At 40.5% G+C, this 144,179-nt stretch overlaps 2 protein-coding genes and 2 long non-coding RNA genes across 5 annotated transcripts in view; 2 read left to right on the top strand and 2 right to left on the bottom strand.

Annotated features, from left to right (window-relative positions):
- Nucleotides 1-818, top strand: part of LOC139990906 (uncharacterized) — a 1,530-nt gene extending 712 nt beyond the window's left edge. Inside the window, exon 3 of the long non-coding RNA XR_011800690.1 lies at nucleotides 175-818. This is a non-coding gene — a long non-coding RNA (uncharacterized lncRNA). The remainder of the gene's footprint in view (nucleotides 1-174) is intronic.
- A 45,839-nt stretch (nucleotides 819-46,657) lies between these two features.
- Nucleotides 46,658-48,946, bottom strand: LOC139991086 (uncharacterized). The gene is made up of 3 exons (XM_072010901.1): nucleotides 48,063-48,946; nucleotides 46,995-47,945; nucleotides 46,658-46,793 (listed from the first exon to the last, which is right to left on the bottom strand). The coding sequence occupies exons 1-3, from the start codon at nucleotides 48,944-48,946 to the stop codon at nucleotides 46,658-46,660; spliced, it is 1,971 nt and encodes a 656-aa protein (XP_071867002.1).
- Nucleotides 48,947-69,160: 20,214 nt separating this feature from the next.
- Nucleotides 69,161-69,996, top strand: LOC139990741 (cGMP-dependent 3',5'-cyclic phosphodiesterase-like). The gene is made up of 3 exons (XM_074111906.1): nucleotides 69,161-69,296; nucleotides 69,382-69,520; nucleotides 69,803-69,996. Exons 1-2 carry the CDS (start codon nucleotides 69,174-69,176, stop codon nucleotides 69,439-69,441), a joined length of 183 nt encoding a protein of 60 aa, XP_073968007.1. The 5' UTR covers nucleotides 69,161-69,173; the 3' UTR covers nucleotides 69,442-69,520; nucleotides 69,803-69,996.
- A 7,166-nt stretch (nucleotides 69,997-77,162) lies between these two features.
- On the bottom strand, nucleotides 77,163-124,294 carry LOC139990905 (uncharacterized). 2 transcript variants are annotated; one of them, XR_011800689.1, is made up of 4 exons: nucleotides 124,147-124,294; nucleotides 113,970-114,012; nucleotides 113,452-113,537; nucleotides 77,163-78,412 (listed from the first exon to the last, which is right to left on the bottom strand). It is a non-coding gene; the product is annotated as an uncharacterized lncRNA (long non-coding RNA). The 2 variants fall into 2 exon arrangements; XR_011800688.1 differs by lacking the exon at nucleotides 124,147-124,294 and adding an exon at nucleotides 114,183-114,340.
- Between the last annotated feature and the right edge of the window lie 19,885 nt (nucleotides 124,295-144,179).

Here is a 144,179-nt window from a genome sequence, read left to right as displayed (position 1 = left end):
ATGAAGTCGGTCATCGACAATGGTTACTAATAACAGAACTTAACGTATAATTATTTGTATAATTGAATATTACGTTCTTATAAAATAATTATGTTTTTGTTAATATTAATTATTCTTCGAATCTCGTATTGTATTTATCTAATAGTTAGTAATTTTTTACAAAATTTGTTTAAGAATCCTTCCTTGATGCACCTCGTGATACACAAAGAAGCTTATTCCAGCAACACAATTCTTCATAAATTCATTTCCATGCTGTTATGGTAAGTCTTTTCCCTACTTCTTCTTGATTATCTACTATTACTGTATTATTTGCTATAATGTCTGCATTTTAATCGCAAAATGCATTGTTTCATTTAAGAAACGTGATACAGTATATTCACTCGTTACCTTTCCTATTTATTAACCAAAAATTATGAATGAAAAAAAAAGAACAAATCTCAGTTCTCAGATTCTGTTGCAAGTCATTACAATTAGATATGGACATGATTTAAATAATATACCGAGTCTGATATCTACAAAATCGTCTAAAACTTTCAATTTTTCTTTGTATTTTATATGCAGATATCTTATTACACACAGAAGTTTATTATACATAGAAACCTAACCTCAATATTTAACCAATGGCGAAACAATAAGCGGTAGAATATCTCACGTGATATTGATGTTATCAGAAAAAGTTTTAACATAAATTGCTTAGTTCGAAGGAAGACATCACATATGGTGCAAATTACTTTTTTGTAGATCCAGTAGTAGGGTCCCATTTCAATTTCATTTTTGCAAGTAGAACCATATATTTTTTAATACATTCATCGATCTATCTTCGTTAGTGTTCTATCTTTGTTAGTTTGTTAGTTTGGCGAATGATGAGAGGATCGGTATTACGAAATAACGAGAGAGATCTCTGCTGCAACCGTCAAGTATATTCAGAATAAATATAAGTGTATAAATACCGTCGATAGCCGTTTGTACAACGTATTTGCAAAGATAGAGTAGGAATGCTCGCGGATAATTCGATAACTCGTATACTCTGTTAATCGCAGATAATAGCGCGGATAAGTAGCTCGTGTAATAATTCGTTTAATTCGGATAATAATTCCGCTCGCAATCCTGTCCGTTTATTTATACTGGTCGGGGGGAGTCGGAAGATTCAAATTTGTCTTAGAACGACGGTTGCCCTTGTCGCGTCGATTCGAGATTATTTCACGTTCCGTACGTTAGGTGAGAGATTCGTACTCCAATTATGATAGTTATTACAAAATTTATTATAAACTGACGGAGTATCGATACAGAATGTTATAACAGAACAGAATAGTTATAACAGAATAATTTCGTGTGTCGAGGCGGTGTCCGTGTTTCGAGGCGCAACAACAACATGAGTCGCTCTCGCTTCACCTCGTCCTATGACTCATGTGTCGCTACATTAGGAAATAACGTAGTATACTACTAGCAAAAAAATAAAATGCTACAGTAAGCTCTCCAAACAAATTTCTTTGTGTTTGCTATTACTTTCCTAGCGATATATGTATTTCAAATTCCGTTTGTCGCTCATAGGTTGGAGCACTTAATAACAGGAGTACAATCCCCCTTGGTACCATTCAACTTCTATATGAAACATTTTTCCCTATTTTTTATACGTATAGAAATAATAGCGCGTATACGCTTAAAATGGACATACTATATACGTTATGACGTATGTGGCGGCACTCGACAACAAATACCGCCACCAGACATTATCTAGCACCGGACGACGATAGCGCAGTGGTTAGCGCCTTTGGTACGAACGTTCGGGTCCCAGGTTCGAATCCCCGGTGCCCGTAGTCCGATATTTTTCTTCCACCATACAATAATTAGGAAGTAAATACCATAGACCCCCAGCAGCGACATCTACAGCCAACTACACAACTATCACGGGCCTAGTCCGCCACACGTATCACTTATGACTGTTTAGTGTAATAATAACTGCATTTACGTGTAGACTTTATCTCAGAAAACATGACATTTCAAAAAGGATATTAAATTGTAGTTAAGTTTCGATTGTGACGAACCCAAGAATCTAATCCGCCTGTCAAAATGTAATGTGAAATAATGTTTAATAGCAATTTGATGTACCGCATAACACTAAAGTCGGTGATGCATGTGATTGCAGATATTTCTCGTAGCGAATCTGTTGACCAATTGAACCCGTCTGCACACCTCAGAAGTTGGAGAAATATTAACATTGGTAAATAGGTGGAAATCGTGGTGTTCACGACACTTTCGTTTAAAGGATTTCTGCTTCGCGTTGGTCCTAAATTTTCCATAGTCTAATGAATGAAAATATGTTGCGCGAACATAACACCTCCTCTTTTAGATGGGATATCGTTTGTTGGTATGCTTTCACACTCGTAGATCGAACACGTGGCAAGAAAATATTGAAGTGAACTGTATGCAGTATGAACGTAGTATGCGCGTTTCTATGTGTATATGTAGGACTTATCGTTTACGCGCTTCATTCGATTCCCTGATTCTCTTGAGTGTGACATTTGGCATCAGTCACTGATGTTTTCATCGATTGAAGGGGCGAACAGCAGGCTATTCTTCCATTTGCACGATGGTTTCCTCTTGATTGAATTGACTTTTGTGTTCTCGATCTTGAACTAAGATTCAACACCTGTTGTCCTTAGAGCGTTTGTTTGGCTGCCCCTTTTGGTTGTTTATGTCTGAGTCACGTACGAATTTTCACGTTGACCGTTTTACCAGTTCGACTCGGCACTCGGTCACCTGTATCTCATACATATTACCTTTCTTTATCGCGAGGAAGGGAAAATGCTATTACGCATATCCAGTGATCTGTATCACAGGGTTGTGGAAGATGATTGGTGGTGTGTTTTAAATGACGAGATATCTTGATATTGAAAACCGTCAAATATATTTTAAAATAATAGATACAGAGAGTGTTCGTCAATACGCTCCGTACTAACTGATTCGCTAAGACTATGTATTAATCGCTATTAAAATTGCTCGAGACTGAGACTGAAAAACTGGTCACGTTACGATTGCGTTCGTCTATACAGGAAAATTTAAATTCGTCTTTGTTTGGCACTTGCCCGTAGCGGCAACATTGTTTTTGCATAGGTTTACACAGTTTTCTGTTGTTATTTCTGTATTCAGAGGTAGGATCGCAATAACGGTTTGTTACGACCGTTTGCGGAGAGACGCGGTCGCGAAGAAAACGCTTCAGCGAGAGGCGTAAATTCTCACTACGATTCGTATAATCGACGCCGCGAAGTAGTCGTTCCTCTTGTTTCAATTAAGATAACAGGGGTGGTTAAATGAATTTAACACTGCGTTAACAGGTTAATATAGCATGTATTTTTAACAAAAAAATTAAATTATAATAGAAGCGTCACAAATTGTTTCGTGATAGGTACAGTTAATGTTTTACAGAGATTTGACTCGATTTTTTATGTATACGGTGTGAATTCTATAATGAGACTGTTCAAATACGACTGTGTGGTTACAGTTGTCGAATGAGACTCATCGGTTACAGATTTCGAATGCGACTGATCGGTTAGAGTGTTCGATTGAGACTGACTTCCTTCGACCGATTCTTTGTCTTTCGGGGAGGCGACCCCCCATATGCTCGGATCACGCCACTGCTCGCGCCGATGATCACGCAGGCCGAATTCTTTGTTGGAAATGACGGTGCGAAATCGACGGTTCCAGAACTTGCTGCCTGGTGACAAGTATGCGCTCGTCGATACAACGTATATTTTTCGTCGGGCAGATAAGAGGAAATGTCTGCGACGCTGTAGGTCCGCGAGCGACGGTTAGAAATACGATCTCTACTGAGCCTCGTGGCGTAACACTGTTATTGTATTCTCTGGATAAATCTGACAACCGTCCTGAGTCGAAAAACCTTTATTGCACTTTTTTACATGGACCAGGCAGAGAAACAAAAGAAGATCTTAAACATGTCGATTAAATCTATCGATTATATCTAGAATAGAATTATATCTAGAACTATCTTCTAGTTACTACTTATTGTAATTAGCGCATCCGCATATGGATGGCGAGCACAAACTCACATTGTCATTTTCAACATTTTCTTTTTCCGTCGTTATTTTTAAAAATTACGTGGGTACTTCCCGTGTCCGCCAATTTTTAACGCTTAACCGAAACCTGCTTGAAACGAATCAGGAAATCTGACTCTTCTGCCCGAACGCCTGACATATTTATTTGTCGTATCTCTATTATTTTCGCTTTTTTGACTTTCACTTTGTTCGGTTTGAACACCAAGCGGTATTATTACGTCACGATTTTCGATGCTATGGTGCTCAATGCTGTCGTCTAGTAAAACCACGGATTTCATGTAGTAGTATCATCTATTGATACTACTACATTTTTATTGGCGATGAGTTGCGAACGTGAGAGATTGTCTGATTCACGGCGATCGGTAACGTTGAATCAGATTGTTCAGGTAGAGACGTTGCTACCGTAATTGTCGTCCGGTCGCGTATTGACGATGAGCGGCGGACGTTAGAAGTTGTCTGATTTAGTCATTGTCTCCCTTGTCGTTGAGGATTCGGCGTTAAATTTGATTCGGTTTCCCTTGTTCGTATCGAGCGGGACTCGCGTTTGGGAGAAGTTCTGGGAGATGATCGGCGAAATATTGGAGGAGACGCTCGGCGTGACGACGAAGGAGATGATTCGGAGCGTCTCTAATGACGCGACGAACGCGGCGTCGGAGAACTAGGTGGTGATCGTCTGCCTGATGATCGGTCGCTCGACGAATGACTGCTCGATGATCGGCTGCTAGATGATCGTGATTTCTCAGAACTCTGATCTCGATGAGGATAAGTGTGATGTATGCAGATGTCTGCATATGCGACATGAACCGGCAGAACATTGAGCCACGGAATGACCTTTACTCAAGCAATTGGTACAGAGCGATGCTCTTTTGGCGGTTTCAATGCGATTTTTGATTGGTTTTGCCTTGAAGACATTGCAATTCCAAATTTTGTGGGGTTCTTGACAAGTTGGACACACCAACGTTCTCTGTGTAGTGGTAAATGTGTGAGTTCGCGGCGCGGTTTGTCGTTGCCGATTATGTGAATCGGATGCCCTCTTTTTTACGATTTTGGTATAGCTTATTCTATCCCCGTTTGTTCGTGTTTTCAGAAATTCTAGTAAGTGTGTGTATGACGGCATCCTTTTGTCAGGCAGAGTGCGTTGCCATTTATGAATGATGGCTGATGGTAGTTTCCAGGTGAATAATCTGAGCAGAATTACGTTTGAGGTAATTGGTTCACCTAGTCTTTCTAAGGCTTGAAGATTAATCTTAACTGTTTCGATAAAGTCATCTATTGCTTCGGGTGTCTCTACGGTTATTTCCGGATAATCAAGTATCAGATCCCAATGGCGCATGCAAACCTGACGGTGGCAGTCAAATTTGTTTTAGTATCATCTATGGATACTACTACATTTTTATTACTTATTTTAATAGTATAGGTCTTTTCTCCTCGCTGTATTACCTTGCACGGCCCGTCGTAGGGTGGTTGTAAAGGGCCTCCGATCGCATCATGGCATAAAAATACGTATGACAATGTTTCAAGATCGGGGGAAACGAAGGTTTTGTTCGCGCCGTGTCGCGTAATCAGGTAAGGCCTGATTTTTCCTATGCGCACTTTCAACCGGTTCGCGTATTCCAAGTTGACCTGTTGATTCGCTGGTAAGAAGAATTCTGCCGGCGATCGTATACCGGTGCCATAAACTATTTCGGCAGCCGTTGCGTTCAAGTCCAAGTTTATAAAGGTTAGTATGCCTAATAAAACGATCGGCAAAATTTCGACCCAATTGCTGGTGTCGTGACATTTAATCGCCGCTTTCAGTAGTCGATGTAGGCGCTCTACCATCCCATTGGACGCGGGATGATAGGCCGTTGTACGGAAATGTCTGACGCCGAGCAACTGGCATAATTCTTGAAATAGTTACGAATTGAATTGGCGTCCTTGATCAATTGTTATTTTCAAGGGTACGCCAAAACGAGATATCCATTTCGAAAGGAGGGTCGAGGCAATGGTTGACGCTTCAATGCCGGCGGTGGGAATGGCTTCGGACCAACGCGGAAAACGGTCGATACACGTCAAACAATATCGATAACCTTGCGAGTATTGCATTACGATAATAGCTACGTGTATATGCTCGAAACGACCTGCTAGCACTCCGAACGCTTCGACGGGTGTTGATACGTTCTTGGTAACTTTGCATCGCTGACACGGGATACATTGTCGTGTCTATTTCCGACAATACTTGTTTATCGACGGTCATACGAACCGTGTCGTCACCAGGTTTTGCGTGGCGCGTATTCCCGGATGGGGAAGTCCATGTAGCGACTGAAATATATGAGCGGTTGAAATATCGCAATATATACCGATTTCTTGATCGGGAAATCGTACTTTTTTTAGCTGTAGCGTGCTAGAGTCAGAGTTGATGATTTCACGTAGCTCGCTATTGGACAAAGTGCCGGTTACGTTATTCTCTATCCCCTTAATATATCGGATATTGGTTGCAAATTGTTCAACGTAGTCGAGAGGGGTTCAAACGCATAGATGAGGGGTTTATAATCCTTGTGGATCGCAAAATCTCTCCCTTCAATGGCGTGTCTAAAACGTTTAATCGCGGTGTACATTGCAAGTCATTCCCGATCGTACACGCTGTACTTTGGCTGCGCGGGGGACAATGATTTCGCCATGAAGCCTAACGATTGCCAGGTATCGTTAACGCGCTGTTCTAATACCACACCTATCGCGTTCGTTTATTTATACTGATCGGGGCAGTACCGAAAATTTTAATTTGTCTTTGACGGTTGCACGTAGCGGCGACATTGTTTTTCTCGGTGTTTATTTATTATTACATTATGTATGTCCTAACCATGTTGGTACTATGAGACAAAACAACACGATTTAAATTATCCTCTAGCTCATGTGCCGCCACATATTTAACTAAAGTTCTATCAATTAAGATATCATTTTTAGTGAATTATTCCGAATACTCTTAAATAGATGTAAGAATTCGAAAAGAAAATGAACTTCCCGGCCATTGGTCGTAAAAGAAGTTTTCTAACGCATAGAATACCGTCTGGTGTCATCTAAATATCGAACCTGCTTCCGTTAAATACCGTATATAGATACCGTAGTATTGGTTGTGTGGATCGCCCATCATGGAGAATTTCGAATCTCCTGTGATGGATTTCTTTTTCTGATAGCTGCGTGAGTTCTATTTTGAGTGGAACCTTTGACTGAAATTATTCAAACTAAGGGCCTTTGGTCGGTGGTGGAGATCAAGCTTTTTAGAGATAAAGTTGATAATAGCGGAACATATACCGCGGATATTCTTGCTCAGTTCCTGAATAGTTGCGTCATCTCTATAGAGCTTGTTAAAACGTTCATAACAATCGTGTTCATTTCACTTATCGTGACGCCAAGTTCCCTTAAAATTTCAATGGTTTTCGGCGTTATAGTCCCTCTACTGCCCAAGACCACGGGTAAAATCTCTCCATCGTCCACACTGTATTTTGCCATTAGGTGGTTCGGGCATGGAAAGTATTCGTCGACCTTCTTCTTCTCCGCTTTAAGGTAGTAATCTCCACGAGAATCTGTTCCTCGTTTTTCACTACGGGATCCGGTTTATACCGATTATATCTCCAACCTTTACTGTGCACTCGACAAATACATCGTACTGTTCTCTTAATTTATTGGCGAGGAGGGCTTTTACTTCATCGTCTCTTCCGGAGGCCCTTCGTAAATTGACATAACCCTAGAACATGTCCTAGGCTTTCCGGTTGGACATGACACCTTCTGCACGTTACATCTATGTTTTTATTTATACGTGCTAATGTAGTTCTGGTGCCAAAGGTGTTCGTTCTGATTCGTAAGGCATCAATGAAGCGGGATGGTTTTAAAAGGTAGTTGGCCCTGACTTCGTAATTCGGCCCATTGTTTCATTTGCTCTCTTTTTAATCTTTAACTGGCCTTCTCGATGTCCTCCGAAGTGGCCGGCCAATTGATCCTCAGGGAGTTTGCGATCTTTTTAAGCTTTTTATCAATGTCGATCAACTGCGATCACCGCTGGGTCTGTAGATCTTTTTACTTTTAATGCGCTTCACAGGGTACCGAGCTTCACTATATGTTCAAATTTTGGTAGCCCTAATCCTCCGTAATTTTTCGGAGTGTAGAATAACCCGGTGGCTGTAGATGGTACCAAGTGTAGAATTGCTTTAAGTTCCTGCCGGACCTCGCTATCCGTAAGCTTTAAGACACCGTCGCTTGGTGGATTGATCAATAAATTGTATATGAATCGAGGGAAGATATACTTTGTCAATAATTCGATCTTCTGGCATAGTAACAAGAAGAGCTTCCTTACTCTGCTTACCATGCTCAGAATCTCGGGCACTATTATGCCACAATGGACGCTTTTCCGAGGCTCAATTTTAGCGCCCAAATACCTGAAGGCTTCATCCGGGTCTATTCCCGGTATTCTTACGTTTCTAATCTTTATTTCCGGGTTTTTAATGAACCAGGTGTCTTTCTTTGCTATGACCTGGAACGCTTGACTTTCTTAACAGATATGTTCATGCCCAGGGTCTCCAGGTATTTGTGAAGCTCGTCCATCTGGCTTTGTACCTCCCTCTCGTCTTTACCAAGCAAGACGATATGATCCGCGAAGGCCAGCACAGGAATCTTGTTTCCTCCGTTAACATTAATGCCACTGGGATTCTTTCCCCATTTCTTCTAGCAGCGGCTCCAGACATAAATTGAACAGCAGCGGTGACAAAGGATCACCCTGCTTAACTCCCCTGAGGATTTCAATCTCGACTCCTATATTGTCTTTTGTCTTTTTGATGGTTCCATTGCATCCATTGTAGATCCACAATTGTGAACACTCTCTCCCGATTTCTCTTACTGTAATTCAAGGTGGCACTCGATATTTTAATATTAACATTACATCCGCTTTCGGATGTGAATCCCTTTTGTCTAATGTTTTGAACGATATCCCCTCTTAATCGTCCAGCGAGGATAGATGAGAACATTCGGCCAAGAATTGGGCCAATTGTGATTGACCGCCAATCCTCAACTCTACTTCCATCCTTATTGGCTTTGGGTATTAACGTAGTCCTATTTTCCTTCCATGCGGTCGAAAAATAGGAGCTATACCATAATATGTTAAACACCTTCGCTATTTATAATTATAATGGGCTGGCCAGGAATTTGAAGATTTTCCTTTAAAAGCCCATCTGGACCTGCCGCTGTTTTGTTTCTTATTCTTTGTCCCCCCCCCCCCTCCCCATCAATTTCCTCGACAGTAATCGGCATAAAATAGTCGCATAATGGCAACTCTAAGGCTCTGCTTCCTGGAATTATAGGATTTGTGGGTCCAGTTCTGCCACACAGAACTTTGTAAAGTACTCTTCACTTCCTTCGCCTCTGGCGGTTGCCTGGCTGGTTATAAGTAGGCCATATCGTTATGTACTATTACGTCGGTCAACTTCTTTCGGCGTTCCTTAAATATCTCTTGACAACGTGCGCAGGCGTACCTTTTCCCCCTATATCTACTTGCTCTTTTCTTTCCCCCGTCCCTTTTACTGTTCTTTGCTGATTTATGATTATATTGGGGCTTAACTTTTGTATTACTTTTATTCTTTTTATTCCTACTTCCAAGCTCCTTCAAGAGGGTAACCTCTTCAGCTATACAAACTCTGCCACTTGAGAGGAGGGTCCGTTCTCCTTCTTTTTATATTTCTAACGGCAAGGTGCGCGTGTCGTTCGTGGGTCAATAGACCTCTTTGGGATGCGAAACTCCTGGGTCAAGCATCGCACTTAAACTGACCCTTGCTGCATTGCGTGGGGTCGCTACATTTTGGAATATGGCACTTTGCCCCATGGAGCTTTGAGAAACTTTTCCCGCGTTTAAAACATCCCCATTGAATGGAAGTTTCTATATGATGTTCGTTAAGGTGCCTGTCCAGGTCCTGCAACGTCATGAAAGGTAGATGAATTTCCCTCTTTTCGTAGACCGGACAAGCAATCTAACCCCCCCACTAGGGGCACCATAATCTTAAAATTCAAGTCCAGGGACATAGCCGTCCCTGTCGTCGGGTCGTCAACTGTAGTCCGGGTGTTAGAATTGAATCTTAAAGTTAAGATAAATAATCTGTGGAAGACACAATGTTTATGTTAAAATAATATTAGGTGATATTTATTAAACAGAACTACAGAACCAAATACATTTAAAATATAAGTGAATGATATTCCTTTTATTTCCTCCTTTTATTCACGGTATAAAAACCATTAATTCAGCAAGGCGATTCATTATTTATATGCAGTCTTCTGCTCCTTCGTCGTCGCGCTTTGTTTAGTCATGGACGCCGTGTCCGGGGGACTATTCCCCACGCCGACGCGTCACATCGTACATGCCGGATAGATCCGGCTTTAGGAGCAAAAGGGTTAATGTAACCTATTAGCAAAGCTGACCCAAAGTTTCGTTTGTACATTTTTTGCACATAATTTGTAAACTAACGATCGCTAGTTATATGTATAGGAAAAAATTGTCCACAACGTTGAGCCTTGCAATATATTTCAATATCATCCAAATCATAGAGAAATTAGCTTTCAGACAAGTCACAAATTGTGATTATTCTTAAAATTTCCAGCAGTTCCCGTATTAAACCACTAGTGTCGTTACACTTCTGTATTAATACAAATAACAAATAACTGACAAATGCAGTCGTAAATTATTTATCGTGGTTTATACATGTTCGCGGTTTTATTGAAATATTAATTCTGAAGAGGAAAATAGATGGTGCATACTCTACTTTGAATTCATTTTAAAAAATGATACAAGTAATGATTTGGATCAGATAAATCTCCATCGAAGTTGATCGACGATTAGACGTACTTTGGCTCTATGATTCTTCGTTAATTCTAATATAAACAGGTCAACTGAGCCCATGGCACTCTCACCGTGTCCTACAGGCACAAAGAATTTAAAAGCTATATGCAATTTGTCTATAGTATATAAAATTATGTAAAATATTTGTATTGGTATGTAAAATAGCTCGAGCGATACAGCCTCATGCAATGCATCGGGCATTTCTATTTGAAACGCCTGAGCTGGTCCATCTGGCTCGTTGTGACATTGAACCAAATCGGACAGGCATAAGTCAGGATAGGATTATTATCAGCAATTTGTACAACAAAAGACTACACTTCGCGAGGAGATGCTTTGAGAAGAACGAAGCATTATTTGCTATAAAAGTCTTTTGTAATTTATTTTGCATTTGCGTTTTAATATGCTGTGTCATCTGTAATTTGCAATACAAATATATACCAAGATATTTGACCATTTTCTTATGCGGAACGGATACGGACTATTGCCGGTGATAAGAAATCAGCGAGAATGTCGAGTCACATCACGGTTGAAGTTGAAGTTAAAATGTCACAGCACGAAAGGGATAGACTCGCACTTTCTAGTATTTATACGGAACTTTCAGTTACCACAGTAAACCATAATTCGATCTACAACTATCTCTGGCTTGGAATTAATTTTTGACGTATACATTGCCGCCGCGTAAATCAGGAGGTCATTAACAAATACCAACGCGCATACGTTAAGGTTGCTATTGAGATGGAAGAGACTCAAAGCATGACGAAAATACTAATTAAATTGGCTGGAGCTGTTGAACGTTCCCAATTGCAGCCCGTCATCCACCCCGAAGACGACGTTACAATTTGCGCCATCCCATGAGACACCTTCCGGAGATTATGGACCAAATCACCTGAACTAAATGTTTAAGGAAACCTTATCGTATCAGCTTTTACACCAAACCGCTCGATCGAAACATGTCAAAAGCCTTTTCTAGGTCTATGAGGAGAGTTTTCCTACCATCAGACGTCTGACACGAATTTTATTGTTGCGTGAACCTTACTGTATTTGTACCGGAAGCCAAATTGCTGATCGGGAGGGATGGAAGCCTCTTTACAATGAAACAGTATGAGTCTCTGTATTACCCTCTCAAAGACCTTACTAATGGATACTCTGCAAACAGCAAACTTATTGATCTGTACCTGGCTAGATTTGGTTTGTTCTTATCCTTTCCTAGCAAGGGAACCACTTTCCCCATTTTCCATATCTTAGGAAAATACGCAGGTTCAAGAGATCATTGAAGATCAAGGTGAAGAGGAATGTGTATCTTTGCGGAAGCTATATTGGTACTGCGTTGAAGATATCGAAGCCAGATAACCTTTTCCCATTCAGAAACTTATATTGAAACGTTAATGAATCTACCGATGTGAAATAATTCTCGGGGACGTCGGAACCGGAGTGGTTACTAACTCTGTTTCCTCGGGTGAAGGTACAGACCTTGTTCCAACAGACCCGACTCAACGAACATCTGAATTTTCAAGGTTATGAAATTTTGGAATCCGAGAAGATCATCACACACATTTCGGCGCACACTCTTAAATTTTGTCGCCTGTAGTTTTGTGGGATTCACGAAGCTTACCGCGCGGTATAAAGGAGACCGAACAAAGAATGCTTCGCTACATACAAATAACAAGTACTTTTGTAACGAGTGATAAAAGTTTAACAAGTTTATAGTGATGATTTATGGTCTGATGATATGGTGATGAGTACGATCTCTACTTCGTGACTGTTGTCTCAATGTTCTTACCCTCGCGGACAAAGATATCAAATTCTGATAGCTCGGTGCTGAAAAATATCCAGCTTTTCCGCGAGTACGAAATCCAAGAACGACTGCGCCTTGACAAATCAAATGCCATCAAAATCATTGTCAATGAACTGGAGGACCAGATCCACCTGTCACTCGTTAAATCTGTGTCACAGGTTCTCGTCTCTGTTATTATTTAACGTGCTGCTCCAGAGAACGTGTCTCGCGTTATGATCACCACCGAGGATCAAAAATTTGTAATACGCGCAGATAGAGTTTTTTGAAAAGCGCGTTTCATTCCTCGGCAAAGACGTTGTGACAAGACACAAGCTTAAGAGTCTGCAACGAAAATAGAATATATGAAAAGCAGGGTTTTGTTTGTTAGGTTTATCGTGACAACTGAAAGCTCCATTTTCCCCTTGTCTGTACGGCCAGTGATCATCGCTTCAAAGTTAGACGATATACTCATCAGAATGAATTAAATGATAAAGCCGTTCCGCCTTCGACCTTCGAATTCAGATGATCACATTCTTTCGAAACGAAGACCCTTGTACTGCACTTTGTGCCTCTCCGTGAGCTTTGTCCTTGCCAGCAGGTCTGCTTCAAACGAGTGAGATTGCAGGGACTGCAGCAGTAATAACTTACGATCAGACAGATTATTAGAAACAAGCGGATTGGTATTGAATTTCGCAATTGCAAAGTTTGCTAGACGTCTAAAGTCACTTGTGGTAAATCTGTCAGAGTTTATCCATCTTACCGACAATGCGTTCATCTCCGTCAAATGAACGTGGAACAATTCCTTGAAGGTCTTTGTCTGTGCTCTCCATCAGGTTCACCATATTGTCCATACTCATCGTGTGCTCTACCGAGACAAGGGATTACTTTAATCAAGAGGATTGTTCGTAAAGGAATGAAAACGTGCGAAGCTCTTTGGCGAGCTTACGAAGTTGTTGAAGGATTTTATTTTACTCTTCTTCCGCTTCTCTGTCATTTCAGCACGCTTCATGATTTCTAAACGAATCGAGTATCTTCTGTATAGGGCCTGACTTCCTGTTCTTCGTTTGCTGGCTCACAACTGTATATCTGTTTATCGGGCATGAGTTCGGAGCGTGATCGCCCAACACACTTTACACACCGTATTCTGCTCTCTTACTGTTGCAGTTCACTGCAACGTAATCGATTCTTCGAGTTCTTGCATTGTAGTCAGTAGGATTTCCTGTATATATCTCGTGTCACTATCTTGCCGAACATATAGTGCCTCTGGAACAGACTCATTGTCACGCTTCCAAATGATAATTTCATGATGAACGTGTCGTGTTTTGTTACTGTGTTGTTGAAGATGCTTAGTTTCGAATCTGTCTACTTTAACAACTTTGACCTGAATGATGTTAAAACTAGTTCTTCGAAGACATTTTGCGGAAAGTGGTCCTCACATATACTTTTTACAATCCCATTTACATGGTGCTCCTGTGGTACGAATGTAAAGAACTGCACTTTTTCAGTTTTCAACGTATTGTACATGCTTTTGAATTAATTGATGGGCCTGCGCTGCCATTATTCCTCTTGTTCGTCGGTATAGCAACGGTGGAATCTGCAATTTTATCTTTCCTGTTTGGTGTATGGAGAACTTAAATGTATTATCTTTTCCCGTACCCGAAATCTGTTTGATAATTCAAGCTCTTGAGAGACTGATATATGGGGCAGAATTGAGCAATAAAAATAAATTTGAAATAAACTTATTATCAGAAGTTGAGAAACATTGTGATCGCTTAGAGATTGTTGTGTATTTTCTATTTTCTGAGATACATTGGTCGAAATTTAAAATAGCGCAAGAAGATAACAGTGTATACATATGGAATCACAATCATATATGTTTTTGTTCGATTAGACTCCTGTAAGATTAATACTGAATCAGAAAATTTTGCAACAAAAGTTAAGGAACATATATTGCTCGCATTATATAATTACTTGTATCGAAAATTTTCAACAAAAAAATAATCTAATAAGATTTTGGATAACTCTTGTATCATTTGGATTTGAAGACTGCATGTCATCTGCAAGACACTGATTCACACCACACTTTTGTAATTTTTTGTGTTAAGATTGGATTCCCTATTGACATTTAACGTTATCGTATTTAACGTTAACGTATCATAGAAGTGTTAGATTGAGTTCAATTACTTATAGATCACTTAATGAATACTTAGAGTAATTACAGTATTAAATTTTCCCGTGAAATAGATAGGTTTAGATCTTAATACCTTCGTATTTCAAATTTTACTGAAATTATGCTGAATATCGTGTGGCAAAACAACTACGTGAGGCACCATGGAATCGAAACGTCCTATGACGCATGTGCCGCTACATCACTCTCTATCAGTAATTCACGCGCGCCTTATTCGCATTTCGCGGGATTGATTACGACACCATAGTCGTTTAGGCGATTAAACAACGTTCGCCAGTGTTCGCGATGTTGCTTCTCGTACTTCCAAGCAATTAGAAAGTCGTCGATGTATGTGTCACGACCGGCACATTTGAAAACCGATGGACTGATGACGGAGATAAAGATGTGGCGGCACTCGTTAATAATGTATATGACCGAAGCGAAATGCTTAAGGAGCCATAGATATTCCAACGATCCTTCCGCCGAATGTTCGAAAAGAAGGTGTGCGTGGCAACGGTCGCGGACGCCTAACAAACGCGTGAATAGATGGAATATTGGGGGGCGACAAAGGGAAAAGAATCGAATCCAATAGAAAGTCGAGTTGTCAGAGCTTCTGTTTTGGAAAGTCACGGCTGGAGCTAAACTATCATTGTTGTAATCAATAAATTCTCTTTTTTAATTTTCATCTTCGATTTTTTTATTGTGACATATGCGTAGACGAACTCGAGCTCTCTCATGATTTCGTCTACGAATCGCTCACATGTTCTGGATCCAAACGTCATATTAACTGCCTCGAATAGCCAAAACGCGGTCGCCATCGCAGTTTTTTTAACGTCCTCGGGTGCGATCGGTATTTGATGGTAAATACGGACGAGGTTGTTCTTAGAAGAGATGCGCCTACCACACAGCTGTTACGCGAAGTCTTCAATATGCGGCGGTGAGTATCTATCGGGTACGGAGCGGGCGGTCAATGCACAGTAATGGCCGCAAGGTCATAGGCCATAGGCCTCCGTCCTTCTTTGATACGACGTGCAGAAGGGATGCCCATGGGCTTTTCGATGGCCGCAGCACTTTTTGCTCGATCATCATTTCAAACTCCGTCTTAACCTGTTTGAGTCGATCAGGTGCGGGGCGGGGCAGGGTTTACTGTGGACGAGTGGATCTGGTGCGGTTTCGATGTGATACAGAAATAATTGCGTGTATACTTTTAAAACGAATATATCGTATATACTTTTACGACGAACAATAATTCGCGCAGGTAACTTGGACAACAATTCGACGAGAACTAATGCAGCTGGAATATAGGGAATAAACAATTAATGACAACAAACATAACCACGTTTCGACAATAATTCTACCAATCGCAAATGGCACAATTGTTAGGCATTTTTCCTTTATCAGCAATTTCTTGTGTTTCAAGCCGACATGTATTCATTGATCAGCCTGCCGCGAGGAAGAAGCTGTTCATAAAACTGTACAAAAAGCTGTTTTTTACATTTTTGACACCGGTGACTATTTCCTGGTACATCTTCAAATTAAGTGCCTTTTGTGATGGCAATTTCTTGCTGTTTTCCTTTCTTTTTTCATCGGAAAGTTGCAAACCCGTGGCGATTGAAGAGTAGTATCATTTCTTCCTGATACTTTACGGAGTATCTACTTTTCGGAAGAAGATTGTAATTTCAGTATAGAACAACGTATAGTATCTCCACTATCTTTTATTTCAAATGTTAAACGTCGGGGCTCTTACTTTGACATATTTCAGCTTCTACGATATTATATACAAGAATGTATACACAACAAACAATATATGCTAGATTAATAAAAATATACTCATGCTACATACTATATATATACTGAATCTTGAACGCTTCGCGAAGCGTTTTAGTCGTTTGTTTATAGGACAGTATGTTGCTCACTGCCAATCATATCGCTCGTACTCATTCTCGCCGCTGTCAACGGACAACGGAACCACACCGAGTAGAAGCTCCGCGGGGCGGTTCGTGCCACGCCGACTCTCACCTTGTCTGTGCGGCAACCGCCCGTCTCGGCGACAGCAGCCACCACCTCTTCGAGGTATGTTTGGTCGATGCTTAACAGGCATCCTCGCCATTTTAGCAGACTTAGCTGGGTCACACAGTGTCTTAATGCTTGCTCCGATTGGTCGCGCATGCTTGGCATGCGCATCTTTCTGGCCCATGGTGGTAACTTCGCAAACTTGCGTAACACTAACCGAATTGAACCGAAGGCTGTGTGTGTTTCTATCCCCAGTCGATTAAAAAGACGGTGTAAACCGTCACGGTAGCTTCTAGAACAATAGCTCTCTCCCCGAAACTAGCTGTTTCAAAATAACCTAACGCGGCAACGAGCATACTCGATGTCAAATATTTGACCTTCTGCTAGGACTCTGTGCGCTGCACGAGAATCCCCCGGTTGAGTGTTTGGTTATCCTTAATTCCGCCATTCCGGTGACCCTGACGTTATCCTGAGGACACCCGCCATACGCTCGGCCAGAAGCGAGGCCCTCTCTCGGCCTCTCTCTGGACTGGCGATCTCCAAGATCACGGCCCCCATGACCACCTTCCTCGGTCTAACCTCCACGATGTCAAAGTCGGAAAGCTTGATCTCTCTCTTGACCACCAATATTGCCTTCCTGTACATAAAACTCGAGCCGTCTTTCACGGTGAGCGATACCGCGGCATGTCCATGACTCGGTTCGTCGCCCTTTTCTGTCACTTCTCTTTTTTCAGATTCCCCCCCCAATGTCGAACTCTTACCGACTAAAACCCCACGGTGGTCATCCCGACGTTCAGAGGTGCACCCGGGGTCTCTTGCGAATCACTACCGAGTGCAACTTCGTCGTCTATCTCCCTGCCGTTATTGTTGTCTAGGGAGGCGTCCCGGCTTGAGTTGGAAAGCTAAGGGGAACCACTCCCCCTAGCGCCACGTTCCCTAGACTGACGCACCCGGGGCAGCGACGGTGGCGCCGCGCTCCTGCGTCGTACGGAGCCTCTGCGGTGTTGATGCGACGATCTACTGGGATCGGCTCTTCTCTCCCGGTCCCTTACTGCCCGCTCCTTTCTCTGCATAACCTCCTCGCAGTAGGTGCGGACAGCGTTAAACTCCTGGGGCCCTCGGAGAATGGCCTCAACGACCTCTTCCGGAGCCAACCTCTCGCCGATGTCGAGCTGCAGGACGCGCCGCGGTTCCGTCCACGCTGGACAAAATTCCAGCATGTGCTGCGCCGTGTCCTCCTCTTCCCCGCAGTGGTGACAGATGGACGTCACCTCCCGCCCGATCTTCAGCAGGTACTCACCGAAGACCCCGTGTCCGGTGAGCATCTGTGTCGTCCTGAAGGTGAGCGGAACCCCGCCTTGATCTCTCCAAGCCTCCCAATTGGGAAGTACGGTGCGGACGGCTCGGTGTGGCCGCCAGGCGTCCTCCTCCGTCAACTGGGAGCGCCACCGCTCCCAGATCTCCAGCTTTGCCTCTTCCCGGACGTTCGAGGTCGAGAGGCCGTCTGGCGGCAGCGTCGTCGTCGAAGGCGGTGCCCTCAGGTGTTCATACACCCGACAGAGGTCGAGGGCCCGCAGCTCAAACGGGGGCGACGCCGCCAGCACTGTCGCTGACTCGTAGGATATTATCCGATATCCTCTGGCTATTTGGATAGCGATCGTCCTCTGCAGTCTCCTCACCAGGGTACGACTGCGACGGTTGGCCATCAGGTCTTGGGCCGACACCGGTGCCCCATAGAGGACCCGGGACCGGATCATTCCCTCGTAGAGTCGGCGGACTCCCGACCCTGCTCCGCCTATATTCGGAAGAAGGCCGCACAAGGCGTTGGCTGCGGCCGTCACCCTCGGGACCAGGAGCTCGAAATGTGGTCCAAACGTCCACCGACTGTCGATGGTGAGGCCCAGGTACCTCATACGACACTTCACCGGCACCGCTTCGCCATTTATGGCCACGGACAAACCATCGGTAGGGGATCCCCTGCGGCGGTGGTCGAAGAACCACAGGGCCTCCGACTTGGCCGGCGACACGCTCAATCCCAGTCTCTGAATAGCGTGCACCGCGCACGCTACAGCGTCTTCCGTGAGAATCACGGTATTATATATATTATATATATTATATTGGCTAACACCAAGGTATTGTCGGCGTAGCAAACCAAGCCCGTGCCCGGGGGCATCGGGCAACGAAGGACGGAGTCGTAGGCCGTGATCCACAAGATCGGTCCTAGCACCGAACCCTGCGGGACGCCGCGCTCCACACGTCTTCTCTCGTCCCTGTTCCTCCCAGTGAAAGTGATCCATCTATCGTTCAGGTAGGCTCCGATGACGTCAACCAGGTACGCCGGCACCTCGAAGTGTCGCAGAGCTTCCATTATCCTCGCCCAGGGGATAGAGTTGAAGGCGTTGTTGACGTCCAGGGAGACCGCTACCGCCATCCCGTAGCGGGAAACCATGTCCTCCTCCATGCTCCTCACCCGCTTCACAGCGTCTACCGTGGAGCGACCCCGGCGAAAGCCGTACTGACTGTCGTGCCATCCGGGCACCCGCCCCGAGATATGGGCCTCCAGACGGGCGGCGATCACCCTCTCGAAAAGCTTCCCGACCTCGTCCAGCAGGCATATCGGCCTGTACGCCGACGGCGAGTCCGGCGGACGACCCTCCTTTCGCAGCAGGACCAATCTCGCCGTCCGCAACATCCGCGGGTAAGGTGCCCTCCCTCAGGCATCGGGTGAACAGATGCCGCACGCGAGGGGCCACCACCTCCATCGTCTCTGCCCAGACTCGGCCCGGAACTCCGTCCGGACCCGGTGCCACGTCACGGGACGCCATCTTCTTAGTCGCCGCGAGAAGCTCCTCCTAAGTGACCCGCAGCTCCTCGCTCCGCTCCGTCGACGTCGTCGCCGCCGTTGCCGTTGACGACGTCTCGCCTCCGCCGGAGGAGAGTGACGATTTCGACCGCCCCGCGTCGCTGTCCTGACGCGGGAACAGCGTCCCGATGACCTTGGCCAGCAGCACCGGATCCATGTTGGCGGTCAGCGGGGGGGCCGCAGGTCGCAACTTCCTCGTTACTACCTTGTACGGACGCCCCCACGGGTCTGACTCAATCGCCTCGATCAGCTCCTTCCAAGACCGAGCCTTCGCGATCTTGATCTCCCGCTGCAGAGTCCGTCTCGCCTCTCTGTAGACCTCGTAGCAGCGGGAGATCTCTTCCTCGTCGCGCATCCTTCTACGGCGACGGGCCCTCAGAAATTTTCTGCGTGCCCGCACGCAGCTCGCCCGCAACTCCGCGATCTCCGGCGTCCACCAGTAAACCGCCCGGGAGAGTGAGTACGGCCTGAGACTCGTTTCGTGTTGGCGACTATTATGAATGATTTTGACTCGATTGACTGTTTGTTGACTCTGTCGATTGACTGTCTTCGACTTGGTGACTCTGATGAGTTGACTTCTTACTCCTTCTGTTGCTCGAACTGTTTTTTAACTATTCATGTCGTTACGGAGGAAAGCTTGGTGTGGGTGTGTTTTAGATACGAAGAAAGCGGATTCGTCGACACTTTTCGTTAGGAAGATGAGGGTAACGATCCGCGATGTCCCTTGGTTAGGACCCACGTTAATGAATGAAAGCAGGAGGATGAAGCCTCCTACCAACGCGGCTCGTGGGTGACATTGTTCATGGGAAAAGCTAGCTTTTCCCGTTAGATAACTACCCTCTTTCTCTGTGATTTTTAAGAGCGAATAATAAACCTAAGGACTGTTCTAAGGACCAACCATAAACCGAAAATAGGGATGCAAGGAATGGTGAACTTTCGAACGTTCGAAGAGAGACGCTATCTCGAAGAAGCGCGCCAACGCGAGTCGTAAATTCCCGTTACGATTTCACTGATCGACGTCTTATCGACGACGAATCGATCGATCCCCTATTTCTTTTGGGATAATAAGTGTGGTTGAGTGAATATAACTCTGATATTAACAGGTTATATAATATATATTTTAAAGGTCCAACAACTTCAATGTGATACAATGTTACGTATATGGAGTGTGAAACTACGAATGAGTATGACCTCAGACTCCTTTCGTGTTGGTGACTGTGATGAAGTATCTTCTGTCGATGAACTGTCTTCGACTTGGTGAATATGATGACTTGACTTCTGCTGTTCCTCGTACTGTGTTTTAACTCGCACCGGTGTTAATATAAAACTATTCGCTCTTATGTTGCTACGGAGGAAAGCTCAGAATGGTGTGTCCTTTGAACGAAGGACTCGGATTCGTTGTTCACACTTATCATTAGAGAAGTGAAGGTAATGATCCGCGATGTCCATTGGTTATAATCCACGTTAACTTGGTTGACTGAATATAGGAGGAGGAAGCCTCCTACCAACGTGACTTGTGGATGACCTTGTTCATGGGAAAAACCAGCTTTTCCGTTAGTTCTACCCACTTTCTCCGTGATTTTTAAGAGCGACTAATAAATCCAAGGACTGCTTTAAGTACCAACCATGAACAGAAAATACTTACAGGATTGAAGATTCCGTTAAAAAGATTCTGTTTATGCTAGTTCCTGAAGTTTATCGAGGGTCTGAATTACGATGCGTGGGCCTTTGATCATCAGACCATGAAGGACGGCGCACGAACAGTCCCACGCGACGTAACAGATGGGAAGAAGGAGAAGTCTAAGGTTATCTCAGACATTAGATGGTAGATGATGCTTGCCTTAGCAGAAATATTTGTTCTATCGTGTATTGTAGTTAGATTTTCTCTTAGACCTTTAGTTTTTTCAACAAACTGACAAATGTAAGAAGAAATGTTGCGTATGAGATGCCTTTTCGCTCTAATCATTATTTAGACATGTTTAAATGTTGATAATGCAATAACAATACATATCATTTTATTCGGGAGAGTCGACAGAATTTTTTCGTCTCAACCGCAATGCAATAGCTGCTACTATAAGAACATAAAATATTTCCAAAGTTGAAAATTTGCAATTCTCTTCAAAATTAATTTTTTCTAAAATTGTGAGTTATAGGAAACAACGATTTGCAAATTCGAGTGTAGCTCGCAAAAATCTACAAGAATCGCCTATTGAAGGTTGTAAAATTAGATACGTGTCGAGAACAGTCAGTGAACAGATTTTATTCCACATTTTTCTCTTATTTTTCCATGTAGAATAACTTCCGTCTGTTTAGTCGGTAACTAACCAAATTTACATGTTTCATTTACATTTACAGTTTGTAATTTAATTTAAGTAAACCGTTCAAAAGCGGTACTTTTATACGATATTGTCTTTTTTCTTTTTCCGTCCTGAAAACTTGGTCACAAAGCAGGACAGATTCGGTGGCCTACGTTTAGTACCTGTGGGACTGAGTGAACGAAATGATTTTTACCCAGTGATCGCGTACAAGTACCGCATATAGGCTCAAAGCGTAGTCAATCACCGAGCAATACTAATCCGTCGTCGTCACTATATAAGTGGTCGCCGTAAAGTTCGATAACGTTCACCGTCATTCGTATTCGGGACGCAGTAGAGTACGCGTTTTAATTTACTGAAAGTTTTAATTTTTCTATCTAGGAAATTAACTTGTTAAGTTTCTATAAAAAGATATTGACTTAACGTGGATAGATATTTTATATATAAAGGTTTATAAAATGAGAAATATTCGTAGGTGTATTAGTTTTGTGTAAATAATTGTAACATAAAAATTTATTTAATAATAGATAGGGTAATACAGTAACAGGAAATTATTCTACATATAAAGGTAAACCATGAACACAAATATATTTAATTTTAAGTCGCTTTTTATTTTTATTACATTTCTGCTTTCTACATACATAACATGTAGAAAACCTGCAGAAATCTTGTCGTATTGGACTACGTAACTTTTGTATTTTCTCCGGTAACATTTTCGAACTAATTTCCATAACTATATTCCGAGCTATGGAAAATAAGCGGTCGCTAGTTCTTTGTGCTAGTCGTTCGATTTTTGTCAAGTCAACTCGAAGTTAGACTGTTCGCTCATGCTAATACAGTGCCGAACAGAAGTATTGGCACAGCCCAGATCTTCGTACAAAATTTTTTCTAAATCTATAAAGGAAGTAATTCTCTATTTAATCCTTTTGTAAAATATAGCTTTCAGCTCTAAAGTTTAAGTATACCACGAATCATGAAGTTTAAAAATGATTATAATAAAGAAAAAACGTAAAATACATGCTGCTGTACAATGAGTTTTAAAAAACATTGATCGATGAACCGTTGATCTCATAAAGTGGAAAATCATTCAGCAGAGTTTTCCTCTAACAATCTTTCTTTTATTAATTTTCGTTTCGTTCACCATTATCACAATCAGATAAATTTTGCTCAGTAGATAAATATTCGAATTCACTGACAGAAAAATTTCCTGAAAATACACGTATTTTCATCTTTTTTGCTTAATGTTTCAGTTAAGATGCGTACAATTATTTTTTACATAACAAACGATAAAGATTAGACTTGTCACGACCTCCAAATGATTCTCATTGTTTGTGCTTTTGCTCGGAATAATTGTGCTTAGTAATTTCTTGGTCAATATCGTAATCTATTATATACGCATAAAACTAGCAACTAAATTGATTTATTAATTGAAATTTTTAACAATGAATTATTTTTGGAGCTACTAACTCCTTTCCAGAGAAAGTATGATTTACATTAATTGGCTTCTGAATCGTCCATAGATATATATCATAGAAATAAATAAAATTTATTACTAAATAAATAATATACAATTTTCGGGCGATATCTTCTTCTCGCGCTTGTAATTATATTTTCAATTATTTTGATTTTTTTAATTGCGCTTTTACGCATTCTTATACGTGCAATCCTTCCCTTATTCCCATTTCTGTTAATGTTAGTTATTTCTCGAAGCTTTAATTTCATTCTTTTTATCAGGTATCATTTTATACTTAATTCAAGAATTTTCTTTGCCAGAAATTTAAGGTAAATGCATTTTATGATATTCATGGAAACTTATTCTTGGATAAGACAAAATTTGGTAAATTCTTTACTATAGTGCTATTGTAAGTCGGTTATATTATTATCATTATTATTATTAACAGATTCCATTTATTCGTCATCGTTTCTAATCGTTATTTACTGTTACTATCCGGTCTTGATCTTCGGTATTTGCAACCGTTACTCGATTTCGGGTCTCTGCTTCCTCAAATTGACGCTTGAATCAAAACGGTAGTGGCTGCCACCAGAAAATCGTTAAACTATTTCAATTAGTTGGACTCTCGTTCGTTATTTTCGAAACAAGGCGAACGACTGAATGGAATAGATTCAAAACTTGTCGCAGCTTTCTAAAGCGCAACACTATTTTGAATTTTCAAACTGTCATATTCTTGATATTCTAATTCGTTGATACGACCGCAGGAGTAGCGTTAACTAGCGTATTAACGCGACTGCTAAATAAACTCCGCGTTTCACCTTAGCTGCTATGGGCAGGAGTACTACCGCGGAGAGCATTAAAGTTTTCTTGAAATTAATCTCAACTATCTATGTAGTTTATAAAACGAGGATAATTATCGTTATCGTAAACTATTGGAGATGCAGCCTTATATCGCGTTCGGGTATAGGTGAGTTTGATGGAGAAAACTAATTTCTGTTTTATTCTATGGTTATTCCTAATTCTTTCCCAATTTTTTCTTCTTCTCTTCTAATTTCGGCAAACGTTTAAACGTTCTGCACGTTTCCTGTTCTGCTGTTATGGTATAAACTGTGGCGGATGATGTATGGATCGGTATTACGAAACGACGAGAATGATTGCTGCTGCAACCGTCAAATATATTTAGAATAAATAATTCAAGTAAGATCGATACCGTCGATAGACGTTCGTACAAAGTGTTTAACAAATAGAATAGACCGCTCGCGAATAACTTGATAATAACTTGCTAATAACTCGCTAATAATGATAATTCGTAAATACTCGGTATATACTCGATAATCGCTCAACAATTGATTATTGATAATTGATTGTCGGGCGGAGTCGAAAGATTCAAATTCGACTTGGAACGACAGTTGCCCTCAACGGCGACATTGTTTTTGCCTGGAGATAATCTCGCGCTAATTTCACGTGTCGAGGCGGTATCCGTGATCCGAGGCACAACAACAACTCGTCCTATAACTCATGTGTCGCCATAAAACTCTACCTCCACGATTCTTTCTTGCTTTTGGCATTTCCTTTATATGTATTGTCGATCGCACTTGGGAAATATTGTACTATGTGATGTACTGATTAAACTGTCCAAATATAACTACTTGATGGTGAATAACTCTTGTTCATTAATAAGACTTCGATCGCTCGTTAAATATTGCCTGTGGAATTAATCATATAACTTGATGCCTGACAATTAATAACTGTTCAGTTTTAGTTCTGGATGTTAAGCCCCTCCGCTCTAAGTAACTACGCTTATTTGTGCTAAAACTACGATGTGGTAATTGCCACACGGTGACTTATTGCCCGAGAGTACGAACTTTCGGCGCGTATCTATTTTTTCGGACGTAGTCTTTGTTTCTGCCGATGTCCTTCCAAAAGTATTAGGGCTTCTGCTCTCTGCTGATGTGCTTTTCGTGGAAATGTTGTTGAAGTTATTTCAGGAAGTCCTTGCTGCAGCATTCCTCTTGCAGTTTTAATTTCTGCTGATGAAAATCGTACTCGCGTAACATTTGTTCGTGTGTCGTACCTTTACTTGTGAAAGTATTGACTTGTGTTTGTAACGTAATGAAGTTGGCTTTGTATTGGTTAAAGTTGCGAGTCACCTTTCGAGCCGTTTCTAATATTTTCTCTCGTGTTGGAATGTCTATTTCTTCGAAACTGTATGAACTGTTCTTAATTTTGATTTCGTAAGAAATATTTTTCTGTGATCCTCCTATTTTTATAATATTACGGTCATATGTGATTATGCATCCACTTTCGCTGGTAATTAAATTTGGTTATCTGATTTCTAGGACTTTATGTATTTTACATAATACGATTTCTCCAGAGATTAAGCAACTATTCTTTATCCTTGTCCATATTTTGTACCACCATGAGTGGGGAGGTGGGGTTGTAGCTGCTCGGTGGTGTTTATCTCTACGTCGTGTGTATCTTTCTGCATCCTATTTTTCAAGTGTGTACATGGCGTTGCTAGAAAGAAGACTGCCGTAAGCAATGCAAACTTGATTGGCTTGATATAAACTCACAAAGATAATCACGCGTATTTGCCGAGAATGACAGATGTCCGAATAATTTAGCAATTTTTTAGCTTTTATTCTCGTAGTAATGAAGACTACACTACTACAGTGTTGCCAAAATAACACGATATATTTATAATTTGAAAACCGTGGTCTAGTACGTTTGAAAATCGGACAAATCCCCATGTAACACGTTATTCGCATAACATCCTTTCGCTCCATCGAGAATGGTTTTCGATAATTGGAGAAATTGAACAAGAAAAGAAGGAAACGCAAACCACCTTTAAATTATGAAACAGGAGTCATTGCAATTTGTCCTTTCAGACATGTGTACGGCATCGTATCTGACTGAGATTATTCAAACTATGGATCGGTACTCGGTAATGAGTGTAAATTTTCTAACACATAATGTTGGGAATAGCCGAGTATATACCGCAGATATTCGTGTTCGGTTCCTGAATAGTTACGGTCTGGTTTAAACTACGAGTAGTAAATTCAATTGATACCTCATGGTCGATTTCATCGTCGCTCAATTTGCAGCCCTATTGTATAATCCGTAGCATCGGTAGTGATACCGAATGGAGTGATATTGAAATGAGATCAAGATACCGTAGTATTGGTTGTGTGGAGAGTCCATCACGGATTTTCAAATTCTCTGTTGTTCGTCAGTATTTGAAGTGGATTTCTTTTTCTGATAGCCAAATGAGGATTTTGAGTTTTCGAATCTTAACTCTGAAAGTTATTGGATGTTAACCTATGACTTCGAAGTAGGAACATTGTTTATTGCTTGATGTTTCCTTGAATCCGATTTAATGCCGACACAACGGCAGAAATAATGTGTCTTAACCCCTTAACGTACAACTACGGGTATAGTCTGTAGTACGATGATCGGGCTAAACGTAAATATTACGGGCATAACCCGTAGTACGATGATCGGGCCAAATATAAATATTAGCAGCGGCGCTCTTCTAAAGTTATAAATATTTGTGGAATATTTGATAACTAATTACCTTACTTTACATTACATTAATTGTGGTAGATGCAAGTACTACAAAAAGTTTATTTATACAAAAATCAATAATACAAAATTAATAATCCGCAATGGTGTGATAGAATTGAAAACATTCTGGTAGATGTAAAGGAACTTTGCACTCCTTACACTCCCACGTTGTTTCTCTACGTTTTTTATTTTTTTGGCAAAGTCTGCAAGGTTTTGACGGTCTTAATTTTGATGCTGTTGGGTCAATGTGTTTTGGAAAATGAGCCCAATGCTTCGCGTGCAGTCTCTCTGGCATATCTCCGGAAGATAATTGTCCTCGTTCTTTATAATTCGGTTTTCGCATATTCTCCAATAGTGATTCGGCCATGTTGATCCTATAGTCAACGTAACATTGTTTCTTCCCGTTATTTATTTTGTTGTACAAAATGTATGAATTAAAAAGACCAATATCGAACAGATAGAAAAAATTTTTTTATACCTTTCATGTATTTCCTCATTACTGGAAAGCATGCTAATATTTGGTCTTGGAGATCAATTCCATTCATTCCCTTGTTGTACTGTGTAATACGATTTGGTGTTGGAGTACGATTGGATCCTTGTGTAGTCATTTCGACTGTTTCATGTTTTGTCGTCATAATATAAACATCTCGCTTGTCTTTCCATTTTATAGCGAGTATTCGGTTGCAGCTTCTTATTGCGTATTCTCCCCTTTTTAATTTTTCATTACACAAATCTGTTGGCATACGCTTCCTATTTCCACGTACTGTGCAATTACATTCGTTTTATAATTAAACGATAATGTGGTAAACAATTTTGGGGAAGAATACCAGTTATCTATGTATAAAGTGTGACCCCTGTGCAACACCGACTCAGAAAGCTCTTTCGCAACACTTTCCGAAGCGCTATCATCACGGTTTATTTTATCGTGTCCTATATATATTTTAAATTCATAGCAATAGCCTGAATCGGAGTAACGCAATTCATAAAATTTAACGCCAATCCTTGCCCTTTTTGATGGGTTAAATTGCCTATAAGATAGGCGCCCCTTGAATTTCATGACCGACTCATCAATAGCAATGTCTTCTTTCATTATATATACTTTTTTAAATTTTTGGTTCAAAAGATTGATCACAGATTTAATTTTGCTGAATTTATCTGTATTGGTAACCAGATTATTGTTTGTGAAATGCAAATACCTTGTAATTTGCAGATATCTTTTCAAAGGCATTGATTTTCGAAATATCGGCGTTTCGATAACAGCCCTTTTCGACCAATTCATTTGTATTCCTGTTTTTTTTTTATCTGTGGCGTTATTATGGACAATGCGAAATATCTTTTAATTTCGTTAGAATCTACAGGAAACCAAGTGTCGTCGATTTCTCGTGTTCTACGCGGATTCGCTCGTATTTGACTGCATACCGGTTAGTTTCGGTTACAATATTTTCTCAAAATATGTCATCAAACATTAGATTAAATATATCTAATTCTCTTCTACTTCCTCCTAATTGGCGTAAGGCTGCCTCTCTTATACCAAGGGTCATCGTATAGTCCCAGATTTTTCGACTATTTCTTATTTCTTTTCAAAGTCAGGGCTCTATTAGTTGATCGTCGTCAGAAGTATCATCAATAACTAATCGCATGCATTTTTTTAGAACAGAACGTATAATATCACTACTGTCACTTTCGGTAGAGGAATTTTTAGCATAATTCTTACTGCTCTCATCACGAAATCTTTTTCTTGAAAACATCTTCTGGGGTTAGGTTTCCTTAAAATTTATGAAAATAAATTTCCATGTGCGAATGTGACCAAGAATAACTTGAAACTGATCACAATACGAACAGATAATAAGAATATATCACGAGCTTTGTCTCTGCTGTTTGTGGTGGGGCAAATTACAAACCGCGACCGTCGTACCACGAGCGATGCCCGTAATATTTACGATTGGCTCGATCATCGTACTACATGTGGCGGATACGTATGGAGATCGGGTATTTTGATTACAGAAATAATCAGGATACTTGCTGTTGCAACCGTCCAATGTATTTCAAATCAATTTCTTAAAATAACTGATAACGTCGATAGACGTCCTTACAGGAGATTTTATTCCGCTGAAGTAAATCGCTTGTAGATACTCGGCGGAGACTCGTAAATGCTTTCGTGTTGTGATAATCACCTACCAAATGATTCCTCGTATTATTCGTAATAATATCGAATCATTCGAAATGATGACTTGTATTATTCGTAACTCACTGACTAGTTAGTTAACTAACGCTCGCGCTCGTGTTCGCTTATTTATAGCGGTCGGGGGAGAATCAGAAAATTCGAAATCATGTTTCATCGACGGTTACACGTAGATCGACATTGTTAATGCCCGGAGTTTGTTTATTCTTGCGTTTTATACGTCAAGGTGGTGTCCATGTCCCGAGGCAAAACAACGCATGAGTCGCTCTCGCTTCGCTTCGTCCTATGACTCAAGTGTCACCACATACGCAAGTCGTGCGAATGGCTCGAAGGCTGCGCGAGCTTGTTTACGTTTTCGGCCCAAAATTCTCCAACGTAAATCGTAGGTTAAGGGGTTAAGTTTTTAGTTTATGTGTGTAGAAATTCGCATGTATTGGTTAGGGAGCTTGGAAAGCTTTTCGTTTTCTTTTATAATTTTTTGGTTGTGAATTTTGATTTAGTTTTTGTTGAATTTATATGAATTTGAGCCGTATTTTATGAAAAAAAAGTATAGTTCTTGTCTAAATCTTTTTCTTACAAAGTGTGAAAGCGTAAGTGTTCGAGTTTTACTTTGAACTCTTGTAGATACTATAGTAATATAATTTCATTTTAACTTAAAGTTTCTACAACTTGTAGTAACGAGACGTTGCTCGAATTAATAATTAACCGAATGCCAAAATGACTCTGTTGTCTAAAATTTCCGCGTGAAAACGAGACCTGATGATTACGACAACTATAACACCATATCTCTATTTCACTCGTAGCTTATGTTCCATAAATCGCGATATACACCGAGAGTAGGTGGTTACAACTAGATAGTTAATTCGTAACCTTCGTAATCACGGATTGAACGCTCTCTTTCACGCGGACCACACTCTCTCGACAACGTTAGTGTCACACGCTGAAGAAGGCCACCCGCTGAGAAACAGTAGCAGGATATACTAGACATCCTGCATACCACAGGCATCGAAACAATTGTGGCGGCACTCGACAGCAAATATTACCGGAGGACGGTAGCACAGTGGTTAGCGCCTTTGGTTACGAACGTTCGGGACCCGGGTACGAATCCCGGCACCCGTAATCCGGACGCAGGAGTGCTCCGGCAGTAATTCGAAATGGGTCTCCGGTCATCGCAGCTGAGCGTCGGACGGTTCACCGTGGGGTTTTAGTCGGTGTATTCCGATATTACCCCGCCGCTTCCAAGCGGGGGGAGGGAGAATGTCCATGAGGATTTCCCTACGTATAAAGAAAAAAAGATCACTGGGGACCTATCAATTTCGTGATTTCTTGTGTCTCCTACGTGACACTAGTAACACACTACCTCCCTGACTTTTCGATTCTGACACGATTCGATCCACCGACACTGACTGTTAATTCCTCTTTCTCTCTTAACATCCCCTTGTCCTTTTTCTTAGCCGCAACCGCTAACCGCTCGTGGCCAGGGTCACGTAGGCCTTTTCCACGAAACTATTCGATCGAAGGACCAACGAAACATTGATGGGCCTGTCGACACTTCAGCTTTCTCGTGACATTGTTTATAGTTCGGTAAATTTTTCTAACTTTATTGCTAATTAACATGGCCAATGTAGTACTAAAGCTCTGTATTTAAGTTTCTAAGTTCTTATTTTGCCGTTTACTTTTATTTACAATATTTTATGAGTAAACAATGAGAAATATTTCTTGCATCACACAGGATGATTTTAAGTGCAATTCTCTGTATAAATCATTCTGTATGATTATGTAATTATTTCATTTAATGGGTTGTAATTAATTGCAAATGATTCTCATATGGAAAAGCATGACCACCGAAACAGCAGAGTACATATAGGGTTTGTGTTGTTTTTACAAGAGATATCCTACCTTTTTCCATTGTTCGTTTGCATTTCCCATTCTTTTTTCTTTTCTTTTTTTCTTTCTTTTCTTTTTTTTTGACACACTTTTATTGGTTATGTTATAAACTGACACTACATTTGATACAGAATTCAAGGAGAAATGAGAACATACTTAATATTTATATGTGTTACAAGTTTATATTTTCTAAATTTCATATTCTATCAGTTATGCATGTCACGGAAAGCATACGGAGAATCGCTGTAATAAATTATGAAAGTTATAGAAGAAATCTTATTACATCTTTTAATAATTACTTTTGAGGTATTTTGAAAACAAACTAATAGAGTACAAGTCTACCGAAAATTTCATTCTTTTATTTCTTACTAAATTTTGGAAGTAAATAAATCTCCCTTCAAGGAAAAATTTTAAATAATAATGAAATTGACTGGATTCTGCTATTACAGTAAACAATTAATTACACCGTCATAGAAGTTAGAAAATATGTTAGTAGAAATGGAAAGATAGCAACATAATTGCTTAGAAGTGCTGCAAAGTATAAAACAAAAAAGAGCAGAGAGTAATCGCATTGGCGAAAATGGATTTGCTAAAATAGTAGGTTTTGCGATAAACCGTACAATGTATTTTGCAGCGATATTAGCATTTGTATCGTGCAACACTGCAACGTTAGATATCTTTCACATCTCAGTGTAAAGAAAAACGTATAGAATTCATAAAGATACGTGTACAGTAAAGAATGTAGAAAACATTAAAGAAAAGTTGTATTTGGCGATGAAAAAGAATCTTACTCCAATGCAATCCGTCTAGTTGAACGGAATTGTAGAATATCCAGGAAATTCCTAGCCAACAATGTATTATCTACTATATTGTAATTTGTCGTATAACAACATATGTCAGAGATATCTATAATAAGTCTAAAGATATAGTTATTGGTCATCATATCATCGAAAACTATATGCAGATTGGACAATGACACAGAAACGTTTTGAACTTGCGATATCTATTTATGTGAAGGGGAATTTCAATAATTTGGCAGATTCGTAAATAATTATTAGCAAAAAATGAAAGAACAAAATTTGCGTTTTGAAGTTTGACGCAGTAACGGGAAGAAGATGAAGAATGTGATTCGTTTAAAATGTACAAATTTATATACAGATACATATATAAAAAGAAGAAAACTATAACGATTCCAATCTTTCGTTTGTGCACTTAAATAACATGATAGCGTGAATAGTACGCAGTTTTGTAACAACGTTACTCAAGGAAATGAACCCAATTATTTTTGTCAGATATGCAATGCAGCTCGTCAATTTTCTAATCGTGAAGACGAGATTTTCATTATTTCACAAACGAATACATTTGTATACTTGGAATGTAGAATCATGCTTTATCTGTAAGGAAACTATATCCAAAAGTTTAAAATGTTTCTCTTAATACAGAGATTGTGCAATGAAATATAGCAACAACAATATAAAATAATATCAAGTTTCAATTTGGATAAACGAACAAATGAAACGTTTGCTTATGTAATACTTACAAACAAAACTGTATGCAGTGAGATCGCAATCGGTGGAAAAGGTTGTAAGATGCAATAGCTTCTTGGAGAAAATTAACCAGCACCTAAAAAGTATTTGAAAATCGAAAATCTTAGGAACAACCTACTTTTCGATAAATATGCGGCATTTACTTGCACAGAAAAGTGCAATTCGTGTAATTTGACCTCTAGTTGCTAAACAGGAGCACAAAGTTTCACTGCTTTGGCTGCAGGCAACGCACTCCGTAATTTCTTCTTTTATGTCGTTGCAGTCATCCTTGTACGAGTTAAAATACTCTTCGTATCATTGAAAACTGACTATAGTCACGGTGTAGGTGACAATACAATCAATACAATGTATCAGTGTAGTAGTACATTCCAACCGAACAGACGTATTGTCAACAATTACGTTTCTCATCAAAGCACAGGTGTCGAGCCCACCCAAAATTTTCAAACCAACGTTACTGCACTCAAGACTACCGATAATATGCAAAGGAAAACCTGAAGACACCTGAAGTTAAAAAGGTTTCAAACGAAAACATATTTAGTGCTTGCACATGAGACTAAAATCCATCATCGCTGTATGAAAATTGCAACTGCTAATTTTCGACTTGAATTTGAAAATCCTGTAAGATGTTCTTGCTGGCATTTGAGTCTATTGGGACAACCGTCTCGTATGGTCTGCCCTAAAATGTATGGAGTTCATTGTTCTGGATAACCTATTCCTGAAATGGGACTCCTGCCAAATTTTTAACTCAGGTCATTTTGTGAAATCACTTAATCATATGTCGCACTGCACCACGGCAGTAAATTTGGATATCAAAAATTTGATCTATATGAACGTCTGCTGAACTCGATGTATGTTTTTATTACCATCATATGATATTACTCCATATCATGAAATATATACATGCTGTAATAGGAATACTATCGAGATGATGACGTTTAAAGGAAAATAAATCAGAATCGTTGCCTCCCGAATCTCTTCAAACGAGCGAGTGGCAAACGACGATGCGTGTTGGCAAGGTTGCTCGATGAAGATCAATTACATACTGCGTCCGCGGATTCAAAGAAACGAGCCCCTAAGTAGGTGGAAAAAGAAGACGAAACAGATAGAACACAAAGAGCTGATTAATGTAAGGGGGGCGGAAGCTAAAAATCCAAATAAGGAACAAAAAGGAACAAGCTGCTTATGACGCTATCGTTCCTGGTCTTCTGTGTTCGGTCACAATTTCCTATATATCGCTCTTGCAGTATATTGTAACAGGTTGTAGTATATTTGAACATATTGTATTATCTTAAGACAGAAGAATAGAATGCTGATCGAAGATGCTTATAGTAATCCCAACTTTTGAAAGGAGACATTTCTTTTGACGTGTATTCGAAACGGGAACATGTATCAACCTGGATGATGACCTTCGTTGTTAGATTGAAATTTAGATTTAAAAATTTGTATTTCAAAATGTGGTAAGAAGAGGATAAAACAAAGTGCAATTTTCGGAAGAACGTGTTAATTTTATCAGCGAATAGAATTGTTAGTAATGCTGAAAATTACTTTTATTTTTACTGAAATTACTGAAATTTATACTAAGATCAGTGAAATTATTACTTTTCTAAAAATATTCAAGCCTTGAACTTTTTCTTTCGTGGGGAAATGCTCATGGACAGTGTCGGGTTAATGTCGGACTTATCGACTAAAACCTCAGGATGGCTTACTTGACGCCTAACAGTAGTGCACAGAACATCTTTCGAAATTCAAGCCTTGAACTGCTCCGCATATTCATCGAATCGGAGTGTTGGATGCAGAAAATATTCGGGTAAATTTAGTCAAAAATGTTTCCGCAGAAGAAAGTCAATTTCAAACAGTGAGTTAATTTCAGAGAATTAAATTATAATGTTTTGCGAGAATAACATAATTTTGCATAAACATAATACAAAAATGAGTACGTCGAAACATTCGTTTAATCGTTTTACATCAATTTGTTACCTCAAATTTGTCTTTTATTTAAATTTTCTTACATAATTTTCATAATATATTCATGAAGTGATGTTGAATATATAGTAAAATGCTATACAGTATATGCATATACTGCGAGAAACACATCTTAAAGACAGCAACACTAGTAGAGAAGAAATGTTCAAGTTTAGATCCAAATATGATACAGAGCTGAAAAACTAAAATTAATATATCATAACAAGTAAAATGTATCTTCATAATCTATGTTCTACTAGCGATTTCCCACATGTTCAACGAGATATGCAGTACAGAGGACATATAAATTTGTGTTTTTTATTTATGTTGAGTCACAAATTAGAATATTGAGTATGTTATTTTCCCGCGGATTGTAAAATTATCAATTGTAAAAGTGTCACGGCTCATTTTATTATCGTAACATCTGTTCAAAATTTGTCAAAGGATATTGCGACCTGAGGATTACGGTAGTGAATATGCAACAATGGAATGCCCCCGCGAGAAGGGCCCGGACATTATATTTATTTTTATCGTGGATTCGATAATAAAATATCCTTCTTGCTTTCGGCATTTCATCTACATTATAATAACAGTTTTGACAAATGATACGGTCATTGGTGTTTCGATAAGCGGATTGAAGTAATTGGACGTAACAGTAAATGAAAGTTCTCCATACACCTCCGGATGATAGACATGAAGTTCTCCATCCCAAGGACCATAGAATTTCTCTCCTTATTCTTGTTCATAAAAAGCGACGCCCATTCTGTATATAATAAGAAAAATTTTCATTATTAACGTGTTCTATTAACGTACGACTGCGCGTTAATTTTAATTTATTAATATGCACTGATCGTGGCATTCCCTTCACTTCGATTTTAACTTTATGGTACTTGAAAATATTGGGAACTTTATGAGGTCCTGTATACTCGTTTGAGATTTCCCTCTACTGAATTCTTTCATTAAATGTAACAAATCTATCATTTTAAAATTTTCTTTATTGAGCCGTCTGTCGTAATATTCCTTAGATTTTATTTTCGATTTTATCAGTCAGGTGGTAAGACTTAAGTGGTAAGGGTGCGAAAGAAATATTCCGCGGATTGATTTAATAATGAGGTTTATTAATTATACGAGGAAGATCTGACAGTTTTACTAGCGCGCGTTACCTAGGTTGTACTCGTATTATTCTTCGCGTGCTCACTGTCGACTCCACTTCACTGCAACTGTGTGTTGAACTTTTCCTCCTTTCCCTTTATATAGGGTTCCGAGGTACACGAAAGAGAAAGCTTTCTTCTGGGATAGGGAAACGGTTTTCTTTGTCGAAGGCCAGAGTTCATTCTTTTACGACTTCCTGGCCAGGGTTTTCGTTTCGCAGGCCATGTGACTGTATATAATTTGACGTATCCGACTAGTACGTGGTGCGATCTCTCAATCGATCCAATGTTCTGAAGGTGGTATGCTATTGTAGTTTACTATTTTATTCGAAATCTCTTGCCACCTTCTTTGTTAACGACGTTGTTAAATTCGTTCCTTGATTTGTTAAAATCGCTCTCGAGGAGCCGAAACAACAAATAAATCGTTTTTAGAACTTGTCTGCCACTTTGGCTGCAGAGATTCCTTCTTTAGCGAGGTGGTAGGATGTATTCGGTGTATGGTGCCAAAGAAATACTCCGTGGATTGATTTAACAATGAGTTTATTAATTATACGGGGGAGATCGACAGTTTTACTAGCGTGCGTTACCTGGGCCGTACTCGTTTTGAACTCTAATATACAGCCGCTTGCGTGAGTCCACGGGGTTTGGTAAACCCACGTTCCCGAAGCCAGGGGGACCGTCGGGGTGAGTTCCGGAATCGGACAATCGGCGTTGACCGATGCCCGTTGCCTTGGGCCTTCGGTCGCGTGAGTACCATCTGAAAGTGTCGAGTTCGGCAAGCGGGATCTCCGACCGACAGTGACGTGGTCATCCGTCCATACCGATAGTCCTACCAATGACTAAGGTTGGAACCACAGGGGTCCCGAAAGGGAGGAAATGTAGCCCGAAGTGAGTTACGATCCCTTCGCTCGGCCAATTTATGTTGGACTCATGGGGGCAGTAGTTGAAGGCCAAATGCTGACCAGACGACCGATAAGGGGTACTTGGCTCCTCCGATGGCCGTCGGCGGATGAGCAACGTCCCAACTGTTCTGGAACCGTCCTGAAGAGACGATAAGGTTAGGAAAGAATTCCCGTTCGACCTGAGACGAGTGAAAGCTCCTGCACGCCTAACTGATACAGGTAGCAAATCCCAAACCCCATGACCCTAGGGGTACACGAGTCCGGTGTGGTCACGATACTATAACATCGACCACTTCAGAGACCAGGCCGCACGCCGAGGGCAAGATGACAACCAGATGTCTGCACATCCTTGCCGCGTACCCTCAATATTCTTAAGGACCCACCATAAATCTTGGCATTTTCACAGTTAAGGTCCTTCAGACCAAAAACAAGCATCTTTTATGTCAAGCGTTCTTTATATTTTTGCCTACTACGGAAAGATACGGGAAAGTTAGTTTTCTCACGTTCGGTATCTTCCGTTAGTAACCTTCCTCATCCGTCAACCTCGAAAATCAGTCAATTGACAGCAAAGTCTATTTCCTTCGCTCTCCTAATGAAAAATTGTCCTTAACAAACCAGTTCTTTTCGTGTACTTAGACCCACCCATCACTAGCTTTCCTCCGCCACAGTATCGTCATAAAACTTTACTGATTTTCCAACTTTCGAACAGTCAGTATCTTTTATCGGGTTTCTACCCTCATATTAAGGTAAGCACATATATAATTGTTTGTGTAAAAAATTGAAAATACGCTATTGTTGTCTTACGACTTTTTATGGAAAGGATTCTTGTTTCGCGTTAATTTTGAATTTTCCAGATTCTAAGCCAAGTGCACAATCTCCAACTAAGAAAATTGTGCGATGTCAACGTAATGTAACGTAACGTAATGTGCAGGAACAGCAGGGACAGTGCTGTCGCGAGTCAACAGAAATCGTCATAACTAGCGAATAGCGCGAGCCATGACTCTAGGCGAATGAAACTAAAAGCAGAAAACTTAAAGAAAAGGAACATCGGAAAAATCCGCAATGGGATACGTTTGTCGAAATACGTTCACTATCGCACTTTGTGTTGGTCGAGTACCTCGCAAATTATATACAGAGAATGCAAGGAATTGGGAAGAGTGGTTCGAGTCAGCCATGTTTTCCTGCAACATTTCTGTACATGGAGGAACCAAGTTCCCTGCTCGTGAGTTGTTTTGCAGATATCTGACCAGATAACCGTCCGCTAAAATAGTAATGGAAGAAAATATGGAACCGAGCTACGTAGATTATTTAAGAGATTTGTTTGACAAGATCAATACGATACAACTCGCAACAATGGAAAATCTAATGTAATCAACATTAAGATTTCGAGAATATTACGACAGACGAATCAATCGGCAAGATTTCAGAGCGGGAAATTTAAGATATTTATCGAGAGAACTGAAAAAAGGGAAATTCTGAAACCAGTATACAGTTCACCTCACAAAGTACTCGATATTCTCAACAAATATGCTAATCATGCTCAGAGGGCGTCAGGAATACACCGCTGTCCGCACCTTCTGCGAGCAAGTGATGCTCGTGAAGGAGCGGGCGGAGAGAGATAGGGAAAGATCACGCGACCCAACAAGAGCGACGCGACAAAGAAGCTCCGTGCGCAGACGGGGGGCGGCACAGCCGCCGCCCTAGAATCACGATCAAGGATCTCGGCGCCTAGGGGGTGTGGTCACCCCTAACGGCTCAACACAAACAAGGGCGTCTCCCTCAATCAAGAACAGCAGGGAGAACACGACGAGGGGTGCCCCCTGGTAGTAGTTCGCAAGAGAGCCCGGGGCACCTCTACCAAACGTGAGGATGGCCACCGTGGAGTTTTAGTTGGTAAGAGTCCGACACTACCCGGCTGTTGCGAAAGCAACACCGAGTGTCCATAAGGATTTCTCCACGAAAAAAAAAGCCTATCGCCTGTTGCGTCCAGTTAGTTCAGCCCGCTCATCGAAATATCAACGACCGTATCATTTATCGAAACAGTTATGACAATCTAGATGAAGGTCGCTAAAACCTACATGAAAATTCGACACGTCGCTACATTTGAGCACACTTAACTTACGCATTCGTAGCATATTGCAAGCTCTGCGACACACGAATAGTATTAATATCTGCCGCAGAAACTTGTTCCGATTCCGTTGAAGAATAATTTAAACATTCTGGAATTAATAAAAATGTGTTAATATTAGGAAAATTAATACACATTATTACACGTTTGCGGAATTGATTAGCAGAAATATCGCAAGAAAAATAAATGTGTGAAATATATGAATGTAACAAAATTTCTGATTAATTATTGACACGAAGAATAACGAACTACTTAATCATCGCGCTTACCCTCATCGTAACCGTACGAGCTCTAATAGAATATGACTACTGGAGTTTTGTCCGACGTGGGAGGCTCCCGTCGTATTCTGCGGCTAGCGATTGGCGAAGGTTTGGACTCTTTATCAGTTTTGCCAGCGATGCTGAGGGGGCAACAGGAGTTCCTCGCAGTCCGCTCCTATTTTGAAGAAGTAATGCTCGCAAAGGAGCGGGCAGAGCGGGAGAGGGTGAGGACTTCTCACTCGTGTAGAGTTTCTCGCCGAAGCTAAACAGATGTCGGAAACTGTGCTTCCGAAACTGTGACAAGCAGCGAATTTTGGTGAACGGAAAGACAACAAACATTGCCAGATGGTAATGCTCCGAAATGTAACAGCAAATACCACCAATCAAAATAACAAATAAAGGTAAAATATATTATACAAATAAAGCTACAAATACGTTAAGTAGGAAACAACCAATAAGCAAAGAACAGGAAAACTCATCTACAAAAGAAATGCAAACAATGCAAAACCAAGAAGAAAACAGCTACGATGAAGAACTATCATATCTAGATGAACACTGGAAGATAGCAACAGCGCACAAAAAGCGTAAAATAATACCAGGTACAAGCTTCATGAAAATTTCAGATACAGGAAAGCTACAATGGCTGCAAGACATCCCACTCCGAAATTTGATCGGTTCGCTAATAAAAGAAATACGCATGGCCGCTTGTCCGAGGCCCCATTTCGCCTTGGCCACTTTTTCGAGGCTACTGAGTAGATTCCTTGCTTTATTAGTGGTTTCCTCTACGTGCTTGGTTATCCTGAAGCCACTCTCGAAGTGGACTCCAAGGTATGTTATGGCTTGCGTCCTACGAATACTTTTCCCATTGAGCTTAATAATTGGGGGCCTTTCAGCGTCTAATTTCCCCTTCAGCAGGAACATTTCTGTCTTGCTTGCTGATAGTGCCAGTTTTTTCCTGGAGCACCAGTTGGAGACACGTGTGACTGCTTCCTGTCCTTTCTTCTGTAGTTCTGTTCTGGCGTTACCTGCAACGAGTATTACTATGTCGTCCGCGCATGCAATCGGCTCGCATTCCGGTGTATGTCTTTTTAGTTCATCCAGCAGGTCGTCGAATATCAGGTTCCAAAAGCTTGGACCCAATACCGAACCCTGCGGGCATCCTTTGGTGACGGGCTTGGTGACTACCTCGTTTTTCCCAGCGATCTGCACGGTTCTGTCTGAGAAGTAGCTCCGTAGCCTGAATAGGTGATCGGGGCATCCTCTTCTTTTCAGCTCGTGCAGAACGTTTGGCCACCAAACGTCGTCAAAGGCTCCTGATATGTCGAGCGCGATTGCGAGGACATATTTTTGGTTGTTGAGTTGTGCAGTTTTCTCCCTTAGCTGCAGTATTGCGTCCGTTGTCGATCTTCCGGGGCGAAAGCGGTGTTGCCTGTCTGAGGCCAGCTCGTGTTGGTGGAAGAGGGTTGACATCCTGGTAGCCATCAGTTTCTCCAGCAATTTGCCCACAAATGGAGAGCAGGCAGATTGGTCTGTAGGACTTCGGGCTACTTCTGTCCCTTTCCAGTCCTTTAGGGATGGTAATCAGGTTTCCCACTTTCCATATCCTTGGGAAGGTCCCCCAAGCGAGGCATCCGTTCATTGTCTTTAGTATTTCCTGGTGGAGCACTCCCCAGGCGTGCTGAATAACTTCCACTTCGATCATGTCCGGTCCAGGGCATTTCCCTCTCCTCAGTCTTTTGACTGCTTCGCAGAGCTCTTCCATGCGAAACTCTGCAGTGTCCTCGACGTTCGGGAGGGTCTCCGTGTTCCGCCTGATCGTGGCTTGTTCCGGCGTGTCCGTGGATTCTTGGTCGTCGGGTAGGAGAGCTGCCAGCATCGCCTCCGCGGTTGATCGCCAGTTGGAGGTCTCTCCTTGTGGCGTTTGCAGCGTGGATGTCGTTTCTTCTCTCCTAATTTTCCCTGCGACCGTTTTGTAAACGATTCCCCAGGGCTCTTTGTTGCCTTCTTTGGTGACAAATTTTTGCCAGCTTTGGGTTTTCGCTTTCGTCACGGCCTTCTTGTACCTGAGCATGAGCTCTCGATACCGGAGTTTTTCCTGTTCCCTCGTTGTAGGGTCCTTGGTTGCCTGGTATCTCCTTCTTGCCCGGTAGGTGCGCCGTTTTTCCCTGGTAAGTTCAGGCGTCCACCATGGCACCGATCTGTTGTGCCATTTCTTCCTAGGGATGGCCGCGTTGCAGGCTCTGATCAGGGTTGCCTGTAATTGCTCTGCCATCCGTTCGACATCGTCTGCTCGCTCGAGGGTTGTTTCTCGGAGTTCCTTTTTCTCCTGCAAGAGAACTCTCTCGAACTCTTCCCAGTTTGCGGCTCTCATATTATACCTCCTTTCCTGCTGGTGAAGCGGGGTATTTTGTTTTCCGAGATCTACGCGCGTCTCCAGGATTCTATGATCGCTGGAGGTTCCGTCCTCGTGTACTCTCCATTCCTTCACGAGCGGTATTAGTTCCGGGCTCGCCAGGGTTATGTCGATATTCAATCGTGCGCGTGTCACGTAATTTTTAAAGTGAAAGCACAAGATTCAGTATGAAATCAAGTTTATTTTTCACAGTTAGGTTTTTTTGCTACAAAAAGATCGGAAGAAGAACTGTTCGGACCTGACTCGTACCATCAAGGAAGAGAGCTCGGTGTGGGTGTGCCCTTTTGAACTCAGAACGCGGATTCGTCGTCCGCACTTTTCAGTAGAAAAGTGAGGGTAATGATCCGCGATGCCCATTGGCTAATGAATGAAGTTATTACGACAAAGAAAACCAGATATGGGCATCCTTATTCATGGGAAAAGTCTGTTATCTCGCCAGACACCCGCTTTCTCCGTAATAGTTAAGAGCGTGCAACAAACATGAGGACCATCTGTAAACCGAAAATGTTTATGTGAAGGGAAATGAAACTGAACAGATTCGGTTTACGGTGTCTCCTTAGGCCTGTTGCGGGTTAGCGTTAACAATGGATAGCCCTTAACGCCCAGACTATGAGGAATCTCGCAAGGACCATCGCATCTGGCGTAGCATGTGCTAAACAGAAATTTGATCCGTGACACGCACGTGGTTTCGAAGGTGTGCGCTTGCCCTGGTTTGTTCACGATGTGGAGGCCGTATTGTGCGATGACGGCCTCCAGGGCTTCTGTCGTCGGTGCTTCCGCTGTTCCACAGTGGGGATTTTGCGTTAGCATCAACTCCGATTATGGCTTTTCTGCCTTTTAGATGTCTCAGTACGTCCTCTAGTTGTCTTATGCCGATCTCGATATTCTCGGTCGGCGGGAAGTACTGGCTGACGATATATATTTCCGTCGCTCCGTCGCTTATCTGGACACACACACAGTGTGTTGTGCACAGACCAGCGATCTCGAGCGCCGTCATGTGTCTACATCTTATTCCCACTGCAGCCATTGGTGGTTCCTGTTTCGAACCCCGGCAGGCGATCGCTATTTCTGTGCCGAGCCTGGGCACTTTGTCTTCTATGCTGTATGGTTCTTGCATCAGGAGGATTGCATTGCCATCAGCATTCATCTGCGCCCTGATTTCGTGGGGAACGATTCTCGATCTCTGCATATTGTGCTGCAGGATCCTTATTCCCCGTTGACTCCCGAGTCCGCTTTCTGTTGCCGTGTGCATCCTACTCATAGGATGTTCTAGTCACTCTTATCTCCAGAGCCTTCTTGTAGATCGGGCATTCCGCGTTGGAGGCCGCATGATCGCCCTTCTTTCCTGCTTTCTTGCAATTGACGCAGCTGGGGCGTTTGTCCTTGTTTGGGCACGCTTTGGTGCTGTGTCCGCTTTCCGCGCAGTGGGCGCAAATATCATAGCTTACGCGACAATACTTGGCCACGTGTCCGTACCCTTGGCATTTGTAGTACCTGCTAATCGCTATGTAGTCCCTGACTTTGCACGCGTTCCAGGATATGAAAACTTTGCTCCTGAGCAGCGTTTCTCTTACCTGGGGTGGTGCTTCTATTACCCAGTTCGTCTCTTTTTGGTCTTTGCGACCTGTCCTAACTTCTGCTGTCCTGCTTCTTCATACAGCTCTGTATCTCCTTCTCGGAGATATCCCTCGGGACGTCATACATGATCATCCTCGGGTTCTTCCTCTGCGGAGTGCTAGCCTTCAGACCGGCTTCTTTTAGCTTCTCATTATCCGTGAAGGCCTTGAGGCCCTCTGGGTTCGTCGTTTCTACGACTAGCCCATTTCCGCTTATCTGTCGAACTGCGGTTACTTGTATCCTCTTTTTGCGGGGGTTGACGAGAGTGAACACTGCTTCTCGTGCATCTTCGCTGGACTTGATTTCGCTGTCCTCTTTGTCTGGGCGGATTATTACCACGTTCCGTGGTTGTTTGACCGCATTGGTGCAACCTGTTGTCATTTTGACCTTCTCTGCATAGGAGGGTTGTCGTTGCTCGTCCGCTCTTCTTGCGACGGCTACTTCGAGCCGTTTGCTGACTTGAAGTGACCGGTTTACGGCGTTCAGTATTGCCGTACCGTTGCTTCTGTCCTCGTCGGAGCTTTACTCCAGCCTGCCGGTTAGGTAACTATTGTGGAGCAGTAGTTCCTTCACTATGCTCCTCATGTCCCTGAAATACCGCATGATTGTTGCTGTCTGGTCTTACGGCATCTTGGGTTTATTTTTAAGTCCCTCGACGTATCGTTTAGCTCGCTCTGAGTCAAAGTCTGGCGGCGTATTGTTTTCGCCTTCCAGATTTTATTTGTGTGTTTTTGGCCTACCAAAACCTAAGTCTGGCGGCGTATTGTTATTTCCTGCCGGACTTTAACTGCGCTTTGCTTTAGGGCGAACGCGGCTGAGTCCAGCGGCGTATTGCTTTTTAATACGCGCTGAATTAAAAAAAATAGGCGTAATGGCGGCTTAATTAGCCGTTTTCACGCACCTCTACTTTCCTTTATTAAATTTGCCGCGCTGTGGCGCCTGTTGCCGAATGGCGGCGTCCGCAAGGTTTCCTAGGTTGCCAGTGCGGTGGCGCCTCACTCGTGCCGTCGGTGCGTTAGCGTGTGTGCAGCTGCAGTCGATAAGTGCTGTAGCGGTCGGTATTGGTGAGTGCGGCTGGTGTCGGTAAGTGGATGCCTGCTTGTTCCAGTGCGGCCCGTGTGATGGCGTTACTGGCTCCGTCCAAAGATGGCGGGTTAGGCACTGCTTCGCGGGTAGGCCTTGAGGCGACGCTGCAGTCGCCCGTCCCAATATGGCGTCCCCACGCACTTAACCTACAATTTGCAACATGCTCACTTTTTATTCACCGTACAATATTGTTTCAGCTCCAATTTTTGGAGTTACACCTTTCACTCCACAGCTTATTTTTTTTTTGTAGCACTTTGAAAGCACTACCGCTTCACTAGTGACTGTTTTAAGTCCCGCAGACTCACTTTTTGTGGACTCGCCACGTGCATAACCTCGAACCTCGGTTCGAGATTTTTCTTTTACACTTTGTGGACTTTCCACAACTAGCTCCGCAGAAATTCTTTTCCACAGCCCATGGGAAGCACAAATACTTTTCTTATTCACACTTTTATCGTCCCTCTACTCACTTTTTCCATCAAATAACAGCTAATATGCACGGTGCGATCTGTATGCGTCCTCTCTGCATGCCGCCATCTTGTGGACAGTAGGTGCGGACAGCGTTAAAATCCTGGGGCCCTCAGAGCATGGCCTCAACGACCGTTTCCGGAGCTAACCTCTCGCCGATGTCGAGCTGCAGGACGCGCCGCGGTTCCGCCCACGCTGGACAAAACTGCAGCGTGTGCTGGCGCCGTGTCCTCCTCTTCACCGCAGTGGTGACAGATGGACGTCACCTCCCGCCCGATCTTCAGCAGGTACTCACCGAAGACCCCGTGTCCGGTGAGCATCTGTGTCGTCCTGAAGGTGAGCGGAACCCCGCCTTCATCTCTCCAAGCCACCCAATTGGGAAGCACGGCGCGGACGGCTCGGTGTGGCCGCCTGGCGTCCTCCTCCATCAGCTGGGAGCGCCACCACTCCCAGATCTCCAGCTTCGCCTCTTCCCGGACGTTCGATGCCGAGAGGCCGTCTGGTGGCAGCGTCGTCGTCGAAGGCGGTGCCCTCAGGTGTTCGTACACCCGACAGAGCTCGAGGGCCTGCAGCTTAAACGGGGACGACGCCGCCAGCACTGTCGCCGACTCGTAGGATATTGTCCGATATCCTCTGGCTATTCAGATAGCGGTCGTCCTCTGCAGTCTCCTCACCAGGGTACGACTGCGACAGTTGGCCATCAGGTCTTGGGCCCACACCGGTGCCCCATAGAGGACTCGGGACCGGATCATTCCCCCGTAGAGTCGGCGGACTCCCGACCCTGCTCCGCCTATATTCGGAAGAAGGCCGCACAAGGCGTTGGCTGCGGCCGTCACCCTCAGGACCAGGAGCTCGAAATGTGGTCCGAACGTCCACCGACTGTCGATGGTGAGGCCCAGGTACCTCATACGACACTTCACCGGCACCGCTTCGCCATTTATGGCCACGGACAAACCATCGGTAGGGGATCCCCTGCGGCGGTGGTCGAAGAACCACAGGGCCTCCGACTTGGCCGGCGACACGCTCAATCCCAGTCTCTGAATAGCGTGCACCGCGCACGCTACAGCGTCTTCCGTGAGAATCACGGTCTCGCTCCACCACCGTCCGCCGGCTAACACCAAGGTATTGTCGGCGTAGCAAACCAAGCCCGTGCCCGGGGGCATCGGGCAACGAAGGACGGAGTCGTAGGCCGTGATCCACAAGATCGGTCCTAGCACCGAACCCTGCGGGACGCCGCGCTCCACACGTCTTCTCTCGTCCCTGTTCCTCCCAGTGAAGGTGATCCATCTATCGTTCAGGTAGGCTCCGATGACCTCAACCAGGTACGCCGGCACCTCGAAGTGCCACAGAGCCTCCATTATCCTCGCCCAGGGGATAGAGTTGAAGGCGTTGCTGACGTCCAGGGAGACCGCTATCGCCACCCCGTAGCGGGAAACCATGTCCTACGCCATGCTCCTCACCCGCTTCACAGCGTCCACCGTGAAGCGTCCCCGGCGAAAGCCGTACTGACTGTCGTGTCATCCGGGCACCCGCCCCGAGATATGGGCCTCCAGACGGGCGGCGATCACCCTCTCGAAAAGCTTCCCGATCTCGTCCAGCTTTGCTCTAGCCTGGCGGTTAGGTAACTGTTGTGGAGCAGTACTTCTTCTACTAAGCCCCTCGTGTCCCTAAAATACCGCATGATTGTTGCGGTCTGGTCCTTATTTACCTTCTTGGTTGGATCTAGGCAGAATGCCAGCATCTTCCTTTCTATTTCGCTGGCCTGTACCTTTAGTTCAGGTACTGGCCGCGTTTCTGTTTCCTTTTGCTTTGCTCCTTCTGTGCTTTCCTTCTCCGGTGTTTGCGGAGGACGGGCTTCTGAACTTCTGTTCAGCTTGGGGGGTTTTAAGGGTTGCAGGACAACCCTTGCCTTTGCGGTCGGTGGTGTTAGCCCCTGCGACGGCATCTTGGGTTTATTTCGAAGTCCGTCGACGTACCGTTTAGCTCGCTCTGAGTCCAAGTCCAGCGACGTATTGCTTTTTAATAGTGCTCACTTTTAATTCACTGCACAATGTTGATACTGCCCAATTCTTTGGAGTTTCACTTTTCACTCCACAGCTTATTTTTTTCTTAACACTGAGGAAGCACTTTCACTTCACTGCAGGCTGTTTTAAGACCCACAGATTCGCTTTTTGTGGACTCGCCACGTGCATAACCTCGAACCTCGGTTCGAGATTTTTCTTTTACACTTTGCGTACTTCCCACAACTAGCTCCACAGAAATTCTTTTTCACAGTCCATGAGAAGCACAAATACTTTTCTTTTACACACTATTTACGTCCCTTCACTCGCTTGTTCCACCAAATAACGGTTAAAATGCATGGAGCGATCTGTACGCGTCCTCTCTGCATGCCGCCATCTTGTGGACCCAGCCGAACGTGGTAGTCGGGAACCTCGAAGCGCTTCCAGCGCCGCCACTATCTTGTCCCACGGTATGAAGTTGAAAGCGTTGACGATGTCCAGAGACACCGCCAACGCCACGCCGTCTCGGGAAAACATGTCTTCCGTGAGCGCCCGTACGCGCCTGACCGCGTCGATCGTCGAGCGTCCCTTCCGGAAGCCGTACTGGCTTTCGTGCCAGCCCCGTACCCGCTCCGACATGTGTCGCTCCAGGCGGGAGGCGACCACTCTTTCCAGAAGCTTGCCGATCTTGCCCAGCAGGCATATCGACCGGTAAGCCGACGGCGAGGTCGCCGGTCGTCCCTCTTTGAGGAGTAGGATCAGCCTCGCCGTTCGCCACGCACGGGGATAGGCATCCTCCCTGAGGCATCTGGTGTAGAGGCGTCGAAGCCTGGGAGCCACCACCTCCATTGCTTTCCCCCAGATCCAACCCGGGATCCCGTCGGGTCCAGGCGCCACGTCGCGGGAGGCCATTCTTCTAGTCGCCTCCCACAGTTCTTCCTCGCTGACTTCCCAATCGACGTTCCAATCGGTCGTCCGTGTGGTTTTCGGAGGTCGCTCCACCACGGTGTCCTCTCGCTGGGGGAAAAGCGTCTCGGCGACCTTCGCGAGCAGCGTCGGCTCCATCTCCCTCGTAGCCGGCGGGCCCCTGGCGCGAAGTTTACGCGTCACGACCTTGTACGGCCTACCCCATGGGTCGGACTCGACCGCTTCGACCAGGTCCGACCAGGCACGGCCCTTCGCCACTTTGATTTTTCTCTGCAGCGAGCGCCTTAGTTCGCGATACGCTCCGTAACGCAGGGCGAGTTCCTCCTCGTCCCGTCGCCGCCTGCGGCGAAACCTTTGATACCGCCGTCGGACCTGGACGCATCTCGCCCTCAGCTCCGCGATGTCGGAATTCCACCAATAAACGGCTCTGCTTCGCGCGGTGCCCTGTGTGGCTCACAGCATGGACGCGTCGCAGATTGCTGTCATGGCTCGGCGGAGGTTCTCGGCCTCCTCTTCCACGTCTTCTTCAGTCGTCGTCGTCGTCATCGTCGTGGCCTCCCAGCTCCAGGCTGTCGCCGTCACGGCCGCCCGAAGTAGATCTTCGTTTCTCTCCTTCACCTTCCACCTTGGCGGTTGACGAGTACCCCCGGCTCTCGGAGGGCCGCGAACAGCTCGCGCGGACGCGGTTCCAGCTCTAGGTCTTTCCTTCACCTCCATTAGTATGTAGAGGTGGTCCGAGAGCGTTTCGACTCCCTCGGCCACTCTCCAGCCTGAAATCCGCCTGAACGCGTCGGAGGTGGCCCATGTGATGTTCACGATGGAGCACCCCCTCCACGCCACGCAAGTGCTGGCCGAGCCCCTGTTTACCAGCAAGAGCCCGAGACCCGTGGCCCAGTCCAAGAGCGCGCGACCGCGCGCATTGGTCCTGGGGTTTGCCCATTCCGTCGAGTGAGCGTTAAAGTCGCCCAAGACGAGCACTTGCCGGGGAAGGTGTCGCCTGACGCAGCCGCCAAGCCCGTCCAGGAACTCCTCGAACGCTGTCCTTCTGCAGTTGGGCGACACGTACACACCCACCACCACCATACCTGCCCACTCGACCGCGATATATCCGTTGCCGCGCTCCAGCGGGACCCCGTAGGCGGGTGCCCCTGGCGCCGACGTCCAGGCGACGGCGACCATTTCGTCCGTGTCTCCTGTCCAGTTCGGAGCATCCAACACTCTATACGGTTCGGCCACCACCGCCAGGGCGACAGCGTTCTCCCGGATAGTTTGGAAGAGCAGGTCTTGCGCCCTTCTCGACCGTCCCAGGTTGGTTTGGAGGATACGAATTTTCTTAGCCATCTAAGCACATCGCTTCCATGGCGTCCTCCGCGCCAGCCTCCTTGATCATACCAACCTAATATTTCGTCGACAGTGAATTGTCAAAAATTGGCCATTTTGTAATATCATACGCCTTATGACGTGTTATAATTAAGTCGGCTCTAGCAAAATATATTATTAAACCAATTTATTCAATAATATCTATGATTTATTTATTCTTCGTATAGTAAGTACTTCAATTTTAGTTTCCACTTCATATTGGCTATTCATAGTGTGTTAGCTAATGCTATTAACTTGACATATGAAAACTAACCCCTAGGTTAATTTTTTCGCTTAACATATTAAATGTTTTTCTTTCGAATTATTAAATAATACGACTAAGTTAGTTATTACCTGGTATTTTTATTATTCTTACTCAATTTACTATCTTTTATGTGCGCTCTCTATTCATTATATAGTATTTGTTTCATTTGTTTGTTGGAGTTTAGCTTCAATTCAGCTCTGCTTATTATACTCCATCCAGTATCTTGGCACCACCTGTTTATTTATTCTTCCAAATTCCTTCAAGACAATTTATAAAATCTACTATATTGAACGTTAAATACTTATATAATTATTAATCAATATAATTTCATTATTCAACAGGTCAATATATATTTTTTAAACCAATTGGAAGATTATCGCAATAAGTTAGCAGCTAACCATCCACTACGCCTTTTCTGATTATTCCGTAAGTTATGTTTTGTGCACATATCACTATGCTGAACTATTTAATCACTCGAATGAATTCATATTCAATTGACCGCAGCCATATCCATATCACTGTTATTACAATGATTCGATTAAAACAAGTTACGTTTGGTTTTTAATCTCGAATAGTTCATTTAGTTACATTTAGTCATATATCATATACTAGTTTTCTATTGTTCAAATACAATGTCTATTGAACATTATGCTTATTGGACTTATAATCGATATACAGTGTCACCTTCATAACGCATACCATTATTACTTGTTATTCTTATAATCGATGCCCATTATTTTATCCATATTCTACTTATCGCTATTTTTATTAATATTTCCTACTAATATACCTTTAGTAGCTACATATTTATTCTTATTTATCATATGTTAATAAAACGGTCTAACCTTTGGTGTTCTATTAAAGTGTTTGCTGGTGTGTATACTACAACATTTTGTACCTTCCTCTTACTGACACTGTATTACATTATATGTTTATATACGGAATAGTTGGTTGCAGTTATTGCCTTTAATTTATGTTTAACATGACTCCAAGCTTTAATCATCATTAATCAAGTTTTTATCATTTTGTCTATCAAAGAATCGTCACTTTGTCAATCGAAGAATCATCATTTTGTCAACGGAAAATTTTTATATCCGTCAGTTTGTCAGTCAATTGGCAATATGGAAACTGAGTAAGATTTCAATAAACCATTTTATATTGATAATCTATTTTCGAACAACTGTAATCCTCTCCCGTGCCAGTATTCCCGCACATAGCAGGTTAGCCGAAAGTGCAGCTTATTGCCAGTTGCATTAAACGTCAGTTGACGCTACCTTCTCGTCGGCGAGTAAATAGAACGTAACAATATATATAGATATAATTTTTGGTGGCAGCGGTGGGATACGCTCCACGGAGGATTAAAGTTCTTACGAGTATTGAAAAAATATAAACGGAAAACATGTCGATCACACGAGACTCAATGAATGAGGACACGCTCTTGACGTTGTTAGAAAAAGTGAAAGCGTGGGATGAAAATTTTCACCTATTAACCGACATGAGCATAAGAATTGCCAAATTAGAGGAAGACGCGCGTATAAGTAGGGTAACAAACGAAACTGAAACGCCTACATCATCGCCGATAACACCACGAGAAACCAGAGCGATCGATGGTAACTCCCAACCGATTAAATTAAAAGACGCGATCGAATCGGTACCAGTGTTCGACGGCCACCAACCGTCTGTATTTCAGTTTTTAAGGGCGTGTGAGCACGCGCGAAATATGGCATCCAGGGCATCAAGATCCTCGAGTGCCGAAATTATTAATGAATAAGCTTCTCATACACGCATTTCTCGTCGTAGAAGACTGTCGGATAACAAATTTAAATGATTTTGGGAACAAGTTGAAAGATATGTTCGGCCCAGAAAAAACCGTTAGCGAATATAGGAGAGAATTAGGAACAGTATTTCAACGACCAGGAGAGGAGATACTAGATTACACAGACCGCGTCAGAAATCTTAGGCTGGCAATAATGGTTGGGGAAAAATGCGAGTATGGCAAGATGTCCGAGATACGATAGATTGGGACACAAGGGAGGCTTTCGTTAAGGGACTCCCAAACGAGGTATACTTGCGAGTAAAGGTAGCAGGATACCAATCCTTGGACGACGCATACCGCCAAACCGTGAAAGCAACACGGGAATTAAAGCGGGCAAGCAACAGAACACGACACCAGCGTCCGACATCTCCGAACGATTACGACCGAAACAACGCTCGTCCCCTGAACAACAACCGCCAAAATCGGAGATTTGTACCGCCGTCGCGAAATCGTCCAAACGACCCAAGACAAAATCCTATAATCTGTAATTATTGTAAAAAAAAACCTGGGCACTTGGTACGAGACTGTTACCGATTTAAAGTCAGAGTAGACGCTGGGATAATAGTACCATACGCGTCAGGGCAGTTGGGAAACCAGCCAACTCTTTCGAGAACAAGGGGCGAACCTCGAAGGAGCGACGCTATGAATCGCCCAAGAGTACAAGCGGCAACGAGAAGACCTACAAACCTTTAAACCTTCCAAGACAAACCAAGACAACCTTCAAGCATTACAATAAAACCATCGTGCAGTCGTGCACTGAAACGAATGGAATATCTGGAGAATCGACAATTAAAAAGGAAGTCCACGGAAAAACAACCAAGAATGCGCAAGAATCGGATTCAGATTCGGAAGGAGATCTCTCCGAATTTTTCCAATAAAGATAAATGAAACCCCGAACACTCCAACCGCAAGAATAGTCTTCCCAGACTTGAAAACTAAAACGAATTTGCTGTTAGTCTCCGGATCAGAAATAAATATCATAGAAAACCTGCCTTACCTGATTTAGCGATTATCGACGAGCAAGAATTAATCAAAGTTCGAGGAATTACGGCAACGAGCCTGGTCAGCCTAGGGCAGACAGTAATACAAGTTGCGGGCCATCCAGTTATTTTTCATGTAGTTGATGTCTCATTGCTGATCAATCAAGATGGAATCGTAGGATTCGAATTTTTCGCAGGATCTAAAGCTCGTCTGGATAAAAGCACATTAAGTGGGGAAACATTTATATTCCCTTCGATACAAGAGAAAAGATAATCGTGCCGAAACGAAGTTCGGTAACATGTATATTCAACGTTGCAAATCCGGAGACAAACAAGGGAATCGTCCCCAAAATCGAACCAATTAAGGGAGTCTATTTCGGAAACGCGGTTGTGAAAAACCATAAGGGACGGGGTCATCTAAGGATAATTAATACCTCATTAAGAGACTACAAATTCACCACACCTACAATGGTAATTAAAGAATTTGAAAACCTCGCCTCGCTCCCTAGCATGACGTGCAATGCAATTTCGAAATCTAAAGAAACTAGATTCGATACAATCATTGAATTATTAGGACTGGAACATTTGAACGAAGAAGAGAGGAGGAACATTGAGGCACTTATACAAAAACATCGAGACAGATTTCATTTTCCAGGCGAGACTCTAGAAGGGACAAATATCCTTATCAGGACTGCAGGGAATAGAGCTGTTTGTCTATCTGGACGATACAGTGATTTATTGCAGATCCCTCTGCGAACATGAGATTAAATTTAATCAGCTCATGAACAGATTAAGGAAAGCCAAATTGCGATTGCAACCTGACAAATGTGAATTCCTACGACATGAAGTGAATTATTTGGATCAGTGAAAATGGGGTTAAACCAGATTCAAAGAAAATCGAGGCGGTATCAAACTTTCCACGACCAAAGAAAGCAAAGAATATCAAGCAATTTCTGGGACTAGCAGGATACTACAGAAGATTTACACCAAATTTCTCCAATATCGCAAAACCGTTGACGCAATTATTAAAAAAGGACGTTGCTTTCAAGTGGCTAGCGAATCAAGAGAACGAATCCATCCTACAATATCCAGAATTTTGTCAAGCATTCAACCTTACGACGGATGCATCCAGATACGCCATGGGCGGTGTACCTAGTCAAGGACCAATCGGAAAAGATCTACCGATTGCGTACGCCTCGACATTACTAAATCTCGCCGAACACAATTACTCCACCATAGAAAAAAGAGTGTCTGATAATCATTTATAGCGCAATGCATTTTCGGTCGTATCTATACGGAAAAAAATTTACCATCGTTATCGATCATAAACCTTTGGTGTGGATGAACTCTATCAATGATCCTACTTGAAGAATCTGGAAATAGAGACTTAAGTTGTCGGTTTTCGAATTCGATATTCGATACAAAGAAGGCAGAGCGAACGCAAATGCGGACGCATTGTCTAGAAACCTTCCGGGGGTGTGCCTGTCGATCAGGAAGCGAGAAGAAGATTCGCCGATTCGTTATCCTCTCCGAAAATGATTCCAACTAGACAAATCAACCAAGGACCCTCCCATATTCAAAGCTAAACCACGTGGCTTGCCTCAGTTCCATGATCCAGGAAAAGAAGAAGAAAGGGCCAAACCTACAATACTTGCGGAATTGAAAATCTCAGAAACAAGAGATTCAACAGTAAAAATAAATGATCGCAAGGTAATTTTTGTCTATACAAAGGGAAATCCTGTGGAAAGGTGAGCTACCGCATTACGAAGACCTGATGTTGGAAAGAGTAAGATTGCAACGGGATTCGGGAAAACACATAATATCTATACCGGTGAAAGAAAATCGAAACTTCCCAATAACATATGTTATTGTATTGTATATGTAATGTTTTGTGCTAGGGTTCCTCTGGGTCATGTACTCGTACTGCGACTCGCCGGCGAGTCCGCAGCCCCTGAGGGATTGGAAGTTGAGCGGCAAGGGAGAGGAGAAATGGAAGAAAGAAGGGACAGGCGTGACCTCCGGGCTTCTTGGTAAGATACCCCCTCCCGGTCTCGCGGCCGGGACCGAATCATGTCTGTTCCCGAGCCAGAACCTTAACGCAGATATGGCGGGCTGTTAGCCCCCGACGACCCCTGTTGGATTTTTTGGTCGTGTAAGGATTTTTACACCATGTTGACTCCCTGTTGTCTTTCTCGGGAAGGGTGGGTTTCTAGCCCACGCCGCTATCCTTGTACAGTCGGCATCTTTCTCCGGAACCACTGGTCGCTGCTCGAGGAAAGGGATTATGATAAGGGAACGGGACAGGGGAAGGGTGTTTGAGATAGCCATTGGCTCCGTTAGTCACTGACAAGCCAGTATTTACCAGACCCCACCGACTTGGAGGAGGAGTTGTCGCTTGGCATTGGTGGGCGTGAAGAGTGCTATGCCACACCAGCAGCTTCTTTTTACCTATCGAGCTGCTATCAAGCCTTCTTCTCGAAGGGATCGAGATCTCTTTCAATCTCGTCTCAGTGTCACTCTCATCCATTATGTAGCCCTCTGTCGAGTTTAACGAACAAGAAGCGGCCCTGGGACCGACCGACCTCTCCTCGCTCCTCGCCTAGTCGTGTGACGACCGTTCGGGTGAAGCCTGGGGAGGCACCACACGCCAAGCCGACGGGGTCTGGGGGCTCCGAAACCCCCTGAGTCGTAACTTTATTTTTCCTATTCGTTCTATCGATATAGTTTATAAAGTTTAAATAATCTGGGGGCATAGCCGATTTCGTCATAAAGTCGTTCTTCCTTTCTCATATCCATTTTCGTTCCCAAGATCGTCATCATATAGTTGTTTCATCATCTGCCCTTGTTGTAAGTTGCATTCTAAAGGCGACATTTTACTATAAAGGGTTAGGCCACCTAACTCGCCATGTAACCATTCCACCAGATGACCCACATAGCCAGTATGACCATATACCATCTCGTGTCAATAATACTTCACTAATTACATGCATATGGCACTACTCGTTCATATATCGGCACTCAGGCTGATATTAGCTAATATTCATATGCCTTATATGTAGTAGGAGCCCCCATACCAATATGGCGACCGTTGGTACAACACGTGCGCGTCTCATCACATCGCTCAAACACTTGCTAACTTCGCTGATATCAGCCTTTGCATTTGTCATTCCAATATCACATCAACCCACCGTTTACTCTCGTGATACGTAATTCCACTGTGCCCAATGAGTGCTACCACCTACATGCAATACTTTCGATTCATCGGTCTACCGATACTCGTGTGCCAAACGCTAGTGTTAGTGTACCATCGTGAACCATCGTGTGCAACTGCATTTTCTATCTTACATTATGATACACGCCCATCAAATCAGTTATATTAAATATTATTGTGTTGTCAAACAATATCAAACCATTATCGTTATTCGGTTAAAGGCAAAATAAACAACGACTAAAGTGAAAATAAAAAATAATAAAAATTAATAAAAGAAAGAAATAATAGCGACTAACATAAAAACAAAACACGATAAACAGTCTTGGCAGGATTGACTATCTGCATTCTGTCCCCTGTAACCTAGCTTAAGAAAACAAAATTTAAACTTTAATTTAAATTTAAACTGTGTGAATCCTTGCCCAAACTTTTAATTTATTAATTTTACTTAGATGCTTCTTCAATAGGTATGAGAATTTCATATTAGCTATTTTATTCATATATTAAATTTTCCTATTAACTTATTACTTTTGGCTTTATCTAATGTATACTACTAACAATAATGTATGCTACTAATTTCTTTTCCCGTTTTATGTTTGAAGACCACCAGCATATGCTAATACTCACATATTATATTACTCTTCCTCTTACTTATTCACCGCTTTAATAATCATAAACACAATTACTAATGAGTCGTTATTGTTTCAAACACTTTTACCCTAAACTGCTGTACTTAAGTTAATTTAACAGTTATTCACCTACGACTCTTCATGCCACTATTGACCGCCACACTTCATGTTTATCTCACTTTAATTGCACTCAAACGATCATAATCCTCGTCGTCTCCATATACATATAACTGAATATCAACTCAATACTATTCCACCCACACTCCCTTGTAATTCACCGTACCCCATAGCAAGTTTGCTTGCATTCTCACACGCATACATCATCGTACATTGTCAAACACCTGGCTAGTAGGAGCGACCCGCCAACACGTCCGTTCTCCATCGCGTGCCGAACCAGTCTTCAAGAGTTGAATACACCTGTGAAGGAAAATGAAGAAGACACCAACAAAACTGAATTGGACGAAAATGGAAAGAATAGAAAAAGAGCGATTGAGTGAAACTCACCAAGAAAAATATATTGAAAATATGGAAATTGAAGCACAAAAAGAAGAAAACAGAAATGTCGACATTGAAGATCCTAGCACGTGGCCAATTGACAGAACACAACATAGTAAATTTAAGTAAATTTAATAGTTGAGCATGGTCCTGTACAAGTTACTCAATTTAACTTCCCTAAAGACGAAAATAACAGGAGCTTTTCTGCAACATATTTTACAAGAATACTGACGAATGGACAAAGGACAACACGAAGATGGCTAATATATTCTGAATCTAAAAACAAGGTTTACTGTTTCGCTTGTAAATTATTTTCCACTACTGATATTTCATTGGGGGCAGACGGATTTTGCGATTGGTTTCATTCGGCACGGCAAATTAAAATGTACGAACGATCTGCGGTACGTTTACGAGCTATAAACAAGTGGCTTCAAACTGAACAAAATTTTCGCACTGGCAAGATCTACTTGATAAAGAGTGCGAGAAATTTTTAAGACTTGAAGCGGCACGATACGAACAAGTTTTCCAAAGAATAACTGCTGTTATTTTATATTTGACGCAACATAATTTAGCTTTCCGAGGAAGTTCCGATACTTTGTACACACCGCGCAATGGTAATTTTTTGGATTTAATACAATTAATTGCAAAATTTGATTCTGTTCTAATTGATCGTTTAAACAAAACAGCCATAAAAGGGCATTATTACTTATCGCGTTCAATTCGAAACGAATTAATAAGGCAACGGCAAATAAAGTACAAAAAGTAATTATCGATGCAATCAGGAGAGTAAAATATTATTCCATTTGATTGGATTGTACGCCAGATGTGAGCCATCAAGAGCAATTATCGGTTGTTCTTCGGTATGTCGACATAACGGACGAGGAGGTTGAAATCGAGGAACATTTTATCAAATTTAAAATAGTTCACGATACAACAGGAAAAGGACTATCTGAAACTACGCTCATTCTGGATCAGTTGGGAATAAAAATATCCGACTGTTGCGGACAAGGATATGAAACGGTGTCAATACGAGGGGAATACATCAATTTAATATTTAAAAAATATTACGTGTAAATCCTAAAGCGTTTTACATACCATGCGGTAGTCACAAATTGAATTTGTTATTGGCAGATATAGCAAAATATTTGCAGCATCGACATCGCGTTGATTTGTTCTAAAAAAAAAAAAAAAAACACGTTGAAAAAATTACACCTAAACCATTGTCAGAAACTAGATGGGAATGCCGTTTTGATGGTGTAAAGGTTTTTCGATTTCATGTTCGCCAATTTCGAAACGCCTTGATCGAAATTGGCAACAACGCATCCGACGATAAATTGAAAATTGAGATTTTGTCTATAGTGCGCAAGATAAATGAATTTGAATTTATTGCCAGTCTTATCATTTGGTACGAAATATTATCAAAAATTAACATCGTCAGCAAAGTATTGCAAAATTAAAAGATGTAAATCGATTTGGCTACGAAGCATCTGAAAGATCTTAACGATTTTTTGCGGAAAACAGAAACGAAGGATTTAGCAAAGCTATGATCGCAACTGATAAAGTTGCAAAGGAAATGGACATAACATCGGGTTTCAAATCATCATACAGGGGTAAAAAACGGAAATTATTTGATTATGAAGGACAGGATGAATCATCGACGATCAACGACAAAGAATACTTCCGTGTACATTACTGTTACGTCTGGTGACTCTCTACTTACACCAGGCCACACAACGCGGGCAAGATGACAGCCAGATGTCTACACATCCTTACCGCGTACCCTCAATAGTCTTGAAGGCCCACCATAAATCTCAGAAATTTTCTACTTAAGGTCCTTCAGATCGAACAAATATCTTTTTACTGAATTGTTTTGTAAAAGTTATGTCGACTACGAGAAGACACGGGAAAGTTGGTTTTTCTTACGTATGATGCTTCCCACTAGCAAGCTTCCACTAGGTAAACAAAACAAAGTAATACACCTGCCAGATTGAAAACTCGTTCGTTAGTTATTTAATTATTAAATTCAAATTATCAACTGAATTTCAGCCACCGTCTAATAAATACTGCTCGCTAACGAGCTATCATTTCTTAAATCAAATATAAGAATTATTTTATCAATTATGTTGTGTGTCTAAACACAGCGCACTCGAACGTTGTATCGACCGCGTCACATTGATTGTCAACAAGTCCTATAAACTAACATCTTTCAAATTTCTTTTGCTTTTGATAGACACAACCACCCGCTAGCCGGTGAGTCATTCTACTATATTTGGCTTGTCCTTTGTTATTATACAATTACTGTCATTTCTCACGACTGATCTCTTTGCTCGTAGTGACTTGACACTATGCTATATTTAATCAAAACTCATGATTCTAGCGTTAAAATATTTCCTATTAGTACGATAAATAATCTAAAATACTGTAATACGACTGGCCTGTATACATATTAAATAATTTATAATAAATAACTTGTTAATTGTAAATAAATACACCTTGTCATATTTACCCACACTATCCTTTGTCTTACGACCTACACATCATCGTTATTCCTTTATTTGTTCATAAACCGTTATAGCGCAATATTTTCAAATCCTATTATGTTTAATTCTGAAATATTATAGTGGAACTTTCGGGTAGCCGACTATATCAGGCCAACTGTCTCCGAGTTCAAAGTAATTTCCCGTGCTCCCAGATTTTTACCTGTAACGCGACTTGACAAGTAGATAACTGCCACTGTACGACACTATATAAAATAAATTAGAACCGCAAGAAAATTTCGGAAATCACCCGAAAACATCTCCAAAGTAACAGCTGAACAGTGGTGGAACTTAGAGCAAACTCTAGTGGTCCGTAATGTGGCGACCTCTTCTCGAGGTTGCGAACGGACCTCGAGCACCGCGCCTGGAGACATGTCGACCCGTACAACAACATGGCGTATCGAGAACAATACTTTGTAAACCGCCATTTTGGTGGGAACTTTCGCTTAGTAAATTCCTCCCAATCCGACTTATTCCATGCTATTAACCCTTATAATTGGAAAGGACTCACTCTCCCCGTCTTAAACTAAAAGGGCGTTAGGCAAAAGCGAAGAGAATAAGTACTCTTAACACTGCAGCTTATCAGATGGCTCTCGCTACACCGTAGTACGCGCCCAGCTCCATACGTGTCACTCGGTGGAAAGATACACGTTAAAAACTTACATGTCCCTGGGAGCTCGATTAAAGAGTCTGATACAGGGTGAGCGACCGTCAACCCCGTCGACACCCAACGGCAGCGATTTGCCCGCACCGAAAATTCGCTTACTAGAAATGCGGCTGTCCACATTCGACGGGAAATTAAAACAATGGAGCCCATTCTACGACGCTTTTACATCAACGATAGACAACACTACTACTTCGCACCCATACAAAAGTTCCACTATCTGCAGGCCGCCTTAACGGGAGAAGCAGCGGCCTGCGTGAATTCAATAAGCTTCAACAATAAAAATTACCTCGAGGCTATGGCCCTCCTCAAGAAGAGGTTCGAATGTCCACGACGCATCGTGTCATGTCACGGCCTTGCAATCATCAATTATCCGAAATTAACTAGATATTCTCCAACGGCTTTGAGGGACTTAACAAACACGGTAAGACAATATCTCGGCGCGTTAAATAATTTAGGAGAACCAATCAATGCAAACTCCCTCAATCTCGACCTCATTAATTCTAAATTACCTTCGAATATCAGACAGCATTGGGAACTCACGTTAACTAGTAAGGAAGTCCCTCGGTAGACACTCAGTTACTGGACTACCTCGAGAACTTGTCACACACTTGCATATGGTCCTCTGATGTCTCGCTGAAAAGCAGATCGCAAGAACAACCCAAGCAGGTCCGTCAGTACGCGTCACGAGAATGCGCATTTACCACATCACGGGTTCCGTCACCGTATCATATCTGCCAAGGACCACACACCATCTGGAAATGTGACACCTTCAAAGCTAAATCCCTGTGGCGGCACTCAACAGCAAAATATCACCACTCGACACCAACTAGCGTCGGATGACGGCAGAGTAGTGGTTAGCACCTTATGTTACGAACGTTCGGGACTAGATTTTTCTTCCACGTATCTAAATTAGTAGAGAAGCAACAGTACTACTAGGCAGGGGAGCATGAGGCGGGCATGGGTTCCCGGGTCGTAGGACCACGTCCCGGGAAACCCCGATGGATCTGATGCTCTATTACAGTCGGGTGGCGGCTGGTCGGTGCCTCTGGCGCCCGTCAGTTCGCCGATCCGATGCGAAGAGCTTCGGAAAAGTTGCTGGGCCCATGCCTGTCAAGACCACTCACCTCATCTTCTCGTGGGGCTCCCCGTCACCCTGCACCGGCCTTGACCGAAAAAGTGAGTGGCACCAGGACGGAGACTTCGTTGACGACCATGGTGACAACAAGTGCATAAATTATGGATAGAAACCAAAAAAGAAAACGGTTTACGGTGCAGGGGAAGGATACCCCAGTACCAGCACAGTGGTGGGTGGTCAAGTGGGCCCACCTGCGTCGTCATCTCACGACCGCGGCCGTTCGGGGGTGGACCGCCAGGCCCCCGGATGTGTTTTCACGTCTGGCGAGGCGGGATGCAGCAGTAGGGAGATTCGCGAGGAACCTCCGAGAAGAGTGACAAGAGGATCGCGGAGAACCGCGGGCGGAGCGGACGGCGTCTTCCTCGCACCGGCCGCGGTAACGGACCTCACGCCGGTAAGGGCGCTGCGAACGCGGGCGAGGTCCGACGACGAGGATTCGGTCGCCTCGTTCGCGTCGCGATCATCTCTGGGATCGACTGTCTCCGGGGGGAAGAGAAGGCGCATTATGTCGTTGACCCCGGAGATCTCCGTGGAATTGGCACTGGAGATACGGATGAGCTCGGCGGCCGACGTGAGCGCCGAGTTCACCAGGCAGGTGTCTAAGATCTTGCAGGTGGCGGCGATATCGTCGAACCTCAAGGGAGCGAGCATCAAGGACCTAAAAAACGCGGCGACCTACGTCGCCGCCGCATGGAGGGAGCTTAACCTGCAGAGGGCTGAGGTGGTCCACAGCGGTAGCTCCACGGCCGCCAGGCTCGCGGAAGCGAGGCTGACCGCGTTGGAGGAGGAAAACGCGGCCTTGCGCAAAGAAATAACGAGGCTGGCAGCTCGCATCCACGAGTGCCCGCGGTGCAACGGTCGGGCTATCGAGTTCGGCCACCCTCCGCGGGAGGGGAATCAAGAGGGCGCGTGTCTGGACGCCCTAGAAAAGAAGATGGGCGAACTTGGTCCCTCCATCATGAGGGCCATCGAGGAACGGTTCGGGGGCCAAAGACCGCGCAGTCCCGAACCCCGGCGCAAGGCGGACCAACCCGCCGCCCCACGCGCCACCCAAGCCACAACGCTCCTGAGGGAGCAGGAGGGCGGCGAATGGAGGGTGGTGGAAAGGCGGCCGCGGAGGAAGAGGACTGCAAGGAAGGAGAAGCTCCTCCGGCAAGACCGACGGGCGCGCGGAAGACGGGCGCCGCACCAGCGACCAGGGAAGGAACAGCGCAGGCGACGATAGCGGCCGGGCTCCCCCGCGCACCGCGTACGTCCGCGGAGACGCTGACCATGAACAAGGGGGTCAAGACATCGTACGCCGATGTGCTCGCGACGGCGCGACAGAAGGTCCCGCTCGCGGAGATCGGCGTCGAGTCCCTCGGAATGAGAAAATCGATGACCGGGGGGATAATTATCCGGCTCCCCGGCGACGAAGACAGAGGGAAGCGGCATGCGCTCCGCCGAGAGCCAAGAGGAAGCCACCGATCCGCGAACCGATCGCGGAGGTAACGCAAGAGGGGAGCACCGTCGAACAACCAGCGGTGGATGGTCGGGAGGAGGCCATGGAGGTGATCGAGTGAATTCAACCGTCTCCTCCAATGCAATCTGGGCAGATCGAGAAGGGCGCAAGACCTGCTCTTCCAGACTATCCGAGAGAGCGAGGTCGCCCTCGCGGCAGTGGCCGAGTCGTATCGCGTTCCCGACGCTCCCAACTGGATCGCGGATCTGGACGTATCGACGGCCGTGACCTGGACGCCGACCCTGGGTGCCTCTGGCGCCTTGCTTGACCGCGGCAGCGGCTACATCGCGATCGAATGGGCAGGAATAGCGGTGGTGGCGGTCTACGTCTCCCCCAACAGCGGCCTGGCCGCGTTCGGGAACTTTCTGGACGAGGTCGGCGAATGCGTCAAAAGGTGCTTTCCCCGCCAGGTGCTGGTCCTCGTGGACTTCAACGCCCACTCGACGCAGTGGGGGGAACTCCGCGACGAACACCAAAGGAAGATGGCTGACCGACTGGGCCGTGGGACTCGGACTCCTGCTGGCGAACAAGGGTACGGCGAGCACCTGCGTGGCGTGGAGGGGGTCCTCCGTGGTCGACGTCACGTGGGCCACCTCGGAGCTGTACCCGAGGATCCGCGACTGGAGAGTGGCCGACTCTCCACAATGAACACTTACGCATCCATGCGCTTGCAAACCTTCCCTTATTCCTGTTTCTTTTAATATTAGTTCTCTTTAAACTTTTACTTCAACGATTACTAATTTCGTTTTTCTAATTGGCTATAATGTTTTAGGAAATTATTTGAAGAGCCTACATTGCCAGAAATATATGGTAAACGCATTTTGCGATATGCAAGGAAGCTAATTTCTGAGCAAATCAAGACTTTATAAATTCTTTGCTATGCTGTTACGGTAAGTCCGTTTCTTTTATCCGTTTCTTAATTGTAGGATGCGCTGTTCCATTTAAAAAATGTGATGAATTTCATTTATTCATTCCATTCCATTATCTTTCCTAATCATTATTTACAAATTACGATTGGAAAAGATGTTTCATTTTCGTTTAGTTTTATATATGTCGGAGATGAAAGGACAACGGGGCCACCCGTTGGAATTGCTTGGAAAAGCCTCAATAGCGTTCACGAAATAACCCAGACACAGTCATTCGAAACTTGAGACAATGAGCTTGGGATCGAGGCGACGTCCGGTCGCCGAGTGTAGCTACGGTCACGGGATGAACGTTACACCTAACAGAGATACGAAGTTACATAGCTTTCCTTTAAAGAATTGGCCGTAACGGCACTTGACAATGAGACATTCCAGCAGCCACGCACAGACCCCATTCTTTGGGTGAGATGGTCGCCAGATGCCGACGCATAACTAAAGTCCTTTAGATTGGCAAACAGTCTTTGTTATATCAGCCCATGTGTCTGTCGCCTGTTGCGGCAGGATACGTGAGGTCTGCTTTCCTTAAGTACGACGTTTCCCGCTAGGAACTCTCTCTCGAGAGCGGCTAGCATCCTTTTCTAATCGCCAACATGGAGATTAACCAATTAACAGCAACGTCTATTTCCCTCACCCTCCGGGCGGAGGTTTTCTTTGACGAATCCTATGACCTCGTGCCCTTAGGCACATCCCACCATAGTTTTCCTCTGCGGCGTCGTCGCGACGGAGAGGCATTCTTTTTCTTACAGTTGCACTGGTTAGATACCTATTGTGTTTGTACGATCAGTGAATACTCTACGTCTTAGTAAAGAGTTGATCAAGCGATCCTTGCATCACAAGGAATAAGTCGAGTTCGACTTAGAAGTAAAGTAGATCAGATATCCCGTGGGCCGTGGATTCGCTATATCGAATCTAAGGTCATTGTCATCAGCGTCTAGTTACCATTGTTATTGTTCAGACTTATTCCTTCTGTATTTGTGTTAATAAACGTTATCTTGATTGTGAAACTACAATGAACAATCCAGGCGAAGATTCTTTACACGCCCATAATCAAAACTCAAACAATTCTACTCCGACATATATATATGTCGGAGATGAAAGGACACCGAGCCCCTCTTTGGAATTCTTTGTAAAATTCCCAATACTTTACAAATTAACCCAAACATAATTGTTCGAGACTTGAGATAATGAGCTTAGTCTCGAGGCGACAACTAGTCGCCGAACGTAGCCACGGTCGCGAGATGAACGTTTTACCTAACAGAGGTATAGAATTGCATAGCTCTCCCTAAAAAGAAATAGTTGTACCGACACCTAACAATAAACATTCCAACGGTCTCTGTACCGTGGCTCGCCACAGTATATGTTCAGCTAGCCTGAGGACCCGCTATAAATCTTAGGAGTTAGTTAACTGAGGTCCTTCAAATTGACAAACAGTCTTTGTTCTAACAGTTCGTAAATCTGTCACCTACTACGGGATGATACGGGAGATCTGCTTTCCTCACGTACGACGCTTCCCGCTATCAACTTTCTCTCAAGCGCGGCTAGCATCCTTTTCTAACCACCAATACAAAATTAACCAATTAACAGCAGCGTACATTTCGCTCACTTTCCGAACGAAGGCTTTCCTCTACGAATCCGATGATTTCGTATCCTTAGACATATCCCGTCATAGTTTTCCTCTGCAGCATCATCGTGACGGAAAGTCAGTCGTCAGACGCCTGTCCGGGTCGATAGTTCGTAGTTAGTAGTAATAATTGATCCGATTTTCTCGACATCTTAAGCAATTAACATACGCACTTGTATCGTACATCGTAGTGCATCGACCAGAAGTCGAATTTGTAATCGCGAGCCGCGAACCGCTAATAGTAATCGCGAGTCCTACGCATGGTGCACACATAGAGTATATTTTAATAAATATATATTGTTAAATATATTCAGATGTTTCTTCAGCATCTGTCACGACTTATCCACTTCACATTTATTAATACAGAGAAAAAGCAGCAATAATAAAGTCATCTGCTAGGGTCCAAAAAGAGAGTCACATTGTGTGCTTACATTTCTCACTTAATCCAACTTCGAAGGAACATATTATATCTAAGATGTTTTCAGCAGCAGAAATCGATACACTAATCTCGTGTGAATTATTTTTCCGATTTGATGGTTACTAACAAAATGCGGCTAAACTGTAGAAACGTTAACCACCCCCTGAATTCCATGGTCTTTTTGGATATGTTGATGGAAATTGATATTTTGAATTATTGGTTAAGGGCAATAAATATGAAGAGGAGCAGTACAAGATGTGACTTAATATTTAAAGTAGCAACTTTAATTTAATACTACTATGATAATTAAAATGTACTCAATATTGTACAGATAAAATTATATTAAATTAAAAATTATATTAAAAAATTGTCTAAACAGCAACTGTAGCCGTTGCTGCACTAAATGGCTGTGTCCTGTTACTCTGGGAATTCTGGTATTCTGGTAATTGTAGTAATTCTGGTAATTCTGGTAATTCTGGTAATTCTGGTAATTCTGGTAATTCTGGTAATTCTGGTTATTCTAGTTATTCTGGTTATTCTGGTTATTCTGAATGTCGTTTTTCACCCGCTAAAAATGTTTAAGAACATTGTTTGTGAACTATTCCTAAGCAATAGTAAGCATTGTTCTTGACCAATTAAGCAGACTTTTATGACGCCCACGCCTAATAGTAACTAAGGGTTTCAATTTAGATAATGTTTTAAATGAAAATTTATTCAATACTGGCCAATATTACTCGCAACAGAACAAATCCCTTTCGTAATATTTTCGGAATAACAAACAATTCGGAAAGATAAATTTTGTTAATAACATAAATAAATTTTATTAATGAAATGAAAATTAGATAAAATTTAATTCCTATCATTGTCAGCACTTTTCACGACCAACGACGATGTATCGTTTTTAGACGCTATGTTTTCCCTTATATTTTTATTCGCAATATTTTAGAGATAAAAATTAAAAATATTTTTCGTACTGCACTGTCCGATTTTAAATGAAACTCGCTATATAAATTATTCTGGACAATAGTTATGTAATTATGTCATCCTAATCGTCTGTAATTAATTTTAAATGATTCTGACATGTAAAATCGTGGCAACTGAAACAAGAGATTACGTATAAAGCTTGTGTTGTCTTTACAATAGATATTCCACTTTTTTCCATTATTTAGTTGCATTTCCACTTTTCTTACATATTTTTATTGGTTATAGTATAAGTTGACACTACATTTGATGCAAAGTTCAAGAAGAAATGAGAATACACTCAATATTTATATAAATTTTACGATTTTGTATTTTCTAAATTTTACATTTTGTAAATGTTAAGGTTATTTGATGTATGTGGAATCAAAGAAACGCGTGGGTAAATTGTAAGGTATTGTAAGTATATATATATATTGTGAATATTAAAGTACAAAGTGTGGAATACAATGTAAGCTGGTCCAGATCCGCACGCTAGCAATGTTACCCTGAGACTAAAAGAACCCCGAAGCCAACGCCTCACATGTATTATTACCGCTTATGGTCTGTCAACGACGCATTCTTTTGTCTATGCGCTATCGATGGCCTCAGCGCTTGAAAAAACCGAAGACCAGATGTAGAGTTTTCTTAGAAGTGGCGATCACTTCAACAGTAAATTTTATATCTTCTATCATGCGTAAACATACGGAATATCGTCGTCATAAGTTGTGAAAAAGCTAGAAAAATTTACCGAATGTCCAGTTGGACAAATTGTAAAGTACAAAGTAAATAAAAAAAAAAAAAAAAACAAGAATAAGTTGTGAAAGTTATAGAAGGAAATCTAGGTAAAATCTTGCTATATTTCTTACTAATTAGTATCAATATGTTTTGAAAGCAGAGTAACAGAGTACAGGTCTACTCAATTTTATCTTTCACTAAATTTTGGAAGTCAAAAAAGTGTTAAATAGTAATGAAAATAATAATAAGTAAAAATCGAAAGATAGTAATATAATCTTGAGAGGGTTTTGCAAAATATAACACAAGGACGAATAGGAAGCGATCGCCGGTATTAACAATGCAGTATTTGCTAAAATAGTAGGTCTTGTAATAAAACGTTTCACGTTTCTTACTACATGATGTAAACATTTAAGACATCCAATACTGAAACATTGTATATTATTCACGTCTTATCGCAGAGAAAAATATAGACAATTCGTGAAGATACGCGTAATGTGTACAATGTAGAAGCATCGAGAAAAAGTTGTATATAGTGATGAAAAAAAAATTCGATTCCAATGCGTTAGTTGTGTTGAGGAAAATATTAAGTTGGTATGATCACTAGTTCCTACATGCTAAGTTGGCACGACTTCTATCGACGCTATTTTGTCTTAGGCGTCGGCCACGTGTTAATTATCTAATTGTATCCAGTTAATATGGCTTTACATGGTGGTGAAATACAGAACGTAAAAACTGAATCTGTGTGAATCAAGAAATATCAACCTCCAAAACCTATTTAATAACTTATTTTTCTAAAAATATTCATGTTGAGGTAAATGTTAGGTTGGTATGATGACTAGTTCTTACATGCAGAGTTGGTACGTCTACTACGTCTCTCTTTTGCTTTTCCCGTCCGCCACGTGTTAATTATCTAAGAGTATCCGGTGTGTTGTAATGTCTGTACATGATGGTGAAATACAGAATATATAAAACCAATCTGTGTGAATCAATTAAATATCAAACCTTAAAATCTATTTAATAACAATTTAAGCTTTGAATTAATATTTATATAAATTATAAAATATTTAGTAAATTATATAATAAATATGTAAAAATATATAATAAGGTATAAATTACGAAAATTAAATTATAAATTTAATCAAAAGAGTTTCGCAGGAGGCAGTCAATTTCAAACAGTAAAGGAATCAAATTATAAAGTTATGACAAAATAACACAATTTAGTATAAAACTATTAAAGAATTGAGTACATCGAGACATAATAGATATTTTACAAGGGAAATAAGATATGAAATATTATAAATAATGAATCATTTATTCGCTGCACGACATATTTTGTATGATATTGTCTTTTATTTATATTTTCTTACATAAGTTTCATAGCATATTCATGAATTAAAATGTGTTTTCATAACCTATGTTCTGCTAACGATTTTCCGTATGTTCAATATATATTTCTTATTTATCTCCAGCCATAAATCAGAATATTGAGTTTACTATTACTTTCCTGCGGATTGTAAAATGATAAAATATTAATTCATACAAATGTTACAGATTTATATTATATGTAAAGAAGGGATACAGAGATGCACCGTATCATGACTGGATACATGCATTTTCTGTGGTACATTTTGGATACTTATTAATGCAAAATTTAAATTTTATTAATGAGAATTATATGGCACATTTGGAAGCTTTAGTTTTTCTAGTGTCATGTTTATATCATGATATAGATCATAGAGGAACAAATAATGCATTTCAAACTAAACGCTCTACGGTTCTAACTAGTCTTTATAGTTCTGAAGGTTTTGTAATGGAGGTAAATTATCTTTAAGAACAAAGCTGTTGTAACACAAATGTTGAAAATGACAACGTGAGTTTACGCTCGCCATCCATATGCAGATACGCTAGTTACAATAAATAGTAACTAGAAGATAGTTCTAGATATAATCGATAGGTTTAAGATGTTCTTTTGTTTTTATCCCCAGTTCATGTAAGAAAGTGCAATAAAGGTTTTTCGGTTCAGGAAGGTGTGATAGATTTATCCAAAGAATAAAATAATAGCTATTGTGATCCTACCTCTGAATACAGAAATAACAACAAAAAATTAAACATAAATCTGATATCAATATAACTTATCATTCTCTCATTCAACAGAGACATCATTTTGCATAGACCATGTGCATTTTAAATAAAGAAGGGTGCAATATATTTGAAAACGTTAATAATAAAGAGTATAGCGAACCACTAGATCTACTGAAAAATAATATACTTGCAACTGACTTAGCATGCCACTTTCGAACGGTGGAAAAACAGTAAGAGATGGTTAGAAGTAAATCTGACCAAAATGACTCTAAACGAAAGAGATTATTTCTTACTATGCTTATGACATGTTGTGATCTTAGTGATCAGACTAAGCAGTGGAAAGTTTCTAAAAAAACTGCAGTAAGTAGAAGTTTAAGTTTGGAGGAATTTCGAACACAATAATATATTTAAGAGCTTATGTGTTTCTTTTCTTTGACTGTGTTAGGAACAAATTTATGATGAATTTTTTTCACATGGAGATTTAGAAAAAATAGTTCCTCCATAGAAATGATGGATAGAGAACGAGCATCTATACCAGACCTACAAGTTCAATTCATTACAAATATAGTTCTTCCACTCTTTATGTAAGTATATTTTAAAAGAAACTGTCTTTGTACAATATATGTATATATTTTTATTTTTAATACACATTCAAAGTCAAAAAATCGGATTTAAGATCTATTTTTCATAAGGAGTATAATTAAAAGGAAGAATAGTATTTTTGTAACAGATAAGATTTTCTTAATTGAAAAGGACAGTGATGCTTTGTGAAGACAGTAGAATATAAATTATAGATTATAAACCTTTCTCTTTATTTCGTTAATTTTAGTCTTCCATATGATTTATTTCATTATTTTGTCTCTTAGTAATCTTTCTACATTATTTCCAATGGTACGACCAGTTGTTGACCTGCTGAAAGAAAATCGAGCTTTATAAGAAGTGTATAAAAAGCATATTCCAAAAATATGTGAAATCAGGAACAAAAGGTATTGCTATCCTATTGGATCCTACTTTTGAGGAAGAAGTATTACAACTTTATGCTTAGAGTAATACTTACGTGGCGTTGGCTGTGTCGCTAGACGTGGTCAACGCCTTCAACAGCATCCCCTGGGACAGGATAGGCCGGGCCCTCGAGTTCCATCGGGTACCCGCTTACCTGCGAGGTGTGGTCCGGGCCTTCCTTCGGGACCGTAGTATCGTCTACACCGGGCGGGGCGGAAGGACGATGAGGAGAGCGGTGTGCCGTGGTGTCCCGCAAGGTTCGGTACTAGGCCTGTTGCTGAGGGACATCGCTAAGGGTCCTCGGGGCCGTCCTCCCAAACTGGGACGTTTGGTTGGATGGAGGCGCACCTTCCCTGACCTACAGGATGACACAGGTGCTCACGGGACACGGGTGCTTCGGGGAATATCTGCCCCGAATCGGGAAAGAGGCGACCGCGCGTTGCCACCACTGCGACGCAAGTGTGGACTCGGCGCAGCACACGCTGGAACACTCTCTCACCGGGGAAATAGGATGCGACCTCTCGCCGCCGGCGATTTCTGAAGCGTTGTTGTCGAGCGAGAGGGACAGGAAGACCGTTGCCTCCTTCTGCGAGCTAGTCATGCTGCGGAAGGAGACAGCGTAGCGGCAGAGGGAGCGGGTTTCCCATTCCGAGGGGATCGACCGACGAGGGCGCAGCGGTGCTCGTGGACGCGCCTACACGAGGTGCGCGAGGGCCACCGCGGCCTCCGAAGGGGATTGAAATTAGGTGCTGGACTCTCCGGGACCCGGGAGTCACCAAGCAGTCCGGTTGGAGATCCGGACGGCCCCTGGGAGAGGACGCGACGTGACATGGCAGCACGCCGCGCCATTTGCGGACAGAATGTTGTGCGCGGGTGGGCCTGGTGTGTCGCCTCAGCGGTTCCCGGGCACCCCTCAATCGCAAGAGAGATGGTCATCGTGGAGGTTTTAGTCGGTTGGAGTCCGACACTACCACACCGCTCTTCCTCCTAAAAGCGGCGGGTGTCCGTGCGGATTTCCTCCACGAAAAGGAAGAAAGAAAAAAAAAAGGCACGTATCCTCGCACGTGGAAACGTTCAAAACGCTCGCAGGCCGGTTCGAACACAAACGCCTAGACATTATCGTTATGCAATATTCTCAGGGTTATCGATATTGTCTAACGTGTATCAATCGTTTTTCGCGTTGGACCGTAGCCATTCGCATCGTCACATGGAAGCGCCAACTGTTGCTTCGACCCTCCTTTCAACTTGTATAGCTAGTTTCGGCGTACCTCTAAAAATCACGACCGTCCAAGGACGCCAATTCGAATCGTGACTGTTCGAAGAGTTATGCTGGCTGCTCGGCGTCAAGCACTTACGTACGACGGCCTACCATCCCGCGTCTAATGGAATCGTACAGCGTTTTCATAGACAACTAAAAGCGGCGATTAAGTGCCATGACACGAGCAAGTGGGTCGAAATTCTGCCGATCGTTCCACTATTAGAACCGCGATAAAGGAGGACATTAATGCAACGGCGGCTGAAATGGTTTACGGCACCGGTATACGATTGCCGGCAGAATTCTTCTTGGCAACAAAGCAGCGGTCCAATTTGGAATACGCGAACCGGCTAAAAGAACGAATGGAGAAAGTCAGGCTACACGCAGTTACGCGTCACGGCGATAAGAAAATCTTCATTTTTAGAGAACTAAAATCTTCGCCCTATGTTTTCTTGCGCCATGACGCGGTAGGAGGCCCTTTACAGCCGCAGTACGACGAACCGTTTAGAGTAATAAAAAGAAACTGTAAAGATATAGGAGGGATTCGGAAATACAAATAATTCATTTATTGAGCACACAACAGTTATACATATATTTTATTCACTGAAGACCTCGCAAAGCCACTCGCACGCACGCTTGTTCTCAACCGACTCTTCCAGATACTTCTAGACGACTGTCAATCGTCTTTTGTCCCAACTAAGGCCTAGACGCCCTCTGACGCTTACACACACATTCACATGTACAGCGTAAATGTATCATCTTCGTAACACGCCTCCTTACATTTACACTGTACGCTTTATCGTATTTACATACTTTGTCGAATTACTTAACAGAAACTTTAACACTTATTGCTTTATTTTCATTCCTCTTAGTTTACATTCATCCATGATCTAAACCTTTCGAATTTCTCTCTACACAATGCCTTCGTAAAAATATCTGCAGTATTTTCGTCTGTACTTACTTTAATTATATTTATCTTGTTTTCCTCTAAGCACTCGTGAACGTAGTGGTAATGAACTTCAATGTGTTTAGAATTTTTTGTAAAATTTCCGTACTTTGCTATACTTATCGCTCCAGAGTTATCCTCATAAATTTTTACAGGGTTATTGTTTAGATTTACATTGAAGATTTTCATAATTTCTCTAATATACATTAATTCACTCACTGCTTCCTATAGAGCTACATACTCTGCATACGTCGAAGCTTTTGTCACACACCTTTGTTTCTTAGACTTCCATCCAATTACATTTCCATACAATCTAATTACATATCCAGAAGTCGATTTCCTATCTAAATGATCTCCTGCTCAATCAGCGTCTACATAACAATCTATCGTTTCACAATTTTCATTCCTTTTATAATCTAGCCTTAAATCTCTAGTCCGGTACAAGTATTTCAATATTCGCAAAGCATATTTAAAATGTGTCTCGCTACAACAATCTTGAAATCTACTCAGATAATTCACACTATAACTTATATCGGGTCTGGTATTCATACTAATATACAACAATGCGCCAATTAAATTCTTGTATCCAATGTCCTCTCTATTTATCTCGGCCTTTTCAATTTTTAAGTTGGTCTCCATAGGTGTACTGTACAATTTGCTGTTTTGTAATTTATATTTGTTTGCTAACGATTCAATGTATTTCTTTTGGCTTAATCTCATTTCATTTTTGAAATAATCATACTCTATATTTATTCCAAGATATTCTTTTACTTCACCTAAATCTCTCATTTCAAATTTGTCAGTTAATAACCTTTTTACACTTTATATCTTCCTTTTGTTTTTACTACAAATTAACACATCGTCGACATATATTAACAAATAAACGACATTTTCTCCCTCTCCGTGAGTATATAAGCACAACTCTATGTTATTCTTCTTAAAACCTAATCTCGTCACATACCTATCGAAACACTCATACCAGTCCCTCGGACTTTCTTTTAACCCATAAAGCGCTTTCGATAATTTACAAACTCTATTCGTTCCGTCTGCATATCCCTTTGGTTGATTTACATATACCTCCGAGGTTACTTCACCATTTAAAAAGGCAGTTTCCACATCCATTTGCTCAATGATTAATCCATTTTGACAACAATATGATAGCAATATCTTAAAGGTCTGATTACTCGCTACTGGGGAATATATGTCATCGGCTACGTTTCTTTGTTGGAATCCTCTTACCACTAACCTAGCCTTATACCTGTCATCTGATTTTCTCGTGTAAACACATTTTACATCTAATACTTCTTTGCCTTTTACCCTTTCTTTCAATTTCCAAGTTTTATTCTTATAGAGACATTCTATTTCCTTATCCATAGTGTTACGACCGTTCGCGGAGAGACGCGGTCGCGAGGAAAACGCGTCAGCGAGAGGCGTAAATTCTCGCTACGATTCGTATAATCGACGCCGCGAAGTAATCGTTCCCCGTGTTTCGATTAGGATAACAGGGGTGGTTAATTGAAATTAACACTGTGTTAACAGGTTAATATGATAGATATATTCAACAATGGATTATACAATATTATGAGCGTCACAAGTATTTGACGATGAGTACAGCTTATGCGTTACAGAAAATGTGACCCGATTTGACGATATCTCTCGATGAGATAGTTGGATTTTGCAAACGAATTGATTTGAAGGTAGAAACGTGGTAGACTTATTGACTGTTCGGACGACGAAAATAGACTACCCTGAGAGTGACGATGCTGTGTCAGAGGAGAGTTAGGAAAGGGTGTGTCTAACGCACGGGATCATCGGATTCGTAGATGACAGTTTTTTGGCCAGGAAAGTGAGGGTAATAGACATTGTTTCTATTGGCCATTACGATTGTTGGTGGACTAGGAGGGGTCTTAGCCGCCCTCGATAGAAGGTTTGTGGTGGGAAGCATCGCACGTGTGAAAATAACTAATTTTAAGTGTTTTCCGGACACAAACCAGAGATCTTAGAAAATACTTTCGTAGAAAAGATCCTTGTTCGACCTGAGAGTCTTTAGCTGAAATTTTCTAAGATTTATGGTCGGTCCTTGAGGTTCTTTAGAGTACGCAATAAGGATGTGCAGACATATGGTTGCCATCCCGCTCGCGATGCGACGCCTGGTCCAGGTAGAGAGTCGGTCGACGTAACACATAGCCTGTTTCCAATCTTCACTATTTTCGCAACAAATCGCCTCCTCAAATGTACGAGGGATATCTACTCTACAATAATTTGCATGAATCTCACTAATATTTTCCTTTTCTGGGTACCTTACTGGAACTCTCTTATTACGCGTAGATCTCCTAGGGATGTTTAAGCTTTCAAAACTGTTATCATTTTCATTTTCCCTACTTTCTAACTCTTCCTTATTCATGCCGTCCAATAAATAGTTATCTTTGCTATCATCGCTATCTGTATCTAATGAATTCTCCTCAAAACCGATATATTTAGTGTCTGTCTCTATGACCTCTACATGTCTGGCTATTGTTATTTTCCCACCTAATAACACTCTGTACCCTACTTCACTATATTCTGACAGAATTCCCATATCTGCCTTCTTGTCCCATTTGGAAACTCTTTTTTGTTCTGGCCTTCTTACAAAAACTTTACTTCCATATAGACGTATATTTTCAACACTTGTTTTTTTTTTTTTTTGGAAGAATATTTCAAAAGGTGTCTTTCTCTCTATAGTATTTGCTAGTATTCGATTTTTTAAGTATGCCGCTGTACATACTATTTCCGGCCAGTACCTTTTATGTACTTTCGCTTCCGCTAACAAGCAACGCGCCATGTCCATTACCGTTCTATTATTCCTTTCCGCTGTCCCGTTTAATTCATGTACGTATGTTGGGCAATTATTTATTCTGATACCTTTATCCCTATAAATTCGATTATTTAAATATTCTTTACCATTATCGCATCTTAGTATTTTTAACCTCTTGCCCGTTAAATTCTCGGCTTCATTTACAAACTGTACGAAAGAATCAAAGACCTCATCTTTTGATTTTATACAATAAATTTTAGCTACTTTACTATAATCATCGATAAATGAAATAAAATATTTTTCTCCATTGAATCCGGTAGTCTTAAAGGGACCACACACGTCCGTATGAATAATTTCCATTATTTCCCTGGCCTTAGTTCGATTATTTTTGAAAGATAAATTATGCATTTTGCTTTCTATACGCACCCTACATTTCAAAAATTCCTTTTCAAATTCATTCGGTATCCCAGTCACTAGCTGCTCTTTACCCAAAATATCTAAGTATTTGAAATTTACGTGTCCTAGCATCCTATGCCATCTTTCCTTATTACTCATACCACTACGTTCAGCACTGTTTACTAAGTGCTCCTTCCCTTTCAATATACTTTTCATTCTATATGTCCCATTCTCTTTGAACGCTACAGCTGTAAGTTTATTGTTCTTATCTATTACTTTTGCAATATTTCCTTGCGAAATAACCTTATTCTTATTATCTGTTAATTTACCTAAACTAATCAAATTTGCGGACATTTCTTTCGCGTAAAATACTTTACTCATATTTATTTTATTTTGTTTTCCAAATACTTCAAAGTAGCTTATAACGTTTCCAATTTTTGTTGCTTTTACCGGTCTATTATCGCCTAAATATATATTTACTGGTGCCTTAAGGTCACTACATTTCTCAAAGTAACTTACATTATTAATTATATGATCGGTACAACCGCTATCTAATAGCCATACTATTTTGTTCTCACTTATCTCATTCGTCTCGTTGTTGTGTGCTGCATGCGCTGTTGCTATCCATGTGCCTGCTCCTGAGTTGCCATGCTCGCTCGTGCCGGCTGTTGATTGACGATGGAAATTTCCACGTCCCCTGCTCGTATTTCTTTTGTTTCCTTTTCCTCTGCTGCGACCACGTGTTGACCCACGCCAATAGCTGTTACTGCTTCCCGCTTGGACGCCATTTTGACACTCTCTCGCAAAGTGTCCTTCTCTTCCACATCTGAAGCATCCTTCCTTTTTCGCAGAAAAGGCGTTGGTTTGCATTTCTCTTCGATTGGATTTATTTTTCTTCTCTGCTATTTCAATTTTACTTTTCACATATGCTACCGTTTGATCTTCTTCTCTTAATGCGTCTATTATGTCCGCTATGTAGCTGTATTCTTCGGGTAACATATTCAACATGTAATTCAGCTTTTCCCTCTCACTTACTTGTGCACCTGCACCTTTTAATTCATTTATTAATTTTTCGAAGTTGCTAAAGAACGATGCTGAATCACTGTAGTTCTCAAGTCTTATTTTTTCCAATCTCCTTCTGCATATGATCTGTAGTGCTGTCGACTCTTTCAAGTACATTTCATCGAACCTTTTCACTATTCCATATGCCGTATTTTCTTCCCTAACATATTCCAATTGTCTATTTGAGATGGCACTGTAAATTATATTTATTGCCTTCAAATCCTTTTTGTCCGAATCTTCATTGTCTGTTTCGGTCTTCACTCTAGTTGTAACAATCTCGCACTCTTTATACCTGAGAAACATCTTGATTCTTTGCTTCCACATACCATAATCCTCACCATCGAATATAGGTATCGTGATTTCCGATCTCTCCATTTTAATTGATTCCTTATCTCTTACTCAAGCGTTCCTACGTGCTCGAAGTATATATTTCTTTTTTTTTCTTTTATCCTTTGAACGTTTCTTTCCTTACTGAAACTTACTCGAACTAACTCGTAAGATTGAAGAACCACGCTTTGCTACCATGTAAAGATATAGGAGGGATTCGGAAATACAAATAATTCATTTATTGAGCACACAACAGTTATACATATATTTTATTCACTGAAGACCTCGCAAAGCCACTCGCTCGCACGCTTGTTCTCAACCGACTCTTCCAGATACTTCTAGACGACTGTCAATCGTCTTTTGTCCCAACTAAGGCCTGGACGCTCTCTGACGCTTACACACACATTCACATGTACAGCGTAAATGTATCATCTTCCTAACAGAAACGAAAAAAATTATACTATTAAAGTAAATAATTGTGACGTTACGGTTTCCGTAGACCGTTTTAAACCTGCGTTTATTGTACCGGACGACTTAGAGGAAAAAACAGCTGAAACTCGTAACGTACTGATTCCGGTAGGACGAACGAACGCCTGCGACGAAAGTACTACAAACATCAACAATCACCGCACAGAAGAAAACGCCAGGGATAGGTACGTTATGCGGTTTGAACAAAGAGTCCGTTTTTCCGATTGGTATCAGACATGTTTCGGTTGTCACACACGCAAGAAAACCATCCGCCTAGTAAATAAATAGACCGAACACCCTGAATGCCACATCTGTTGAAACAATAGACTAACGAGACCCCCTCCAAAGGGACTAGATCCTCGGTAGAGGGACCTTCCCAAACCAGCGTAAATACAGTCTGTCGTAGCATTTCGAAGCTATCTGTTGTAACCGTCACTCTGTTGGATTTCTGCAATAAATCTAATCTTTGCGTATCAAGTTCTATTTCCTTCACCCTATTCGTGAAAGAATCATTTCGTTCGTGCCGCGGCGCAAGGACACCACCGGCGATCTGTTAATTTCGCGATCTTTTGTGTCTCCGACGTGACACGGTTAAGAGTCGTAAATTGTCAGACACAGGACGTATCGGGAAAATTTTAAAATAGCGACGACAAAAACAGAAACAGTGTACATAATTTTATGAACACGACTTAATTATAAGGTAATCACTGGTAGGGGGGTGATGTGGCGACACATGATTCATAGGACGAAGCGAAGCGCGAGCGTCTTATGTTGTTGTTGTGCCTCGGAACATGGACACCGCCTCGACACACGAAATTAGCGTTAGATTATCTCTAAGCAAAAACAATGTCGCCGTTGAGGACAACCGTCGTTCTAAGACAAATTGGAATCTTTCAACTCTGCCTCCCTCGCCTCTACCAGTATAAATAAACGGACACGATCGCGAGCGAGGATTATTATCGAGCTATTATCGAGCTATTATCCGAGTTATCGAGTTATCCGCGCGCGGTCTACTCTACCTGCGTGAATACGTTGTGCGAACGTCTATCGACGGTATCTATTATATTCGTAATTTAAATTATTTATTCAAAATATATTGACAGTTGCAGCAGCAATCCTTCTTGTATCCGTGATACCGATCCACTCCTCATCCGCCACAAATTTATGAAGAATTGTATTACTGGAATAAACTTCTTTGGTATCACGAGGTGCATCAAGGAAGGATTCTTAAACAAATTTCGTAAAAAATTATTAACTATTAGATAAATACAATACGAGATTCGAAGAATAATTAATATTAACAAAAACATAATTATTTTATAAGAACGTAATATTCAATTATAGAAATAATTATACGTTAAGTTCTGTTATTAGTAACCATTATCGATGACCGACTTTATTTTTGGTTCTGAATAAGCATTATCTTTGATGAAAACATTTTCTTAAAAAATTATTTTATTATTATTATTATTATTAAAAAACAAGACATAATCTAAGATCAGAAGGAAAACATCTTTTTTTGTATTTTCAATACTTTTTTTGTTCGGAAAATCGGAAATTTTTTTCAAAAATATTAAAGGACGTCAACGTTTATTCGTCCTGCAGAATTTTGGTGAACACATCACAAAAACGGTTTATGATTTCTTTGGTTACGTTGGAAGGAACCATATATTGAAGAAAATCAAACCCTTTTACTATTTCAAAAATATGGACCGAATAGTCGACAAATTTTGCAAATAATGCGAAATTTGCATCAGGAATAAAAGCAGAACGAGAAGGCCGATCGGATTTATGTCGAAACTAGGACCAGCTAAGAAACCTTTTGATATAATGTCATTCGATACTGTCGGAGGTTTTTCTAATAACAACTCACCAAAGAAATATTTGCAAATTCTTATTTACCATTTTTCAAGGGCTGTTTTTATGTCCACGTCAAAAACACAACGCTCAGACGATATCATAAAACTTATAGACTCGATGGGAGAAACCGATTCCATAAAAATTATCCTTGCAGATCGATATCCAGTAATGGCATCCAAAGAAGTCCAAGAATACGCAAAAGAAAAGAACATTAAATTAATTTTTACCTCGACAGACTGTCCATCCTCGAACGGATTAAACGAAAGGGTAAATCAAACATTAGTAAACAGGATCCGATGTAAAATAAATTCAAACAAAAAAAAAAAAAAAAAAAAAGAAAAAAAGAGTGAGAGAGAAACTGGGCAAAAATTGCAGAACAAAGTGTGGAAGAGTACAATAACACAGGGTCACGGGATTTGCTCCGAATCATTTACTGTATGGAAAAATAATTGAAATCGTCCCTAAAGGAATAATTGAGAATAAGATAAACTTAGAAAAAGACAGAGAAGAAGCATTCAAAAACTCAACAAGAAACTTCGAAACTAACAAACAGAAATATGGTCTTCACTCACAATGGAAACAAATTAAACAGAAACAAGTTGGAGGAAATTCGGAAAGGACCTTTCAAAATTTTGGGAAAAATTTCAAATTCCATATACGAAGTGGATAACGGTAATCGTAGATCTGGTGGGAATTTCTTCCACTCGCGTAAACTGGTTTCTTGTAGGGAAGACAATTAACGATGCAATTGTCAACACGAGGAGGGGAGGTGTAAACTCCCTAGAGTTCAAGCGTGATAGGGACTCTCTCTGTTTACGGCTAGCACGACTTTCTTTGTTTCATGGACAGAGCAACTTTCTTTGTCTTACGGACAACCATTTTGAGAAACACTCATTTCCCAAACGGACGGACAGAGAGCAACATCAGAGATAGACAAGATCACAGAAATACGAATAATTATTCAAAACACTGAAGATTGACGGAGAAAGATCGGTAGCCGAGGACGTTGAAAATCGATTCTCGATTTTCAGGTAGACATTGCACAGAACTTATTATTATTTATTGTGTACTATTATAGATTGGTATTAATTGTTGTTTACTCCTGTGTTTCATTTAAGTATTTTGACAATAAACTCAATTTCTTCTTCTTCAGAATCGATCACCTGAATTACCCCGAAATTTACGACATTACATATATATGCAACGAACGTAAACATCTTGTCTACAATTGTTGTTGGAACAAAGAGTACATTATAACCTGTTACCTCAGCGTTATAATCCATTGAACTACCTCTATTATCTTAAACGAAATAGGGGATCGATCAATTTCGTGGCGTTGATTATATTATCGTAACGGGAATTTACGACTCTCGTTGACGCGCTTCCTTCAGATCGCGTTTCTCCGCGAATGGTCGACAAAACAGTAACATTTAAATGTTTCAGTCATGAATAATATTTTGGACATGATATTATTTACATATATTATAGATATGTATTAATAGTCGCACAATTTTTTAATTTATTAAGAAAAGAAGACTGAACTTATGACTTATGAACTGAAGTATCAACCACAATGCAACGATAGACATTATAAGTAAGTCAATGATTGTTATAATCAGGATACCTGTAGACCGCATATCTTAAAAATCGAAAAGACAGCTAAAATATTCTTATCTAATTTTTTCTATTCAAAAACCTTCTTTTATAACGAATGGCCAGAAAATGTATTTTTTGCTCAATTTTTTGACATCTATTCAAGAGTATTCGGAATAATTTATTTAAAAATGATTTCTCAACTAATGGATCCTTAGTTTCTTGGTCCGATATAGTCTGACTGCAGAATTTAGAAAAAAATAAATGTACGCCAGAAATTTATAAATTACCAGAAAAACACATACGGTCAGATTGTTTCGATAAAATGAAATGTAAACTTGCTCTCGATGTCTTTAGTAAGGCACGGTCAGCTGCCGCCAGACGGCCTCTCGGCCTCGAACGTCCGGGAAGAGGCAAAGCTGGAGATCTGGGAGCGGTGGCGCTCCCAGTTGACGGAGGAGGACGCCAGGCGGCCACACCGAGCCGTCCGCACCGTACTTCCCAATTGGGAGGCTTGGAGAGATCAAGGCGGGGTTCCGCTCACCTTCAGGACGACACAGATGCTCACCGGACACGGGGTCTTCGGTGAGTACCTGCTGAAGATCGGGCGGGAGGTGACGTCCATCTGTCACCGCTGCGGGGAAGAGGAGGACACGGCGCAGCACACGCTGGAGTTTTGTCCAGCGTGGGCGGAACCGCGGCGTGTCCTGCAGCTCGACATCGGCGAGAGGTTGGCTCCGGAAGAGGTCGTTGAGGCCATGCTCCGAGGGCCCCAGGAGTTTAACGCTGTCCGCACCTACTGCGAGGAGGTTATGCAGAGAAAGGAGCGGGCTTAAAGGGACCGGGAGAGAAGAGCCGATCCCAGTAGATCGTCGCATCAACACCGCAGAGGCTCCGTACGACGCAGGGGCGCGGCGCCACCGTCGCTGCCCCAGGTGCGTCAGTCTAGGGAACGTGGCGTTAGGGGGAGTGGTTCCCCTTAGCTTTCCAACTCAAGCCGGGACGCCTCCCTAGACAACAATAACGGCAGGGAGATAGACGACGAAGTTGCACTCGGTAGTGATTCGCAAGAGACCCCGGGTGCACCTCTGAACGTCGGGATGACCACCGTGGGGTTTTAGTCGGTAAGAGTTCGACATTGGGGGGGGGGGGGGGGAATCTGAAAAAAGAGAAGTGACAGAAAAGGGCGACGAACCGAGTCATGGACATGAACACGCTACGGAGGAGGTTGCGCTTTCTGGAAAGTAAGGTCAATCGTTTCCAGGAAACGGTGGAACGGCTGACCAAGGAATGTACCAAGAGGGCAGGAACAAACGGAAGTAACGACGGTGAAGGGCAAGCAGTGGGGATTACCACTACGAGGGGGACGAAAGGAAATGCTCCCGGGTATCCAAAGTAAGTGATTATGTCGCGCCGTCTCCGCTGTTCCGATGGGACGGGGAGTAACAAAGCAAAATCGGGAAAGAAGTGAGGAGATTCGGCAGTCCTCGAGATCCGCTCGAGGATAGCAAGACTCTGTTCCTTCGTAAGTTGGAGAAGTGGTGGCGAGATATAATGCCTAGGGGCGCGACCCCCCCCCCCCCCCCCGGCCATGGACGCTGCCACCGTTGCAAACACCGTGCAATCACGGTTGCTATTGGCGAGAAACACCTTGCGTCCGACCGTGAAGTCGTCGATCGATAAGGCAGAATGATTCACCACCGTCGTAGGAGGAGGAAGAGGGAGAATCAGGCTAAAGAACAGAAGGCCAGCGGCGCAGCCTCTTCCAACGGTCCATGCGTCGATTGAGAACGCGAGAGCCGAGGGACGGATGTCGTCGTTGCCGTCGTCGTCGTTGCGAACGGGGGTTTTGGCAACCGGGGCGGCGGCCGGCAACAACAACAAGAGATGAAGGGCAAGGACTTTTACCGAGCTGGCAGCCCGGTTTCCGGCGCCCCTCCGCACAGGGAAAGAATCTGCGGGGGGAGCGGGTAGTGGCGGCGGAGCTGGAGCTAAGAACGGTGATAGAAGGAAAGGGCGAAACGCTAGTGGACGGGACGCGCGTAGAAAAAATGTGCCTGGCCTTCCCCGGCCCCCACTTGTGCCGCGGTATCGCTCACCGTGAAAGACGGCTCGAGTTTTATGTACAGGAAGGCAATATTGGTGGTCAAGAGAGAGATCAAGCTTTCCGACTTTGACATCGTGGAGGTTAGACCGAGGAAGGTGGTCATGGGGGCCGTGATCTTGGAGATCGCCAGTCCAGAGAGAGGCCGAGAGAGGGCCTCGCTTCTGGCCGAGCGTATGGCGGGTGTCCTCAGGATAACGTCAGGGTCACCGGAATGGCGGAATTAAGGATAACCAAACACTCAACCGGGGGATTCTCGTGCAGCGCACAGAGTCCTAGCAGAAGGTCAAATATTTGACATCGAGTATGCTCGTTGCCGCGTTAGGTTATTTTGAAACAGCTAGTTTCGGGGAGAGAGCTATTGTTCTAGAAGCTACCGTGACGGTTTACACCGTCTTTTTAATCGACTGGGGATAGAAACACACACAGCCTTCGGTTCAATTCGGTTATTGTTACGCAAGTTTGCGAAGTTACCACCATGGGCCAGAAAGATGCGCATGCCAAGCATGCGCGACCAATCGGAGCAAGCATTAAGACACTGTGTGACCCAGCTAAGTCTGCTAAAATGGCGAGGATGCCTGTTAAGCATCGACCAAACATACCTCGAAGAGGTGGTGGCTGCTGTCGCCGAGACGGGCGGTTGCCGCACAGACAAGATGAGAGTCGGCGTGGCACGAACCGCCCCGCGGAGCTTCTACTCGGTGTGGTTCCGTTGTCCGTTGACAGCGGCGAGAATGAGTACGAGCGATATGATTGGCAGTGAGCAACATACTGTCCTATAAACAAACGACTAAAACGCTTCGCGAAGCGTTCAAGATTCAGTATATATATAGTATGTAGCATGAGTATATTTTTATTAATCTAGCATATATTGTTTGTTGTGTATACATTCTTGTATATAATATCGTAGAAGCTGAAATATGTCAAAGTAAGAGCCCCGACGTTTAACATTTGAAATAAAAGATAGTGGAGATACTATACGTTGTTCTATACTGAAATTACAATCTTCTTCCGAAAAGTAGATACTCCGTAAAGTATCAGGAAGAAATGATACTACTCTTCAATCGCCACGGGTTTGCAACTTTCCGATGAAAAAAGAAAGGAAAACAGCAAAAGGCACTTAATTTGAAGATATACCAGGAAATAGTCACCGGTGTCAAAAATGTAAAAAACAGCTTTTTGTACAGTTTTATGAACAGCTTCTTCCTCGCGGCAGGCTGATCAATGAATGGGGAGCATGAGGCGGGCATGGGTTTTCGGGCCGTGGGACCACGTCCCGGGAAACCCCGATAGATCTGATGCTCTCTTACAGTCGGGTGGCAGCTGGTCGGTGCCTCTGGCGCCCGTCAATTGTGCCGATCCGATGCGGAGAGTTTCGGAGAAGTTGGTGGGCCCATGCCTGTCAAGACCACTCACCTCACCTTCTTGTGGGGCCCCCCGACACCCTGCACCGGCTTTGACCGGGGCAGGGTGCGAAAGAGTGAGTGGCACCAGGACGGACTTTGTTGATGACCGCGGCGACAAAATTATAAACACCATGGATTGCGACCAAAAAACGAAAATGGTTTACGGTGCCGGGGAGGGATACCCCAGTACCGGCGCAGCGGTGGGTAGTCAAGTGGGCTCACCTGCGTCGTCATCTCACGACCACGGCTGTTCGGGGGTGGACCGCCAGGCCCCCGGATGTGTTTTCACGTCTGGTGAGGCGGGAGGCAATAGTACGGAGATTCACAAGGAACCTCCGAGAAGAATAACAAAAGCATCGCGGAGAACCACGGGCGGGGCGGACGGCGTCTTCCTCGCACCGGCCGCGGTAACGGGCCTCGCGCCGGTAAGGGAGCTAAGAGCGCGGACGAGGTCCGATGACGGGGATTCGGTCGCCTCTTCCGCGTCTCGGTCATCCCTGGGATCGATCGTCTCCGGGGGGAAGAGAAGGCGCATGATGACGCTGACCCCGGAGATTTCTGTGGATTTGGCGCTGGACATACGGATGAGCTCGGCGGCCGACGTGAGCGCCGAGTTCACCAGGCAGGTGTCTAAGATCTTGCGGGTGGCGACGACAGCGCCGAACCTGAAGGGAGCAAGTGTCAAGGACCTAAAAAACGCGGCGACCTACGTCGCCGCCGCATGGAGGGAGCTTAACCTGCAGAGGGCTGAGGTGGTCCACAGCGGTAGCTCCACGGCCGCCAGGCTCGCGGAAGCAAGGCTGACCGCGTTGGAGGAGGAAAACGCGGCCTTGCGTAAAGAGATAACGAGGCTGGCCGCTCGCACCCACGAGTGCCCGCGGTGCAACGGTCGGGCTATTGAGCCCGGCCACCCTCCGCGGGAGGGGAAACAAGAAGGCGCGCGTCTGGACGCCCTAGAGAAAAAGATGGGCGAACTCGGTCCCTCCATCATGAGGGCCATCGAGGAACGGTTCGGGGGCCGAAGACCGCGCAGCCCCGAACCTCGGCGCAAGGCGGGCCAACCCGCTGTCCCACGCGTCACCCAAGCCACAATGCTCCCGAGGGAGCAGGAGGGTGGCGAATGGAGGGTGGTGGAAAGACGGCAGCGGAAGAAAAGGGCCGCAAGGAAGGAGGAGAAAAAAGAGAGAATGCCCGCTGCTCCTTCGTCGCGAGTAACGGGCGTACGGAAGACGGGCGTCGCACTGGTGGCTAAAAAAGGAACGGCGCAGGCGACAAAAACGGCCGGGCTCCCCCGCGCACCGCGTACGTCCGCGGTGACGTTGACTATCAACGAGGGGGTTAAGACTTCATACGCCGATGTTCTCGCGACGGCGCGACAGAAGGTCCCGCTTGCGGAGATCGGCGTCGAATCCCTCGGAATGAGGAAGTCGATGACCGGGGGTATAATTATCCGGCTCCCCGGCGACAGAGACAGAGGAAAGGCGTCGCGATTGGCGACGCGTCTGGCCGAGGTGCTGGATCCGGCCGCGGTGAGAGTAGCGGCCCCGAACAGGACGGCGGAGTTGAGGGTGGCCGGGATAGACATCTCGATCGCTGAGGAGGAGCTGCGGCAGGCGCTGGCCTCAGCGGCGGGATGCGGCAGTGCGGAAGTGCGGGTCGGAGAGATCCGCACCACCAGATACGGCCTTGGGACTGCATGGGTAAGGTGCCCAGTGGCTGGAGCCCGGAAATTAGCCCGGGACGGGAAAGTAGCTCTGGGCTGGTCCACGGCGAAGGTCACGGCTATCCCGAAGAGACCCTTGCAGTGCTTTAAATGCCTGGAGCTGGGGCACATGCGGGCAACCTGCACGTCCAACGTGGATCGCGGGCATCTGTGCTACAGGTGTGGCGGCAGCGGGCATCGTGCCAGGGGGTGTCCCGCCTCCGCGCCCAAGTGCCCGTTATGCGAGTCGCTGGGGGCGCCAGCCAACCACAGGATGTGCGGGGCGGCATGTGCTCCGCCGAGAACTAAGAGGAAGCCACCGATCCGTGAATCGACCGCGGAGGTAACGCAAGAGGGGAGCACCGTCGAACATTCAGCGGCAGATGGCCGGGAGGAGGCCATGGAGGTGATTGAGTGATTTTAACCGTCTCCTCCAATGCAACTTGGGCAGATCGAGAAGGGCGCATGACCTGCTCCTCCAGACTATCCGGGAGGGAGAGGTCGCCCTCGCGACAGTGGCCGAGCCGTATCGCGTCCCTGACGCTCCCAACTGGATCGGGGATTTGGACGGACTGACGGCCATAACTTGGACGCCGACCCTGGGCGCCTTTGGCGCCCTGCTCGACCGTGGCAGCGGCTACGTCGCGGTCGAATGGGCAGGAATAGCGGTGGTGGCGGTCTACGTCTCCCCCAACAGCGGCCTGGCCGCGTTCGGGGACTTTCTGGACGATGTCGGGGAATGCGTCAAAAGGTGCTTTCCCCGTCAGGTGCTGGTCCTCGGGGACTTGAACGCTCACTCGACGCAGTGGGGGAACTCCGCGACGAACGCCAGAGGAAGATGGCTGACAGACTGGGCTGCGGGACTCGGACTCCTGCTGGTAAACAAGGGTACGGCGAGCACCTGCGTGGCGTGGAGGGGGTCCTCCGTGGTCGACATCACGTGGGCCACCTCGAAGCTGTACCCGAGGATCCGTGACTGGAGAGTGGCCGAGGGAGTCGAGACCTTGTCCGATCACCTCTACATACTTATGGAGGTGGTCTCGGAGGACGTGGACGAAAATAACAACCAAGTCGCCCGAGGTGGTGCGAGCCGCTCCGGCCCGCAACCACCCAGATGGCGCCTGAAGGAGCGGGACAGGGAGATGTTGCGGGCGGCAGCCATCGTCTCGGCGTGGAGCTGGGACGCCCAAGGGACGACCAGTCTGGGAAGCGTCGACGAAGAGGCGGAGATCCTCCAAGAATACATGAGCGCGGCGTGCGACGCCTCGATGCCGCGCTCCGTCCCGGGCGGTGGACGCAACCGCAGCGTTCACTGGTGGACGCCGGAGATAGCGGAATTGCGGGCGAGCTGCGTACGGGCACGCAGAAGATTCCTGAGGGCCCGTCGCCGTAGAAGGACGCGCGACGAGGAGGAGATCTCCCGCTGCTACGGGGTCTACAGAGAGGCGAGACGAACTCTGCAGCGGGAGATCATGATCGCGAAGGCTCGGTCTTGGAAGGAGCTGATCGAGGCGGTTGAGTCAGACCCGTGGGGGCGGCCGTACAAGGTGGTAACGAAGAAGTTGCGACCCGCGGCCCCCTCGCTGACCGCCAACATGGATCCGGTACTGCTGGCCAGGGTCATCGGGACGCTGTTTCCGCGGCAGGACAGCGACGCGGGGCGGTCGGGATCGTCCCTCTCCTCCGGCGGGGGCGAGACGTCGTCAACAGCAGCGGTGGCGACGACGTCGACGGAGCGGAGCGAGGAGCTGCAGGTCACTCAGGAGGAGCTTCTCGCGGCAACTAAGAAGATGGCGTCCCGGGACGTGGCACCGGGTCCGGACGGAGTTCCGGGCCGAGTCTGGGCGGAGACGATGGAGGTGGTGGCCCCTCGCGTGCGGCATCTGTTTACCCGATGCCTGAGGGAGGGCATCTACCCGCGGATATGGCGGATGGCGAGATTGGTCCTGCTGCGAAAGGAGGGTCGTCCGCCGGAATCGCCGTCAGCGTACAGGCCGATATGCCTGCTGGACGAGATCGGGAAGCTCCTCGAGAGGGTGATCGCCGCCCGTCTGGAGGCCCATATCTCGGGGCGGGTTCCCGGATGGCACGACAGTCAGTACGGCTTTCGCCGGGGTCGCTCCACGGTGGATGCTGTGAAGCGGGTGAGGAGCATGGCGGAGGACATGGTTTCCCGCTACGGAACGGCGGTAGCGGTCTCCCTGGACGTCAGCAATGCCTTCAACTCTATCCCCTGGGCGAGGATAATGGAGGCTCTGCGACATTTCGAGGTGCCGGCGTACCTGGTTGTGGTCATCGGAGCCTACCTAAACGATAGGTGGATCACCTTCACTGGGAAGAACGGGGAAGAGAGAAGGCGCGTGGAGCGCGGCGTCCCGCAGGGTTCGGTGTTGGGACCAATCTTGTGGATCACGGCCTACGACTCCGTCCTTCGATACCCGATGCCCCCGGGCACGGGCTTGGTCTGTTACGCCGACGATACCTTGGTGCTAGCCGGGGGACGGTGGTGGAGCGAGACCGTGATTCTCGCGGAAGACGCTGTGGCATGCGCGGTGCACGCTATTCAGCGACTGGGATTGAACGTGTCGCCGGCCAAGTCGGAGGCCCTATGGTTCTTCGACCGCCGCCGCAGGGGATCCCCTCCCGATGGTTTGTCCGTGGCCATAAATGGCGAAGCGGTGCCGGTGAAGTGTCGTATGAGGTACCTGGGCCTCACCATCGACAGTCGGTGGACGTTCGGACCACATTTCGAGCTCCTGGTCCCGAGGGTGACGGCTGCAGCCAACGCCTTGTGCGGCCTTCTTCCGAATATAGGCGGAGCAGGGTCGGGAGTCCGCCGACTCTACGAGGGAGTGATCCGGTCCCGGGTCCTCTATGGGGCACCGGTGTGGGCCCAAGACCTGATGGCCAACCGTCGCAGTCGTACCCTGGTGAGGAGACTGCAAAGGACGATCGCTATCCGAATAGCCAGAGGATATCGAACAATATCCTACGAGTCGGCGACAGTGCTGGCGGCGTCCCCCCCGTTCGAGCTGCGGGCCCTCGAGCTCTGTCGGGTGCATGAACACCTGAGGGCACCGCCTTCGACGGTGGCGCTGTCGCTGGGCGGCCTCTCGGCCTCGAACGTCCGGGAAGAGGCAAAGCTGGAGATCTGGGAGCGGTGGCGCTCCCAGCTGATGGAGGAGGACGCCAGGCGGCCACACCGAGCCGTCCGCGCCGTGCTTCCCAATTGGGAGGCTTGGAGAGATCAAGGCGGGGTTCCGCTCACCTTCAGGACGACACAGGTGCTCGCCGGACACGGGGTCTTCGGTGAGTACCTGCTGAAGATCGGGCGGGAGGTGACGTCCACCTGTCACCACTGCGGGGAAGAGGAGGACACGGCACAGCACACGCTGGAGTTCTGTCCAGCGTGGGCGGAACCGCGACGCGTCCTGCAGCTCGACATCGGCGAGAGGTTGGCTCCGGAAGCGGTCGTTGAGGCCATGCTCCGAGGGCCCCGGGAGTTTAACGCTGTCCGCGCCTACTGCGAGGAGGTTATGCAGAGAAAGGAGCGGGCAGAGAGGGACCGGAAGAGAAGAGCCGATCCCAGTAGATCATCGCATCAACGTCGCAGGGGCTCCGTACGACGCAGGGGCGCGGCGCCGCCGTCGCTGCCCTGGGTGCGCCAGATTAGGGGATGTGGCGCTAGGAGGAGTGGTTCCCCCTAGCTTCCCAACTGAAGCCGGGATGCCTCCCTAGACAACTACAACGGCAGGGAGATAGACGACGAGGCTGCACTCGGTAGTGATTCGCAAGAGACCCCGGGTGCACCTCCGAACGTCGGGATGACCACCGTGGGGTTTTAGTCGGTAGGAGTCCGACACTACACGGTCGTTGCTACGCAGCGCCGAGTGTCCATGAGGATTTCCCCACGATAAAAAAAAAAAAAAAAAAAAAAAAAAAAAAAAAAAAAGGCTGATCAATGAATACATGTCGGCTTGAAACACAAGAAATTGCTGATAAAGGAAAAATGCCTAACAATTGTGCCATTTGCGATTGGTAGAATTATTGTCGAAACGTGGTTATGTTTGTTGTCATTAATTGTTTATTCCCTATATTCCAGCTGCATTAGTTCTCGTCGAATTGTTGTCCAAGTTACCTGCGCGAATTATTGTTCGTCGTAAAAGTATATACGATATATTCGTTTTAAAAGTATACACGCAATTATTTCTGTATCACATCGAAACTGCACCAGATCCACTCGTCCACAGTAAACCCTGCCCCGCCCCGCACCTGATCGACTCAAACAGGTTAAGACGGAGTTTGAAATGATGATCGAGCAAAAAGTGCTGCGGCCATCGAAAAGCCCATGGGCATCCCTTCTGCACGTCGTATCAAAGAAGGACGGAGGCCTATGGCCTATGACCTTGCGGCCATTACTGTGCATTGACCGCCCGCTCCGTACCCGATAGATACTCACCGCCGCATATTGAAGACTTCGCGTAACAGCTGTGTAGTAGGCGTATCTCTTCTAAGAACGACCTCGTCCGTATTTACCATCAAATACCGATCGCACCCGAGGACGTTAAAAAAACTGCGATGGCGACCGCGTTTTGGCTATTCGAGGCAGTTAATATGACGTTTGGACCGCAGAACGCCGCGCAAACATGTCAGCGATTCGTAGACGAAATCATGAGAGAGCTCGAGTTCGTCTACGCATATGTCACAATAAAAAAATCGAAGATGAAAATTAAAAAAGAGAATTTATTGATTACAACAATGATAGTTTAGCTCCAGCCGTGACTTTCCAAAACAGAAGCTCTGACAACTCGACTTTCTATTGGATTCGATTCTTTTCCCTTTGTCGCCCCCCAATATTCCATCTATTCACGCGTTTGTTAGGCGTCCGCGACCGTTGCCACGCACACCTTCTTTTCGAACATTCGGCGGAAGGATCGTTGGAATATCTATGGCTCCTTAAGCATTTCGCTTCGGTCATATACATTATTAACGAGTGCCGCCACATCTTTATCTCCGTCATCAGTCCATCGGTTTTCAAATGTGCCGGTCGTGACACATACATCGACGACTTTCTAATTGCTTGGAAGTACGAGAAGCAACATCGCGAACACTGGCGAACGTTGTTTAATCGCCTAAACGACTATGGTGTCGTAATCAATCCCGCGAAATGCGAATAAGGCGCGCGTGAATTACTGATAGAGAGTGATGTAGCGGCACATGCGTCATAGGACGTTTCGATTCCATGGTGCCTCACGTAGTTGTTTTGCCACACGATATTCAGCATAATTTCAGTAAAATTTGAAATACGAAGGTATTAAGATCTAAACCTATCTATTTCACGGGAAAATTTAATACTGTAATTACTCTAAGTATTCATTAAGTGATCTATAAGTAATTGAACTCAATCTAACACTTCTATGATACGTTAACGTTAAATACGATAACGTTAAATGTCAATAGGGAATCCAATCTTAACACAAAAAATTACAAAAGTGTGGTGTGAATCAGTGTCTTGCAGATGACATGCAGTCTTCAAATCCAAATGATACAAGAGTTATCCAAAATCTTATTAGATTATTTTTTTGTTGAAAATTTTCGATACAAGTAATTATATAATGCGAGCAATATATGTTCCTTAACTTTTGTTGCAAAATTTTCTGATTCAGTATTAATCTTACAGGAGTCTAATCGAACAAAAACATATATGATTGTGATTTCATATATATACACTGTTATCTTCTTGCGCTATTTTAAATTTCGACCAATGTATCTCAGAAAATAGAAAATACACAACAATCTCTAAGCGATCACAATGTTTCTCAACTTCTGATAATAAGTTTATTTCAAATTTATTTTTATTGCTCAATTCTGCCCCATATATCAGTCTCTCAAGAGCTTGAATTATCAAACAGATTTCGGGTACGGGAAAAGATAATACATTTAAGTTCTCCATACACCAAACAGGAAAGATAAAATTGCAGATTCCACCGTTGCTATACCGACGAACAAGAGGAATAATGGCAGCGCAGGCCCATCAATTAATTCAAAAGCATGTACAATACGTTGAAAACTGAAAAAGTGCAGTTCTTTACATTCGTACCACAGGAGCACCATGTAAATGGGATTGTAAAAAGTATATGTGAGGACCACTTTCCGCAAAATGTCTTCGAAGAACTAGTTTTAACATCATTCAGGTCAAAGTTGTTAAAGTAGACAGATTCGAAACTAAGCATCTTCAACAACACAGTAACAAAACACGACACGTTCATCATGAAACTATCATTTGGAAGCGTGACAATGAGTGTTCCAGAGGCACTATATGTTCGGCAAGATAGTGACACGAGATATATACAGGAAATCCTACTGACTACAATGCAAGAACTCGAAGAATCGATTACGTTGCAGTGAACTGCAACAGTAAGAGAGCAGAATACGGTGTGTAAAGTGTGTTGGGCGATCACGCTCCGAACTCATGCCCGATAAACAGATATACAGTTGTGAGCCAGCAAACGAAGAACAGGAAGTCAGGCCCTATACAGAAGATACTCGATTTGTTTAGAAATCATGAAGCGTGCTGAAATGACAGAGAAGTGGAAGTAAAATAAAATCATTCAACAACTTTGTAAGCTCGCCAAAGAGCTTCACACGTTTTCATGCCTTTACTCCTGATCAATGTAGTAACCCCTGGTCTCAGTAGGGCGCACGATGAGTATGGACAACATGGTGAACCTGATGGACAGCATAGAACCTTTCAAGGAATTGTTCCATGTTCAGTTGACGGAAATGAACGGATTATCGTTAATATGACACGGATAAACTCTGGCATATTTACCACAAGTGACTTTGGACGTCTAACAAATTTCGCAATTGCGAAACTCAATACCAATCCGCTTGTCTCTAATAATCGTAAGTTACTACTGCTGCAGCCCCTGCAAGCTCACTCGTTTGTAACGGACCTGGTGGCACAGACGAAGCTCACGGACAGACATAAGATGCAGATCAAAGGTCTTCGATTCGAAAGAGTGTGACCACCTGAACTCGAAGTTCGAAGGCGGAACGGATTTGAAGCGGTAATCACTAGCCGTACAGACAAGGGGAAAATAGAGCTTTCAGTTGTCATGATAAACCTAGCAAACAAAACGCGGCTTTTCATATATTCTATTTTCGTTGCAGGCTCTTAAGCTTGTTGTCTTGTCACAACGTCTTTGCCGATGAAACGAACGCGCTTTTCGAAAAACTCTATCTGTGCGATACAAGTTTTTCATCCTCGGTGGTGATCATAACGCAAAACACGTTCCCTGAAGCAGCACGTTAAATAATAACAGAGACGAGAACCTGTGACACTGATTTAACGAGTGACAGGTGGATCTGGTCCTCCAGTCCATTGACAATGATTTTGATTTGTCAAGGCGCAGTCGTTCTTGGATTTCGTACTCGCGGAAAAGCTGGATATTTTTCAGCACCGAGCTGTCACAATTTGTTATCTTTGCCGGCGAGGGTAAGAACATTGAGACAACAGTCACGAAGTGGGTATCGTCCTCCAGACCATAAATAATAATATTCTTTCGGCTCTAGCTGCCTCCGTTCCAGCTCTCACATGGGATTTCAATTGCGTTGAGAGATATCTGGATTCTTGCTTCGGAGGTTTGCTTTAAGACAAACACAGAATCTCCCGCATCTTAAATCGGCTGAAGAAGCGCTTCGGCACACTATGTTACTCTATCTCATCGTTCATCGAACACGGCAAGTGCTATAGAAACATAAAAAGGCGTATCATGAAGGCCCCTGATAGATTCACCAGTTCTCCTGAAAGATTCCAAAAGTATGTTTCCGCAAGTTAGACGAGTGCTAAGCAACAGGACTCGTGATCGGTGCCTTGAAATTTGCTTCAGACGATTCTCATCATATTCCACAATTGAACATCCTTCTCTCCTAGTGCGACAGAGCAGAAGATGCATCGTTACTGGTACCAAGCCGATAAACAAGTCGAGATCATGACGTCTCCGCTGCCGCCGGTTTCCCAGAACTCAATAGTAATGCAATGAGACGCCAAGAATAAACGTGTACGCAACACGTACTTCTGTTACTCATGATTATGTGTCGTAACTTCTTTTCAAATTATAAACTGTTCTTTGTACAGATCTTTAATTTCCATTGAGCTATTTAATCAGTTTAAACTTGTTAAACTTGTATCACTTGTTACAATAGCATGTTATTTGTATGTAGTGAAGCATTCTTTGTCCGGTCTCCTTCCTACCGCGCGGCAAGTATCGTGAATCCTGCAAGACTACTGGGTACAAATTTTGAATGTGTACGCCGAAATGTGTGTGGTGATCTTCTCAGATTCTCAAATTTCATAACCTTGAAAATTCAGATTTTCGTTGAGTTGGGACTGCTGGAACAAGGTGTGTAACTTCATCGGAGGAAACAGGGCTAGTAACCGCTCCAGCTCCGATGTTTCAGAGAATTATTACACATCAGTAGATTCATTAACGTTTCAATATAAGTTTCTGAATGGAAAAAGGTTATCTGGCTTCGATATCTTCAACGCAGTACCAATATAGCTTCCGCAAAGATACACATTCCTCTTCACCTTGATTTTCAATGATCTCTTGAACCTGCGTATTTTCCTAAGATATGGAAGATGGGGAAAGTGGTTCCCTTGCCAGGAAAGGATAGGAACAGACCAAATCCAGCCAGGTACAGATCAATGAGTTTGCTGTTTGCAGAGTATCCATTAGTAAGGTCTTTGAGAGGGTAATACAGAGACTCATACTGTTTCATTGTAAAGAGGCTTCCATCCCTCCCGATCAGCAATTTGGCTTCCGGTACAAATACAGTAAGGTTCACGCAACAATAAAATTCGTGTCAGACGTCTGATGGTAGGAAAACTCTCCTCATAGACCTAGAAAAGGCTTTTGACATGTTTCGATCGAGCGGTTTGGTGTAAAAGCTGATACGATAAGGTTTCCTTAAACATTTAGTTCAGGTGATTTGGTCCATAATCTCCGAAAGGTGCCTCATGGGATAGCGCAAACTATAATGTCGTCTTCGGAGTGGATGACGGGCTGCAACTGGGAACGTTCAACAGCTCCAGCCAATTTAATTAGTATTTTCGTCATGTTTTGAGCCTCTTCCATCTCAATAGCAACCTTAACGTATGCGCGTTGGTATTTGTTAATGACCTCCTGATTTACGCGGCGGCAATGTATACGTCAAAAATTAATTCCAAGCCAGAGATAGTTGTAGATCGAATTATGGTTTACTGTGGTAACTGAAAGTTCCGTATAAATACTAGAAAGTGCGAGTCTATCCCTTTCGTGCTGTGACATTTTAACTTCAACTTCAACCGTGATGTGACTCGACATTCTCGCTGATTTCTTATCACCGGCAATAGCCTCTACCCGTTCCGCATAAGAAAATGGTAAAATATATCTGTATATATTTGTATTGTAAATTACAGATTACACAGCATATTAAAACGCAAATGTAACATAAATTAGAAAAATCTTTTATAGCAAATAATGGTTCGTTTTTCTCAAAGCATCTCCACGCGAAGTGTAGTCTTCTTTTGTACAAATTGTTGACAATAACCCAAATATTATTCCGACTTATGCCTGTCCGATTTCGTTCCACGTCACAACGAGCCAGAAGGATTAGCTCAGGCGTTTCAAACGGAAATGCCCGAGGCATTGCATGGGGTTGTATCGCTCGAGCTGTTTTACATACCAATACAAATATTTTATATAATTTTATATACTATATATAAATTACACATAGCTTTTAAATTCCTTGTGTCTGTAGGACGCGTTGAGAGTGAATGAAGTAATTGAGTAATGAAGAACCATATAGCCGAAGTGCGCCTAATCGTTGGTCAGCATTGATGGAGACTGGTATGATCCAACTCAGTACTTTGAATTCATTTAAAAAAATGATATAAGTATACACCATCTATTTTCCTCTTCAGGATTAATATTTCAACAAAACCGGGAACATGTATAAACCACGATAAATAATTTACAAAAAATGTACAGACGAAACTACCGATCAGCTTTGCTAATAGATTATATTAACCCTTTTGCCCCTAATGCCGGATATATCCGGCATGTACGATGTGACGCGATAAAATCGTTTGTTCTTTGTGACTGCAAGACGGGTTACATTCAAGACGTTGTTATTTATATGGAGGCTGGTACTACTATGGGACCCGAATATAAAGACTGTGTTAAATTGGAAAGTATTGTAATGTCCCTCCTAGAACCATATTTAGGTAAAGGCCACACCATTTTTTTCAACAATTGGTATACAAACCTTGCATTATTTGGTATATTATACAAAAATGTTACAAATGTGTCTGTCACCGTAAAAGAGAGAAAAGAAGCAATACCAGAAATGAACAAAAAATTACAAAAAGGAGAAGCGTGCTTTCGCTCGTTTGTAAATATATTAAACATAAATTGGCACGATAAAAAAGAGATTTTTATGATCTCAACAATACATACAGAAGACTTTGTGGATGTATCAAAACACTACAGTGCACAAGAAATTTTACAGAAACCATCTTGTGTACACGACTATAATAAATTGCTGGGTGCTGCATATAGGATCGACATTGTCATCAGCACTATAAATTCTACTCGCAAAATAGCGAAATAGTACAAAAAAAATATTTCTTCCATTAGATTAATATGTATTTATGGAATTCATATTGTCTGTACAAATTGAGAACCAACAAAACAATATCAATTGCGAAATTTCAACTGAAATTAATAGATCAAATTTTAAAGAAATATTAGAAAAAGAACAACTCCACGTCCTATTACACCCGGAAGTAATCACTCATCAAGACTCAACGGGAGACATTTTCCTTCGCTTTATGAAGCTACAGGAACAAATAGAACAGGATAAATCACGAGGATGTGTTTGGTGTGCGAGAAACGATAAAAAACGAGAATCTCGTTATCAATGCCAATAATGTGATGTTGGCTTGTACGTATTTTCATGTTTCAAAACATATCATACTGAATTAAATTATTAATCACTGTATATTATTCTTTCACTATTTTCAATCGTTAATCAGACTCTTTGTACCCATTAAATAAGTTTATATCCATTATGTAGAAATTATGAGTATATTTTTTAAACGAAAAGTCCCTTTTCTTCCGAGATAAACTGTCCACGCGCGATGCGTACACTTTCGACGCAGAGTCCAATTCAGTCGTGGTGCTACGGCGGACCGAATCGCCGTAGCAAAAGAGTTAATACCGATAAGAAAATCCCAGGCCTGGTTGTCTCTAACCAAATTACGATGATCCCCAAAGATGTTGACGCAATGTGATTTCCGCCAGTGCGCTAAATGTCAAAATGAACAAAATTAAAAAAAGCGCGCATAAACGGCGAGAGTAACTATCATTCCCCCCCCCCCTCTCTCTCTCTCTAAAGGGAAAGCAACACGCCGCTGGACTTAGTCGCGTATAATGCAAATCTCTTAAGGCCGGTAAGCAGCATGCCGCTGTTAAACGCTTGTGCTGTGGGTCCTTCGGAGTGCCATAGTTGCTCGGGGGCAAGGGAGACCTCGGTCTTGTCTGCTCAAGTCGCACTCCTACTTCCCCTCGGCGTGGGGAATGGTCCCCCGGATGCGGCGTCCATGGCTAAACGGAGTGCGGCGACGAAGGAGCGGAGAATATATAAATAAACAATGAATCGGCTTACCGAGTTAACGGTCTTATAACGTGAATAAGAGGAGCGTAACATCTATCTATAAATAAAGGAATCCGTTCCTTTAGAATCTGTTGACGACCTGGCTATGAAATGGATTTTGCGTCGGGTTAGTTGGACAAACGTACAGGTTTCACAAAGAATAATAATGCGAAATCGAAAAGGTAAATAATGCCTCGCACGCAGCATTTCTCAGTCCCAGAAGCGCTCTTGGCGGATTTATCCGCTTCGGAGGGGACTACAGTTGACGACCCGGCTATGTCCATGTACTTGAATTCTAAGATCATGGTGCCGTTAGTGGGGGAACGGGTTGCTTGTCCGGTCTATGAGAAAAGGGAAGTCCACCTTTTCTTTATGACACTAACAGACCTGGACAGCCACCTTGATCAACATCACACGGATGCCCACATCGAATGGTGGTGCATATACTGCGAAAAAAGTTTCCCGAAGCTTCATGCGGTAAAGTGCCACATACCGAATTGTAGTGGCACAAGTCAAAGTAAAGAAGGCGCGCATAAATGCGAAGCTTGTCCCATGAGCTTCGGGATTCAAAGAGGGCTATCCACCCACGAACGGTATGCGCACCCTGCCATAAGGAATGAAAAAAGAAAGGGAACGAACCCCCCGAATACAAGAAAATGGACAGCAGAGGAAGTAACACGGGATGCTCGGGATCCATTTTGAATTACTGCCGGGGTATATACTTGTATGTCCTACTTATTATTTATTTATTCATTTATGTAATTTTATATACTTATTGCTATTGACTTATGTCAATTTGAAATGAACGTCAGTTATAAGTTCTACGAGGGTGTACCTCTGAAGTATGGTGTATGCAGTACGCCGATGTTTAACGGTCGTATTGTGGATACCTTCGACAGTCACAGTTGCTCGGGAGCAGGGGAGACCTTGGTACGCTGTGTACGACAGGGCGATTTATGCCCCGGTCACGGTGTACATGGCTAAACGGAGTGTAACGTCAAAGGAGCGGAAGATAAATTTATATTTTACTTCATAAATTGGCTTGCCAACCAACGGTTTGCACCGTGAAGATCCTTGGACGATAATATAAGTATAATAGGAATCCGTTCCATTGATGGGAACATTGACGACCCAGCTACGTAAAGCTTATGAGGCGGACAAGATTGGATGAATTGCACAGATTACAGAAACGTTTAGTTAAAATTAGTAGAAACAAAGATAATGCCTCGGATGCAGCGCCTCTCGGCCCCAGAAGCGCTGTGACGGATTTACTCGTTTTGGAGGGGACTACAGTTGACGACCCGGCTATGTCCCTGGAATTGCATTTTAAGGTCATGGTGCCGCTAGTGGGGCATCGGGTTGCTTGTCCGGTCTGTGAGAAAAGGAAAGTCCACCTTTTCTTTATGACGTTAACAGACCTGGACAGGCGCCTTGATCAACATTACACGGATGCCCACATCGAATGGTGGTGCATATACTGCGAAATCAGTTCTACCTGAGCAGCTAAGCTGAGCGGACGTGTGAATCAGTGCCTCCGTAAGTGCGTCAAGTGAGAAAACAAAGTGACACAAGTCACAACCAATCGCTAAATAAGCAAAACAATGTAACAAATACCACCAATTAAGATACTAAAGAATGGCGAAACATACATTATAAACAGAGCTGTAGATACAACAAACCCAATCCTACCAACAAACGAAGAACACGATTGTTCAGTTACAAAGGAAACAGAAATGGAAACCACAGAAACGAATGACGAGAGGAATAATATCAACAACGATTTATCACACCATAATGAAAACTGGAAGGTCGTAACTCCCAGCAAAAGACGAAAAATAACATCAAACACAAATGCTAGGAGGGCTGTAGAAACAGAAAGGCAACAATAGCTCTAAGAAATTCCACTCTAAAACTCCTTCAGCGCACTGCGACAAGAGAAGGAAACAGACCCAACTGAAAAACCAAAAATACACAACGCCAAACCACCACCAATCTACATAGATGCACAGAGAACCAATAGAAGGAATAGAACTGAGCTGCTATCAGTTGCTGCGCAATGTGCAAAAATTGTAGAAATCAGGATCAAATAAAACATCGTTTTATTTGTTAGATAACTTTTGCGAGAACTAATAAACATTAGAAGCTTGATTTTTGCACACTTTTGAAAATTAAGAAAAGTTATATTTCCACAAAGCTTCAAGTTCGTATACTCAATTGTATATACATAATGTAATAATAAATGAACCCCGAACAAAACAATGTGGCTGTTACGTGCAACCGTCAAACGAAGATGAATTAAAATTTTCCGGTACTCCCCCGACTAGTATAAATAAACGAACGCGATAGTAATGTGACCAGTTTTTCAGTCTCAGTCTCGAGCGTTTTTAATAGCGGTCAATACATAGTCTTAGCGAACATTCTCTCTATCTATTATTTTAAAATATATTTGACGGTTTTCAATATCAAGAAGGATCATCGATTCCATATAGTTCCTGACAATTTTCCCCTAATCGAAGACGGAATAATCGGACTCCCATTCCTTACGAAGTACCGATATAACGTCACTAACGATAAACTGACCCTAGACGAGATCACATTACCTTTCCAGAGCACCGATAACGAGATAGGACCAGGCGAAACTTTAACCTCAACCCAATACATCGGAGGAAAGCCCACCACAGTATGCTTTATCAACACTGATTACAAACAAATATGAAAAACCCGATAGATTAACGCAAATTAATAAATATGCGCGAGTAATACGCACTAAACATATTGATCCAGAACATCGAGAACCTCTTGAAAAAATCCTTATTAACTACTTAGACGTTTTTAACATGGAAACGGACTCACTACCATGCACTAACTTAACCGAACATACAATCACACAACATACAAACAGACAAACCCATAAACGTCAAATCTTATAGACCGCCCGAATGTCATAAAAAAGAAATCGAGACTCAAATCAACGACATGTTAAACAAACACATCATAGTACCATCGGATAGTCCATATAACGCACCAATTTGGGTAGTTCCAAAGAAATTAGACGCATCAGGTAAACAAAAGTGGAGGATTGTTATAGACTTTCGGAAGTTAAACGAGCAAACAGACCAAGACGCGTATCCTTTACCGAATGCGGACGAGATACTCGATCATTTAGGCAAGGCTAAATTTTTCTCAGCCCTAGACCTCTCATCAGGATTTCACCAGATACCTATGGAACAAAAATCAAAAAAATATACTGCGTTTTCAACTCCACAAGGTCACTTTCACTATAATCGCATGCCCTTCGGACTCAAAAATGCACCGGCAACGTTCCAATGCATGATGGATTCCGCGCTACGGGGCTTAGTAGGAAATAACTGCTTTGTATACTTAGACGATATCATAATATTCGGAAGCACCATCCAAGAACACAACCGAAATCTAGCTATTGTATTAGACAGATTACAAAATTTAGGGTTAAAAATACAACCAGATAAATGCGAATTTTTAAAACCAGAGTTAGAGTATTTAGGGCACGTAGTAACAAAAGAAGGAGTAAAGCCTAACCCCGAAAAGATCCAGGCCGTGAAGTATTTTAAAATACCAAAAACCGCGACTCACATAAGATCATTCTTAGGACTCGTTGGGTACTATAGGAAATTTATACGCAATTTTTCCAAAATCGCGAAACCACTGACGGACCTCACAAAGAAAGACACTCCATTCCACTGGACTGATAAACAACAGCTTGCATTTGACACACTGAAATAAAAATTCTGTGAAGCCCCTGTACTGCAATACCCGGACTTTGAAAAAACATTCACGTTAATAACAGACGCAAGTAACGACGGATTAGGAGCAATACTCTCCCAAGACGGACATCCATGCTGTTCCATATCCCGAACCTTAAACCCTCCTGAGAAAAACTATTCCACAACCGAAAAGGAGTTACTAGCAATAGTATGGTCAATCAAAAGATTAAGACAATATTTGCTTGGTAGAAAATTTAAGATTCAAAGTGATCATCAAGCTTTGAAGTGGCTAAAAAATGTTAAGGATCCCTCATCGAGACTCATGCGATGGCGCTTGAGACTCGAGGAGTATGATTATGAAATAGTATACAAAAAGGGAAGAGAAAATACAGCTGCAGACGCTCTGTCCCGATTGTATCCTATCACCAATGGAGAAATTCAATCTGGCTTAGAAAACTCGAACTATTACGACGAATATATCGACTGGAAAACAAATATCACCCCAGCTCCAATAATTCAAAAGATTAACAGACCACACTTTAAACAAATTATAAAGACCGAATTAGGAGACTTTAACGAACAGCACTGGTTGCATCAATTAACTAAACACTTTATTAACCAGACTGGACACTTGCATATAGGAATAAATGACAATAGCTTCAGTACGTTAGAAAAAGTTAACATTCAACTCATGTTAAGGTTTCTAACGACTAGGTTCCCTCAAATAAAATTGGTATTTGGACAAGATCCGCCAGTAGACTACGATAACGAACAAAAACAAACTATACTGCGCGAGAACCATAACGAAATAGTAGGACACTTAGGTATACACCGCACCGTGAAACGAATACAAGAACACCATCACTGGACAAACCTAGAGCAGGACGTCACAGAATTTATACAAAACTGCGAAACCTGCCAACGAGAAAAATTAAACCGTATTAGGGCCAAGGAGCAACCCGTAATAACTGACACACCCGTTAACCCTAATGATAAAATCGCAATGGACATATTCGGACCCCTAACCAAAACCAGACGAGGCAACCAATTTATCCTATCTATCTAAGACTAATTAACCAAATATCTCGTTCTCATACCTTTAAAAGACCAAACAGCCAACTCGATTATTAACGAACTCCTGGATCACTATGTATATATATTTTCTGCACCGAAAAGTATCCTCACGGACATGGGACGAAATTTCGTACGTAAACTGATGGATACATTCGAAGAGGCTTTCAAAATTCGACACGTAAAAACTACTTCTTTCCACCCGCAATCTAACGGATCTCTTGAACGGACACATGCTGTGGTAAAAGATCTCATTCGAACTTGTACGACCGACCGACAGAACGACTGGGACGAAAATTTAAAACTGATATGTATGGGATATAATACTTCAGTACACGAAACGACCGGACACAACCCATTCGAACTAATATTTGGACGACAAGCTAACATGCCATCCTCGATATCAAACACCCCCACCCTAACTAAAGATCAATTATTTACACTCTGGAGGAACCGACATAATGCCTATATAGCGAAAGCGAGAGAAATCACTGAATCAAACAAAAGGCGGTATCAAAGAGATCAGATTCGAAAAATTATTAAAACACAAACTATATTTCAAGTAAAAGACAAAGTATGGGTACATAACGATCACAAAACCAACAAACTAGATCACGAATGGCTAGGACCTGCAGAAATCCTCTGCTCCAATCCACCCACCTACCTTATCGAATATTCCAACGGTCACACGCAAAGAATCCACGGTAACAGGCTAAAACCCTACTTTTCAGGAAGAAGACCATAACATGGATCATTTTAACACTTGAATACATTAAAAGCGACCTAGCAGTAAAACCACTAAATTACGCCAACATTTTCTTGGAACACATCGACGACTGCTATCTGTACAACGAACAAATAGATATCACCCTTATAGTAGGGCTTAACGATCCAATTGATCAAGTTGATAGATTACAACGCGTGATAGATTTAATAGACCGTCAATGTAAACCACCTTGCGCTCACATACCAGAAATAAGTAGCCTAAAATCTAAATACAGAAATCTTCAAAACCTGTCTCGGCAACTCAAATTATTATTGCATTACAGAAGCAAACGCGGATTGCTTAATGTCATAGGCTCAGTATCCAAAACTTTGTTCGGAACCCTCGACGAAAATGACCTAGAACTCATTAACAAAAACATCGACACATTATTCGACTCCAATAATAAAATAAAAACAATCTTTAGTGACCAAACCGCACTTATCAAACGCGTGGTAGACGACACCAAAACAGATCAACTCGAAAACCTTGCCAACAATATACACAAGATTGAAAACCACAATGGAAAAAACGAAATATTAGTCTCCCTAGTAATTCAAACTGAATTTACCATATCGGAACTCCATGTTAACGTCGACGAAATTTTTAACACTGTTACGTTAGGAAAACAAGGAATCATAAATTCACGAGTTATAGAACCTGAACAATTCTTACAAACACTTGACCAATTAACGAGACAAAACTTTATGACCAACCATATCGAACCCTCAGTTCAAAATTTTCAACTAATTCTAGATCTAAGTAAATTAAAAATATGGATAAGAGATAACAAACTTATATATACAATAACTGTGCCGGTTTTGGAAAACAATGAATGGAAAATAACAAAAATTTATCCGATACCTTCTAAACAAAACTCTGTATTCATTGCGCCTGTAATAGAAACTGACTTGATATTAACCAATTCAGAACAATACATCTTTGCCGATAGTCACTACTTAGACAGATATTGTAAACGAACAGCAATCATCCACATTTGTAAAAGAACTCAACCGAGTCACAATAGAATGAACTCACCCGAATGCGGGTCAGAATTAATTAATAATCAACGGACAGTCAAAACTTGTCCGACTGCTGCCTTCAAATTGGAAGGATTGACGTTCGTACCTTTGCAGACAGAAAACCATTACATTGTTATCCCTACGAAAAATGTACAAATCGACGTATTATGTAAGACACATAAAATCCTAGAGATTAGACAGCCTAGTTTAATAAGCAGTAAAACCGGGTGCATAATCACCTACGATCATAATATTATGAAGATAGGAGGTTCACATAAAAATATCTCTTACGAAACCAAATTTAAGAATAGTATATACAGCTTCGAAGAAACAGACGTTCCGATATTAGAGAAAATATTAGAAACAGCTCCAAGAGTAATTCATAACTTTAACCAATATAAAGCCGACCTCGATATGTTGCAAATGCAAATCAGTACCATTTAAGCGACGCATAAATTCATTAAAGGGATGTGGCATATCCACACTACAAATATTAGGAATCGTAGCTGTAGGATTAGGAACAATATATGTAATGTACAAATGTAAAGTTTTCGAATGTCTATGCCGATCATTTCCCTAAAACTTATGTATCAAAATACTCTGCCCTACCGCTCGCGTAAACAGGATCGATCAAACACCAACAGCACCAAGGACGGTCACTTATCAAAACATCGCAGATGATGAAAGCGGGGTCATCCAAATCAGACGACCCACCAGAACCATACGCTTCCACGGAGTAAAGCGAATCTAAGAAGAGGGGAATGTCACACACTCCCCCCTCCAAAGGGACTATGTCCTCGGTGGAGGGACCTTCCCAAACCAGCGTAAAAACAGTCTGTCGTAGCATTTCGAAGTTATCTGTTGTAACCGTCACTCTGTTGGATTCCTGCAATAAATCTAATCTTTGCGTATCAAGTTCTATTTCCTTCACCCTATTCGTGAAAGAATCATATCGTTCGTGCCGCGGCGCGAGGACATCACCGGCGATCTGTTAATTTCGCGATCTTTTGTGTCTCCGACGTGACAAAAACATCAGTGACTGATGCCAAATGTCACACTCAAGAGAATCAGGGAATCGAATGAAGCGCGTAAACGATAAGTCCTACATATAAACATAGAAACGCGCGTACTACGGGGCAACAGTTCACTTGAATATTTTCTTGCCACGTGTTCGATCTACTAGTGTGAAAGCATATCAACAAACGATATCCCATCTAAAAGAGGAGGTGTTATGTTCGCGCAATATATTTTCATTCATATTTATTTCGAGATCGTACGCTCGATTTAGACTATGGAGAAATTAGGACCGACGCGAAGTAGAAATCCTTTAAACGAAAGTCTCACGAACGCCACGATTTCCTCCTATTCAGCAATACTAATTTTTCTCCAACTTCTGAGGTGTGCAAAGAGTAGTAAGAAAGGTTAGACGGGTTGGTCAACACATTCGCTATGAGAAATATCTGCAAAATTGGCTATCGAAACCACTCGCATCACCGACTTTAATAACTATGCGGTACATCGAATTGCTATTAAACATTATTTCACATTACCTATTGACCTTCGGTGAACCATATGGCCAGAAGGATTAGATTCTTGGTTCGTCGCGATCGAAACTTAACTTCAATTTAATATCCTTTTGGAAATGTCATGTTTTCTAATACATATATAGTATGTCCATTTTAAGTGTATACGTGCTATTATTTTTATACGTATAAAAAATGGGAAAAAGTTTCATATAGAAATTGAATTATATCAAGAGGGACTTGTACTCCTGTTATTAAGTGCTCCAACCTATGAGCGGCAATCGGAATTTGAAATACATATATCGCTAGAAAAGTAACAGCAAACACAAAGAAATTTGTTTCGAGAGCTTTCTGTTTGCTGTCGACTGCCAAAGCGTGTTGACGTGTGTCTAGTGCTCAGTGGAGTTTACTATACAATAAGTGACTACCTTCTGTCAAAAGTGAATTGATACAGAATTAAACCAAGTGTAGCGACACATGAGTCATAGGGCGAGGCGAAGCGGGAGCGTCTCATGTTGTTGTTGTGCCTCGGATTAAGGATACCCCCTCGACATACAAAATTAGCGGGTGATTATCCTCAAGCAAAAACAATGTCTCCGCTGAGGGCAACCGTCATTCCAAGTCAAATTTGAATCTTTCGACTTCCCCCCGACCAGTATAAATAAGCGGACACGATAGCGAGCAAGGCAATAATTACGAGTTATCTATTGTGAGCGATTATCGAGACGTGCGAGTATCTACGAGTTATTATCGAGTTATCAGCGAGCGCTTTATTCCATCTTGTTACATACTTTGTACGAACGTCTATCGACGCTATCAGTTATTTAATTGATTTATTCGAAATACATTTCGACGGTTGCAACAGCAATCATTAGCTCTTATGAGTTAAACTACAACCGCTCTGTTCTACCTCCTCCGTGGCAAAAGGATAATCTGTTCTATCATGCAAACCACATAAACAAGAACAAAAAACGTAAGTTAGATACAGTTAATAAAAATGGACGTAGTAGAATCATTAAGTAGCTAACATACACAAGAAGTTCCTTCTCCTCCACTAATCTTCATAGATGATGTCATCGATATTCAAACAGTGATAAAGTCTATCGAGAAAGATATTAACAAAGAAGATTACAAACTAAAAATTAAAAATAATCAGATTACAATTCTGCCGACTAATTTAAAGACCTATAAAAAACTGACAAAGTTGCTAAAAGCCTTGAATGCAAACTTCCACACTTATCAACTGAAACAAGAGAGATCTTTTCGTATGGTACTGCGCAACATCCACCACTCAGCTGATTTGGATGAACTGAGGTTTGAACTCTTAAATCTTGGCCATGAAGTAATCAACATTAGCAATATAAGGCATAGAATCAGAAAAACCCGCCATCCTTATTCTTTGTTGATTTAAAGCGAAAGCCAAATAACAAAGAAATGTATAAGATCAACCGTCTAATGAATTCTGCAGAAAAAAATTTGAACCACCTTTTATTTAAAAAAAAAAGAGATAATTCAATGTAAAAGGTGCCAAAGCACGGTCACACGCAGAAATATTGCAACCACAATTACCACTGCGTTAAATGTGCAGGTTTTCATCCTACAGATCGGTGCACTAGATCTTCAGATACTCCTGCGAAGTGCATACTCTGTCAAGGAGAGCATCTCGCGAACTATAAAGGTTGCTCAGCCTACAAGATCTCGTATAATATTATGTACTCTAAACCCAGAGTTAAGGAACTAACCAACCAAGTACCCAGTCCACAAACATTCTCTACTCCCTCAACCTCCTATACACTGGTAGTTTAAGGAAATCAAAGCCGAAAATTTATAATGATCATTCACAAAATAGTGTTCCCAGTCAGTTCACAAAACACTGATAACTTCAAAAAGCTTGAAGAATTAATCGCGAAACAAATAGAGCAAATTAATAACTTGCTATCATTGCTTACAATCATCGTGGACAAATTAATACGCTCCGACGTAAAATAAAACTAATATGCATAGCTCTTTGGAATGCCAACGGTCTAGCTCAGCACAAATACGAACTCTTCTTAAAACAACAACCGGCACCGGAATTATCATCAAAACCAGCATAAAACACTGAGCTCCAAGCTACAAACGTAGCGATAGAAGATTGGCATGGTCCAATTGTCACGTGCTGCGACCCAAGCGATCCATAGCGCGAAAGTAAAATTGACAAATTCTTCTGAACCGAGGTAATTTAAAACGTTTATTCGAAATCGTGTTTACAGTATTTGAAGTGAAACGCAGTTAAACCGGCTAAAAGCTATATCTTGCGAAAATTCATCTAACTACGTTTTTATATTATGTTTTTATAACGATATTATGACGATTTAAATTGTAAACAAGGTCGGCAGTTGAACATACATTGGGGATCTTTCCAAATATTTTTAAAAGAAGAACTCCGACGTTTTTTCATCTCCGACGGATATGAATGTAGCGACTCAGAGAAGTCAGCATGAGTTTGAGTTTGAGTTTGAGTTTGGTTATCGAGTAAATTAATTAGCCTTCGTCTATCGAAGAGTCAGTTATCATTTAATCTATTGAAGAATTAGTTATCATTTGTGTACCGAAGAATCATCACCTGTCAACCGAAGAATTTTATATCCGTCAATCAATTGGCAATATGAAAACTGAGTAAGATTTCAATAAACCATTTTATATTGATAATCTATTTTCGAACAACTGTAATCCTCTCCCGTGCCAGTATTCCCGCACATAGCAGGTTAGCCGAAAGTGCAGCTTATTGCCAGTTGCATTAAACGTCAATTGACGCTACCTTCTCGTCGGCGAGTAAATAGAACGTAACAATATATACAGATATGATTTTTGGTGGCAGCGGTGGGGTACGCTCCACGGAGGATTAAAGTTCTTCCGAGTATTGAAAAAATATAAACGGAAAACATGTCGATCCCACGAGACTCAATGAATGAGGACACGCCCTTGACGTTGTTAGAAAAAGTGAAAGCGTGGGATGAAAATGTTCACCTATTAACCGACATGAGCATAAGAATTGCCAAATTAGAGCAGTAACAAACGAAACTGAAACGCCTACATCATCGCCGATAACACCACGAGAAACCAGAGCGATCGATGGTAACTCCCAACCGATTAAATTAAAAGACGCGATCGAATCAGTACCAGTGTTTGACGGCCACCAACCGTCTGTATTTCAGTTTTTAAGGGCGTGTGAGCACGCGCGAAATATGGCATCCAGGGCATCAAGATCCTCGAGTGCCGAAATTATTAATGAATAAGCTTCTCATACACGCATTTCTCGCCGTAGAAGACTGTCGGATAACAAATTTAAATGATTTTGGGAACAAGTTGAAAGATATGTTCGGCCCAGAAAAAAACCGTTAGCGAATATAGGAGAGAATTAGGAACAGTATTTCAACGACCAGGAGAGGAGATACTAGATTACACAGACCGCGTCAGAAATCTTAGGCTGGCAATAATGGTTGGGGAAAGATGCGAGTATGGCACCATATCCCAAGATGTCCGAGATACGATAGATTGGGACACAAGGAAGGCTTTCGTTAAGGGACTCCCAAACGAGATATACTTGCGAGTAAAGGTAGCAGGATACCAATCCTTGGACGACGCATACCGCCAAAACGTGAAAGCAACACGGGAATTAAAGCGGGCAAGCAACAGAACACGACACCAGCGTCCGACATCTCCGAACGATTACGACCGAAACAACGCTCGTCCCCTGAACAACAACCGCCAAAATCGGAGATTTGTACCGTCGTCGCGAAATCGTCCAAACGACCCAAGACAAAATCCTATAATCTGTAATTATTGTAAAAAAAAAACCTGGGCACTTGGTACGAGACTGTTACCGATTTAAAGTCAGAGTAGACGCTGGGATAATAGTACCATACGCGTCAGGGCAATTGGGAAACCAGCCAACTCTTTCGAGAACAAGGGGCGAACCTCGAAGGAGCGACGCTGTGAATCGCCCAAGAGTACAAGCGGCAACGAGAAGACCTACAAACCTTTAAACCTTCCAAGACAAACCAAGACAACCTTCAAACATTACAATAAAACCATCGTGCAGTCGTGCACTGGAACGAATGGAATATCTGGAGAATTGACAAATAAAAGAGAAGGAAGTCCACGGAAAAGCAACCAAGAATGCGCAAGAATCGGATTCAGATTCGGAAGGAGACCTCTCCGAAAAGATAAATGAAACCCCGAACACTCCAACCGCAAGAATAGTCTTCCCAGACTTGAAAACTAAAACGAATTTGCTGTTAGTCTCCGGATCAGAAATAAATATCATAGAAAACCTGCCTTACCTGATTTAGCGATTATCGACGAGCAAGAATTAATCAATGTTCGAGGAATTACGGCAACGAGCCTGGTCAGCCTAGGGCAGACAGTAATACAAGTTGCGGGCCATCCAGTTATTTTTCATGTAGTTGATGTCTCATTGCTGATCAATCAAGACGGAATCGTAGGATTCGAATTTTTCGCAGGATCTAAAGCTCGTCTGGATAAAAGCACATTAAGTGCTTCGATACAAGAGAAAAGATAATCGTGCCGAAACGAAGTTCGGTAACATGTATAATCAACGTTGCAAATCCGGAGACAAACGAGGGATTCGTCACCAAAATCGAACCAATTAAGGGAGTCTATTTCGGAAACGCGGTTGTGAAAAACCATAAGGAACGGGGTCATCTAAGGATAATTAATACCACATGAAGAGACTACGAATTCACCACACCTACAATAGTAATTAAAGAATTTGAAAACCTCACCTCGCTCCCTAGCATGATGTGCAATGCAATTTCGAAATCTAAAGAAACTAGATTCGATACAATCATTGAATTATTACGACTCAGACACTTGAATAGAGAGGAGAGAAAAAACGTTGAAGAATTAATTCGGAAGAATCAAGATAGATTCCATATTCCAGGAGACACGCTGGAAGGAACTGAAATTCTAGAGCATCGAATAGTTACAACGGATGATATACCAATCAATATTAAACGTATCGTTATCTATCTGCGCATCGAGAAGAGATAAATCGCCAAATTCAAGAATTACTGGACACTGATGTCGTAGAACTATCGACATCTCCGTACAATTCTCTGTTATGGATTGTGCAGAAGAAACCAGACTCGCAAGGAAACAGACGTTAGAGATTGGTTATTGACTATAGAAAGCTTAATGATAAAACGATCGGCGATGCTTATCCGCTCCCCAACATCACAGAAATATTGGATCAATTAGGAAGTGCGAAATATTTTCCCACGTTTGACTTGGCATCAGGCTTCCACCGGATCCGAATGGCACAGGAGGATGTCCACAAGACTGCATTTTCAACGCCGTACGGTCACTTTCAGTTTAAGCAAATGCCTTTTGCACTGAAAAATGCTCCAGCGACATTCCAACGGTTGATGAATTCAGTGCTATCAGGATTGCAAGGAGTAGAACTATTCGTCTATCTGGACGACATAGTGATTTATTCAAGATCTCTTCATGAACACGAAAGTAAATTTAATAAGTTAATGGAAAGATTATGGCAGGCCAGGTTACGATTACAGCCGGATAAATGCGGATTCTTACGGCGTGAAGTAAGTACTTGGGACATAGAATCAGCGAAGATGGTGTAAAACCAGATCCAAAGAAAATCGAAGCAGTATCAAAATTCCCACGACCAAAGAAAGCAAAACACATCAAACAATTTTTGGGACTAGCAGGATACTATAGACGATTCATACCAAATTTTTCTAAAATCACAAAACCACTAACGCAACTATTGAAAAAAGACATCGCCTTTAAATGGTTAGAAAATCAAGAAAACTCATTCAACAATTTAAGAACAGCACTAATGACAAAACCTATTCTACAATATTCGGATTTTTCCAAACCCTTCAACCTCACAACAGACGCATCAGGGTACGCAATAGGCGGACCTATTATTAATTATTATTAAGTCAAGGACCGATTGAAAAAGATTTGCCAATCGCGTATGCCTCTAGACTACTAAACCCCGCAGAACAAAATTATTCTACCATTGAAAAGGAATGTCTGGCAGTAACTCACCGATTCCTTTCCAGCAAAAGTATCCCATTATTTTGCCGAAAGCTTCGATAACAGAACTTATTGTTCCACATGAACATCTAAATAACCATCACTCAGGAACACAAGCCACATTATACGCTGTTAGACAACGCTATTGGCCTGTCGACGGCCGTAGCCAAGTATGGCGAACTATCAAAAGGTGTGTACGATGTTGCCGAGCCAATCCACCTCCAGTAGAATACCTGATGGGAAACCTTCCACAGGCGCGTATTACCGAGTCACGTCCCTTCGCTAACGTCAGGATAGATTATTGTGGCCCATTCTATATCAAGGAGAGAAGGAACCGCAACCGCAGAAAGGTCAAGATTTACGTCGCCATATTCATATATCTGGCAACCAGAGCTGTACATATCGAATTGGTAAGTGACCTTACAATTCATTGTCTGGCTGACAGCGGCACATATACCGCTAGTCCGACCCTCCATAAACCTAAGGACCCACCATAAACCTTATGTTAATGCCCCTTATGTTAATCTATTTACTCTGAAGGAATTTCGAATCCTAGAAATATTTTCGGTTTATGGTTAGCTCGTAGAAAAGTCCTTAGGTTTATTATGCTCTATTAAATTACGGAGAAAGCAGTATTTACCTGACGGAAAAATCGGATATTTCTATAACGGAAAAACTGTTTTTTCCCAGGAATAATGACATCCATTAGGAACGATGGTAGGAGGTCTTTTCCTCCTATCATCATTCACTAATGAGGACTAGAACCAATGGGCATCACAGATCGGCACCCTCACTCTTAATGGCGAAAAGCGTGAGCCTTTTTTTTTTTTTTATCCACCAATCAGTCGAAACTCGTGCATTGTAAGCAACAGTCGTGTAACCGATACTGTAACGTTTCATATCATATACAAAGTATTAATCAATTTATGTCGAAAAATTGTTAGTTTAGATTATATCTTACGTTTCATTTGTCGTATGAAAGATAAGCATAGGACACGAAGCGGTATTGTGTTTATGCTGAAACAAACGAAAGACAAAGATAACGTAAACACAAGAGTACCGTTTCACGTCCTTACCTGGCTTTCATACGACGAATTCAAGTTAAGATAGCTGGTGAACTAACAGTTTCTTTTAATTTTTTCATAAGGAATACGAAGATAGATCGATGAATGTATTAAAAAATATATGGTTCTATTTGCAAAAATGAAGTTGAAATGGGTCCCTACTACTGGATCTACAAAAAAGTAATTTGCATATGTGATGTCTTCTTTCGAACTAAACAATTTTTGTTAAAACTTTCTCTAATAACATCAATATCACGTGAGATATTCTACCGCTTCTTGTTTCGCCATAGGTTAAATATTGAGGTTAGGTTTCTATGTATAATAAACTTCTGTGTGTAATAAGATATCTACATATAAAATACAAAGAAAAATTGAAAGTTTTAGACGATTTTGTAGATATCAGACTCGGTATATTATTTAAATCATGTCCATATCTAATTGTAATGACTTGCAACAGAATCTGAGAACTGAGATTTGTTCTTTTTTTTTCATTCATAATTTTTGGTTAATAAATAGGAAAGGTAACGAGTGAATATACTGTATCACGTTTCTTAAATGAAACAATGCATTTTGCGATTAAAATGCAGACATTATAGCAAATAATACTGTAATAGTAGATAATCAAGAAGAAGTAGGGAAAAGACTTACCATAACAGCATGGAAATGAATTTATGAAGAATTGTGTTGCTGGAATAAGCTTCTTTGTGTATCACGAGGTGCATCAAGGAAGGATTCTTAAACAAATTTTGTAAAAAATTACTAACTATTAGATAAATACAATACGAAATTCGAAGAATAATTAATATTAACAAAAACATAATTATTTTATAAGAACGTAATATTCAATTATACAAATAATTATACGTTAAGTTCTGTTATTAGTAACCATTGTCGATGACCGACTTCATTTTTGGTTCTGAATAAGCATTATCTTTGACGAAAACATTTTCTAGCGGAGGAAAATAAAATATGAAGAACGACCTAACTTTTATATAAAAAAATATAATTAATATGTTTAATTAAAACTAAAACATAAATGCGTATAACATCACTCTTACATGAATATAAATATATAAATGCAAGTAGTACGTTAGAGAAGAAAGAGATAATAAAAATAAGAAAAATGAAAAATAAATAAGAAAACTGTATTGGCTTCTACGACTTACATCCATATGTGGAATAATCTATCTGGTTGCCGTGTAACCCATCCTAAAGACAGATCAAAGTTATTAGATTAAAATAATCCACAGAAAGTTTTTAATTCATAAAATTTACAGGTATAAAGTATTTATCCTGAATAAATCCTTTTTATAGAAAATTGCAAGTCAACTTTTGAATAACCAAATTTTATATCTTATCTAGCACCTAGCACTTCTTACCAATTGCACAACACTTGCTAAATACAAAAATTGTAACGTTTAAATGGGTAACTATTCCGTAGCACGTCCACACTATCGCGTTTCAAATATGAAAGACTGTTGAACCGCACCGTCCCTAATAAAGGCAGATTTTAGACTGCTTCTGGACTAGCTTCTGGACTGTAAGCGAATCCTGTATACTGCGCAAATGTCTCTGCGCCGTTTATATAAGGTTGTCCGAAAAGTGTCTTTCGTTTCCAGACACTTCTTTTACAACAACGCATCTTTATACAAACATGAAACCTAATATCCCAAACGTCGTGATTTTTATCGTGATAAAATAAAATGAATCGTACGTAATTCGATAAAGTAATATAAAACGAAAGATGTTGTGCATCCATTTATTTCCTTATAAAACGAAACAAATTTTTCGGACGACCTAATATTTCAATTTTACTACAATACAATAACGATTTTACATCTCGAAAATTGTCACTATTACGCTGCTGATTTTTATATAGATATCATATATCAAAGTGGATAAAATAAGTAAATGCAAAATATATTCAAACTATGTAATAATTGTACAATATTTTGCAGAAAATAGTTAGAAGCGTAAGTAATGCTAGAGATATTTGCCAAAAAATGGAGGCTATATCTGCAATCGCCACTGAAAATTACGTAACTGCTACACACATACGTAAGTGTAATACATGGCATAAACCGCTACAATTCTTATAGCTATATCGAAGAAGATATTCTATACGTAATAATTCTCTAACCTCCACATGACCGAACCATGATCCTAGGGAACAGTATATACAAAGCCGTATTATACATGTACTATGTATATGTACATATTTTGCTCACTGTCACAACAATATACAAGAAGAGTACTTTTACGTATCCTCACAACAATATTTTAAAAGCAATTTTTGTATCTCGATACTTCAGATAGAGGAGATAATATCAGAATTCTACACGATATTTTGTTGTACGTGACGAATATAGCAGGGACAGATTTAGCGAACAAGAAAAGAAGTTTATATAAATATACATATACGCGATGTGATCTTATTTTCGAGTTATTTATGGTTTATTTTGCTATTATTCGTCTTTACCAGTTGTAGAGCGATATATTGAAATCAATTCATACGAGGGAAGAATTTTGTATTGCATAAAGACGAGCAAAAGAAGTTTCTCTATAATGTATCGAACATAATTATTTAGAAAAGAAACGGACGAATAAATGTTCTCTTTAAAGAAAAAATTAATGAATAATGAATACGAATGAGAATAGAATTTTAGATAATAAATTATTTAAAAAGTTGCCGGCAGCTTGAATTTCCATGATATGCTGTAGAAATCAACATTTTCAACAACTTCTTCACACTACATGTATATCTCTAATAGAGTGGCAAGCATAGCTGAAACGTTCGCCGCTTTGTTCGTCGTGTTGCTTGGCGATTTGTTTATTTACATCCATTACATATTGATGTTTTTGTCTTTGAACTATACTTTCCGAATCTAACGATAATTAATTATTTACAACTGCGTATTCGAGACTGTAAGAATCAATGCTGATATTGGCTGAAATGTATTTAACTTGAAATAATACCAATAAAATATAAAGCTCGATATAAAGTGTAATTTAAAAGACAGATTATTCTAAACCTAACTCATACCATTAATAATAATAATTTTTATTACGCAGTTCTGCATGCGGCTATAATTCGAAGGATCCGTGGAATACTCAAGTTCGTTCAGTCTTTGTTTATATATTGCATGTAAACGGAAGATGAAAGTTAGGTTTACATTAGCTTTCTAAATTCGGCCACCGCAAAGTAGTTGACAAGCAATACGAACATATACGGTGCTACAGACACACGACGGTGTTATATGTATCATTCACTGTAGTGGTGGTACCGATAGATTTTTGCAAAAATCTCGCAATGTAAGGCCGAGTAGTGGTAACATGCAACGGAAAATGTTGTTCAAAACGTCGATTTCTACGACATAGTGAAAAATCACGGAAACCAACGCTGCGAGCAGTTTTCTATATAATAACCAAATTTTATTCGTTATTCCTTATTCGATAGACTACCGATTTTAGGATCCTGATGTACAGAGCATCTGAATTGAACCTATAAATGCGAATTGCTCGTAAATTGCTCGCCGTATAAGAAATATGTGGAGAGAGGAATTTAATGGTTTCGCGGGTGTAATTAGTATTTCTGTAAATAAACGTACAAGGGTCACATTTCCTGTAAAAAATGAATATCCTATACATATAAATTCTATAGAATTTATAGCACCAACCGACGGCTTGACTTTTCCTGTGTTTACAGCGAGTCGGTCGAACGATATAAACAGAGAAGGACGGGTACTTAGGGGGGAGAATAAAACAGGATTTCGAGAAACGAAGATGGAGAAGAAAGAAAAAGAAAAGCAAGTTAAGAGTTAGAAAGAGAAAGAAAAAAATAGAGTGTATAGAATCCATAAGGAAACTGCAAGATGAAGTGTATTACGTTTTCTTTCGAGACAACCTTTATAAAGCTTTTTTTTTCATCCAATTTTTAGGCTTAAACGCGTAAAAGAGTAATTTAATATTAAATTACTTTCCAAGGTATACCAGTATACCAGTATAGTAATAGATTTAAATAATAAAAATAGCAGTCTTAATAAAACAACTTCTCCTGAAACATTGCATTTTATAAAATGCTTAATATTTTATAATACCAATAAAACGTAGAAGTCCCTATTGTGGTGAGTCCCTCACTTAATAAAAAGTATGCTAAAACGACTCAATCTGGTTCAACAAACTAAAGAACTTTGGACATTTTTAAAGTTAAAACGTTGTACTGTTAAAAATATTGTGCAAAACCGAACCAATGAATACTTTCTGTTACATATGAGTAAAATAGAATTCAAAATTATTGAAAATTGTTCATGTTTATTACTTAACCTTCTCAAAATGTTTTTGTTATGCTTAAAACTAAACGGCATCTAGCTCACATCAAAGTGCAAATGTAAAAAGATTTTTCATGAATACCTCGAAAACCAAAGCCGAGCCATGGTTATATGTATAGGAAAGGTTTGTAAAATCATGATTTTGACAATACAATCAAAAATCACCGAAATCGATGGGGCGGGCCTTAATCTGTATAATTGTAGCGTGCACTCTACAACAAAACTTTCGATAACAGATTTTAAAATTTAGTATTTATATTACATTGCATTTTGCGTGTTAAAGATATGTATAACGCTATTATCTTTTATAACAGTTTGCATAATGCACTATTAAATACAATACGATATTAAAAACTAAATAACTAAAATAATTTAATTAATTAAATACAGATGTATCAATTTTCTCTATGTAAGTGTATATTTAACAAATTTATCCTGCATGCACTTTGTACATACATGTCTTGCATAGCACCCCGCATATTTATTGTATATTATAACAAGCAGAAATCAGCGTCGTTGGGTCATCTGTTCTGACAAATATTTTTCTTATGAATGTAGGACAAAAATAAACCAACCCATATTTTGATGTTTTAGACAATACCCATTATTTGGCAAGATATCAAATATAAATATAATCAGTCGATATTGTGGAAACAATAAGTTCTTATTAGTTCTAGATTCATGGGGTGGACAAACAGATGCTGCTTACTTTAATAGTACTCTTACAAATGACGATGGAAATTGTATATCAATGTTCCTATTACTATCTCTATGACATTTACTTTTTCCGCCAAGTACACTTTCTATGAACAGATTATAAAATTCACCATTTAAAAATATCAAGTGAATTCCCGAAAGATGTTAATTAATAAAATGTTACCGTTAAATTTTTCTTATTTTATTAAATAATATGAATATTCATACATTTAATTGTTCATTTTCCTATTAATCCAAGAAAGGATGCAACAGTTTACTATAGTATTAGTATGTAGCGGCACATGAGTTATAAGACGATTCGAACCGGAAGCGACTCATATTGTTGTACCTCAAAGTATTAACGCTGTTTTGGACTGCGAAGTTCTAGAATAAACCAACTCCAGACAAAAACAGTATCGCCGTAATGAGTAATCGTCAACCTGAACCAAATACGACCTTCTATAAGTCCGCTGAACAATATAAACAGACGAGCATTCTCCGTAGGATAGTCTAGAAAGCGAACCAGTATAGCGAAGAATATAACTAATTATCAAGTCGAGTCATACGAACGACAGTTACAACCGACCTATACTATCTCTGTACTTGTACTTGAAGTGATTTCAATATAATTGACTATTACAAATTTTCACTCCTCTCTTTAATAACTAACACGTTTAATATCACCTCAAGTATAAGAGTTAAGTAAATATGTTTTTGTTAATATTTCGAAATTGTTTTATTCATACTGTATCTTTTTATCATTATTGTATGAAAATCATAAGTATCGCAATGGAAATTTCCAAGTTAACCACGACCGAGGAAAGCAAGTGAGATCAAACGTTCGAGTCCTTCTCACAGCTTGTTTCTCGATTACCGTGGTATTGTGTATCATAACTTTTTATCACAATATGTTACTATCCATAGAGAATACTATTTGAGCGTTTCACGTCGTTTGTACGAAGCGATTCAAAGGATTTGTGAAACGATAACTTGTAGAAATTGTACTGACTCGGCAGTTTCTCGCAAAAAATAACATTTACAGTCACCATATTCACCTGATCGCTCCCTTGTGACTATTTGTTATTCTCCAGAATGAAAAAATAAAACAAACAGTGTTGTGCGAACAGTGCACTATAGAAGAAAGTGTTTTCAGAAATGTGTTAATAACTGAGAGACACACTGGCAAAATATATCGTATTCTGTTGAGATAGACTGATAGAAGAACGAGTGGATGAATTTGTAATAGAAAAATATATTGTAATAAATAAAGATATAAGTATAAGTTTATGCTGATTCAGATCCTTACTCTCTTAGTGTTACAATACGATAGAATCGATAGAGAGCACGTTCATATGTTTACAGCAAAAGGACATTACCAAGAAAGTTAACCTTATAGCTGTAGCTAAAGGCTACAAACAACATAAATAGAAATCTATTTATTAGTTCCTTTGTTCCTAGATCTTGTAACCCAAAACAAATGTATATTCAAGGATACAATAATATGGACCTCTCCTTATTTAGAATAATTTTGTTTCACTAAATTCTATTTTCGTAATACAGGTCTCTAGGTCACGGATATACATAAATAAAGATGTAGAGTTTTTCTTGAAGTAATTAATTCAACATATTCAAAGGGAATAACTTAAATATAGACGAACAAATAAATATTTCCTCAAATAAGAAAAAAATTCAACGATCTTTCTTATCATGCCTCGTATGAGGCGGGCGGGGCGGGGATGGAGAAAAAATAAAAAATGATATGCAGCTTGGTAGAGGTTCAGAAGAAAACTCTGAGGAAATTGTGAAAGGAAAATGTCTCACATAAAATGTGATGATTAAGAAAAATGTGAGACATGAAACATGTTATAGAAAATGTATTTTATATATTCTATTTTGGTTCATATATCTTTACGCCACGAGATCGTCTTATTTGCCCGACGGAAAATATACAGTGTAACGATGAGCGTGTGACGCCACCCAAAATCCAGACATCTGGGGACATCGGACGTGTCAATAACACTTGGTCATGCGATAGCGATAAGAAAAGACAATAGCCGGACTGCCACCCATAAGATATGTGAATCATAATGAGTAGATAAAAACCTCAGTCCTTTAGTCAGTAAGTCAGTCTGTACTCTGCAGTTAATAAAGCATACGAATAGGCTCATTCTCCTTTTTATAACACTTCCAGGATCCATTCGGTTCAGTGTAAACGAAATCACGATTTCGGTGTACGCGCATCACTGAATATTGAAGGATCAGCGGACCTCTGCATAGATCAGTTCACTTTGCGCGAAAACGACTTCTACGGGAAGCGGACTACGGTCATCACCAAAACTAAAACTGGTCAGAACAACATTCACGAAAAGAAGAACACCCAGGTAAAATACTGGATTCTTTCAAACACTATCGTACACCTCGCAACAGCTTCAATAGTACAGACTGCGACGACAGTATAATAACCACTATAAGCAAAAGATCAGAAGACACATTTTCTGTTAGCTTTATGGCTACAGGTGTGGATCCAAATATTCGGGCCATACTAGACGCTATGCGAAAACAGAACGAAGGACACGAACTAGCATTGAGCAACTTGCATAAATTAATACACGATGAAAGTCAACAACGCGTTAGAGAAATTGAACTCTTGGATAAGAGTTTCGCTGAAATACGAGTAGGAGTTCAGTCAGTTTCCACATCTGAATTCAACTCCGTTATAACTGAAGACGCTAGTGCCAGCACTATTCAGAAAAAGCGACCACCTGTTCCTAAAAAGACCGAAATAAAACTTAACGAAACGGACAATGTGGTCAGTGAAGAAGACGCAGTAAATTATGACAATCCCATGTACAATGCAAAAACCTGCCTAGACTTCTTACAGTTCCTACACTCAATAGACAAGACGATATAGGAGTAGAAGGCTTTATTAAACGGGTAAGAGAAGCTCGAGCCGAATGTCGAGAAAAACGCGCATTATTACGCCTAATTTTAACACAAAGAATCGTCGGAGAAGCAGAACGCAGTATCCGCCACATTGAAATCGAGAATTATGAAGACCTGTTTGAAAACCTCAGAAAATTTGTATTCCTGAGTATTACATCTAATGGAGCCCGTGATAAATTGCAACGTACGCGACAAAACTTTAACGAATCGGTACACAGTTATGTGAAGAGGTTCCGACACTACCTCAACGAACTGATATACGCACTCTAACACGAACTTTGCGATCCAATACGTCGAGCAGTTGTTATTGATCTTGAAACTGAACGAGCCACTAAAGTCTTCGTTCTGAACTTGAAACCCGAAATAGAAATACGCACATCGGCTACAAGACCGAAGAATCTCCAAGAAGCGCGAGATACAGCTTTCGAGACAGAGTTATTTATAGGGGAAATCGAAGGCAACAAAAACATAGTAAGAGGAAGATCAATGAATCAAGCAATTGCGAGGACCAAGCCTCAATTTCAAGAAACACCCAATGCAAGAAGAAATATCACGCTTGGCAACACCAAACTACCAAATCCAACTCAACGATCATGTATTCTTATTTCAGCCACCACAGATAATTTCTCCGGGACAAACCAAAGTCGAAACAATTTATCTGGACAAGAGACCAACGCAAGTATGCTTCTGCAATACCGGTGAGCAACCAATACCAATTTCTAATGATCTCTCTAATGAAGTTGATCTCGAACAAATTCAAAAATTTAAAAACATAATTTGAACGAGCCATATTGAGAACAATTTCCGCATTCCTATCGAAAAAATCCTCTTACACTACATTGACGTATTCGACCTAGATGCAGACACTTTACCATGCACCGATTTAACAAAACACATCATCACGTTGAAAAAAAACAAAATCGTAAACACAAAATCTTACAGACCACCGGAGGCACACAAATTAGAAATCGATAAACAAATCAAAGAAATGTTAAACAAAAACATAATCGTAGAATCAGACTCACCGTACAATAGTCCAGTATGGGTAGTCCCCAAGAAATCGGACACCTCCGGAAAACAAAAATGGCGCATAGTGATAGATTTCCGTAAATTAAACGAATTAACTGATCAAGACGCGTACCTTTTGCCAAACATTGACGATATACTCTCACAATTAGGAAACGCCAAGTTCCTTTCCGCACTAGTCCTCTCTTCTGGCTTTCATCAAATACCAATGGACGTAACATCAAAGAAATATACAGCTTTTAGCACGCCTCAGGGACACTTTCAATACAATCGAATGCCATTTGGATTAAAAAACGCCCCAACTACATTCCAACGCATGATGGACACAGCACTTCGCGGTTTATTAAATAAATATTGCTTCGTTTATCTAGACGACATTATAATATTCGGAAGTACGATTCAACAACATAACAACAACCTTGCAATCGTATTACAGAGATTAAGAGAATCAGGACTAAAGATTCAACCAGACAAATGTGAGTTCTTAAAACCGGAATTAGAATACCTGGGACACATTATCACACACGAAGGAATAAAATCAAACACGATAAAGATAGAAGCAGTGAAAGAATTCAAAATTCCCAAAAACCCAACCGACGTAAAATCATTCTTAGGACTAGCAGGATGTTATAGAAAATTCGTAATCATATACGTAACTTTTCAAAGATAGCCAAACCTTTAACCGACCTGACAAAGAAAGACACACACTTTCATTGGACAAACAAACACAAGTACGTACTTTATGTACTACTCAAGTCGTGCGAATGGCTCGAAGACAGCGCGAGCTTGTTTACATTTTCGGCTTGTTTACATTAAAATTCTCGAACGTAAATCGTAGGTTAAGGGGTTAATGGTAGGGTCGTGTAATAAATATTCTCTGGAATTAGATATCGTTATTATGCAGTCGAGGTAATGTTGATTAGCACAAATATGAGTATTACAGAATCGACAAGTAACCACGGTCATTAGACACTAATTACAATAGTCTTAAGTTCGATAACGAATCCGCGGTCAACGGGATAATAAATATACTCTCACCCAAAGTCTAAGTCGGACTCGTAGTTAAAAATGTGAGGTACCTACTGATCGTAAAGACGTTGTTTTACTCGCTGACGAGATCGCACGAGAATGTGCTTTCCGTCGCGGCGATGCTGCAGCTGAGAACTATGATGGGGTGTGTCTAGGGGCACGAGGTCATCGGATTCGTCGAGGACAACCCTCATTCGTGGTTAGAGAATGAGAATTCATTTGTGGTTAGAGAAAGATGCCAGTCGCCCTTGAGAGAAAGTTGCTAACGGGAAGCGTCGTTCGTGAGAAGCACATTTCCCGTATCTTCTCGTAGTAGGTGATAGATTTAGAGACTGTTAGGATAAAGACTGTTTGTCCGTTTGAAGGACCTTAGTTAACTAAGTCCTAAGATTTATAGCGGTTCCTCAGCCTAGCTGAACATGTACTGTGGAGATGCATCGACATCTGGTAATTATCATGCCCGAAGAATAGAGTCTTATAACGTAATACTATATAACGTTATACGTAATAAAGTAATACCATATAACGTTATACCTTATACGGTAATACTATATAACGTAATATGTCACAAAGTAATACTATATAACGGCATATGTAATAAAGCAATACCATATAACGTTATACATCGTAACGTAATACTATATAACGTTATACGTTATAACATAATGCCATATAACGTTATACGTTATAACGTAATACTATATAACGTTATACGTTACGACGTAATACTATATAACGCTATACGTTACACAGTAATATTACATAACGTTATACGTTATAGAGTAATACCACATTACGTTATACGTTATACCGTAATACTATATAAAGGTATACGTTATAACGTAATACCATATAACGTAATACGTTATAACGTAATGCCATATAACGCAGTACTATATAACGTAATATTATATGACGTAATACGTTACATCGTAATACTATATTACGTATTACTATATAACGTAATACTATATATCGTAATACTATATATCGTAATACTATATATCGTAATACTATATATCGTAATACTATATATCGTAATACTATATATCGTAATATTACATAACGTAATACGCAGCAACGTAATACTATATAACGTAATACGTTACAATGTAATACTCTATAACGTTATACGTTATAACGCAATACTATATAAGGTAATACTATATGATGTATTACTATATAACGTAACACTATATAACGTAACACTATATAACGTAATGCGTTATAACGTAATAATATATAATGTAATAATATTCAACGTAATATAATATAATTTAATACATTATATCATAATATCATGGAAGATAATACAATATACCTCAGATGTAAAACGTGGAAACAGCCAACTGAATACGCGGAGCTTCGTTGAACGATTTGTTTACTTTTTCGAGAAGCGACTTCTCCAAAACTTTTGACTCGCGACTGCCACGAACGACTGGCACTAACGACTGTTATTGCCGACAACTGGTGTGTTGATCGCCGTGCTTTCCACTGTTATCTTTAGATATGCCCACTACGGCCGTCTTCATATCCGTTAGCGAATATAGTATCGTACGCGATGTGCCTACTACATGAAGGAAAGAGAACGCGTTATAGAATACAACGTAAAATGTAATACAATATAACGTAATACTACACTAGTAATACATTATAATGCAGTATAATATAGCGCAAAACTATATAACGAAATATAATATATCGAATAACAGCATAACGTAATACACCATAACGTAATACGTTATAACGTAATACCATATGACGCAATACTACATAACGTAATGCATTATAACGTAATACAATATAAGGTTATACATTATAATGTAATAAATAAACTGTGAAGTCGTAGAATTGTTGCGATACATGGGCGATTATTTATTCTCTGTTCTTACCAATAGCTAAATGAGTATACATCAAATCCATATAAAATAATTTTTCATATGTCCTACGACATAGTTATTGCAGCACATAGTCGTTTTAATCCACAGTGAAAGGATAAGTCCTCGGACGACGAAGTTTCTGACAATTGTGATAGGTACAGATATACAGACATTTCACGTTCACTGTCTAAGCTACATTTAGATGTCAGTATTTTATCACACTGTACTAAATGAAGTGGGATCTTTGATAAGCATCTTAACAACGAATAACGTGGAAGTAAAGCTTAAATCAGGGTATGTTGTATCTTCTAAATTTTGTAACTTTTATTATTTATTTAATTATTTACTTATATAATTTATTATTTACGTTACATAATTTACTTTTAACATTCTTCTTTTACCTGCGTTTGTGTTCGTATTTGCCATAAACATCCCCATTCCAGCCATCAAATTCGTAGGCTAGTCACGTATTCACACTTGCGGTGTCCAGAAACAGGTTCATAATGATGCAGAGAATGTATCTATTGAATTACCTTCATTGTTAAAGCATGTTGTCAGGAAAGAAATCTATGATTCCTTAATTGATTCACTAAATAATTCCTTAATCCGTGGTCCAAATGTTTGTCTTATTCTATAAATTCTGGAGACATGGATTGTAACCCAAGTAAAAATATACATTACGATATAAATCAAGATTAGCAACGTGTTAGTAAGAACGTTACATGTTAATAATTGAACATTTTGAATGTTAAATTTCCAACAATACATAATTCATCAGAGTTATTTCATTTTTATTATTTCGAACAAATTGAAAAATTTATGAGGCATAATTTTACTACTTAATAAAGCTATTCTTTTACAAGATTTGACCCCAATCAACGAACCACTGCATCGTGAATACTCTCAATAAGTCTTAACCGCATGCGCATCAGCATCTACACAAACAAACGCAACTTTTTTCTCATCAGTATTTTGAATTTCACGTCCTACGTGGGCGTTTTCCATCGCCTCGTTATTTTTCCGCGTAATTGAACAAAGGAAGACAAAAGTCAAAAAGTCACAGCTAAACAACGAACTTTTTAATTCGACAGCACCGGTTCGTCAAACATATGGGAGGATTAGCGTAGAATATAATTGAGTATACAAGGACGTCGGGAGATCGTAAAGCTCACGCGAGTAAAAATGACCTATATGGTAAATTCGATGCTATCTGCGTACTACTTGCCGAATAGGAGACGAAACGCGATTACGATGACATCGTAGATAGTAATAAATCTCTGAATGATAATTTCGAAACAATTGAGAGATCGACGATACTTTAGAAATTCGAGTCACTTCAAGTCAAATTAAACTCAACCAGAATATGGTTCAATAAAGAATCAAGATTCTATATAGAACCTTGGAGACCTGGATAATTTATGAATTTCGAGCTTCTAGATTGAAGACTCTATCTGACATCTCGCGAATTCTTAGCTTTCTGTTAACAAACCGAACGAAAGCTAGGAAAGTCGATAGGTTGAAGATTTTTATGAATATAATTAAAAAGATAATATCTAAATAAATATTTGCTTCACCATTTCAATTTTTTAACGAATACTTCACTTTGAATATTTTTAGCACTTTTAATATACTGATCAATATTGAATATCCAAATACGTGAAAATGATAATAGGTATATTTTCATCCTTATTGTAATCATTCCATGACCTATGTACTATATTTTCAGAATTATGAATTTAAAGATATATTATCTGGATATCGTCAATTTGCAGAATTATTTAAGAGATCGCCACACAACTCCTATGATCACCTCAATGACCTATCCTATATATCACCCTAATCCCTTCCTGAAATTCTAACGGTTCGATTGATCGAATTGATGTTTTGATCGAGTTGATGTTGCAACGAACGATAGATTGAACGCTGCACTCCTGAGACGAATTCGCTTAGACGCGTGGTAATTGCGAATAGTAGAAAGAGTAAAAGTTAATTAACTTACGAACGAATGTGGAATGTAAATCGTGACAATTACCAACTATCCTTTAAAAGGTAACAATAAATAAATTTTGACTACATAATTATGTAAAACTAATCGCAATCGCAGCCAATCAGCTCATATTATCATTTACTATACATATCATGGCTACTAATTACGTATTGATGCAATTAGAAATTGTATATTAAATATTAATATGATTATCCGGGTCTCACTACGTGGTGGTTGCTGCGAATGGAGACCCATCGAAAACTAAAAATTGACTCTTTTTCCTTTTTTTATCAGTAATTTAACACTTATATTACTATTTTTAATTTCAAAACAACCTATCTATCACATAAATACAGAGACACAGTGCTTCTTAACATTATTAGGTTTTCTATTAAGTATGTACCTAATTCTGAGTTGGGGTTTTAATTTAAAAATAATCAACCTAACCGCAGATCTCATTCATAAAATTAATTTACAAATGCCTTACTTAACAGTAAAAATTAAATTTCAACTTCCTATCTGACTATAAATCTAATTTAACCAATCTCTGAAACATTAAAAGATTTTCATGCATCCTATCTACATAAATATCTCAATATAGTAAATCAAATTGGAGAGGAAATGTTGCGTCTAAGTACGGAATGAATATATCTTCCACAACTGAATACGTTGATCTTGAATATGTTGAATATGTTGATTGTACTATGAGAGAATATCTTCTTTCCATTGATCCTGTAGAGATGCCAGAAATAAACTTAAATTGAAATTAGTTTCATCAAAACTTTAGATTTTTTGTCGTCTCCACTTACATAAAAATTACACGATTTCTGTGCAAGTTCTATCTATTAGAAGTCTAAAGATTTCTTTTTATAGACTTTTACCTACAACCAACTTGAACAATTTCTTTGTAAACTCTGAGCATCAGACATCTAAATGTTAATTTATAGAATACTAGCTACATACAAATTTCAAGATTTATTATTCTATCTGCCTCGCAAACTAAAGGTTTGTCGATGGATCCTACCTGTCTAAAAATCTAAAAATTTCGTTGTGAACTCTACCTATCTAAGAATCTAACAATTTGTTTGTGGATTCTACCTACTTAACAATCTAAATATGATAAAGGGAAAAGAATGGGGCATAATATGGGATACGTGTCTTTTTCTGGTGGCCTGGCGATGCATTTTGAAAGAAACTCAAACTCTCCAAAATTTAGTAAAAGATCTATGAGAGAAATAATTCCTGCAGGTGAGATTCAAATACTGTATTTTGCACGATTTACCTCTTTTCGCCTTTCGATATCGTCTTTCACTCAATCTTTAATATATTAAATTCGTATTTCCCAAGCAAGAAACCTTTTTTCTTTTATACGTGGGAAAATCCTCATGGCTCCCCCTCCCCCGCTCTTCTGGGAATCCTGCAAGGGTGGGATGTTCTCACCCTCTCCTGCTCCGTTCGCACCTTTACAAGCATTACGCCTTCGCAATATGAGCGGACTGCGAAGAACTATTGTTGCTCCCCCAGCATCGCTTTCACAAGTAACGAGGGGTCTAATCTCTCTCCAATCGCTAGTCGTAGAATTCGACGTGGGGCCTCCCACGCCGGACAAAATTCCAACGTGTGCTGGGCAGTCTCCTCTCCCTCACCGCAGTGGTGACAGGTGTTCGTCACTTTTCTTCCGATTTTCTGCAGGTATTTCTCGAATACTCCATGTCCTGCAAGCACCTGCGTCATTCGGAAGGACAGCAGAAGCCCTCCGCGACCCCTACAAGCCTACCAATGTGGCAGGACCGATCTAACGGCCCGGTCTTCGGCAACCAGGTCGGAGCGCCACCGCTCCCACACCTCTCGTCTAGCTTCTGACCGAACGTCTCTGAACTCAGGTTCCCAAAGCAAGAAACTTATTTATTAGATTAGTACCTTGAAAGAATTTAACGCTGAAAACAAAACATATTATATATAAAAAGGAAATCAAATTATCAAAGCATTATTTTAGCTTAACAGCAATTTTAATAGAAAATTTGTTACGAATACTGTATTTTCGTCTAGTCGCGGGGAGACGCAGTAGCGTTGAAACGCGTCAACGGGAGTTGTAAATTCCCAGCAGGGCGATCCCCTTATTTCTTACAAGATAATAGGGGTGTTTGGTTTTGAATATAACTGGAATCTACAGTTATATAATCTATATCTATTTATTTAACCAGCCTACAATACTTGTTGCGTCGACAGATATTGTTTGACTTCGTCGTGTCGGAAGGTTGATCGATTTGATGGGTAGAGCACCGAGAACTTGACTTTTGATATTTTTCGATATTCGTTAAATTCGCGATTTTATTCGTCAGGGCTTACGATGTATGCGGTATTTCTGAAAAAAGACTAACTGCCCTAGGATAAATTCCTTGTCCTATCGGGGAGACGACTCCCACCGCACTCGGATCACGCCTCCGCTCGCGCCGATGATCACGTATGCCGACTTCTTTGTGAAAATAAAGAACGGACCGAAATCGACGTTTCTGGAACTCGCGGCCGGGCGGCAACTATGCGCTTGTAACATCAACTACACCTCGATCTACATCAGAGACCGGGCCGCGCTTCGGAACCGATGGACTGATGATAGAAATAAAGATGCGGCCGCACTCGACGACAGTGTATGTCGGCGAGGCGAAGTGCTCAATGAACTATCAATATCCCAACGGTCCTTCCGCCGAATATTCGAGAACGGCTAACAAACGCGTGGATAGTGGGGATATTGAGGGATGACAAAGAAAGAAACAAATCAGTTTTTAAAGGTGGAATTGTAAGAGCGTCAGTCTTAAAAATTCGCTCCTAGAGTTCGGAAGTCAAGTGTAAACCAAGTGTGAAGAAATAAATTCTGTCTTTGTATTTCTTTATTTTCGTTTTTTATCTTTTATTTTACGTCTTCGATTTTTCCTTCTTTTTTTTTTTTTTTTTTTATTATTTTACGTGACACGCTCGTCGATACATTCTATGTTTCGTCGGAAAGATGAGACGATTCGTATATGACGCTGGAGGACCGCGACAGACAGTTAGAAACACGAACCATACCAAGCCTCGCGACGTAACAAATATCAAGATGAAGGGTGTGATTAAAGTCATGTGCATAACTTCTTTTCTTTTAATGACCAACAATCTTAATGAGAAATAAAAATATAAATTTTATTATCAATAAATTGATAAATCCAAGTGCATCTATTAAGACATTATAGAAAATGAACTATATTGCAAATGAATTTTGAAATATGCATAGCATATTCGAACATTTGTAAAATTACTTGAATGATAAAACAATTGTGTATAATAATATCAAGAGAACTATTAAATAAGAATCAATTCAAGTAACGAAGAAACACTGATTCAAAAAGTTTAAAAACATTAATTTGTTTACTACATTTCAAATCAGTTAATATTATGCAGAATGTCATCAATTTGATTATTTATTTCACATGTTTGGATTCCCTAGAAAATTTTCAAATTACACATTAGAACATATATTTTAAACATTTTATTAAAAGATCGTTTTTATTTTTCTTGAAATACAATACACCAAAAAGTATTTAATAAAATCATTCATTAATTTGTTTCACGCTACTAACCAATAACAAATAAATATATAATTTAGTAGTATTTTTTGCAACAGAAGCTCTGGTACTTTAAGGGAGCTGAAAAAGAAATCAGTCCGATTGCCAGAAAGGCCATTTACTCACATAAAATAGAGAACTCACAAAGAAAATGGCGATGTGTCTTTTGTCATATTTCCAACACTATTTTATCATTAAAAAAAAAAAAAAAAGAAAAAATAAAATACGCGGTGGCAACCACAATAGCATGGTAGTTTGATGAATTAGAATTATTTAAGCAACACTAATAAAAATTAATCTATTCATTCGTGTTTCAATATAAGCAACGCTAATGTCAAACAGATCCAGTGCAATGGTTGGCGATATACTATTACGTATAACGATATGTAGTGTTACGTTATAACGTATAACGTTATATACTATTACCTTACAACGTATAACGTTATGTAGCACTACGTTACAACGTATAACGTTATGTAGCACTACGTTATAACGTATAACGTTATGTAGCACTACGTTATAACGTATAACGTTATGTAGCACTACGTTATAACGTATATCGTTATATATTGTTACCTTATAACGTTATACGTTATATACAATTACCTTCTAACGTATAACGTTATATACTATTACCTTACAACGTATAACGTTATATACTATTACGATATAACGTATAATGATATGTAGCGTTACGTTATAACGTATAACGATATATACTGTTAAGTTATAACGTATAACGTTATATTCTATTACGTTATAACGTATAACCATATGTAGTGATACGTTATAACGTATAACATTATATACTACTACCTTATAACGGATAACGTTATAAACTATTACGGTATAACGTATAACGATATGTAGCGTTACGTTATAACGTATAACATTATATACTATTACCATGTAGCTTTTAACGTTATATAATCTTATGTTATAACGTATAACGTTATATGCTATTACGTTATAACGTATGACGTTAAATACTATTACCTTATAACGTATAACGTTATGTAGCATTACGTTATAACGTATAACGTTGTATACTATTACGTTATAACGTATAACGTTATGTAGCAATACGTTATAACGTATAACGTTTTATACTATTACCTTATAACGTATAACGTTATATGCTATATTTTTATAACGTTATGCGTTATAAATTATTACCTTATAAAGTATAACGTTATATGCTATATTTTTATAACGTTATGCGTTATAAATTATTACCTTATAACGTATAACGTTATGTAGCACTACGTTATAACGTATTACGTTATGTAGCATTACGTTATAACGTATAACGTTGTATACTATTACGTTATAACGTATAACGTTATGTAGCATTACGTTATAACGTATAACGATATGTAGCACTACGTTATAACGTATATCGTTATATATTGTTACCTTATAACGTTATACGTTATATACAATTACCTTATAACGTATAACGTTATGTAGCATTACGTTATAACGTATAACGTTGTATACAATTACCTTATAACGTATAACGTTATGTAGCACTACGTTATAACGTATATCGTTATATATTGTTACCTTATAACGTTATACGTTATATACAATTACCTTATAACGTATAACGTTATGTAGCATTACGTTATAACGTATAACGTTGTATACTATTACCTTATAACGTATAACGTTATGTAGCATTACGTTATAACGTATAACGCTGTATACTATTACGTTATAACGTATAACGTTATGTAGCACTACGTTATAACGTATAACGTTTTATACTATTACCTTATAACGTATAACGTTATATGCTATATTCTTATAACGTTATGCGTTGTATATTATTACCTCATAACGTATAAAGTTATGTAGCACTACGTTATAACGTATTACATTATGTAGCATTACGTTATAATGTATAACGTTGTATACTATGACGTTATAGCGTATAACGTTATGTAGCACTACGTTATAACGTATTACGTTATGTAGCATTACGTTATAACGTATAACGTTATATACTATTACCTTATAACGTATAAGGTTATGTCGCATTACGTTATAACGTATAACGTCATGTAGCACTACGTTATAACGTATAACGTTACATACTATCACCTTATAACGTATAATGTTATATGCTATTTCCTTATAACGTTATACGTTATATATTGTTACATTATAATGTATAACGTTATGTAGCATTACGTTATAACGTATAACGTTATATACTATTACCTTATAACGTGTAACGTTATGTAGCATAACGTTATAACGTATAACGTTGTATATTATTACCTTATAACGTATAACGTTATGTCGCATTACGTTATAACGTATAAAGTCGTATACTATTACGTTATAACGTATGACGTTATGTAGCACTACGTTATAACGTATAACGTTATGTAGCACTACGTTATAACGTATAACGTCATATACTATTACCTTATAACGTATATCGTTGCATAATATTACCATATAACGTACAACGTTATGTAGCATTACGTTATAACGTATAACGTTATATACTATTACCTTATAACGTCTATCGTTATATACTATTACCTTCTAACGTATAACGTTATATACTACTACCTTATAACGTATAACGTTATGTAGCATTACGTTATAACGTATAACGTTATATACTATTACCTTATAACGTATAACGTTATGTAGCATTACGTTATAACGTATGTCGTTATATATTGTTACCTTATAACGTATAACGATATATACTATTACCTTATAACGTATAACGTTATGTAGCATTACGTTATAACGTACAACGTTGTATATTATTACCTTATAACGTATAACTTTATGTAGCATTACGTTATAACGTATAACGTTGTATACTATTACCTTATAACGTATAACGTTATGTAGCATTACGTTATAACGTATAACGTTATATACTATTACCTTATAACGTATAACGTTACGTAGCATTACGTTATAACGTATAACGTTATATACTATTACCTTATAACGTATAACGTTATGTAGCGCTACCTTACAACGTATAACGTTATATACTATTACCTGATAACGTTACATACTATTAGCTTATTACCTAAAACGTTGTATACTATTACCATATAACGTATAACGGTATGCAGTATTACGTTATTACGTATAACGTTACATATTATGACATTATAGCGTTATACGTTAAATACTGTTACCTTATAACGTTATACGTTATATGCAACTACCTTATAACGTATAACGTTATCTAGCATTACCTTATAACGTATAACGTTTTATACTATTACCTTCTAACGTATAACGTTATATAGCATTACGTTATAACGTATAACGTTATATACTATTACCTTATAACGTATAACGTTATATACTATTACCTTATAACGTATAACGTTATATACTATTACCTTATAACGTATAACGTTATGTAGCATTACGTTATAACGTATAACGTTGTATACTACTACCATATAACGTATAACGTTATGTAGCATTACGTTATAACGTATAACGCTATATACTATTACCTTATATCGTTATACGTTAAATACTGTTACCTTACAACGTTATACGTTATATACTACTACCTTATAACGTATAACGTTATATACAATTACCTTATGACGTATAACGTTATGTAGCACTACGTTATAACGTATAACGTTATGTAGCACTACGTTATAACGTATAACGTTATGTAGCACTACGTTATAACGTATAACGTTATATAGTATTACCTTACAACGTATAACGTTATGTAGCACTACGTTATAACGTATAACGTTATATACTATTACCTTACAACGTATAACGATATGTAGCACTACGTTATAACGTATATCGTTATATATTGTTACCTTATAACGTTATACGTTATATACAATTACCTTATAACGTATAACGTTATGTAGCATTACGTTATAACGTATAACGTTGTATACTATTACCTTATAACGTGTAACGTTATGTAGCATAACGTTATAACGTATAACGTTGTATATTATTACCTTATAACGTATAACGTTATGTCGCATTACGTTATAACGTATAACGTTACATACTATCACCTTATAACGTATAACGTTATATGCTATTTCCTTATAACGTTATACGTAATATATTGTTACATTATAACGTATAACGTCATGTAGCATTACGTTATAACGTATAACGTTGTATACTATTGCCTTGTAACGTATAACGTTATGTAGCATTACGTTATAACGTATATCGTTATATATTGGTACCCTATAACGTTATACGATATATACTATTACCTTATAACGTATAACGGTATGTAGCATTACGTTATAACGTATAACGTAGTATACTATAACCTTCTAACGTATAACGTTATGTAGTATTACTTTATAACGTATAACCTTCTATACTATTACCTTCTAACGTATGACGATATGTAGCATTACGTTATAACGTATAACGTTGTATACTATTACCTTATAACGTATAACTTTATGTAGCATTACGTTATAACGTATAACGTTGTATACTATTACCTTATAACGTATAACGTTATGTAGCATTACGTTATAACGTATAACGTTATATACTATTACCTTATAACGTATAACGTTACGTAGAATTACGTTATAACGTATATCGTTATATATTGTTACCTTGTAACGCCATACGTTATATACTATTACGTTATAACGTATAACGTTATGTAGCACTACGTTATAACGTATAACGTTATGTAGCACTACGTTATAACGTATAACGTTATGTAGCACTACGTTATAACGTATAACGTTATGTAGCACTACGTTATAACGTATAACGTCATATACTATTACCTTATAACGTATATCGTTGCATAATATTACCATATAACGTTCAACGTTATGTAGCATTACGTTATAACGTATAACGTTATATACTATTACCATATAACGTCTATCGTTATATACTATTACCTTATAACGTATAACGTTATATACTACTACCTTATAACGTATAACGTTATGTAGCATTACGTTATAACGTATAACGTTATATACTATTACCTTATAACGTATAACGTTAGGTAGCATTACGTTATAACGTATGTCGTTATATATTGTTACCTTATAACGTATAACGATATATACTATTACCTTATAACGTATAACGTTATGTAGCATTACGTTATAACGTACAACGTTGTATACTATTACCTTATAACGTATAACTTTATGTAGCATTACGTTATAACGTATAACGTTGTATACTATTACCTTATAACGTATAACGTTATGTAGCATTACGTTATAACGTATAACGTTATATACTATTACCTTATAACGTCTATCGTTATATACTATTACCTTATAACGTATAACGTTATATACTACTACCTTATAACGTATAACGTTATGTAGCCTTACGTTATAACGTATAACGTTATATACTATTACCTTACAACGTATAACGTTATGTAGCAATACGTTATTACGTATAGCGTTATGTAGCACTATGTCATAACGTATAACGTTATATACTATTACCTTATATCGTTATACGTTAAATACTGTTACCTTATAAAGTTATACATTAGACTATTACCTTATAACGTATAACGTTATGTAGCATTACGTTATAACGTATGACGTTATATACTATTACCTTATAACGTATAATGTTATGTAGCATTACGTTATAGCGTATAACGTAATATACTATTACCTCATAACGTATAACGTTATATACTATTACCTTATAACGTATAACGTTATGTAGCGCTACCTTACAACGTATAACGTTATATACTATTACCTGATAACGTTATATACTATTAGCTTATTACCTAAAACGTTGTATACTATTACCATATAACGTATAACGGTATGCAGTATTACGTTATTACGTATAACGTTGTATACTACTACCATATAACGTATAACGTTATGTAGCATTACGTTATAACGTATAACGCTATATACTATTACCTTATATCGTTATACGTTAAATACTGTTACCTTATAACGTTATACGTTATATACTACTACCTTATAACGTATAACGTTATATACAAATACCTTATAACGTATAACGTTATGTAGCACTACGTTATAACGTATAACGTTATGTAGCACTACGTTATAACGTATAACGTTATGTAGCACTACGTTATAACGTATAACGTTATGTAGCACTACGTTATAACGTATAACGTTATATAGTATTACCTTACAACGTATAACGTTATGTAGCACTACGTTATAACGTATAACGTTATGTAGCACTACGTTATAATGTATAACGTTATATACTATTACCTTACAACGTATAACGTTATGTAGCACTACGTTATAACGTATAACGTTATATACTATTACCTTACAACGTATAACGTTATGTAGCACTACGTTATAACGTATATCGTTATATATTGTTACCTTATAACGTTATACGTTATATACAATTACCTTATAACGTATAACGTTATGTAGCATTACGTTATAACGTATAACGTTGTATACTATTACCTTGTAACGTATAACGTTATGTTGCATTACGTTATAACGTATATCGTTATATATTGTTACCCTATAACGTTATACGTTATATACTATTACCTTATAACATATAACGGTATGTAGCATTACGTTATAACGTACAACGTAGTATACTATTAGCTTATAACGTATAACGTTATGTAGCATTACGTTATAACGTTATGTAGCATTACGTTATAACGTATAACGTTATATACTATTACCTTACAACGTATAACGTTATGTAGCAATACGTTATTACGTATAGCGTTATGTAGCACTATGTTATAACGTATAACGTTATATACTATTACCTTATATCGTTATACGTTAAATACTGTTACCTTATAACGTTATACGTTATATACTATTACCTTATAACGTATAACGTTATGTAGCATTACGTTATAACGTATGACGTTATATACTATTACCTTATAACGTATAATGTTATGTAGCATTACGTTATACCGTATAACTTTATATACTATTACCTTATAACGTATAACTTTATATACTATTACCTTATAACGTATAAAGTTATGTAGCTTTACGTTATAACTTATAAGGTTGTATACTATTACGTTATAACGTTAAATACTATTAGATCATTACCTAAAACGTTGTATACTATTACCATATGACGTATAACGGTATGCAGCATTACGTTATTACGTATAACGTTATATATTATGACCTTATAGCGTTATACGTTAAATACTGTTACCTTATAACGTTATACGTTATATGCAACTACCTTATAACGTATAACGTTATCTAGCATTACGTTATAGCGTATAACGTTTTATGCTATTAGATTCTAACGTATAACGTTATGTAGCATTACGTTATAACGTATAACGTTATATACTATTACCTTATAGCGTATAACGTTATATACCATTACCTTATACCGTATAACGTTATATACTATTACCTTATAACGTATAACGTTATGTAGCTTTACGTTATAACTTATAACGTTGTATACTATTACGTTATAACGTATAACGTTATGTAGCATTACGTTATAACGTATAACGTTATATACTATTGCCTTATAACGTATAACGTTATGTAGCATTACGTTATAACGTACAGCGTTATGTAGCACTACGTTATAACGTATAACGTTATATGCTATTACCTTATAACGTATAACGTTATGTAGCATTACGTTATAACGTATAACGTTATATACTATTACCTTCTAACGTATAACGATATGTAGCATTACGTTATAACGTATAACGTTATATACTATTACCTTATAACGTATAACGTTATGTAGCATTACGTTATAACGTATAACGTTATATACTATTACCTTACAACGTATAACGTTATGTAGCATTACCTTATAACGTTTAACGTTATATACAATTACCTTATAACGTATAACGTTATATACTATTACCTTATAACGTATAACGTTATGTAGCATTACGTTATAACGTATAACGTTATATACTATTATCTTATATCGTTATACGTTAAATACTGTTACCTTATAACGTTATACGTTATATACTATTACCTTATAACGTATAACGTTATATACTATTACCTTATAACGTATAACATTATGTAGCGTTACGTCATAACGTATAACGTTATATAGTATTACCTTATAACGCATAACGTTATGTAGCACTACGTTATAACGTATAACGTTATGTAGCACTACGTTATAACGTATAACGTTATGTAGCACTACGTTATAACGTATAACGTTATATGCTATTACCTTATAACGTATAACGTTATGTAGAATTACGTTATAACGTATAACGTCATATACTATTACCTTATAACGTATAACGTTATGTAGCTTTACGTTATAACTTATAACGTTGTATACTATTACGTTATAACGTATAACGTTATGTAGCATTACGTTATAACGTATAACGTTATATACTATTACCTTATAACGTATAACGTTATGTAGCATTACGTTCTAACGTATATCGTTATATATTGTTACCATATGACGTTATACGTTATATACTATTACCTTATAACGTATAATGTTATGTAGCATTACGCCATAACGTATAACGTTATATACGCTTACCTTATAACGTATAACGTTATGTAGCATTACGTTATAACGTATAACGCTAGATAGCATTACGTTATAACGTATAACGTTGTATACTATTACGTTATAACGTATAACGTTATGTAGCATTACGTTATAACGTATAACGATATGTAGCATTACGTTATAACGTATAACGTTGTATACTATTACGTTATAACGTATAACGATATGTAGCATTACGTTATAACGTATAACGTTGTATACTATTACGTTATAACGTATAACGTTATGTAGCATTACGTTATAACGTATAACGTTGTATACTATTACGTTATAACGTATAACGTTATGTAGCACGACGTTATAACGTATAACGTTGTATACTAGTACGTTATAACGTATAACGTTATGTAGCATTACGTTATAACGTATAACGTTGTATACTACTACCTTATAACGTATAACGTTATGTAGCATTACGTTATAACGTATAACGTTATGTAGCATTATGCTATAACATATAACGTTGTATACTATAACCTTATAACGTATAATGTTATGTAGCATTACGTTATATCGTATAACGTTGTATACTATTACGTTATAACGTATAACGTTATGTAGCAGTACGTTATAACGTATAACGTTGTATACTATTACGTTATAACGTATAACGATATGTAGCATTACGTTGTAACGTATAACGTTGTATACTATTACGTTATAACGTATAACGTTAGATAGCATTACGTTATAACGTATAACGTTGTATACTATTACATTATAACGTATAACGTTATGTAGCATTACGTTATAACTTATAACGTTGTATACTATTACGTTATAACGTATAACGTTATGTAGCATTACGTTATAACGTATAACGTTATATACTATTACCTTATAACGTATAACGTTATGTAGCATTACGTTCTAACGTATATCGTTATATATTGTTACCATATGACGTTATACGTTATATACTATTACCTTATAACGTATAATGTTATGTAGCATTACGCCATAACGTATAACGTTATATACGCTTACCTTACAACGTATAACGTTATGTAGCATTACGTTATAACGTATTTCGTTATATATGGTTACCTTATAACGTTATACGTTATATACTATTACCTCATAACGTATAACGTTATGTAGCATTACGTTATAACGTATAACGTTGTATACTATTACGTTATAACGTATAACGTTATGTAGCACTACGTTATAACGTATAACGTTATATACTATTACCTTATAATGTATAACGTTATGTAGCATTACGTTATGACGTATACCGTTATATACTATTACCTTATAACGTATAACGTTATGTAGCATTACGCTATAGCGTATAACGTTATGTAGCATTACGCTATAACATAAAAACGTCGTATACTATTACGTTATAACGTATAACGTTATGGAGCATTACGTTATAACGTATAACGTTAGATAGCATTACGTTATAACGTATAACGTTGTATACTATTACGTTATAACGTATAACGTTATGTAGCATTGCGTTATAACGTATAACGTTGTATACTATTACGTTATAACGTATAACGTTTTGTAGCATTACGTTATAACGTATAACGTTGTATACTATTACGTTATAAAGTATAACGTTACGTAGCACGACGTTATAACGTATAACGTTATGTAGCATTACGTTATAACGTATAACGTTGTATACTATTACGTTATAACGTATAACGTTATGTAGCACGACGTTATAACGTATAACGTTGTATACTAGTACGTTATAACGTATAACGTTATGTAGCATTACGTTATAACGTATAACGTTGTATACTACTACCTTATAACGTATAACGTTATGTAGCATTACGTTATAACGTATAACGTTATGTAGCATTATGCTATAACATATAACGTTGTATACTATAACCTTATAACGTATAATGTTATGTAGCATTACGTTATATCGTATAACGTTGTATACTATTACGTTATAACGTATAACGTTATGTAGCATTACGTTATAACGTATAACGTTGTATACTATTACGTTATAACGTGTAACGATATGTAGCATTACGTTGTAACGTATAACGTTGTATACTATTACGTTATAACGTATAACGTTAGATAGCATTACGTTATAACGTATAACGTTGTATACTATTACATTATAACGTATAACGTTATGTAGCATTACGTTCTAACGTATAACGTTGTATACTATTACGTTATAACGTATAACGTTATGTAGCACGACGTTATAACGTATAACGTTATGTAGCACACGTTATAACGTATAACGTTATGTAGCACTACGTTATATCGTATAACGCTATGTACTGTTACCTTATAACGTGTTACGTTATGTGGCATTACGTTAGAACGTATAACGTTATATACTATTACCTTATAACGTATAACGTTATGTAGCATTACGCTATAACGTATAACGTTATATACTATTACCTTATAACGTATAACGTTATGTAGCATTACGTTATAACGTATTTCGTTGTATACTATTACCTTATAACGTATAACGTTATGTAGCATTACGTTATAACGTATAACGTTATATACTATTACCTTATATCGTTATACGTTAAATACTGTTACCTTATAACGTTATACGTTATATACTACTACCTTATAACGTATAACGTTATATACTATTACCTTATAACGTATAACATTATGTAGCGTTACGTCATAACGTATAACGTTATATAGTATTACCTTATAACGTATAACGTTATCTAGCATTACGTTATAGCGTATAACGTTTTATACTATTACCTTCTAACGTATAACGTTATGTAGCATTACGTTATAACGTATAACGTTATATACTATTACCTTATAGCGTATAACGTTATATACTATTACCGTATAACGTATAACGTTATATACTATTACCTTATAACGTATAACGTTATGTAGCTTTACGTTACAACTTATAACGTTGTATACTATTACGTTATAAGGTATAACGTTATGTAGCATTACGTTATAACGTATAACGTTATATACTATTACCTTATAACGTATAACGTTATGTAGCATTACGTTATAACGTATATCCTTATGTATTGTTACCTTATAACGTTATACGTTGTATACTATTACCTTATAACGTATAACGTTATGTAGCATTAGGTTATAACGTATAACGTTGTGTACTATTACGTTATAACGTATAACGTTATGTAGCATTACGTTATAACGTATAACGTTATATACTATTACCTTATATCGTTATACGTTAAATACTGTTACCTTATAACGTTATACGTTATATACTACTACCTTATAACGTATAACGTTATATACTATTACCTTATAACGTATAACATTATGTAGCGTTACGTCATAACGTATAACGTTATATAGTATTACCTTATAACGTATAACGTTATCTAGCATTACGTTATAGCGTATAACGTTTTATACTATTACCTTCTAACGTATAACGTTATGTAGCATTACGTTATAACGTATAACGTTATATACTATTACCTTATAGCGTATAACGTTATATACTATTACCGTATAACGTATAACGTTATATACTATTACCTTATAACGTATAACGTTATGTAGCTTTACGTTACAACTTATAACGTTGTATACTATTACGTTATAAGGTATAACGTTATGTAGCATTACGTTATAACGTATAACGTTATATACTATTACCTTATAACGTATAACGTTATGTAGCATTACGTTATAACGTATATCCTTATGTATTGTTACCTTATAACGTTATACGTTGTATACTATTACCTTATAACGTATAACGTTATGTAGCATTAGGTTATAACGTATAACGTTGTGTACTATTACGTTATAACGTATAACGTTATGTAGCATTACGTTATAACGTATAACGTTATATAATATTACCTTATAACGTATAACGTTATGTAGCATTACGCTATAACGTATAACGTTATATACTATTACCTGATAACGTATAACGTTATGTAGCATTACGTTATTACGTATAACGTTGTATACTATTACGTTATAACGTATAACGTTATGTAGCATTACGTTATAACGTATAACGTTATATACTATTACCTTATATCGTTATACGTTAAATACTGTTACCTTATAACGTTATACGTTATATACTACTACCTTATAACGTATAACGTTATATACTATTACCTTATAACGTATAACATTATGTAGCGTTACGTCATAACGTATAACGTTATATAGTATTACCTTATAACGTATAACGTTATCTAGCATTACGTTATAGCGTATAACGTTTTATACTATTACCTTCTAACGTATAACGTTATGTAGCATTACGTTATAACGTATAACGTTATATACTATTACCTTATAGCGTATAACGTTATATACTATTACCGTATAACGTATAACGTTATATACTATTACCTTATAACGTATAACGTTATGTAGCTTTACGTTACAACTTATAACGTTGTATACTATTACGTTATAAGGTATAACGTTATGTAGCATTACGTTATAACGTATAACGTTATATACTATTACCTTATAACGTATAACGTTATGTAGCATTACGTTATAACGTATATCCTTATGTATTGTTACCTTATAACGTTATACGTTGTATACTATTACCTTATAACGTATAACGTTATGTAGCATTAGGTTATAACGTATAACGTTGTGTACTATTACGTTATAACGTATAACGTTATGTAGCATTACGTTATAACGTATAACGTTATATAATATTACCTTATAACGTATAACGTTATGTAGCATTACGCTATAACGTATAACGTTATATACTATTACCTGATAACGTATAACGTTATGTAGCATTACGTTATTACGTATAACGTTGTATACTATTACGTTATAACGTATAACGTTATGTAGCATTACGTTATAACGTATAACGTTCTATACTATTACGTTATATCGTATAACGTTATGTAGCACTACGTTATAACGTATAACGTTATATACTATTACCTTATAACGTACAACGTTATGTAGCATTACGTAATAACGTATAACGTTATATACTCTTACCTTATAACGTATAACGTTATGTAGCACTACGTTATAACGTATAACGTTATGTAGCACCACGTTATAACGTATAACGTTATGTAGCACTACGTTATATCGTATAACGCTATGTACTGTTACCTTATAACGTATTACGTTATGTAGCATTACGTTATAACGTATAACGTTGTATACTATTACGTTATAACGTATAACGTTATGTAGCATTACGTTATAACGTATAACGTTGTATACTATTACGTTATAACGTATAACGTTACGTAGCACGACGTTATAACGTATAACGTTATGTAGCATTACGTTATAACGTATAACGTTGTAT

The sequence above is a fragment of the Bombus fervidus genome, chromosome 9, assembly GCF_041682495.2.
Source record: "Bombus fervidus isolate BK054 chromosome 9, iyBomFerv1, whole genome shotgun sequence".
Classification (NCBI taxonomy): domain Eukaryota; kingdom Metazoa; phylum Arthropoda; class Insecta; order Hymenoptera; family Apidae; genus Bombus; species Bombus fervidus.
The sequence above is the reverse complement of the archived record's forward strand: the minus strand, read 5'-3'. Positions and strand labels throughout refer to the sequence as shown.

Coding starts and splice junctions, on each gene's coding strand:
- LOC139991086 (XM_072010901.1), bottom strand. CDS start 48,946: ATGGCTAAGAAAATTCGTATCCTCCAAACCAACCTGGGACGGTCGAGA. Junction 47,946..48,062: donor ATCTGCGACGCGTCCATGCT/GTGAGCCACACA, acceptor GTTTCGCCGCAG/GCGGCGACGGGACGAGGAGG. Junction 46,794..46,994: donor GAACAAGCGAGTGAAGGGAC/GTAAATAGTGTG, acceptor GTGCTTCCTCAG/TGTTAAGAAAAAAATAAGCT.
- LOC139990741 (XM_074111906.1), top strand. CDS start 69,174: ATGGTTAGAAGTAAATCTGACCAAAATGACTCTAAACGAAAGAGATTA. Junction 69,297..69,381: donor AAGTTTCTAAAAAAACTGCA/GTAAGTAGAAGT, acceptor TGACTGTGTTAG/GAACAAATTTATGATGAATT.